At 42.5% G+C, this 114557-nt stretch overlaps 12 protein-coding genes and 1 non-coding gene across 18 annotated transcripts in view; 6 read left to right on the forward strand and 7 right to left on the reverse strand.

Annotated features, from left to right (window-relative positions):
* chrna9a (cholinergic receptor, nicotinic, alpha 9a) overlaps positions 1 to 2407 on the reverse strand; it is a 4386-nt gene extending 1979 nt beyond the window's left edge. Inside the window, exons 1-4 of the mRNA XM_076728493.1 lie at positions 2362 to 2407; positions 2023 to 2168; positions 768 to 922; positions 417 to 597 (exon numbers count right to left, since the gene is read on the reverse strand). Of these exons, the coding sequence (XP_076584608.1) occupies positions 417 to 597; positions 768 to 922; positions 2023 to 2168; positions 2362 to 2407 (528 nt within the window). The remainder of the gene's footprint in view (positions 1 to 416; positions 598 to 767; positions 923 to 2022; positions 2169 to 2361) is intronic.
* Positions 2408 to 8920: 6513 nt separating this feature from the next.
* On the reverse strand, positions 8921 to 11828 carry rhoh (ras homolog family member H). Its single transcript, XM_076728494.1, has 2 exons — positions 11625 to 11828; positions 8921 to 10527 (listed from the first exon to the last, which is right to left on the reverse strand). Exon 2 carries the CDS (start codon positions 10051 to 10053, stop codon positions 9466 to 9468), a length of 588 nt encoding a protein of 195 aa, XP_076584609.1. The 5' UTR covers positions 10054 to 10527; positions 11625 to 11828; the 3' UTR covers positions 8921 to 9465.
* A 1473-nt stretch (positions 11829 to 13301) lies between these two features.
* n4bp2 (NEDD4 binding protein 2) lies at positions 13302 to 26676 on the reverse strand. 2 transcript variants are annotated; one of them, XM_076728490.1, is made up of 16 exons: positions 26290 to 26676; positions 23876 to 24869; positions 22260 to 22384; positions 21968 to 22056; positions 21710 to 21786; positions 21405 to 21545; positions 18331 to 21050; positions 17905 to 17990; positions 17184 to 17229; positions 16412 to 16635; positions 16175 to 16299; positions 15852 to 15978; positions 15437 to 15613; positions 15138 to 15306; positions 14650 to 14773; positions 13302 to 14517 (listed from the first exon to the last, which is right to left on the reverse strand). In XM_076728490.1, exons 1-16 carry the CDS (start codon positions 26558 to 26560, stop codon positions 14472 to 14474), a joined length of 5541 nt encoding a protein of 1846 aa, XP_076584605.1. In that variant the 5' UTR covers positions 26561 to 26676; the 3' UTR covers positions 13302 to 14471. The 2 variants fall into 2 exon arrangements, with proteins under 2 accessions (XP_076584605.1, XP_076584606.1); XM_076728491.1 differs by lacking the exon at positions 26290 to 26676 and adding an exon at positions 25754 to 25916.
* A 1182-nt stretch (positions 26677 to 27858) lies between these two features.
* On the forward strand, positions 27859 to 52156 carry pds5a (PDS5 cohesin associated factor A). 3 transcript variants are annotated; one of them, XM_076727776.1, is made up of 33 exons: positions 27859 to 27974; positions 28912 to 29064; positions 37949 to 38152; positions 38667 to 38753; positions 38886 to 38983; positions 39110 to 39236; positions 40057 to 40137; positions 40262 to 40402; positions 41081 to 41196; positions 41346 to 41440; positions 41582 to 41727; positions 41919 to 42070; positions 42187 to 42300; positions 42775 to 42856; positions 43002 to 43050; positions 43170 to 43309; positions 44476 to 44591; positions 45145 to 45250; positions 45420 to 45580; positions 45819 to 45942; positions 46109 to 46267; positions 46441 to 46509; positions 46651 to 46787; positions 47121 to 47244; positions 47560 to 47764; positions 48611 to 48725; positions 48807 to 48939; positions 49152 to 49271; positions 50040 to 50102; positions 50399 to 50550; positions 50638 to 50719; positions 50814 to 51076; positions 51768 to 52156. In XM_076727776.1, exons 2-33 carry the CDS (start codon positions 28951 to 28953, stop codon positions 51769 to 51771), a joined length of 3879 nt encoding a protein of 1292 aa, XP_076583891.1. In that variant the 5' UTR covers positions 27859 to 27974; positions 28912 to 28950; the 3' UTR covers positions 51772 to 52156. The 3 variants fall into 3 exon arrangements, with proteins under 3 accessions (XP_076583891.1, XP_076583893.1, XP_076583892.1); XM_076727778.1 differs by lacking the exon at positions 51768 to 52156 and adding an exon at positions 51304 to 51705; XM_076727777.1 differs by lacking the exons at positions 50040 to 50102; positions 50399 to 50550; positions 50638 to 50719; positions 50814 to 51076; positions 51768 to 52156 and having other exon boundaries at positions 49152 to 49544.
* An 839-nt stretch (positions 52157 to 52995) lies between these two features.
* ube2kb (ubiquitin-conjugating enzyme E2Kb (UBC1 homolog, yeast)) lies at positions 52996 to 59513 on the reverse strand. The gene is made up of 7 exons (XM_076727780.1): positions 59175 to 59513; positions 58177 to 58270; positions 58007 to 58065; positions 56446 to 56528; positions 56231 to 56330; positions 55944 to 56072; positions 52996 to 55398 (listed from the first exon to the last, which is right to left on the reverse strand). Exons 1-7 carry the CDS (start codon positions 59235 to 59237, stop codon positions 55324 to 55326), a joined length of 603 nt encoding a protein of 200 aa, XP_076583895.1. The 5' UTR covers positions 59238 to 59513; the 3' UTR covers positions 52996 to 55323.
* A 1658-nt stretch (positions 59514 to 61171) lies between these two features.
* smim14 (small integral membrane protein 14) lies at positions 61172 to 66877 on the forward strand. The gene is made up of 5 exons (XM_076729400.1): positions 61172 to 61308; positions 63088 to 63183; positions 64073 to 64121; positions 64264 to 64418; positions 64663 to 66877. The coding sequence occupies exons 2-5, from the start codon at positions 63109 to 63111 to the stop codon at positions 64699 to 64701; spliced, it is 318 nt and encodes a 105-aa protein (XP_076585515.1). The 5' UTR covers positions 61172 to 61308; positions 63088 to 63108; the 3' UTR covers positions 64702 to 66877.
* A 521-nt stretch (positions 66878 to 67398) lies between these two features.
* On the forward strand, positions 67399 to 72739 carry map9 (microtubule-associated protein 9). Its single transcript, XM_076729700.1, has 13 exons — positions 67399 to 67788; positions 67878 to 67968; positions 68201 to 68728; positions 68802 to 68974; positions 69094 to 69202; positions 69294 to 69361; positions 69475 to 69536; positions 69610 to 69772; positions 70532 to 70618; positions 70738 to 70899; positions 70996 to 71141; positions 71497 to 71632; positions 71852 to 72739. The coding sequence occupies exons 1-13, from the start codon at positions 67717 to 67719 to the stop codon at positions 71969 to 71971; spliced, it is 1917 nt and encodes a 638-aa protein (XP_076585815.1). The 5' UTR covers positions 67399 to 67716; the 3' UTR covers positions 71972 to 72739.
* Positions 72740 to 73658: 919 nt separating this feature from the next.
* On the forward strand, positions 73659 to 79592 carry ugdh (UDP-glucose 6-dehydrogenase). Its single transcript, XM_076728910.1, has 12 exons — positions 73659 to 73936; positions 75444 to 75605; positions 76219 to 76320; positions 76431 to 76631; positions 76704 to 76901; positions 76993 to 77140; positions 77242 to 77336; positions 77439 to 77569; positions 77870 to 78009; positions 78529 to 78620; positions 78720 to 78830; positions 78967 to 79592. Exons 2-12 carry the CDS (start codon positions 75444 to 75446, stop codon positions 79075 to 79077), a joined length of 1491 nt encoding a protein of 496 aa, XP_076585025.1. The 5' UTR covers positions 73659 to 73936; the 3' UTR covers positions 79078 to 79592.
* A 47-nt stretch (positions 79593 to 79639) lies between these two features.
* lias (lipoic acid synthetase) lies at positions 79640 to 84032 on the reverse strand. The gene is made up of 11 exons (XM_076728911.1): positions 83905 to 84032; positions 83448 to 83623; positions 82976 to 83069; positions 82686 to 82766; positions 82277 to 82433; positions 82103 to 82160; positions 81880 to 82008; positions 81215 to 81360; positions 81063 to 81133; positions 80842 to 80953; positions 79640 to 80492 (listed from the first exon to the last, which is right to left on the reverse strand). The coding sequence occupies exons 1-11, from the start codon at positions 83986 to 83988 to the stop codon at positions 80431 to 80433; spliced, it is 1170 nt and encodes a 389-aa protein (XP_076585026.1). The 5' UTR covers positions 83989 to 84032; the 3' UTR covers positions 79640 to 80430.
* A 640-nt stretch (positions 84033 to 84672) lies between these two features.
* rpl9 (ribosomal protein L9) lies at positions 84673 to 89745 on the forward strand. 2 transcript variants are annotated; one of them, XM_076729070.1, is made up of 7 exons: positions 84673 to 85424; positions 85549 to 85664; positions 86191 to 86286; positions 86511 to 86643; positions 87202 to 87282; positions 88590 to 88719; positions 89587 to 89745. In XM_076729070.1, the coding sequence occupies exons 1-6, from the start codon at positions 85379 to 85381 to the stop codon at positions 88694 to 88696; spliced, it is 579 nt and encodes a 192-aa protein (XP_076585185.1). In that variant the 5' UTR covers positions 84673 to 85378; the 3' UTR covers positions 88697 to 88719; positions 89587 to 89745. The 2 variants fall into 2 exon arrangements, with proteins under 2 accessions (XP_076585185.1, XP_076585184.1); XM_076729069.1 differs by lacking the exon at positions 88590 to 88719 and having other exon boundaries at positions 85271 to 85424.
* A 1710-nt stretch (positions 89746 to 91455) lies between these two features.
* On the forward strand, positions 91456 to 100716 carry rfc1 (replication factor C (activator 1) 1). 2 transcript variants are annotated; one of them, XM_076728170.1, is made up of 23 exons: positions 91456 to 91584; positions 92026 to 92175; positions 92273 to 92348; positions 92584 to 92700; positions 92875 to 93173; positions 93324 to 93398; positions 93707 to 93784; positions 93879 to 94244; positions 94380 to 94493; positions 94598 to 94777; positions 95082 to 95186; positions 95446 to 95872; positions 95974 to 96086; positions 96196 to 96310; positions 96541 to 96629; positions 96936 to 97073; positions 97258 to 97353; positions 97451 to 97701; positions 97804 to 97921; positions 98356 to 98501; positions 98595 to 98808; positions 99145 to 99330; positions 99453 to 100716. In XM_076728170.1, exons 1-23 carry the CDS (start codon positions 91582 to 91584, stop codon positions 99531 to 99533), a joined length of 3537 nt encoding a protein of 1178 aa, XP_076584285.1. In that variant the 5' UTR covers positions 91456 to 91581; the 3' UTR covers positions 99534 to 100716. The 2 variants fall into 2 exon arrangements, with proteins under 2 accessions (XP_076584285.1, XP_076584287.1); XM_076728172.1 differs by having other exon boundaries at positions 95977 to 96086.
* On the reverse strand, positions 100709 to 112932 carry wdr19 (WD repeat domain 19). The gene is made up of 36 exons (XM_076728169.1): positions 112801 to 112932; positions 111403 to 111494; positions 111213 to 111278; positions 110959 to 111084; positions 110635 to 110750; positions 110413 to 110528; positions 109998 to 110078; positions 109583 to 109695; positions 109308 to 109481; positions 109146 to 109216; positions 108878 to 109050; positions 108026 to 108146; positions 107814 to 107920; positions 107596 to 107712; positions 106948 to 107103; positions 106548 to 106695; positions 106195 to 106408; positions 105956 to 106115; positions 105732 to 105842; positions 105357 to 105466; positions 105127 to 105184; positions 104787 to 104933; positions 104489 to 104571; positions 104314 to 104397; positions 104073 to 104219; positions 103607 to 103731; positions 103339 to 103448; positions 103167 to 103235; positions 103001 to 103078; positions 102707 to 102803; positions 102494 to 102618; positions 102008 to 102089; positions 101699 to 101849; positions 101470 to 101593; positions 101262 to 101338; positions 100709 to 101020 (listed from the first exon to the last, which is right to left on the reverse strand). The coding sequence occupies exons 1-36, from the start codon at positions 112804 to 112806 to the stop codon at positions 100906 to 100908; spliced, it is 4050 nt and encodes a 1349-aa protein (XP_076584284.1). The 5' UTR covers positions 112807 to 112932; the 3' UTR covers positions 100709 to 100905.
* A 653-nt stretch (positions 112933 to 113585) lies between these two features.
* trnan-guu (transfer RNA asparagine (anticodon GUU)) lies at positions 113586 to 113659 on the reverse strand. The gene has a single exon. It is a non-coding gene; the product is annotated as a tRNA-Asn (tRNA).
* Between the last annotated feature and the right edge of the window lie 898 nt (positions 113660 to 114557).

The following is a 114557-nucleotide window of genomic DNA, read 5'->3' on the forward strand; positions in this document are numbered from 1 at the left end:
GCAACATGGAAGTGAACATATACATAAGAAAAACATGCGAATCACACACCCAAAAAACTTGCTGTCTCATCCTATTTAGCTTTCTGCTCCGTAAAATATTCACCCAAATCATAAAATATAAGATATGGCAGAAAATGTCAGGGGTTTCCTTTTGGTGAACCAGCCCTTTACTGCTTCCCTGCCATGCTGTTGCGCTGCTTGAAACCCAAGTATGAAGACAACTTAAAGCTGCGATACACAACACTGTGAACATAGCATTGACATATTGTTGCCTTTAAAAGGTCCTGAGTCATGACAGAGCTGAATCAAGTATTTACAGCATTCAAACAAAAGTCTTGAACCCAGAATGTGAAATGTGAGTCAAACGAGAGAGAAGGTGCGGTCTCCTCTCATTCACCCTCCCTGCTTAAACGCACCTGGTTGCCGTTGTAGGTCCAGGAGCCAAAGGTCAGGTTGCACTGCTGCCAGTCGAAGGGGAAGTAGGAGACGTCCACCACGCATGTGCTCTTTGTGATGGCTGGAGAGTCCCAGATGATCTCTCCATTATAACGCAGTTTCACATTAGTGCTGGATGCATCTGCAGACTCCTCATCTGCTCTACACCGAGAGACAGATAAAGGACACATTTGTAGATACACACTGCTGCGTTAGCCGAACACCTTGGACTCTAGTTGCTATTCAGTCCTAGTCTGTTCTAGTCTGTTTAGTCTGTGTGTTTGCCTTCCCTCTCTCTCTTTCCTGTTTCATGTATGTCTCTTGTTACTAACTTATTGTAGAGGACAATGTCCGGCTTCCAAACCAGGTCACTGGGGATGTTGATCATCTCAAGGTCATCATAGTCCTCCTTGTCCCACTTCAGGTATGCATCATGCCAGACCTGCCTAATCCACAGGTATGTGGTCAGCACCTGGTTCCTCTCATCCTACGCACACACACACACACACACACACACACACATTTAAAAAGAGTGACAAAAGAGACAGACAAAATTTTTGAGGCTTTATAATCCAGTACAGTGCTATTCAGTGCTGGCCTCTGCTGGTCTCTACAGGAACAGAAGACTGAAGGCAGCACTGGTAGTTCGTACAGTATGAGCCAAGATGGTGGCGGCCGGAGCCTATGGTCAAAGTCAGTTCATTAGTCACTGGGAGTGCACAGCCTGTGCTGACCATCACACATTGTCTTCTGTGGCTCTGGAGGAGCTTCATGAAGTCAGACTTGAGTGGCGTCATCGGGGTGTCTCAGCTCAGGAGCGGAGACTGCAGACTTGAGATACAAACTGGGGGGTGTCAGGGAGGATTTAATGAAACCCAAATGTGGGACACAATGTTCTTGGAGCTGGACTAAAATTCTCTGCCTCTGCTGAATCCATTTATTTTGTAATTGCTCTTTCGTGAGTCCCCTACTTCATGAAAGTAACCCCACCGCTAACCCTGCATTTGAAATAGAGTAGTACCATAATTTAGCTATAACTACATCCTGCTTTCTATTCCTTCTCACTGTGGTTCTGTCAGACTTGACATACGTTTGCTATGTGTTACAAGGACATTTGACTGACCGCTGCACCTCTACTGCTGTGAGCATCTTTACCTCAGTGAGATGTATTACTTCATAGTATATCTTAATTGCTCATTTATCTTAATATTTTCAATTCTTATTTCTTCCTATTATTCTAATGAGAATTCTTTATTGCACGCAGCCTCGAAAGAATGCATTTTAATGCAGGTATGAGTATGTGAAATGAAGTCATAAATTACAACAGGAGCAGATCTTGAGCTCTGTCGTCCTATAATCTCAGTGATCATTTGGCAGTTAGAGGTTTATCCTGCTAAACTCTGAAGCAGCCACAGCTAAGCCTTTCAATTGCATGTTGTCAATGTCATATAGCTTAAATGTGATATTGTCAACCACAGCGGAGAAATATAACCCATCTGGAGAGATTCATGTGCCTTGGGGTTTCGTATCAGGTTTTATATCTCTATGCTGAGTCAAGATTCATGTTTGAGTTTCCTCTGGACTCACCATATCTTTGATCTGTGACAGGGTGATCTGCAGAGAGACATTGAGGGCTTTGTCTGTGTCTTCCACAGGTCTCAGAGCGTTGGAGTAGTCCTCCATCAGGTCATTCAGAAGTTTGCGGGCATAATGACCCTGAGCGGCATGGGACACTGTGGGGGTGAGACGAGAGCAGAGGGTGGGTACAACAGCAAAGGTTAGGCATGAACAAATGTCAGGGCATTGCAGAGAGGCTTAGAGTCAGCAGAAAGCAAGGTGGAGATGGTTTTACAAAGACAAAACAAACTAGTGTAGCCGCATCCGATATACTATCAACATCAAACTGTTCCATCATGCAGAACTGACCTTGCACCAAAAGGCTGATCCAAACCATCAGCACTGCCTTCCTCATTTTCAACCAGGGATCAATTATTCAGCAAAGCAGTCGCTGAGACAGCCTGGGTCCAAATCCAGTGCGTCACTCTATTCTGATCTCCATTCTGCCCTGCTGAGGCTAAGCGAGCTGAGACCACAGAAAATTCTCGAAATCTTACATCCTGTCAGAAGCTCTGAATGCTTCGCTAGTTGTTAGTCGCAGCTCGCCTCTGTTACTGTGTCTGTGTGTGTGTGTGTGTGTGTGTGTGATCGTTGCTCTGGAACAGGACCTGGGGCTATCACACACACATACACAGGTACACTGCAGTATCACATAGCACACAGGCACTGGTAGAAATGTGACGCCTGCAGGCCTATCCACTTGTGTACATGACCACAAGCAGCTGTACAACACACAAACACACACACACACACACACACGCTAAACCTTACTGCATTACACAGCTAATGACATGTGTCAGTCACACACAAACAGTGACACTTTCTTACCTACACTCAGGTCATTCATGATGAACACACACAAGCATGTCAGTGAGGATGTGACACATGTCATGCACGCTACATGGCAATGAACTTCACACAGATCAGGTTTCACCCTGTAAATAGGAATCTTTAACATAAGGACAGTAAAGCTGGACACTGGTTGCAGATCAGTGATAAGAGTAGATGTTATCCTCTCTTTGGGACGATAGCCTGCAGGCTGTCGAAGTGATCAGTAACCAGAAACAAAGGCCAACTAACTGACCTCAGTGATTGAATTATTGGCCAGCAGTTGTTGTGACATCTTTAAGAGTATCTTGACATAGAACTTAGAAAGTGTATATATTTATTTATTTATTTATTTATTTATTTATAGCAGGGTAATGTAGAAAATATACATCAGCAAATTCCAAAACTCTTTCTCTCTCTGTCTGTCTATGTGTGTGTGTGTGTGTGTGTGTGTGTGTGTGTGTATATATATATATATATATATATGTATGTGTGTGTGTGTGTGTGTGTGTGTGTGTGTGCATCTGTGTGTCTGTGTATTATATCATATATTATATATATACAATGTTAATGACTATATTATCAATCATTAGCTTTTTATATATAGATCAATAATATATACAGTTTATATATACACACACACACACACACACACACACACACACACTGTATATACTGTATGTGTGTGTGTGTGTGTGTGTATATATATATATATATATATAAACTGTATACATAAAGAGAGAGTTTGCTGATGCATATTTTCTACATTTTCCTTGAATAAATAATAGTACTGGTCAAATATTTATTCTTCTTAGTAGCAGCATTTTCACTGCTTCTATTAAGAGTTATGCTATCATAATCTGACTTTTACACACACACACACACACACACACACACACATATATATATTTTTAATTTATTTATTTATTTATTTATTTATATTTCTATACACATATATATGAGGTTAGAGCAGCAGGCCAGTAAACCAAAAGGCTTCTGGTTAAATTATGAGTAAAGCTCTCTCCTCCGACCACAAGGTTTCCCACCAAGGGGGCCAACAGAAGAAGAGCTGCTGGTTGAGAGTTTTTAGATTGTGTTAATGTGAGGCAGGGCATTGCTGAAAGACGGGGAAAAAAAGTTTTTAAAATATAGCCTTTATGCAGCAAGTCTATTTTCTAAGATGTCCAAAAATGCTGAATATTAGTTCAGGCGTTACAATATATCTATATAGAATGTGGATATATTCGTTTTACTGTATTCAGATATATGAGTTAGCTATGAGGCAGCTGTACTGAAAACCTAACAAACACAAACTGATTCTCATGTTCGACAGATGTTTTTTTGTTTGTTTTTTAACTCATAATCTAATTCTAATCAGTTCTTGGATTAAACCACTTCAAAGGAAGCAGACAGGGTTCTTGTACCTTACAGTAAAATTACTGAGTTAAACAACATCACAATGAAATTTTACCGACATTCTTTATGTCATTTACTGCAGACTACTGCACGTGGTGATGTGTTAATGTGTCACTGAGTTTCTGTGGTACTCAGCTCGTATAGGACAGGTGTTTCCTGTGTCTGTCTCTGTGTGTGTGAATGTGCGTGTGTGCATGTATGGTGTGTCTATGTCTGAAAAGGAAGAAAGTGCAAAATAGTTTCGCTGTACCAGAGTAAGATTCAAAGAGGAGCATTTCTAAACCATTTCTGATCATCATCTCTGTGCAGGGTGAAATGTGTCTTGTTGGTATGTGCGTTTGTGAGTGAGTGAGTGAGTGAGTGAGTGAGTGAGTGAGTGGGACGGATGGACAGGCAGACAGATGGACAAAGGACCAGTCAGTAGGCGGACAGGGTACATGTGTGTTTGCATGCTGAACATTGAAAAATAATATAATGTATGCAATGTGCCAAAAAAGAGGCACCGTGAGTTTGTGAATAATAATGTTGCAGTATATCAGGGGTGTGTGTGTCAGTGGGCTCACAGTAAACGGGGGACAGACTGAGGCAGAAAAGGAAAGAGAGTGGGGGAGCTTCAGAGGGTGAGGCTGGTGAGAGAAAGACAGAGAGGTTGGGACACAGAGAAGCAGAAGAGCAGTGGTGTAGTGAGAGCAAAGGAAGTGTGTGTATGTGTATGTGTGTGTGTGTATGTGTGTGTGTGTGTGTGTGTGTGTGTGTGTGTGTGTGTGTGTGTGTATACAATGATTACTGCCCTCCCCCAATAATCAGCAATGTCTAGAGTACGTGCTCGCCTGCAGTGGTAGAAGCCGTTTCATGTACTGTATACAGTACTTGAGTAAACTTGAGCAGAGTGAGCAACGTGGGTGTGTTCAATTAAGTCTGGTCATATTCTTTAGTTTTCTTATGTCAATGTCTCATATCCTGTGCCACAGACTTCCATTGTTGTCTAAAAACTGTTACAAACATATTTATATGACACAGAGTTACACTGGAAGACATGTGTACAGGTGTACATAATAAAATGAACGAACGGCTGAATTCCATTTAGCTGTTTTAGTTTCACTGGGCTGGTACTGTGCATGCACTGTCACACAGTCACGTCTTACTTGACAGCTCGGAAAGGAAGGAGCCATCGTTGGTGTTATCTGTTCCACCTGCGTTGTTTCTACGATGACAAGTCAAAATGTCTGCTGCTGAAAAGAAGGCCGTTAGTGTGAACACGGCCACCGGAGGCTGTTCCACAGACAGCGTGAGATGGTGGCAAAGCATTGAGAGATGGATTCACACCTTAGTCCCTCTGTTAGTTGGTTCTTTTCATGGGATTTGTTATTAACAAACACATAGAAAATCACCAGCCTTATCCTTTCAAATCAGTTAATTATACCATTTTCTGAGCATAAACTGAACGTACTTTAAAACACATAATACAAGGTTGAAATACAACTGAGCAGTGAGTGAAGAGGTTTCAAGATCTCTTTCTCAAGTAGAAATACCACAGTGTCGAAAGTCCTGCATTCAAAATCTTATTTAAGATTTCCAAAGTCTTATCATTAAAATATAAAGTACCAAAAGTAGGAGTACTCATTGTGCAGAAAGGCCCATTTAAGAATAACATATATGACATTACTGGATTACAGTTACTGATGCACTACCTCACTTCAGTGTTACTGCTGGTAAAACTGGGGCTCGTTTTAGTTACTATATGGAATCTGCAGCGTAACTAAAGTTAGCAGACAAATGTAATGGAGTAAAAAGTACAATATTTCCTCCTGAAATGTAGTGGAGTAGACGTAAAAAGTATCATAAGTACTGGAAATACACTTAGCTACCTTTCATCACTGCAGTTAAGATGCATTGGTTTAGCATGATGGGATGATAAGAATTAGCATGATAACAATTAGCTAATTTGTACCAATAGCAAAAAGCACAAGTGTGGCTAATGACATTAATGATGGCTCTGTTCCATTTTGCTGCAGCACTAAGCCTTCTCAACGAGGCAGTATGTACAACACCAGATCTCTGAAACAGGGCTTCTGATACTGTCCAGGGTTCGATGAAACACAGACATTATTGACGGTATTCGTTGCCCCGTGCTCCTCGGATACGACATGTCAAAATGTCTTCTGTGAAAACAGCCTATTTACCAGCTCCCAGGCTAACACATGAGAGGCCCTTGAGAAGTCAGAACAACCACTACCTGCTGACTGAAGTGGCTCCACTGTGCAGACTTCTGTATACCCTGTATACAGTGTGTGTGTGTGTGTGTGTGTGTGTGAGAGAGAGACAGAGCTGTAGAGAGGGATATGGCATTGTGGTCGTTGTGGGAGAGAGAGCGTAATGACACATGACAGGCTTGGCTGCAGCAGGCTGTCAAACATGCTAAACTCTCAAAGCGAAGCGTTTCTCTTTATCACTCGTAACTCAACAGGTACCAACAGCATTACACACCGCATTCAAATGAACACTTAAGGTTGATCGTGGACTATATCATTAAATCCAATGACGCAAACTCAACAGCCGAGCTGCTGTATGAATGAGCTTGTACATCCTCGGTGTGTCTGATGATTCGTCACCAGTGTCAAATGGTGCCGTCTTCAGTCTCCACAACTTGTACAAGACAAAAATAATGTCAGGTTTATTACAGTGAAATTAGAATAAGGACTGTTACATCTGAATACATCCAATATTTGTTTCATCAGTATACTCTGAGAAGTTTGGGCATTTTTGTCAAGTGATACTACGTCAAACAAGAGAGACTTTTGTGAAGTCCGCATTACGTTCAGTTGGTCTGAGGCTCCTGTTTATATGGTATCTACAAGACTCAGGTTGGGTCAGGTTGTGTTTATAAGTGCACCTGTAAGTGTGCACATAAGAGACTGAATGTATATGGCGACTGAGAAAATGACAGGGTAACTTATAGTTGCTGTGAGTTTGCGCAAGTTTGACTACATAATGTATGTGTGTGAGTGTGTGTGTGTGTGTGTTGGGATGTGGTTAGCTGTTTTTCAGCGAATCCTTGACAAGCCTGTATTGTACCCCTCATCCTCAGCAGCTATGAACAACACATAAGGCAGAGAAAGAGCGGGAGATCGCGTGAGGGGGGAGGAACAGCTTTTCAGAGCTTTTCCTGGTTGTTGGCTGTTCCTGGTCGTCATTTTTTTTTCTGCGCTTTCGTTATCATTCAGCTGCAATAAATCTTTAACACAGACTAGTTTTCTCGTGCCATCCCCTCACATGCATATTCAAACCCTGAGCGCATACACACAGACTCCCATATGGCATCGTTATGGACATACAATATTTACTGTAGGTACTAGTACGTAAGAGTACATGTCATGTACATGCACAGGTCTGAAAACCCTCTAAGTAAGTTTGTGATTTTGGGATGAATAAATAAAAGTGACTTGACTTCACATAGATAGATATAAAGGTTTAAGGTCATATCTGTGATCTGGACTACAGCTTATGTCTCCATCTCTTATCTATTTTGTGTGTGTGTGTGTGTGTGTGTGTGTGTGTGTGTGTGTGTATGTGTGTGTGTGCTAGCTATGCGTCATTCTCATTGGCTGAGATGTTTCTCCCAATCTTTGTCTCTTTTTCATAGAGAAAATTCTATTTATTAAATCTACAACTATTATTTCTGTAATTTCACATTTTGCCACTCTGTTATATATTTAAGAATACTGTATTAGACACACGACACATAGGTCTCAAAGTACAATTCACAATTGGAAATATATGTTGTGAAAATGTATACATTATTGGCAAATGGCTAAATATCCCACAATATCCCTAAAATCTGTTTGAAAGTGACCATAATAATATGAGACAATACATACATACATAAAGTAGACAGGATGTTCATATGCAAAGTGTAAAAATTATACCTTTTACAGTATATGTACATATATGATTCTTATGGGGTATGCTTGACAAAGATGACATTAAGTAAGGCAGAAAATATTATATATAATATATTAAAAATCCAAGACAAACAAAGAGATAGAAAAGGGTACCAAGGGAAGATTATTGGGGAAAATGACTGGATATGTTCCAAACATTTGTAGATTATCAGATGATTTTCCCAGTTTTAGATATTATGTTCAGCCAGTCTTTCAGTTTTCCAGTCGGGAAAAAGCTGTACAGATATAAATAACATTACTGTCAATGCATTGAATCCTCAGTTTATTTTAAGGAAAATTTAATGAACAAAAAACAACAGAGATAGTTTGAAAGATACATAGGTAGGTATCAGGATGTCTTAATGTTTTTCTTAAATTTCCTAAAAGGATGTATGCAGTTAAATAAAACAAAAAATACAGCTCACAAAAAATAAGAATAGGCGCTCACGTACGACATATCGTTTAAATAAAATGCTAAGTGTCAAAAATGTCCCTTTACTTTATTGTAGAATTTTTTGGTAAATATTTGGATCTACCAATATAAAATAAACCTCTCAATTATTACCTTCATTCATTTTATTCATTAATTTCAATACAACTGATGTCTGAGTAACATTTCAAACAATACAAATACAAGCATGTTTGTCTACTCTTTGACCTACTGAGAGTTTATTCCTGGTCACGTCTGATAAAATGTCATCAGCTATTTGTGTTATTCAAGACACTTTTTTATTTTACGCTGCAATTCAGAAGTTCATTTGCTGATCCACCACAAGCTGCTTTGCGTCGATATTTAAGTTTTAAACGCTTTAATTTTAAAGTTAACAAAAGTTGACGATGGAGTATTTCTGAAACATATTTGCCCCATTTGAAATCCCTCAGTGTGATGTGCTGTCGGCCACTTAAAAAACTGATCATCAGAATCAAACATGAACTCTGCTCTTCACGTCTCACAAAAGTGAAACTTCCAGTCCCACACACTGTGATCATTTGCATAAGGGTCTATTGTAGTCATGACTAATCGATGTACTCTCAGTTTTAAATATGGTTTGAGTTCATGGTAGTCTTGGGCAAGCAGGACCCCTCGATAGTGAAAAGAACCCGATGTATATGAGAGACATACAAGTTTAGATTCTTGTACCTCTACCCCTCACTGAGTTTGAACAGCACGCCAAGACATCTTACTGAAAAGTCATCTCATGAAGGCCCACCAAGTCAAGGTCAAGGGTCAAAAGACCTTGCACTGGTTTATGCTGAACATCCGTCGTCTGGCCTGCTTCTTGGCCTGGTTGACGGCCATCCGCACTGCATACTCAAACACCTGTTGCACACCGCGGTTGCTTAAGGAGGAGCACTCTAGGTAGCCTTTGGCGTGGACTTCATGAGCCACTTGCCTCCCCTCCGCTGCTGAGATGCAGTTGCCCCGATACACCCCCACCTCTCGCAGATCTGTCTGGGTGGCCACAAGCAACACTGGCACCTTGGGCAAGTTCTCCCGAACCTCAGCGATCCACTTATGCTGGACGCTGGCCAGCGAGTTCGGGTTGGCCACGGAGTAGCAGATGAGGACAACGTCGGCCTGGTGGTAGGATCTCGGTCGGATCTGTCTAAAGTTGTCGTTGCCCGCCGTGTCCCACAACCCAAGGCTGATCTGAACCCCGTCCATGTACACTTCCACCCCTGTGTTCTCAAACACTGTGGGTTTGTATGAATCGGGGAAGGTCTCTGAGGTGAAGCGGACCAGCAGGGCCGTCTTGCCCACGGCACTGTCCCCGACCAGGACGCACTTCACCGACATCTCTGTCAGGCCGTTCATAGTTGCTTCTGACAGTCTCTCTCCTCTAGATGTTTGTGGTTTGGTGGAAAAAGTCTCAGGGGCAGTTTTTCTGGAACTCGTTGATCTGGAGGGGCGCAGGGTTCATGAGGTAGTCAAAGGTGGCGATCACTCTGTCTGCGCTGTACTTCTGTGTGCAGGTGGCACTTTTCATAGCAGGTGATTGGTAGCCCTGACTTGTGGTAACTCCATTCCAGGAGATTTCAGTGGTCATTCAGCTTCAGCAGTCTCTCTTTTCAGAGTCCTTAAGCGTCACTCATATGAAGTAAGTATGTGCAGTCAGCAGCTCTCCAGCAGTGAGCTTCATACACGCTTCACATAACGTCTCAGTTCTTGAGGCTCTCTAAGCTCGTCTCTCTTCTGCTTGGTCTCAGGTTCTGGTCCTTCTCTCTGACGATCTCGAGGCCCGTCATTCTGTCCAAACAGATCTCACTTCTTGGAGTTGAGGAGGATAATCTACTGATGAAGAGAGGATATGTTAGAAACATGACGTATCTGTAAGCAGTCTGTCGTCTTACTTTGAAAAGACTGAACAGTTAGACACTGAAATGCTTTAGTAAATTGCTCATTTAACCTTATTTCTAGGTTTCTACAGTTGACGGATTCTTCTCATACATGCAGGCTGTCGTGGATGATGACAGCAGCATCGTTGTTACTGCAGTATGTTTGCAAATGAGAAATATCTGCTTAAACAATATAGTAGTTAGCTGCTAGAGTACAGCAGATGACAACTTTTTTTTGACAGACATTGCATTTACAGAGAAAGGCTCAAGTATAGCATTAAATGTATAAGAACAGATTCAACACGGAAGTAAAGATTTGTGTGTTTGGGTGTGACCCAGAATTCACAGCTTGATCCTTAAGACTTCAACAGGGACTCATCCACAACATATCCATGTTTGCTGTGCTATTTCATATGTTATGGCCTGTCTGTCTCAAATTACTCTCATGTATCTCCCTCAAAACCATCCAGATTCTGCCACGAACGAACATCTGACAATGGATGAGCGCGTCTCTGTTATTGTTTGATCCAGTTTTGGATATAAATCTTGATGTTTTTTAATATGATCAACTAAATCTGCTGGCGGTTTCTGATGACCTCTCTGGTACATTTTCAATCGACAGTTGGATCGCTGTATTTTAGTACAAGAGTTAACAAGTCCCGACCTCAAAACCACCTGCCATGACACATACACACATAGTCATCAAGATGGAAAGACCTCCATCTCCATAACGTAGATGGGACACTTTAATCAGAGTTTTTTCCAGAATTCAACTTCTCGCATCTTACTTCATGTAGTTTACAAAAAGTTTGTCTTTTTGTCCCAATGAGTCAGTCAGAATACACTCTTAAGATCTCACTTGCTCTTCTTTAGTTTCTTCTTCTTGTCTAGCTTAAATGTTGACACAGGTTTAGTTTTTTGCCCACATCATGCAGTCTTATGACATTTCTAACTAGAATATATCACAATAGAACAGAATAGTAACCATGAGGATTTCAGCAACAGGTGTATGAAGACAAAGTAAACGAGGACAAAGAAACAGCGCATTACCTCTCTTGTCAGTTTTCTCAATCTTTAACGGGCGGATGCTGGCTGCCGCCTTTGAAGACTTCACGGTGCTGACAAAGAACAAAGCCTTTAAACTCCACAAATGGTTTGTTATTTATTCTAAATATAAAAAAACTGGATAGGCCTCCCCTCAAAGAGCTAAAGTCTGTATGAATTACAGACAGAAACAGACACAGAGGCGAGATATTTTGCCACCAGTTCTGTCTAACAGCGCAGAGGCTGGTTGAGTAGAGGAGGGAAGCGACAAAGTAGGAGAGAAAAGAAAAGTAAAATACATCCGCTTGTTAGTGTGTGGAGGTGTGACTGCTCGCCTCCCCCACAGCAGCTGTGCTTTAAAATACGGGTGGTTTTTTTCTGTTGTGGATTTGTACCATTTTGTTTGACACAGCTGGCCCAAAAAAAAAGTTTTAGAAAGATCTTGAGTTACAGCAGGCTGCAATTGTGACACAACGTGAGCATGTGATGCTCTGTACCCGTTATTGTACCATTTGTACAAAAAGCTACTGTATATTCTGAAATGGAAAACTGCACCGCTTTTACAAATCAAAGTCTGATCACAGGTTTTGGGGAGGACTACTGAATGTATTCTTTAAAAAGTTGTATGAAGTGTTTCGTGGCTTTGGAGGGAGCTGAGCGAAAGCTGCTAAATTGATGACGTCACTTTAGTCAGCGTAACTTGAGTTTGAGAACTAGAAGCCTGAAAATGAAAAAAAAAAAAAATCGGGGGGGGGGGGGGGGGGGGGGGAGAGTGCAGTTTGAAAGAAGCATTGAGCGGACCTCTCCACCCCCCTCCTCATCTCTGCTTGAGGCTAGCAGCTCCAGGTTACATTAGCCACTACTAGCATGACCTAATTAATAAAAAAAAAAAAAGAGGATATCTTTAGATCTGTTGCATTGTATTTAACATCATGAGTCCAAGTGTTTAGGAGTTTAGTGTTTAGCAATGCTGCATTGGGGCTCAGGAGGTCGTCTACTAATCAAATGGTTGAGCATTCGATCCCCGGCTCCTGCCTGTTAAAGTGTGCATAAAGTGCACAAATGTCAGGCTGTGCCATGATAACAATACACATTCTTGTGGTTTTGACATGTGCTCGAATTCAAGGGTTTATCCTCCACCACAGTCCTGGTACATCTAAATGACTGTCTTTCACAGGGTTTCCAAACCCCTTAAGTCCAATCATAAACTATGCTGATGGGATGTCCGACTTTTGTCCCAAAGTGAGATTGATTAAATTTGGCTTTATACAAAAACTGTCCACACGTACATGTTTGGCAGGTCAGGAAACAACAATAGTTGTCATTTGTAGAACATGATTTCTTCAAGTTGACATGGAAAAAGCATAATTGTAGATGGCATACATTATACTGTCCCTCTTTATCAGCATCATTACCACTTCAAAAGGCATAACATACATGATTTCACCCCCAAACTGGCACGTTTTGATATATAGACCAATATCAACTATCTAAGTCTGCTCATCACTGTTTTCTAATGGCTCGTTTTGACACAGCAGTGATGAGCTTATTTTTCCACTTTGATCAGTTCCAAACACTTCAGTTGTGTGTGTGAATAAACCTGCAGTTCATATGGTCAAAACATGAGAGATTGCTCCTCAGTAACTATCAAAGCTACATTCACACCAGAGAAAATCTGAAGTCTTAAACTGTAAACATATAGAATTTTATTCCACAATATTCTCTGCAAAACCATTTGAACACATTAATAAAAAAAAAATACAATTTTCTCTTTACAATTAATGTTTTCACATTATGTACAATCAGGAAAATGTCAAATGTTTGTTCCACCTCGGTTAAAAATATCACACATAGATAGAAAACTGAAGTGACTTTAAACCTACAAAACTAGTGTAGCAACCTGAGGAATACTACTGCTACAAAATTTGGCACAATGTGTTAAAAAAAAGCTAGCAGGAACAGGCTGGACACAATCAACTGGCCTTGTAAGAAAAGAAAACCTAACATTGTCAAATCTTTACCTGAGTTTGAATATCAACACATTAGCAGCTAAGCCTGGCTCGGCCTTAAGCCTACATGTAAATGAACACAGTTGCTGAGGCAGCTGCTAAGACAAAGGAGACTGACTGCTGCAGAGCTCAGAGTGGAGGGCGTTCGAACGATCCAACGACCTTGTGATCACCTGAACAGTTTCAAGTTTACCTGGTAGTGAAGGAGGCACTGTAACAACACAACCAAGAGGGAAAAAAAAGAAAGTCTCTTCCTTTTCATCATAACTTCTCAAAGGACAATCCCTGAAATGCAGAAGTAGTGTCACAAAAAATATTTAAGTTAAGAATGCCATATGACTTAAAATCATAGAGAGCATCCTCCAAGCTAACAACACGCAATCATGATTCCCTTCAGAGTTCACAAAATCCTTACATTTTGTCTCAGACCAGTCTCCAGATTAGTAAATGTTTGAAGGAACACCTGATGTAATGTGGAACCTTCAAAACGCAGGGACTGTTCCATACTCCTTAAAAGTCATAAAGCAAAACACCACACTATAAAACATTTTTAAATATAAAATGTACATACATTCTAGCTTTACAGATGCATAAAATACCTCAGTCATGTTTGGCACCAATGCAGTGACCTTCATCAACACAACAGAGAAACTATTCTTATTAAGATCTGAATTAAGATTAAGTATTGAACTCAAATTAACCAAAGAAAGGAAGACTGACAGATGGAAGAATCAGGGAGACAGATTGTACCATACTGTATGTACTGTATGTACTTCTGTGGTGTAGAAAGAGAGAGCGAGAGTTGTCCTCCAGAGCAGCTTGAATCCAACACAACAGGTTCTTCTCACTTCAAAGAAACTAACACGAGACCTGGCTTTGGCTCAGTGAACCTGAGAGATAGAGAGATAGGAGAAAAGGTGGGTGAGGATGCTGTATCTATGCTGTGCATAGGCTTTGCATTTGTTAGTGTGTGTGTGTGTGTGTGTGTGTGTGTGTGTGTGTGTGTGTGTGTGTGTATGGACCTGTAGTGTTTGTTGGTGAGGTAGTCTATAACGGCGGGGCGGATGCGGGCCACGCCCCCCTGGCTGTGGTTCCCTCTTCCTGTGATGACAGAGAGCTGAGGTCGACACAGACCCTGCTCACAGTCTACACAGAAAGAAGCCAAAGAAGAACAAAACACAAAACAGTTAACAGTAGAGCAAACCCACCCATGTTTGGGGTCCTAGAGACCTCTGAAACATTGTTTTATCAGCTTGATCTTTCGTGGCTTTTGCCATTTTTTAATGAGAAAACATGATCTTATTAACATGATTTTGCATTGATGACATTGATGATGTCGCAGAAGTCAGCTACAGAAAATCGTGCTTGCAACATTGATGTGGAGCTCCCGCTCTGAAACAGCATGATTTCAAAACCTCAGCAATAGCCAGCCATATTTCTATCAATATATCACACGATTCCATATGTTGTTACATCCCTAGTGTGTACAGCACAGTATATTGTCCATCACCTGTGGTTTTGTCCTGTAAAACTTGGGCAAGATGCTGCAGGGCCTCATCTACATGCAGCCCATGGAGGTCCAGGATGTTACTGGGCAGCAGCGATGAGTTGACCCTCTCAAAGATCTGAACTGCTGCACGGTGATTGGCCTCACGCATCCGCCTGCCATGGAGGTGTCCCTACGCAGGAGGTGATACAAATTCATTTACTGAGAATTCATTAATAAAAGACAAGCTGCACCTCCAAAACAAACAATAAAGCTAGATACTTCCCAGGGAAAGTATTGTAGTAAAACGTTCAGCTCCTCACCTGCTGTGCGTAAAATGAGGCCACTTCTTTGCGTCCTTGCTTGAAGGCCTCAGCAGCCTTGGAGAAGCTCTCAAGCTGTCGTCTCCTCTGCAGGCTGGCCTCAGCCCTGAAGTCCTCATACTCTGGGTCCTCTGTATCCTGGTAGTTGGGAACGATCAACTCTCGGGGCTTCTGCCTCTGAAAAATTAAATAGGGACAGAGTGATACAGCCTGATTAGCTAATTAAGGGTGGAAAAAGTCTTCAGTAACGTATGTTGTGATGCGGTCACTTGCAGATGCAGTTTGTAGACACTGAGGGATGTTTCCTTTTAAGCGTACAGATTATACATGAGTCTGCATAGTACATGTGTTACATATGCGGAACATTTGTTCTGTCCCGCTGTTTGTTTGTTTCTCTGCCTGTGTTTGTGAATACCTTCTCCCTCTCCCTGCTGGCCGCTCTGTGGTGGTCAGACGGTGGTGCCTCTGGGGCGACCACTGTCTTGACTGGCTCCTCGTCCAGTAGAGAGCGAAGGAACAGCTCTGTCTGGGTCAGGCTGTAACTGTAAACACATGCACAAGTGTATCAGGAGCATAGACTGTATAAACCATGGATGCAGACTCTGTGATGTCACCCACAGGTGACATAACTTTAACTATGCATAACTTTACAACTTAATGTAATTTAAATGTGTAAGTTAAATATCATGAACAGGGAAATTAGCTACAGAGACCAAAACTGGTTTTTGTGCCACTTACTTGTGGTCTCTGAAGATGTCCTGGAGGAAATGTCTGTCAATGTTGGGGAAGAGGGAGTACAGCTGATTCTCTTTCAACAGGGCTGCTCCGTCACGCCGGTCGAGGTCTGCACGACTTTGTCTGGTCTGAAAAAAGGAGAGTTTGAAAGGGGTTAAAACAAACCAAGATAATGTTATTCAAGATGTTTGCGTGACAGAAAATACTCCAGTCTGCAGGTGCAGCATGCGTTTGTGTTACCTTTTCCACATTCTTCTGCAAAGCCTGCTCCTCTTTTATAATATCTCTAAGGGAGATGTGTGGGCGGGACACATTCCAGTGATCCATGAACGGCATCTGATTCCAGGCCTCTGGTTGGTTGTCCAGCGACGCGTAGCCATCTGCACTGATCAGGAAAGGTGCCTGCTGTGTCCAGTCTTGTGGCCCAGCTTTGGCCGCCTGTGACTCACCCCAGTGTACTGAACCTACACATTCAAAGGGCAGCACTCAGTGTTTGTCAAACAAAAGGATTTTATGCCATATTCGCAGACTGGAGCTGCCCCGGTGAGCAAGCGGAGCTGCGATTTGAGGTAAGGCAGCAGATGCAGCTGAAGTTGCAATAAAGATCACAATTTTATGATTAATCAACTGTTGGTTTAGAATTTGAATGTTGTTATGAATGAAGCTTCAAACTACTCGATACAGTCCATCTTGGAGACCCAGTAACGTTTAGGCTTTTGAATTCAGGGCAAAATAACCAAACAAACACACGGATGAAACAGATTCAGGTTTAAACAACTGAGAAAACAAACCATGCACAAACAATGCTTGAGTTTATATGCATGTTTATATCTGTGTATACTGCACGTGTGTGTGCTTGTGTATAAGTGTGTATTTAACACGAGACTGATCATGTACTCAGCATATGTGTGCTGCTGTTATTATTCCATGATGCTCCATGCATCTTAAGTTTGTGTCTAAGTGTGTGTGTGTGTGTGTGTGTGTGTGTGTGTGTGTGTGTGTGTGAACTTACTTTCCTGAAGCAAATGAAAGGAAAGGGTTGCTTGTCTCTGCTTTTCCTGTAAAACAGCATTCACAGTCAAATTAGCGAATGGAGAGTGACTCAGAAAAAGGTAGATTTACAATTGCATGGATAGAACTGATGCCAATAAAATACCACTGCCAGATATTAAACCTGCAATAACTGATTGTTTTTGGCCACTTGGGGGCAGCAGCACATGAACACAACATTGACACATGATCATCTTTTTAAGTTGATCAACTGATTAGCAAACAGTTGCTTATTTACACATCCAGCAGTTATGGAGCAACATTCATATGGATTTTCTGGCCACTTGATGAATGTAAGTCGAATATTCAATCTCTTTCAGCTCTCTTTTTGGTCTCTACCAACTGCTGAGAGAAATATCTGGCACTTTAGTTGATGCCACACAGATTCACCATCTCGTTGCTAACTGTGTCTTTCTGCAGTTTGGTACTGAGCAGGTAGTGCACAGTGAGTTTTTAGAGCTTTTTCACTGAAAGCAATCTGAAAATCATGCAATGAGAGTGATGACAGTGAACCACAACAGTGGAGGTGTGGACCAGACAGCTGAACAATGAGCTGAAACTCAGTGAGCTGCACATTCAGGTAATAATTCTCCATAGTTTCATCACTGTAAGTGACCCCTTTCACATCATCACTTGATAAGTTGTTACTATAAAATATCGATTATAGCTGCTAAGGAGCTCACCTGAATGGTTTCCTTCCACTTCTGATGGAGCAGTTTCGCCAGGCTCAGGTCCATCTGCACTGCACAGTCATCAGCGAAGCATGCACCTAAATATTGTGGACCAGAGAGGACAGATGCCTTTAAGTATTAACATTTTTATTGGTTCAGCAGTTCATGAATGAAAACGAAAGGCCTCAGGATGTTTCAAACGAAGTGCTTATCATAGTATAAAAACTCCTTTCAGATGGCAGAATCTCGAGCACCGCGTTGCAACATTCTTTGTAATTTTACGAAACGGACAATCTAACAATCCCATTCAATGGACAACACGTCACACAACCTAGTCAACCTGAAGCATACTGAAGCCTTAAGCCTGCACTGTCATTTGAGCTCTGAATTTAGCAGTTAAAAAGGGTATTTTCAGTGTGGCACTGGTGTGTTGGTTACCTGGGTCTACTCCAACAGGACCGAACAGCTCTGTTAGCTGTAGTGCCACCTCAGTGGGTAGTTTCAGCTCCACACTTTGAATGTCCAGGTGTCGATTCCTTCTCTCGTCCATGTGCCTCCTTTTCATCCTCTCCTCCTCCTTCTGTCTTTCCTCTCTCTCCAACTCATCTAGCAGCCGCTTGACCTCATCCAGGTCGACAATGTCTTCCGCAATTTCAACTCCTGACTCTTCAATTATTACTCCATCATCAAAGCTTCCACCCCAAGCGCCGCCTTCTAGGTCCGCTTCTGATGCCAGTTCAGTGTCGCCACACTTTTTTCCCTCATTCACTACTTGAGGAAGACAAAGTTCTGGTTGAGGAGGTTTTTCTAAGTGTGAGGCTTTATCCGGATGATGTCTGTTTCTAATTGAAACAGCTGCACCTTCAAAATTTTGTTCATCTGCATTACTGGGGCTCTCATCTGATTCGCCAACAGTCCCAAAGTTTGACTGCTGAGGCTCCTCCTCAAACCCAGTTGGCCAGTCTTCAGGGTGATGCTCATCTAACACATTCAGACATAACCTGGTTTCTACAGCTTTGGCTAAAGCTCCACACAGAGTGGATGCATTCTGGTCCTCCTCCTCTTTCTCGCCATCTTCATGTCTGAAGAACCTCTCTCCAGAGTCTAACAGCAGGTTGGTGGTCCATTCTAGGTCCTGATGGCATTTGTCATACAGATCCTCCAACGTATCAAAACTCACCAGTTTAAAATGGCGACTGAGAATACCCAGGCTCTCAAGGCGGTCTTGAGCTGCGCCGACCTCATTCTCTTCCACCTGTGTGCCTTTCTCATGCAACACGCGGTAGGGTACCTCTCTGTGGCTGGAGGGGTGAACTGCAACCCCTGCAGAAACGGCCGAGGAGAGCTCCGGCACAAAGCGAGAAGAGTCGCCACACAGGACTGCGATGTAACTAGGCTTACCGTACTCAGTGACGGCTGCTTCATCAGGTCTGTCTCGACGATTCAGACGCCAAAGGAAGGCAAAGTCTTGTGGTTCTGTTTGGGTGGGGCAGCATTCCAAAGGAAGTGGGGAAGGAGGCAGATGTATCTCAGATTTGGACTCAGTGAACGGGTCAAAATTTGGTTCAAGGCGAAGGTTGGTGTTGCAGTTAGGACTGAGGTTAAGTTCAACATCTGTGCTAATGCTATTCTGACTACTGTTTATGTTTTGGGCAGTGGTATTGGGACATGATTCGAGAGTATTCAGTGAAGCAGCAGGACAGTTTTGGGTAAAGGTGAGGGCTAGTTTGCACTGTTTGCCTGATCTACGACCCTGACGGTGCTTTCTCTCCTGACTTCCTCCGCTGAAAGCACCACTTTCTGCTTCCATAGAGCCCTCACACACAGGACTCTGACACATCTCACTAACATGACTGCCATCAGGCCCAACTCTAGTCTCTCTGACATTCTCTGTGCAGTCATTCGTGCCCACATCAGCAGGACCAGTACCAGGCTCTCCTTCAATGTCACAGCTTCCCACTGCATCATGGCATACATTTGCCTCGACAGTTATGGAGATAACTGGTGAATCAGCAGTAGGAGCTGAGAGGGGAACTGTTGGGTTGGCTGATTTCAGATCCACAGATTCTGTTTCTCTGCCAATCTCTAACATTATATCATCCTCTCTTGTGCTACAACTTGCTTCATTTTCAGGCTTAAGTGCCTCCAGATGATCAATTCTCCATTCTCTTACCTTACAAGAGTCAGCTGCCTTCCAGTCTAACACACAGTCAGGTAATTCACCTCTGCTGCTGTTCATCCTGTTCATGTTTACTTCTCTCTCCTCACCGTTAGATCTACTGCCGTGGGATTCCTCAAACCTGCCACCAGCTTCCTCGTCTTTGTCCAATTCCCCTCCAGAGCTTGGGGAAAGGGAGGATGAACAGGAGGAGCCGGTCTGAACGACAGCTACACCAGTCTGAATGAGGTCAAGAAGCTTCTGAAACTCTGTTACATTGCGCCCGGACTGTATTTTTGTTTTATTTTCGTTAGCTTCTCCAGACACATCTTCATCTTCCTTCCCATTTCCTTCTTTATGTCTTTTTCTACTCCTCACCTGTCGCTGCTCCAGGGACCCTTCAGAGGGCCAATCTCCAACAAAATCCAACATCTTAGGTATTCCCTTGTCTCCTCTATCCCTCACCGTGTCTTCTGCTTCCTCTTCCTTTGTCTTTTCTTTCTCGTTTGCTGCGATGTCTGATTGGTTAGTATCTTTCACCAGATCTGCAGGCTCCAGCTTGTCAAAACCAGACCTCCTGCTTGGCCTTTCTCTCCTCACTCTTTGTCCAATAGCCTCAGAGAAAGCCACAGGTAGCTCATTTGCACGATGTTCCTCGTTCATCACAGATTCCACAATACAGTCAGGGATGGTCTGATCCCCAATGATTGACTGATTCAGCTTTAACTGGGCGTCCAACTCAGAATCTAATTCCCCCAAATCCATGTCATTGTCCCAGACAGACATTTCACAGTTTTTCGTGAGTCTTCCAGCAGGCTGAAAATTGAGGGACTCCGTAGATTTGTGGGCATCATCCTCCTGAATTCCCACCTCACTAGAACGACCAATAGATGACACATCAGGGAGGGAGGAAAACAGCTGAGGGCGGGATTTCTTGCATTCCTCAGTCAATCCAGGCTGCCCTACAAGGTCAGGACAAGGTGCTTCAGAAGACACTGTCCTAGAGACAACGAGAAACATACTATTAACATATATGATGGGTGCACAATAGCAACATTAACCTGATTTAGCCTAATGATTTGGATGATTCATGTTCTGTATAGATTACTTTATTGTAACTACAATGGGGCATTTCTTTTAATACTACATAATACTAAACCTTGTGAAAATGTTACCTTTGATGTTTACAAAACTATTTGCCATCTGCTGTTTGAATTAAGCGTGGTTCAAGTAAGCATGTGGTCCACATGGAACATAATTTGATGTTTTTTTCAGTTATGTGTGTCAAAACCGGGTCTTCTTTACCCAAATGAAATGTGACAGAGGCGAGTTAAAGCAAATCAGCAGCACTCACTGTGAACTTGTGTTCTCCAGAAGGAGGCGCTGCTTAAACTCAGGCATCTGTGAACCCATGATGGACTGGACAGTGACGAAACGCTCATACCCACTGAGCATGCGGCGGATTGTTTCTATTTGCACGTTGTGTGTGGTCCGTCTATATGTGCATACAGACACACAAAAAACAAACAGATACAAGACACAAAACTGGAATATAAGAAATTGTCTCCAACAGCATTTTGCTCTTTATGTGCATAAAATGATGAAGCTGATATTCTACATTAAACACAGAAGCTACAGTAATTCCTCTTTCTCTCTCACCTCTGCAGCTCTCTGGGCTTGTTCTTCCACCAAGTGTCCGGCTCTCGGAACAGCACCTTGTATCCATGTTTCAGCGCCTAGGACAGATAGCAGACCCATCAGGGCTCAAGCCTGACCCAATTACATCGTCATGCATTAGATGTTATTTAAGTGGGGTTTCATGAACCTCTTCTTCAGGGGGATTAGTGCTACAGCAGAATGAGTCGGCCAATTGAGATCTGTCACCATGCTTTATGTACTGCAGGCAAGCTGACTGACCTGAACCACGTAAGGTCTCATCTCCCAGCCCTGCATGTTGGTGTTGTCAATGATGATGGGGTTAGCGCCCCTTTCAAAAGCCTCCTTGGCTATTGAATGAAGTTGGCACAAGAGAGAAACAACAAAAGAAACAAACAATGTCTTTTTAATGCAACTGGGGTAAAATAAAAACAAAACACTTAAGAGGGAAACAATGGCAATCAATTACATAGATAAAAAAAGAAGCTTCAAGTCACAAAGGAATTTTACTACTGTTCCATCACTTCTTATCAAAACTATGTGTGTTGTTTACCCCGTTTATGGTTCCACGCGTGGGCCTCCCCCAGAGCAGTGGGGTCAAACTGATAGTCTCCGTGAAGGGTAAAATAGTCATCAGTGGACAGTTTAACTCCACCTGGGTTGTGTTCGACCAAAGCTCTGCAGACACACATACAAAGTTTCATCACTTCAGAGGACATTACACTGACTTACATTCATTTCTTGGAGACTTACCAAAACCATAACTATGACTACTTGCCTAATATCAAATTTAACCAAAATGTAACCTTAATCCAAGTCCAAACTCTAAAAATTAAAGACTTACATTATGGGGATTTGCTTTTTGTCCCCATAAGGAAGGTGAGTCCCCACAATGTGACTGTGTAAACAGATTTACCGTATATGCCCACAACATGAATAACACACACACACACACACACACACACACACACTCACACCTTCCAAGTGATGTAACACAGGCTGTGATATGCTGCAGTAAAAGTCCATGAGTCCTGGGCGTCAGTGGCTGTTAAAGGTTTTGTGGTTAATAATCTCACTGATGACACATCTGATCTGTTTTACATTTAGATAATGTGATCTTGTCAGGTAGTTTAGCTAATCATTGCCCTGATTAGCTTCTACTGAGGTTTTCAAATGCAGCTTTGAATGTCTTTGAATGATCACCGTTAAAAATAAAGTGGTTCACTGGATTAAATGAAATAAAAAGCATTTATTTCATCAACTATCTCTAATGAGTAAAACTTTCAGTTTCGCCAAAATAGATACATGTAGGCACAAGGATAATCCAATAAATATGTAAAATAATGATGAGAGAATAACTGCACCCTTGGTACAGCCCTCGTTGCTATTCATTTTGATTGAAACAAAGTGAACAACTAATTATTTTCATGCTGTAACAGCCAAAGCGAACATGCTGGAGACAAAAAAAAAATTCTTGCATCACAGTAATTTCAAATTGGAAATTGTTTACCAGTGTTTAACATTACTCAATCTGTGCAACATCTTTCCTCAAATATGTCTTTTTCTCCTCATTTATGCCTTTTTTTTTTATTATCCAGATGCTTTTTACGCAAGCAAGCTGGCAAACACAAAGTCAAAGGGGCACATACACACCCACCTAAAGGCACAGAGTAACAGTAAAAACCTGAAAACCACAATATGTTAGAAGAGACAAAGAAAATCAAGGAAAAGCCAAAAGAAAATAACATGGTGTTAAGACGCTTTTCAAACAGGTGCACTCATTCAGCATCTCTCAGACTTTCCAGTTTCAGAGCTATGTCACCAACGACCAAAGCATTACCAGCTTTAGTTTTCAGCCTTGATCTTGGCACAGCCTTAAGCCTCCGGACCTGAGGCCCCTCACAGAGGTAAGAGGTTCCTGACCGCACAAACCTTCAAAATGACTCCCAAAGGTTGAAGCCAACAAAACAAGAATGAACAACCTTGTTATGAAGCGTGTCTGGGAATTCTTGGCTTGGTAAAAACAAAACATTTGCAAGCTAAATGAATACTTTCATATTCTGCCACTGTTGGCAAGTTGACAGCTGGGATGCAAAACTGCATTTCAGAATAGTATTTGATACTAGAGACAATAGTGTATTGCAATTTAGAGTATCCCAACATTCTTACCTCGCCAAGGTTGACTTGCCAGATCCTGGAGCACCACGTAGCAGCACAAGGACTTTCCCTTCCAGACGGAGCCTGCTGTACTGCGCAGGTGGTTGCGGGGCAGGCAGGGTCCAGGACTTTGGAATAGTTGCAGAAGGTTTGAGAGGTGCTTGACTGACGGGGCCCTGACCCAGCCAGGGAGAAGCTTGCCTGGGTTGGCTGGGCCAGCTGGACGGCATTTGAGCCACAGGGGTAATGAATGCTGGCCTCTGGTTTCCCTGGATACAGGGAGAAAACTCTGGTGCATCCAGGTTCCAGTGTGATGGCATGAAGGCAAGCGGCTCCTGATTCGACATATTCACCTTAGATCGTGCCCCTCCAACTATCGCTTCAGAGGGGACAACTCCAGCCTTGTCTGAAAGAGTGTGTGATGGGTACTGCTTTTTATACACCTGGAAAGCTGAGGGACGTCCTGAAGCTGCCAGATCCAAAGGAGGTTTTGGCTTGTCTGCAGGTGTCTCTGCCATCAGATGTGTGAAATCCACCACAGACTGCTGCTCCTCAGCGGTGTCCTTGTCCCAGGCGCCAAGCTGGTTGAGTGAAGGGGAAGCTCCACAAAAACGGTCAACCGGGCCACCAGAGGGCCCTCTAGATCCAGGCTGCAGGCTGGACTGAAGCAGCTCCGGGAGGGTCTGCTGTGGGAATGGAGGTGGAGGGAAAGAGGACAAATATTGGCTGCTGTGGCGCTCTTCCTTAATGTCTTGTTGTGTGGTTAGTGTCTCTAGCTCCTGATCGACTAGCAGGTCCAGCTCTTCTGTCAGGAGTTTGGCGGAGGGAGGAGAGGAGGGCAGCCGGGGTGGTCTGGGGGAGTCTGGGTCTGGTCTCGGTTCAGAAAAGTGGTGTGGGCTGAGCAGGGCTGCAGCCGTGCGCTCAAAGCCTGAAACAGGAGAAGGTACAGGGGCTGCTCCTTCGGCGGCCACAGACAGCTCCAACAGAGAGTCCATCGCATTTTCAACTAGGACACAAAGGAAGAAAACATAAACACCAAGAAAAGAGAAGAGTGAGTCAGTCAAGTGTACTACATTCATCTTTACAACCCATAATTCAATGTTTCAATACTGGATTGTCAGGAATTTGTGTTGATAAACTCAGACAGAACAATGTAAATAAGTGGTAAAAACATAAATGCATTAACAATAAGAATAAACAAAATAAGCCACACCACAGCAAAGCCAACAATGATGAATACCATTACATCAAAATCTAAAACTCTAAGGGGACAAGTGGTGATAGGAAAGATGTGAGTGTCCTCTAGATAAGTGCTGCTACAGAACCTGGCTGTCCTGCTCCTAATTAGGGTCGCAACTAATGACTGTTTTCATTGTTGATTAATCTGACAATTATTTTCTCAGTAAACTAATTAATTGTTTGGTACAGAAAATGGTGAAAGGCGTCAATCAGTGTTTCCCATATCCAAAGATGGCATCCTCAAATGTCTTATTTTGTCCACAACCCAAAGACATTTAGTTTACTGTAACAGAGGAGCAATGAAACCAGAAAACATTCACATTTAAGAAGCTGGAATCAGATGTTTTACTTTTTTTCCTAGAAAAAAAGACTCAAACTGATAAATTGATAATAAAAATAGTTAGCCATTTAAAATCAACTAATTAGTGCAGCTCTACTTCTAATGCTTTTAAGTTTTTCAAATAGCAGAAATGTTTAAGTTATTTGCGTTATGGGAATTATTCTGTTACAACTCAAAATTGTGCTCTTTACACGGTAAATGTGACAGTGAAGATTGGTGCAGTGCAAGTGTCTTATGTCAAGAGGTAGATTCTGGAGGGTGTAATTTCATGAACTCCAGCCTGTTCAGGCAGGAATCTGAAGTCATCTCACCTTGGATTTGTGACTGGGACTGAACATCTTTTCTATTGCCCCCCGGATCCGGACCAGCCTTTTACTCTTACATCAGGCAGCAATGTGGACAATAAAGCAGTGTTTGGTCTTGTTTGTCATTTGTTTTCATTGTGCTTTACTGACTTGGGATTCACTTGGTGACCCTTCCTGGTGCTCAGTAAGTAGACTTAAAGTCACTGTGTCGCAACGCACAAGCAGCATTTGTCATCCGTGTCTGTTGGGGAATGACACACAGCCAATGTAGTTTATCTAAACAGGTACAACAGGTGGGAGAGGATGCGTGGGTTGGTGAACCAAAAAATACACGACGTTTCAACTTACTGCTGATACTGTCACGAGTATTCATGAGACCTCCACTGTATAGTCACCTCATGTAGTAAAAACGCTCCAACACTGTCAGAAATACCCTGCTAACAAGCTACCCAGCTAACTGGTTAGCAAAGTTACACCACATAACATTCCCGGGAGTCATACAGCAGGCTGCACGGCTCGACTTCCGTGTTGACGTTAACTACCTTTAAAATCACACTCGGACAGCACGATGTAGATCACTTCGGGGTCCAGGTGGGAGAACATCTCCTGCATGCTCTTCACGATTTTCTCCTGGACGGAGTTGGGCAGCGAGGTGCTGGACGGAACGTTGTTCGCCATTGCACCGTCAAATCCCTGAGGTAGTCGGTAACTCCCCCCCTCTGGCGGCCCGCTGGGGACTCTGGCCGGGCTCTGGCCGTTTTTCTTCCTCCGCGGCATTCCGTGGACGACGTGTAGCCCGCCGGTTGCTCTCATTAGCGGCCACACGGAGCTAACTGCGTAGCTGCGGGGCTACGAAAGGGTGGTCCACGGCTGATGACATGCTAGCGTCGGGTAGACTAACCAAAGTGTAACAACTCAAGGTTATGATATCTAACAGCACTCCAAGCGGTGGAGATACACCAGAAAATATGTACTGAAACAGAGCCCAACAGAGTCCAGCACCGGAAGTCAAGGCAGAGACTTCAAAATAAAAGGTTGCTCGACAAGAGCTATTTTTTGCTTTGGGTGGCTAAGGCATTGAGTTTCAGTAACGGCCTTTATGGACAATGCCTGAACTGCTGTGGATTTAATGTAGCAATGTAGTATGAAAAAAATATTTTATTGTAAATAAACGTCCTTAATTCAAAATCTTCTTAAGTAGAAGAACAGACGCATTATGAGAAAAATGCAAAAATAAAAGTACTCATATGTAGCAATGTCATTGTAAATTTGTCGTATTAGTATACTTTATTATCATTAGTTATACATTTACATGTATGCGTCATTTTATCCATTTAAAATGATGGGTCATTTGATCTATAACAATGTTTCATCTGTTATAAATTGGTTATAGAGTATGTAGAATCTTCATCTGTAAAAATACACCTATTATCATCGATAAAAACATAAAATAGAAGTTAGCAACCAAAGCTGATCGTCTGCAGCATTCTTGAAAAGGGTGAAGTTGAATCACTTTTTCAAACGTTAATTACTAGTTGACCACCAGGTGTCACACTACTTTATCAAGTCATTATTTTATAAACAGACTGAATGTGTTGAATTTGTTACTGTTACTGTTACAGTTAGTGCAGCAGCAGCACAAGTAGTAGTAGTAGTAGTAGTAGTAGTAGTAGTAGTAGTAGCAGCAGCAGCAGTAGTAGTGGTGGTGGTTGTGGTAATAATAATAATAATGATCAGATGACTGTAATATCAATAAACATACTGGTTGCAGAAATAAGTGTTAATAGACCATCACCTCAGCCTTTTAAAATAATGCAATAACTATTACAAATATGATGATGATAAGGTTTAGTATTTGTACTTGTAGTAATGTATTTGCGACGGTTTTCTCCACATATGTGCCGCAAAAACAAAAAAATATGCAGAGGTGTATTTATAGACAAACGTAGTGATTATATTTAATAAACAACAAAAAACAACTGTGGCCGATATTTTACAGATAAAGCCACAGTGGAGTGAAGGACAGTGTGATCCGAGTGTGTGAGCGAGCTGGTTGTTTCTGACTCCCGCCATGTATTTGGTGCTGCAGTACTCCTGCGAAACCGAGGGGGGCGCTCTACACCCAGCCTTCACACAGACAGCACTGACTGAACGGACAGAGAGCTTTGTGCCGAAAACTAAACCAAACCTGTGTCAGACTAATGAATTAAAACGGCCCACTTGAGAGGTAAATACAAACGAGGAAACGCTTGGCAAACATCCTGCAGTTTTAGTCGTAGTTGTATATTTGAAAATAGATTCATTTTGCATTTGTTAGGGTGTTCTAAATCCTCCGTGGGGGCAAGTTGGTGGCGAGAGAGGAGGGCTCAGGGCGACGGTAGCAGCCCTTCTTCGCCTGTAAACTAGCGGCAGTACGGAGCGATGCGTTGAAGTTGAAAAAAGACAGTAACAAGTAAATTAGCTTCGTTTTTAAACTTCTCAAAGTAGTTGCATTTGTTGTAAACCACAGGAACTGACCACGGGCATGGCTATTTTAGGCATAGATGATAGAATACTTCACTTCCTCTGTGATTGTCTCTAGCTGGAGATGTGATGGGTACCTGAATAGTTTGCGGCCTAGGCTAGCAAAAGTAGGCTAACCAGTTAGCTAGCATGGCTAGCGTGTGTTAGCCACTCGCTGCTAACATTACTTCCTTCCCGCAAAATGCTAGCTAGCCGCTAGCCAATGATGTTTGCACAGCAACTAGCTAGCTAGCTAATTTGATAACCTGTATGACAGTAGACATACAGCGGCTGCTCTCGTATTGTTTTTAAAGTGGTTTTCCATCATCTTAGCGGTTCAAATGGCTGCAGTGTTAGCGAAATAACAGTTGAGCTTGTTTCTGTAGCTATACGATGTTTGATGAGAAATTTTCGGAAAATATGGTGCTTATGTTTAGCCGGGGTGTTTTAGCATGCAAGCTAATAATATGCACAATGCTGGTTTAATGTTGGCTTTCTGTCCTAAAAGTTTTCTGGATTAGAATATCGTTAAATATACATGTACGGCGTTATCAATTTTAGCAGGTAAAATTGATGATTGGCAAATGAGAATGATGCTTAAAACGAGGTTTTGGCAAGTACGATAGCATGGTTGTGTTGAACTTTTGTTTTCTGACCCATAGAGGCCAGTAGAAGACCGTGTGGACCATACATCAACAAGCATGGAGTTCCCGCAACAGCAGAAACCGGCGGGCGACGGAAAGATCATCTATCCTCCTGGAGTGAAGGAGATTACGGACAAAATCAGCAACGATGAGGTTGTCAAACGGTTGAAGGTATGTAGATGGACTTTCTTGCTGCCAAGATATGTTTTCTGTGAGGCTAAACCCCAGTTAGCAGCATCCAGCCCTTGGCACAAAGCCAAACTCTCCCAACTTTGTGAACCACTATTTATTAAGTCAGAAGAGGCCCTTCTTCTCTTAAGGCAGGCTGTTTTCCCCAGTCATCTGTCTTTTTGATGATCTCTCTCAGTCTAAACAACATTCAGAAGCATTGAAGTCTCCAGCTTTTTCAGCATTTCACCTCCCTTTAAGTTGGAAAAATGGGATGATCCCAGAATGTGAACACAAGAAAAGCAAACATTGCACACTTGAGCTATGTTTACTGCAAGAGAACAAAACAGTGACTCATGTTTTTTATTTAGTCATTCTTTTTAAAATAAGCTGTCATACTAAAATATATGTATGCATATATATGTGGACAGCAGAAACAAGTTATGACCAGTATTGACATATCAGCCCTGTGTAAGGACTTGTTATCAAACAGTGGTTTATTTACACATTCAGCAGTTATGGAGCAGCATTATCAGTCAGAGTGTGAGCTATGTTTCTGACTGCCCGGCAAATGTAAGTCCAGTACTCACTCTTTTATCTCTTTTGGTCTCTATCAACTCCTGAGGGAAATGACTGGTTGTTTAGCTGCCACATGCTCCAATATGTTCACCAGCTAGTCACTATCTGTGTCTGTCTGCCGTTTGGTGCTGGGCTGGGAGCTTACAGTGGGTTTTTAGAGCTTTTTCGCTGAAACAGATGCTCACTGCCACCAAAACAAATGCTGTGAGAGTGAAGTTGTTGGCTGGACAGCTAAACAAGGAGTTGAGACTCTATGTGAACTCTCAGTAACTACTCTTAGTAAAGCTGAGGCAGATCTGCAAACTCAGGTGATTTCACTCTGTAGGTTTGTCTCTAAGGGTGACTCCTTTCACATTATCATGTTTTTTTCACATTGCCATTTGATGTATTTATGAAAATACTGATTATAGCTGTTTAAAATCAGAGTGTTAAACCTTCTCACACTGCTTCCTGATATCCACCCCTCCCCTTCCTCCACACTTCAAACCCACAGTAGTTTCAAAGATGGCATCTGTGTTTACAGTCATCCCGTGACTCTTCTTAATCACATTAGATTAAGATTATTACTGCGCTAATACTGAAATGGTTTCTTGACATCCAAGAACTATTTATAGAGTAGCATTCTGACCGTAAAGCGCATAAACCATGGTCTTGGCAAGCTGGACAAATATGCAGAATGATATGCTGTTAACCATGCAAGACAGATGTTTGTGGAGCCATTTAACCTCTCCTGTATACTCCTGAGAGTTGGAAAGGCTGACAGTAATTGTATGTGCAGTAATCTAGCCTGCCGTTTGGTGGAAGAGATTTCAAATTTGTGTTGTGATGCAGGAAGGGCAATTAGCCAGTAGAGAGGTTTTTTTTATACGGTCCCTTATTCAGTTATTTTCATCTATAGTCAGCCAATATCATAAGCTCTGTCCTGTAGTTTGGTTTTATGCCTGTGAAAGGTCAAAATGTCACAACACGTGTGACATTGCCATTTTCTGAAGGAATCCGTATAGCCAGGGGTGACATAACTGGTGTGCTTGCATGACAAAAATCAGGAATGTGTAATGAAGGGTAGGGCGGTATGACGGTACGTACCATGCAATGGTAGAAATGTGGCCACCAATAGAGCTTTGGCAATACCGTTTCCACCACAGGAGCTATCCCTTAAGCTGTATTTACACAGTGTCATTCACAGTGTATGCACTGCTACTCTGCTCCACAGCGAGTGAGTGGGCGTGTTGATGACATTGCATCGAGTGTTGCTGCTTCGTACTCTTTTCTGCTTGCCTGTATATTGCTTTCCACTCTTTCGGTGACATTATGGATACACAACGAAATACACATAGTATTGTCAACACAAAAACAGTCATCATTACAGATGAGTCATCATCCTCCAACTGCATGTGCTTCCCAGACGCCACCCCTCACCTAAACCAAGTATTTCCAGTAGAACATGCCTGACACTGGCAGATGTGCTACATGTGTGAAAGGGCAACTCTGAACAATGTCTGGACCTGATTCTGTGGACATTGTCTGGAGTTCATATGAGAGAACGGCTTAAGTGTCTGTGCTATATATCCGGGACGGGCAGCGCAATGTAGCACTCCAGCTGCCTCGCAGGGTCAGGTGATTTGGACAGCAGGACTGCTTACCACGTTCTCATGTCACATGAAAGCCACAGTTGGTGGTGATAATGCACCTCTGTTGCATCTCTGTTCCCATTTGAACCGTATCAGTTACATCTTGAAAGAAAATTAGTTTTACTGTTTTGAGTCTTGTGTTTTTAACTCAAGTCTCACGTGAGGCGCTTGTTTTTTGTTTGTATGGAGAGTCCAAATTAACACTATAAATAGTTTGCACTGTGAAGTAGTAGTATGGCAGCAGGGATATAACGATACATAGAATTTTGCGATATCATGATAGAAATATGGTTTGATGCCGTCATGGCTATTTACGATTTCTTTGTCAAAAATTGTAGTGTCTTGTTTGAACAGCAGAGGGCACGCAAGCCAAGCGCTGCTAAAAATAAACCCAACAAGAAAATGACAAATGAATATGCTGATAACGAAAAAGAGATTGAGGGTGCTCGATCGACATTTCGATTTTCCCGTTTCAAGAACTGACAATGGCAAAAAGGAAACAAACACAGAACATCTTGCGAAAACTGCTGGACGACGGTCAGCTACACCACAGGAAGCACATCATACTCCATTCGTTCTGCAAGGTCCCTCTCGATCTTTAGAAAAAGACTAAAGACCAAGCTCTTTTCTGAACACCTTTCTTTAAAAAAGAAATTAAAAAAAAAAAAAAAACACTGTTCACGCTATGCATTACTTCGTAGCACTGTCTCGTAGCATGTATGTCCACTTGGACTAGAAAATTGCGTAAGGGCACTTTCTCTTGTTATTCTCTGTGGTCCAGAACCTTGCTTGTGATGTATGAAAATCTCATATGTACGTCACTTTGGATAAAAGTGTCTGCCAAATGACAAATTGTAATTGTAAAACCACCTAGCAAAGCTCAAATCACAACAACAACAACAACAACAAAGCTTCAGCGAGGCCAAAGGACTGAAAGAAGTGTTTGGAGCCTCATTTCCACATTACAGTCCCATAGCTGAAGAAATAACATGATGCATCTGTGAACATACAGCCAAAGACTGAAGGCCATTTTTCTGTGGTCAATAATGGTGGATTTTAGAGGTTAGTAAACTTGTTGGAGCCAAAGAATACAACTCAACCAAGGCCACAACTTAGTAGCACAGTGATAGCAGCTCTGTACCAAGAGTCAAAAGCTTAAGTGATGCAGAGCCTTGAAGTGAACTTTAGCTAGATTACAGCCACAGCTCATGTTATGAGCAGCGAATGGGAAATGAAAAGTTTTGTCCTACAAGCGTCCTCTTTTCCAGTCACACACACTGGACTCGAGGTTTTGAACTCTGCTGTTTTGGAGCGGGAGCTCGACATGAATAACAGCAACAATCATCACAGTGTTTCTGTTGTTTCAGACAATGCCGAAACGTGAGTTTTTGGTCTCGTCACGTAGATGGCCATAAAGTATGCTAACCACCTTAAAGCTCAAGAGAGGAAGGAGGCAGCAACTGTTATTGGTCATCAGTACAAATTTGCGGTGCTTTGAAGAGTCTGTCTCACCCTGGCCTGTACTGTGTTGGTTTTGCCTGCACTGACTTTTTAGTAGGTGTTGTAATATGGAACTGTTGGCTTGTGTGGAACGTATGTTGTTGTTTTAAAGAAACTTTGGTTTGAGGTTTGCTTGGCTTTCATCAGACTCACCACTCCATGTACTCCCCTTTTATCCTCTTACACAATATTTCATGTGCTGCATAATGATGATTGTGGAAGAGTAGCTATTAAAGCTATGTGTTAACTCGGCATTAAAGACTAAATGCTCTTAAAACAGATATTTCATCGTGAGATGAATCACAAGTCACTGAACGTAAATCAGTGGTTTTGGCATTACATTTTGAAAGGAGGAATTCACTGTTGTTTTGAATGTGGTGGAAATGCATTTACTTTAAGCAAGAAGATTTCAGTAACATTTTCTAATATGCACCTTCATGAAAGACTTTTCCAGAGTTTCAGTCATTATCCTCTATGATTCTGAATTGTATTTATTCACAAATGTCAAACATTCATTTTTGTTCATCACAACTTACACAGTGGCAGAGTGCAGCACCCACACAGCTTACACACAGGAGACATCTTGTAGTGCATCTTCAAAAAAGGCAAAGCCTTAGGGTTCATTCTGGGTTTAATACCTTCATAAGTAGTTTTGCAAGACAAATGGGAAATATTTTGTGAATACTTTGTACCCTGTCACCCCACGACCTTAGCGAAGCAGAGCACTGAACTCCAGTATTAGCAAACAAGTCGGCTAACCAACACACACTGCAGCACTTCAGCCAACTCTGGTCTGATGAAGAAAAGTCACTCCACCAGCTGTTTCATTTCAAAAGCCAGGGACAGTGACCTTTATCAAGACCAGTTAGCATAATTGCCAGTTTTATATTGGCATTTTACTTCTGACTTCAAATGGTGTGTGACAGTGCTTGGGTAGCTCACTTGGTAGAGCGTGCACCCCGTGTATAAAGGCTAATACACTATTACAAACTGTTAACATCATACTGTTGTCAGAGCGCACATTGCAGGTGAAATAGGACAAATAACAGTGTTTCTAGTTTTGAAAAAGTAATAGCTAACTGAGCCAACCCAGTGGCAAATTATTTTCACTGGCACAGACTGATCGTGTACCCTTTGATCTATCAAAGAAAAGCACTGTGTACAGAAACAGATGAGGATGAGGAGCCAGGACACAACATCTGCTTGATCTGACAGTGTATTGTAGAGATCACTGTTTCAAACCATATTGATTTCTCAGAGTGAAAAAAGTTCCTTTAGCTAAAAGGATAGTACTTTTGCTCCTGCTGAGAGTTAGATGAGAAGGTCGATACCACTCTCATGTCCCTATAGTATCGTAAGTATGAAGCTACAGCCAGCAGCTGGTTGAAGTCTTGTCCTCATTGTGAGGTTGCAAGGTGACCAGAGGGGATGCCAGGAAGCGACTACACTCAGCCAAGAAGAAGTACCCCATGAAATTCCCTTTAAAACCTTGACTAGTAATTTTTCCCCTCTGGGTTTTGTTTGGATTAAAGAAACATGATTGGACTTATGTTACTTAGTGGACTTAAGATGTGCTGATAGATGTATTTGGTTAATTTGTAGCTTCTGTGCAGAAACATCCATATCTGATCCATTGTCTCCTGTCATGGCTATAACTTTGTGTTCTATCAGAATCAGCTGTATTGACCAAGCATGTGAACACATACAAGGTATTTGACTCTGGTTTCAGTTTCTCTTAATGAACTTCAACACTAATAGACATACAGCAGTAGTCCACTGCAAGCTCATTGGTTTTGCTGATGTTGAGCTTCAGCTGATTGTTGTTGCACCATGTGATAAAGCTGTAACATTGGTCTCTTACAACTCTGTTACATGCCACAATCATATAAACACAAGCAAACTAGCCATCACAAGAATACATTTCAGTGTTTCTGTCCAAATGAGCTGCTCACCACTGCGGGTGTGTGCTTTGTGTTGTGGGGTTAGCCACTGAACTGGACTCTGTGGCTGTGTAGCGGCTCACTAGTTGTAGGGATCATGTACTGAACCATAGCGTGTATTTGTTATCAGTAACTGTGTCCAACTACCACATGTCTCATTCAAGAAAACACCAAACAGAATTATAATGAATGTAAACAACGAACGTGACTATTGTTAGTACTCACAGTTGTCAAGCTAGCATGTTAGTATTGGAAAATTTTGGGTGCACTTTCTCTACCGTTCCTGTGTGACTAGCTCGCTGCAGCTTAAGCAGTTTAATACCTAGCCTTGTGGAAGACTCTGGTAATGCACAATGAGTGCACACGGGTAGGCAGGCACGAAGGTAGACAGGCAGACAGGCTATACGGTCATTTCATTGGGGCCAAATGAAATGATGAGATGGAACACAGGCCTATGACAGCCACAGATGACAGATTATTTTTTTCTTTTCTGAGAGTACTTAATTGATTGATTGATTGTCAAGATGTAAATTTAAAAAATGCTTCAAAATACATTACCTACACTAGCTTTGATACGTTTTTATTAAATTCCCTCACTACATACATACAGTACATGAATTATTTGAGTCTGGACAGACACGGATGTAACTGCAAATTGACTAGTTGGCAAAGCATACAACCATGAGAGGGTGATTTTAATTTCTGTTTGATCACAGCCAAAGGGTTTAATATCCTGGCTAACCTGTTTGAATGGCTGGAAAGAAGAGGCATAAAAAGTAATGGAAATTGTTGTCAGTTTATGGCTTCTTAGATGTTATCAGAGCTTCTTGAATGAATTACAGGGTTAAATTGTGGCTTGATTTCGGTTAAACGTTTAACAGAAGCAGCACAGCTGTTTTGGAGTCTCAGACTTTGCATCAGCAGCCATTTGAAACCAAAAATGTGGCACATATTTTCAGATCGGGCTCGTACACTGCAATAAATCGAGGGTGCAGAGATGCACACGTACTCCAGAGCTCAGCAGGCCCACACACTTGTCTCTGTATGGAGAGCCTTCACCGGCTGGGTTGTGACTGTTTCAGCTAAGAACGGCGGAGGGTTGGGATGAGTGTGCGTGTATGTGTGTGTGTGTGTAGGAGTGAGTGTGGTGCTCTGCAGTCTGCTGGAGCTGTTGGCCCATCCCCCACCCCCGCGGGCTGCCTGGCTGTTCAATGAGCTCCACTGCTCTGCCTCACCTCGCTCTCATATACACACACACACACTCATCACTCTTGTAGAGGAAGTGGTAGTTTAAAGTGTGGTGTTCTCATGCTTATCCATAAGATATGAGATGTTGGTAAGACTGGTGTGCATACAACCTCTAGAGACTTTAGGGTTCATGTTTAATCTAGAAAAAAATACTTAATAAAATCTATATAGATAATAGATTTAACCTTGGACCTTAAATTTGATATAATTCAAATAGGAAAAGGCTCAACCCCTACAAGCATGGGTAAATTGTTATTTTCAACAGGAAGGAATTCATTTAGGATCTGCAAAATCCTCTTAAAGACCTTTTTATTTTGGTGATTTAACTCTCTTAAGGTCATAGCACACATTCCACCTCTAACAAGGGGATGTGTTTTTTGTCTTGCAGTGTCCCTATAGATATTTTAAGCGTTAGAATATACCACATTGTTGTTATTGAATCCATTAAGATAAAGGGGTCACACTGGAGTATTAAGAACAGCGTAGCTTTACCTAGCTTTAGCCTCATTTAGCTCTGAGCTTTGGTTAGGTTTGGGGTTAGAGACCCGTTTGGTTAATTCCTCTCTGTTTCAGTGTGTCCCACTTTATCTTCCTAAATCTTTCTTGGTAAAGCTTTCATTTCAGTTAAGTATATTGAATGATTGATGATTACTTTGAAGCTACATTGGGTAGGGCCGGGTGCTATGGCAAAAAATGAGGTCACACTAATTTTTTCCTTATTGATCAACATTGATATTTATTACGATACACTGTATAAATTGATAATACTGCCAGTTTGAAGAGTGTCCTGATAATTTGTTGCTTCTCCCGACTTCGGTTGGCACAGGTGGCATATTTTGTCTTAGCGCTTCATCGTCACTTTTGAGATATCAAAACCACTTCCTATGTAGACTGATGTCAGTAAACAATTTCCTCAGTTTTGTAGAATAGCAGAAGTTCACTTTCAGCACTTCAGCATGAAGTATGGCTGTGGAAAACAAACTGGGTGTGGATTAGTGTTCAGGTTATTCAGCAGGGTTTGATAAACTAATCATACTTCCTCCTGTTTTTTGCACTTATCGATACTGAGCATTGTCATCGTTGACCCCGGTAAAACAATATCCTAAAGTCTGGCTGTGGGCTTTGCTCTGAAGTTACACTGCTCTCTGCTGTTTGGGGCACTCAGCTCATGCAAATAGGCAGCAACACAGAGAGCAGAGGCTAAAATCCCCTTTGTGCCCCTCAGTTACACTTGCTTTTTTCCTCTTTTCCAGAGGACATCTGTGTTCTCATCCACTTACTTCACCGCTCGCTGACACAATGCTATGTGGTAGGACATGGAGGTGTACTTTGACGTGCAGTCCAAAGTGACTGGCTGACTGTTGTTGCATGTATTTCTACCATGCAACAGGCTGTTAGATCCATCCATATCGAGTAAAACTGTCCAAAGCTTCTCATCGTCAATGTAAATCTTATCACGATCAACTGACGAGATGGTTTTATCGCCCAGCCCTAACGTCTTGCAACTCGACATTTGTCATAGCCCTGGTCACTTCCAGTCTTCCCCTTTCTATTTCACACTTAACCATAATCCAGTTCTCATCAATACCCTCAATATATGGTTTCAGTTTAGAGAGAACTTGGGTTTAAACAAGTCCTATATGCAATAATCATCAGGCCAGTGCGTAGAATTTAGGTGGCTCTAGTGGTGGAAATAGAATATAATTATGTTTTCATTAGTATAAATATATAAATGAAATTGTTGAATTCTGAGATGGTGCACCATTCATTCCAGTGAAAATTACTCCCCAGCTGCAAATGCTGGAAAAGATTTTCTGATATGTGTATTTGAGACTTTTTAAAAATTTCACTGGACCTTGTGGCTCAAGTTTTGGTAGTAGAGTCATTTCAAAGTGTTTCTGAAGCTCAGAAAAGTTGATTCATCCATAATTTTGGTCTGCCCTGGATGTTTCCCATCTGACTCTCCTCCCTTGTCACTCTGTTTCACAGATGGTGGTGAAAACCTACATGGACATGGATCAAGACTCTGAAGAGGAGAAGCAGCAGTATCTCGCCCTGGCTCTGCACCTTGCCTCAGAGTTCTTCCTCAGGAACCCCAATAAAGACGTGCGGCTACTGGTGGCTTGCTGTCTGGCCGACATCTTCAGGATCTATGCTCCAGAGGCCCCGTACACATCCCACGACAAACTCAAGGTTACTGACTGACGCTGGACAACTGCATGAAATCCTCTGTCAGGCGACTGAGCACTAGAGAAGAGGGTTCAGCTTTTCACTCGCTGATTCCACTAGTTGAAATGACAACTGTGCCAACAAATGTTAACCAGTACTGTAGAGGGGTGAATAGTTCTGCATGCTATACATATTGAACTATATACATTTTTACAACCCCTACAAGCGGTTTCTCTTGTCCCCTCCTCTCTGGTCTGTGTAAACACAGCCTGCAGTTCAGTTAACGTTTCACTGCTTTGTTGTCATATGACAGCCGAGTCATTCAAGGCCTTCCGGTTGCAGAGGAGTGCAAAACGTAATGTTTTTACAGGATCTGATCAGTGCACACATTTTCATTTTTTGGTTTTTCTTTCAAATTTGGAAACGAGACGTACTAATTTAAAGCCATTTCGATGAAATACCACAATTTCGAGCTTAGATCTCTAATGCTAACAAAAATGCAATCACATGCTCAAGTGTTTTCCTGTCTCATCTCCAGGACATCTTCCTGTTCATCACCAGACAGCTAAAGGGACTGGAAGACACCAAGAGCCCTCAGTTCAACAGATACTTCTACCTGCTGGAGGTAAGGCGCCTATTTGGTAGAAACCTCATGGAGCTAAACTTGTGTTTTGTTCAATGTGGTTCAAGCCCAGTAGTAGTAATAGCACAATAAGCTGCTGGTGAAGGAATGATGTTTCTTCATGTGTTTCTCTAGAACCTGGCATGGGTGAAGTCGTACAACATATGCTTTGAACTGGAGGACTGCAATGAGATCTTCATCCAGCTTTTCAAAACGCTCTTCTCTGTCATCAAGTAAGGTCCTCCTTTAACCGCTGCTGTGTCCTTTTGTGTAAAATCCCTTCATATCCCTGTTTTTCATGAGATAGCACTGGAGATCAACATGTCCCTGTGTCTCTTTCTGTGGCTCCTCCTCCACAGTAACAGCCATAACCAGAAGGTGCAGATGCACATGATGGACCTGATGAGTTCCATCATCTTGGAGGGAGATGGAGTCACACAAGAGCTGCTGGATACCATCCTCATCAACCTCATCCCTGCACACAAGGTAGGAAAGGCACAAACTCGCTCATATGTATTATGCATCCAGATATGATTTATGTGACTGTGTTGCCACATGTGTATGTTTGTTTGTCAATTTATTATTATTCATTTATTTATTTAGTCATCAAAAATAAAACCATATTTATTTTTAATGTTAGAGACAAAGTGAAAAACACAATAGTGTAGTTTTACATAAAACTACAGATTTAAATTAGAATACAAAATTAGCATTTTCAGCACAAACGTTGGTTTCACTGCTTATTATTTCTTCAATTACTTTGTGAAATTTAACAGCACTTTCGAGGTTTTCGCATATTTTGATCATTGTGTTCTAGTAATGCAAATCTTTTCTGAGCTGTCCTCACCACAAGAGGACAACTTCACTCACCTGTTGTGACATTTTGTGATGGCTATGTAGCAATACAGCCTGCCAGTGCGACGGCTGAAGCCAGCTACACAGAGAAGTCAGGCATGTGAGATCATGAGATCAAGACAAGGCTAAAGCTAATTAACATGCACACTCGCCACCAACTGGACAGGGAGGTCTACTACAGGTTGTCTATATGTGGTTATTGACTGTGTTGTGTGAATTACTCAGCGTTACGGTCGATCACCCTCAGTGCTGTAATCCATCAAAATGACAGACGGGCATTAGATTTTTCCATCGCTAAATATAATTCAGTCGATAGAATATATTCGGTTAACACAACCCCTGCTTGGCTGTATGACCAAAAGCCTGAAGTTCTTCGTACTGCTAAACTTTTGAGTATGCTGCTCACCATCAGTTGAAGTAACCAATCAGTGTTAAACTTTCTTTGGAACAGAATCTGAACAAGCAAGCATATGATCTTGCCAAGACCCTGCTGAAGAGGACCGTCCAGACCATAGAGACATGTATTGCAAACGTGAGTAGCAGCCTCACTTTTTGATTTCCAGTTTGCCTCTGTGTTTCTCACTCTCCTCCTCAGACTCTGACTGTCTGTGTCTGCACTGCACCTTGTTTACTGAAGTATTTATCTCCTTCCTCAGTTCTTCAATCAGGTTTTGGTGATGGGCAAGTCGTCAGTCAGCGACCTATCAGAGCACGTCTTTGATCTCATCCAGGAACTGTTTGCCATCGACCCTATGCTGCTTACCTCTGTCATGCCACAGCTGGAATTCAAACTTAAGGTTTACACACACACACACACACACACATACACACACACACTCATCCCCCAAAATGATACCAGGACGTAGCTTTGTGTTGTGTCATTGTTGAATCATTTGTAGTATTGATGATTAGTGGACAAACGGACAGATTTTAAAGCTTCAGCACACTGTGTTTTGCCTTGAGTCGGTTTTACCTTTCAGTACTTCAAGATCGTGCCCATCGTCATTTGCGTTGTCTTGGTGAAACAACCTTTACACAGACAACCAAGGATACTTTTAAGCAGAAAATCCAGGAACTATATAAAAAAAAGAAGTGAAGTGAAAACTAATGTCAAGTCAGTTGTAACATGTTTATTTTTAAGATCAACCTTTGGCGTTAAGCTGAGGCAAATTGTTAATGGGACTCAGACTTGTGCCTTCCTGGACAAGTTGCCAGTCAATCACAGGGCTGAAACATAGAGATGGACAAGATAGACAGACAAATCTGTTGAAGAGTGATCAGAGAAAAGGGATTAATAATATTCAAATGTGCTTTAAGATATAATTGTCCTTGTAGCAGTGAAAGTAACACAGCTCTTGTTCTACAGGTTTAGCAGGTATCTGACCAAAGCACAAGACAGGCTGGTTGACAGTTTGTCTCACTGGAATGAAATCACTTTACCTTGAATTTCACTTGTGTTTGTTTTGTGTGTGCAGAGCAATGATGGCGAGGAGCGTCTAGCCGTTGTACGGTTGCTAGCTAAGTTGTTCGGGGCCAAAGACTCAGAGCTGGCTTCACAGAACAGACCGCTGTGGCAGTGCTTCTTAGGACGGTGAGTTACATGAACGCTATGCAGACACACACACACACACACACACACAAAGTGATCCTTAAACCTGATGCTGTCCAATCAGGAAGACTCATTAAAAGAATAGTGATATAATACATTTTGTCATGTGTGTAACTGATGTTTTTCTCCAGGTTCAATGACATCCACGTTCCAGTCAGGCTAGAGTGCGTAAAGTTTGCCAGCCACTGCCTCATGAACCACCCAGACCTGGCCCGAGACCTGACAGGTGAACTGCTGCTTGTGTTTTCGTTCTTTTGCCTCACTGTACTGTCTTCACTCTCCTCTCCCCCCGATTCAGTCCTTTATTTCACATTATGCTCTGAGCAGAAAGGAGGGTTACACGTCTTTCTCCTTGTTATCCAATCAGAGTATCTGAAGGTGCGTTCCCATGACCCAGAGGAAGCCATCCGTCATGATGTCATCGTCACCATCATCAACGCCGGCAAGAAAGACCTCAACTTGGTCAATGACCAGCTACTGGGCTTCGTACGGGAAAGGACCCTAGACAAGAGGGTGAGACAAATATGCACTCACATATTGTGTATCAGTGGTGCAGATGTTTTTAAGCACAGCAGTAAAGGTGTTTCCCTCAACACCAGGTTGCTTTCTTCATATTTCAAGAAATGTAAATTGACTTTCCTCATCTCCATTTAAATCCGCCTTCCCTTATCTGTTTTTCCTCCTTCTTCTTTCTTCCCGTATAGTGGCGTGTGCGTAAGGAGGCCATGATGGGCCTGGCTCAGCTTTATAAGAAATACTGTCTGCACCATGAGGCCGGCAAAGAGTCTGCCCAGAAGATCAGCTGGATCAAAGACAAACTTCTGCACATCTACTATCAGAACAGCATCGACGACAAGTGAGCGTATAAACACGTGTATGGGTGGTTTCACATTGAAAAGAACACAGCATAATCTTTTACACATACACGTGATTCATGTCAACTCTCCCCTCTCCCTCCCTTCCTTTCTGCAGGTTATTAGTAGAGAAGATCTTCGCTCAGTACATGGTCCCTCACAGTCTTGACACAGAGGAGAAGATGAAGTGTCTGTACTACCTGTACGCCTGCCTGGACACAAATGCTGTCAAGTCAGTAAAACCTTCGGTCTTGACTCCTCTGAGCAAAAACACACACACACACACATCTGTGGATTGTAGACATTGATTCTCACCCATATGTTTGCTTGTAAACACACACACCACATCTCAGGGTTACAGTGGTATACTGTGGTCTTTAAAATTAACGGTTATCATACCATATACATTAGCTTATCAGTGGTATTCTACTTTATTTGTATTATTTAAAAAAACATAGGACATTTTATTTTGTCAAATGTAATGAAGCACTTTTTCAACCACAAAAGACTTCTGTTTTCATTGTAAGGGTCATTATTAGTGATAAAAATGTAATAATAATAATTACGGTTGACATACCATTAACATTTCATACCAGTGTAACCCTGTCGTATCTACATGTCATGAAAATGAACACTAATAGCTACTAATAGCAACTAGTGCATCTCACAAAGGCGCCGTCCTGATCATCCCGTGTTTTGTTTTCAGGGCCCTGAATGAGATGTGGAAGTGTCAGAACATGCTCAGAGGCCTTGTCAAAGAGTTGTTGGACCTCCACAAGCTGCCAGTGGTGAGTTCACACACACATTCCCCCCCCCCCCCCCCCCCCCCCCCACACACACACACACACACACACACTGCCATCTCCTCTAAGTCTTATGATGCAAATTTCACAACATGTCTATGACAGTTTTCTCTCCCTTTTGCTCTGGTAGTCTGAGGCAAATAACACAGCCATGTTTGGGAAGCTGATGAGTATTGCCAGTAAGTCAGAAATCACACAAACATGTTTTTCTCCATCCCACACACTCACTCATTTCTTCAAAATAGCAAGAGTTCATTCCACTTGAAGTGGCTGAATTAACTCTGCTTTATGTTCGCAGAGAACCTGCCCGACGCTGGGAAGGCCCAGGACTTCATGAAGAAGTTCAACCAGGTTCTCGGCGAGGACGAGAAGCTCAGAGTCCAGCTGGAGATGCTCATCAGCCCGACCTGCTCCTGCAAACAGGCTGAGATCTGTGTGGTGAGAGGATACTGAACACTCATCCACTGAGCATACACACTCAGACACGGACAGACTGCCAGTCTCCTCCTCTCGCTTTAACACTTACACACAAGTGTTAACAGTGCTGACATGCTGGGCACAAAAACACAATAAGCTCAATGCTGTGGGATTGTTTCTGAGCTCATGTTCTACACTGCAGCAGTCAAAAAGCACTCAAGGTAGCTAAAATCTCAGAGGAATATGTGTTTGAGAGAAAGAGTTTTTTGAGGAAGAAGGAAATAGTGGTAATTACTGAAAATGCTTAATTTGCCTCCGTGCCAGCAGAAGCCATGGCCAGAGGAATTACGGTTTTGGGTTGTCTGTCCTTTCTTATGAATATAATATCCCAGCAATGCCTTGATGGAATTTCTTCAAATTTCAAGGATTAACTAATTAGATTTTGGTAGACCTCAGAAACATGATTTTGGCTGTAACTCAAGAATTCATACGTTAATTATTAGAACATTTCAACCAAGTGTTTCAGAGGATGAAATGAAGTGATGACATTTTATATCTGAAATGTCAGAGGTTATCTTCACTGTAACATCATAATGTTGTGCAAAAACACTTTTCTGGCCATTATTCAAAGCCAACACTCAGGAACAGAAGAGCAGATTGTGACCATATTTCACATGTGGTCAGATACTGAAGTGATCCTCTGTGCTGCCTGGTTGAAGATGTCTGTGAAGCATCCACATTTGCAGCAACATCCATATAAAATCATCGTAGTCGACCACAAGCTCAATGGTTTTGCTGATATTGAGCTTCAGGTGATTGTTGTTGCACCATGTGATGCAGCTCTCTATCGGTCCTCTGTACTCCTCGGGAAAAACAGTCTCTTAAGTGTAGACAGCAGGTTTTTAGCTGGAAATGATTCACTGGAATCACACATGTCAATATTGTGATAACTTCTATTCCACCAAAATATGTACTTAATACCTTTGACTGAAATCCTTTCAAAGTCTTCACTACATATTGTGTATGAGTCCGAATAGATATGGATATAAACTGCAACTTGTAGCTAGATGTTTAGATAAGAAGTCATTTAGATTTAGTAACACAAACCATGTAAATGCGTAAGCAGACAGTTAAGCAGAAACCCATGAATGTTGATATTAACAGTGCTCTGTTTGTGCTGTGTTCAGAGGGAGATCACTCGGAAGTTGACATTCCCCAAACAGCCCACCAACCCGTTCCTGGAGATGGTGAAATTCCTGCTGGAGCGCATCGCTCCCGTCCACATTGACTCTGAGGCCATCAGGTCAGAAAAAATCCTGACATGTTCAACAGCACAAGTATTGCAGCTGGGTTCAGTCTCACCCCAGACCACAAACATTAGCACATGTTCAAATCTCAATTCTGATACCACTGAAATGGATGAGTACATTTTGATTCAGATTGGAAATTAGATTTAAATTCCGTTTTGAACAATATACAAAGAGGCAGTCATAGGACAGACCAGCACTCTGTGTTCCACTATCAGTGATAGAGAAATGGAGAGTACATGAAGCTCCCTGTGTCATTGTGTAATACCATAAACAGGCTTTTCTCATTCACTGAGACACCTAGTGGTGATGAGGTGTACCTGCTGGCCGTACACAGGGAACAAGTTTAACCCTTTCTGCTTTATGGAAAAACACCATGAGAGAGGAAACACACATGCTGAATGACTTAAACTGCTTAAGTTACACAGTGTACCAATGTGTGTTATTTGTAATACTTGATATTATTTGTCTTATTTGTCATCTAACAAACACAGGTTTAGATTATTTTAACACAGAGGGATGGTTATAATTTATAATGTTTTCTGTTAGTGCTCTGGTGAAGCTGCTGAACAAGTCAATTGAAGGTACAGCTGACGATGATGAGGAGGGCGTCACCCCTGATACAGCCATCCGTGCCGGCCTGGAGCTACTCAAGGTGCCTAGCATGGAGCAAGCATACAGTAGTAAATAGAAGCGAATGCCTGAAAAGTTAACAGGCTCAAACATATGGAAAACTAGATTCTGCATTTTTGAATGAGTAATGTGATTAATAAACGAAATGAATGTTAGAAAGTACATCATTTCTACTGCTTCACTTCTTGTAGGTCCTGTCGTTCACGCACCCAACAGCGTTCCACTCTGCAGAAACCTACGAGTCTCTGCTTCAGTGTTTGAAGATGGAGGATGAAAAGGTGGCCGAAGCAGCCATCCAGATATTCAGAAACACGGGGCAGAAGATCGAGACGGAGCTACAACAGATAAGATCGTAAGAGAAATGATATTATGCTTAGAAGTGACGAATCCAGACAAGACACATTTTTCTTGAACAGTAGTCTGATTCGTATGAGGTGAAGGAAATATGAGAACAATACTGCACAATGAAGAGAGAAGACTGGGGTCCACACTTTTGGCATTAGCCATTCTGGTCAACATCTGGATTAAGTGAAAGGAATAATCTGCTTTGTGTGAGTCTTCATAACGTCTGTTCTTCATGTGTCCATCAGGACTCTGATTCCCATCCTGCATCAGAAAGCCAAGCGAGGAACGCCTCACCAGGCCAAGCAGGCTGTTCACTGTATCCATGCCATCTTTAACAACAAGGAAGTGCAGCTAGCACAGATTTTTGAGGTACGACACCATTTCCTAATTTACTTTCCGGGATGTTTGTTTTTATCTATTTTAACTTGCTTTAAACATAATCCTCTGCCTTTTTTACACCTTATATGTCATCTTTTCCTTGAATTGATACTTCTTGGCTTGGATGCACTCACACATTTTCTTCCTTCACCTGCAGCCTCTGTCACGTAGTCTGAACGCAGACGTCCCAGAGCAGCTCATCACTCCTCTTGTGTCCTTGGGTCACATCTCCATGCTGGCCCCAGATCAGTTTGCTTCACCGATGAAGTCCATTGTGGCAAACTTTATTGTCAAGGACCTGCTCATGAATGACAGGGTGCGTTCAGATCAAACTGTGTACATATGATTGCACACTTTGTATTTTTACAACAATGCCATGAACACTTGGTTATAGTTATTACAACTGTCAACAAAAAAAACAGTCTTTGATAAACTGAAAAAGTTCTAAATAAGTGTAAGAATGTGACTGATGTGCCTTTGGGTCTCCAGTCAGTGGGAAACAAGAATGGGAAGCTGTGGACCACCGATGAGGAAGTTTCACCAGAGGTCCTCGCTAAGGTAAGAGGCAAACACGGCATTTATTTCACCTCGATTCCACGTGATTATTCATTTTTACTTGGTGCATGCACAGTAATAACTGAAAGCTACGTTGTAAAGATGCAGCAGCCTCACTTTGCCTAATTGTTGCTGCTCTCACAGGTGCAGGCCATCAAGCTGCTTGTGCGTTGGCTACTAGGCATGAAGAACAACCAGTCCAAGTCTGCAAACTCCACCCTGCGGCTGCTGTCAGCCATGCTGGTCAGCGAGGGAGACCTCACAGAGCAGAAGAAGATCAGGTAACTCAGGGGTTAAAGGTCACTGTACGGGGTCGTAGTAAAGGGTTTGAGAACTAGGATGTAGTGGAGCCATGCATGACACAATTAGCTGGGTTAAGGTGGAGACCTTAGTGCTTTGTTTTGCTAGCATAACTTTCAACAAACCGTTTTTCATTCATTCTGAAACATGGAGCTTTAGAGATAAGTTAACTGCTCTTCAGAAAACAAACAAGCTGTGTTAAACAACCATTTGAACTGAATAATTTATTACAAATTCAGATTCACTGATTTACGTTTTTTCTTCCTTCTTGTCTTTCTGCCCCGTTTCCTTTTTTTTTTTTCCCCTCCTCGCAGTAAGTCTGACATGTCTCGTCTGAGGCTGGCCGCAGGTGGAGCCATTATGAAGTTGGCCCAGGAGCCCTGTTACCATGACATCATCACACCTGAACAGTTTCAGCTCTGCGGCCTCGTTATCAACGTCAGTCTCACTTTTACATCACTTTTTAACAGAGGATATGTTGACATGTCACAGGAGGAGCAAGACAGACGTACATAATAAAATTAATGATGGCTGAATTCCCTTTAGTGCGTGTTGGCTCACTGACAGAATGGAGCAGTCGTTAATGTTATTAGCAAACACCTGCTTTTCCCACTGTGATGAGTCAAATGTCTGCTGTGGAAAAAGTCCTGTTGTGATATGCACGATGTGCTGTATGTGTACACAATGAGAGGAAACATGTCAGATTCACAATGTGTTCTAAGAATAAAAGGAAATATTCCCTCTTGCGTACAGGATGAGTGCTACCAGGTTCGTCAGATCTTTGCTCAGAAGTTGCACTTGGCTCTTGTCAAACTGCTGCTGCCCCTGGAGTACCTGGCTGTCTTCGCCCTGTGTGCCAAGGACCCGGTGAAGGAGCGCCGCGCCCACGCCCGACAGTGCCTCCTCAAAAACATCTCCGTCCGCAGAGAGTACATCAAACAAAACCCACTCGCTCAGGGTCAGTGTTCAGTCTGTGGATGTTCTCATGATGACACACAGCTTCTGTTCTTATTTTACAAAACGGAGCTGTTTAAAGTGAGCTTTGTTTGACAGCGGTTCAGACTGTGACAGATCACAAAAGCAAAGTTTCCATCCAAATTTGATAGAATTTCCAGAAACTTTCCAGCATCTTCATGCCTGTTTTCACCCTCTGCAGTAATACACAGCAGACATACAGAATTTAAGTTTCTATGCATCTGAAGGTGGCACGGTGGCACGGTGGCAACAGGGTTCGAATCTCGGTGCGGGCACCGGGTGTGTCCTCCACCATGCCTTCGGTGCCTGCTGCTCGAGGAGGGCCTTTCTGTGTGGAGTTTGCATATTCTCCCCGTGTTCACCTGGGGTATCCTCCATAAAAATATACCCCCACTAAAAACATGCAAGAAGATCACCACCTGACCAATGGTGACACCGAAGATGGGTCCCCGGGCGCCGGTCTGGCTGCCCACCGCTCCTGGTCTGCCGCGGAGGAGGGACGACCAGGATGGGTTAAAGGCGGAAGTCAAATTTCACCTCGTGTGCCGTGCTCGCATGTGTGTGACAAATAAAGGGGAATGTCTCCCCCTGATTCTATTCTATCTGCTTGTCACCCTGCATAGATTAGATGGTTTCAAGTCTTCAGTAGAGCAAAAGCCTCAGTGGACATTAAGGTCACATGTTTCATATCTGTTAATGAATTATCTGCTCAGTCTGTTTCCAGATATTTACGTTTCCACTTTTCTCTTCACAAAATGCACATGAAGACAGACGGATGAAACACGGTAGACAATGCGGACATTAAAAAGCTTTTTCTCTCTTCCCTCAGAAAAACTTGTCTCCCTCCTTCCTGAGTATGTCGTTCCCTATATGATCCACCTGCTGGCCCACGACCCAGACTTCACAAAGCCACATGAATATGAACAGCTCAAAGACATCAAAGAGTGAGTGTCTTGACTGAGAGATACCAGAGGTGATGGCTGAAGCTGTGACATGTAGTTTATTTACTGTGCTTGTGCTCATAGGTGCCTGTGGTTCATGCTGGAAGTGCTGATGACCAAGAATGAGAACAACAGCCATGCCTTTCTTAGGAAGATGGTAGAAAACATCAAACAGACCAAGGATGCACAGTGTCCTGATGACGCAAAGGCCAATGAGGTATGCACATACACACACATACACACACACACGTACACACATATAAGTCCTTAGTCAATGCGGAAAACATGTACGTCACCATGTCACCAGACTGCTGAGAAAGTGGGGATTTTATGTTCATGAGAGGGCAGTTTTTGGGAAAAAAAAAAAAAAAAAAGGAAGTGAAAACAAACATGGTTTAACAGCGTATCTTGTGTGTTGTTTGGTTACAGAAGCTGTATATTGTCTGTGATGTTGCTCTCTTCGTTATTGCCAACAAGAGCACCGCATGTCACCTGGATTCTCCGAAAGACCCTGTCCTACCCTCCAAGTTCTTCCTCATACAGGACAAGGCAATACACACACACACACACACGTAGATATTGGATTGTACAGACATCTGAAGCAACAACCTTTACTCTGGCGAAAAGTAAATAAGCACATTTACTCATGTACTGTACCTAAGTGCAATTTTGAGGTACTTGTTCTTTACTTGAGTATTTCCATTTTTTGGTACTTTACACTTCAGCTCCACTACAACTCAGGTCCAGATATTATACTTTTTACTCCAATACATGTATGTGTCAGCTTTAGTTACTGGTTACTCTGCAGATTTAGTGTAATAACACAAAATGTTATCAACAAATAAATTATGATGTGATATTATAGATTAAGATACAACTTTATTGATCCCAGAGGGGAAATTCTCAAGCTGTCCAGCAGATAAACCATATGAAGCAGTTAAACCACCTTTACCAGCTTCAACATCAACGCGTCAATAATTATAAACTCTAATAATATACATCATTCTGAAACGAGCTGTTCTGTGTAATGAGTGCTTTTACTTTTGGTACATTAAGTATATTTTGATGCTAATATTTTTGTACTTGTAATAAAAATTGATATGCGTGACGTTTACTTCAACAGAGTGTTGCTACACTGTGGTATTGCTACTTGTACTTAATTACAAGTTCTGAGTACTTCCTCCACCTGCTCAGTGGTAGATGAAATATGGGCACGCACTTGTGAGATTAAAAACAAAATCCTGACCTTCATGGTCAGGATGTGTGGTGTAGCAGTTCATGCTGATCAAAGTTTTCTGTTGTGATTTCTTCGAGCAGGACTTCAAGAATGACAAAGAGTATCTGACGACAGAGATGAGACAAATGCTGCTTACTGGGAAGGTAAATGCAAAACACTTGATGTTTTCATGAACACAGTAAATAGGAGCAGCACTCAGCGTTGCTCCTATTTACTGAGCAATCCACACTATAGGTTAATAACGCTTAAAATGACAACATGGGTTGTTTAATTTGTAGGAGTAGTGGAGGGCGGGGGCAGGGGCAGACAGAATTGAGTGATGTATTGAGGCCTAACTACTGATTATTTTTACACACAGCATAATCATAGAGGGATCTCAACTATCAAATGCTTACAGCATAATAACTGCACTCTACAACTCCAACCTGTCTTTACGCAGCCTAAACCAGCTCCAGTGTTGGGAGCTGTGAACAAGCCTCTGACAGTACCAGGGAGGAGGATCTTCACGAAGACCACCACAGCCTCAGACACAGCCAGTAACACCAGCACCAACTCCTCCCCACTGAGCTCCTCCACCATCAACAAGAACAGGTACAGACCCTCACTCACACGTAACGCACTCACTAACATAATGTTCTCTTCAACTGAACGATTTTCAAACGTGTCTCGTAAAAACAGCAATGCTGCCACTGAGTCATCAGAGAGCCGAGCGCAAGAAAACAACGAGAACCCGGTCATCAAGAACGATGAGGTCAAGAAGGTAAGCTCAGACAGGAGAAGCACACGTCAGCTCGGAGCCACACAACGCTCAGCAGAGTTGTCTTGACTGAGCTCTCCTCCGCTGTCTCTCTCAGGAGGAGCCGAGTCGGAACGCGACCCCTGACGCCGAGACGGAAGCGTCGCCCGTCAAACGACGCGGCCGTCCACCCAAAACAGCTGCTGCTGCTCCCGCAGCAGCTGAAAAAGAGGGAGCGGCGGCACCAACGGGGGGTGGAGCTGGCAGAGGCAGGAAGAGAGCCGCTGACCCCAGCTCCAACCCATCGGCAGAGTCAGTCAACAGCAAGATGTCAAAACAGCAGAACGATGAAGGGACAAAGAGACAGATTGACTTGCAGAGGTGAGAGAGGAGCCGAAGAAAGAGAAAAGGTGCAGCAGAGAGTCATGTCAGGGGTGTAGCTCGGCGTAGCTTTGGCAGATAACCAATGAAAAAGGGAATTGACAAGAAAAGGCTTGACCTGTGCTTTTTCACTTTGAAGTGTGTCTCTTGAACTGATGGCTAATGAGCGAACCGTAATCCTGAGATGGTACTGAAGTCCTTCAGACGTCAACTTTTTTCTTCTTCAGGTGGCTATTTGTTGGCAGAGAGAAAGAAAAGGTGAGAAAGTGGGAGTCTGGAGAGGAGACAGGGAGAGCTGTAAGGAGAGGTGCCCTCCTCCTGGGCAGTGAGGGCAACACTGAGATAGAGCTGGAGTCCAGCCCAGAGAGCACTGCCTGTGGCAGGAGGGACAGAGAGAGACACCACCAGGGAGATACCATGTCCACAAGGAGGGGAGTTCCTTCTGACAGGCAGGGAAAGCCCAACAGTGGAGACAAGGCAGGCGGGCTGGCAGTGAGTTGGTTTAGTCCAGGATATCTCTAAACACACCTCTACAGGGCCCTAACAGACTGTCTGTGTCTTGCGCTGCTGTGATGAGATTAGAAATTGTGGTCATTTGCTTTCCTGTGTTGTGGTGGTCTTTTAAGTTATTGCGACTGTCCAATCATGTCTTTGCTCTTTTCATCTGAGTCCAAACTTTGTTGTCTTTCAGGTAAAGAGGAAACCGGTGAAGGTGAAATCAAGACGGTAGAGAAATGGGCCAGCCTCTTCCTTATACCTTCCCAACCCTACGCACACCGCTCCTCTGACTCTAAAGCTTTCCTGGACACATTATGGACCTTTCTTAAAACACACACATGTACACGCACACATGCAAACACACACCACTGACATCCTAGAAGGTTTTAAATACCTTGTAGTTATAATTTGAAGCTCATTGTATGTAGGTCTTACTCAAAAAACATTTTTTTTCCTTTGTGTTTGTTGCTCTTTGCTTCTTTTGTGGAGCCATTTTTAAGAAAAAAAAACAGGATGGACATTTTACAAACGTTTTAATCTGGTTATGATTGTTGCTTATTAAATTCCCTGGGAAAAATCCTACTGTATGTGTCCTGACCTCTTCCTCCTTTTGTGTGTCATGGTATTTTTCTTTCCAGCTCACCACTTTTACTTTACACAGCTGTATTTTGTAAATACCCATGTGCAACTTTGCAGTTCAACTTTTTAAATATCCAAGACCGTTAAGAAAGTGCACCACATGGCGACAGTATGAGAACATAAGATAAGATTTATGCGTTTAATAGATGTTCTGGCGCCTAAATTTTCTAACCTTTGGTATGTTTGCGTTTCTAACTTTGGTATGTTTAAATGCTTTAGCTTGGTTTTAGCATCACAAGGCCAGAAAGAACCCTTGGTGGCTCCTTAGCTGCCGACTGTAATGCTCTTGAAGGCATTTTGATTTCTTTCCTGTGTGTTCATGGATGAATTGAAGCTGGTGAAGTTCTGGACCCTATCTTCTGAGCGCTGTTGCTGCCTCATCCTCCAGATTGATCAGGGCCTCTGTAACGGAGCCGAGTTTGAATTCCCGTTTTGTTTTTCTACTGCTGAAGTATGAAACAATACTTCACTTTGGAATGCATAAATGATATATTACTATACAAATATGTGTTCAGGTTTTTGTTCACCTTTTACAATTATATATTTTTTGTACTTTTGTCACTTATTTTGTTGGGTACAGCCTGCTTTTAAGCATCGGGTGAATGGAAACCTTGCGTCAATGACTTATTTTTTTGATGTAGTTAAAGTATGCCAATTGTCATGATCATATTTAAATTTTTTTTTCCAGAAAATAAATACTTTTAGATGTTACCGTGCAGTGCATTTGTCTTGATCATGGTGTTTATGCAGTTTTCAAAAGCCAAGAGATGACAAAAGCAAACTAGATTTTCCATTTTTTTCTTTTTTTTTTTTTTTAATCAAAGAAACATGACACTGTCACAATAAATAACCATGCTTTTTATACTGCTGATGCTTGCTTCCAAGGAAACAAAAGAGGAAAGTAAGTCTCAATCCAAATGGAGAAACTGAGATGCAACAGCCCCCTTTTTTTTAATGCTTCGTCATCGTGCAATATTGTACATAGTGAGAAGGGGGGGGGGGGGCTCTTTTCCTTTTTTTGTCCTTTCTTTTTCTTACAAAATATAGATCCAGCCATCAATGGTGCACTCTAGTGATAATGAGACAGCTCTTTACATAGAACCTGGCTATTTACAAGTATTGGAGATGGTGTGTGCGTTCTACCCCTGACTATGAACTCCTCTTTTTTTGGCTTTTGACCAGACCGTACTGTTCACTGTCAGCGGAGGGGTGCACGATAACTCCATGTAGTACTGTAATATGCCACTGTGTTGGTAGGGACTGAGCAGGAGGGCAAGCAAAAGGAGGATGTTTAAAAAAAAAAAAACAAAACACAAAGGCCATGTGTGAGGATTCATCAACACCCCACTTCTCTATAGGCTAAGCATTTCTTTACAGTCCACGGACCTCAAAAAAAAAAAAAAAAAAAAAAAGTGTGAAAACACTGTGCAGGCCTGCTATCTGCTTCATAAGATAACAGAGGAGTTCCAGCCTCTTTTGCTACTCATAAGACATCATTCAAAGACAACCTCAATGAGCATTTTATTTGGCTGTGTGGTAAAGCATGCGTGAGAATATAGGACATCACTTACATACCTCTACCTATGGCCAAAGTTTTGATTGAGTACTGCTGGATTGGATCAGTGATTCGCAATAACGCTCCCCCCTCTTAATGATCAACATCAGGACTGAGAGGGCGAGCGGATCCTTAACCCGTGGCTGTAAATAGAGTACCTGTGGCTGACACCGATTGCTCTGAAGTGAGTTAAAAACAAAACCACAGCATTGCAAACTCAAATCCTACATGACATTCAGAATCACACGTTTCTTCTCGGAGGTGTGCCTCCTGTCGCTGCCACACAAATCTGTTCAGAGCAGAGGAGGACATTTTCCAGCAACACACTCATCAAATCAACAGGAAGGACTTCGGCTCCCTACAGATATGAAGCCAAACTGGGCGTGCTCGAGTAGCCTGCTGAGCAGAGGTTCTCCATGTCTCTTTCCACAGCTTAGAAAGAGTCTTGCGACATCCACAAGTCTGAAGGGGTGTTGAATCGAACAGACACCCCATCACCACATCATTTGGCCAAATCGAAAAATAAAGGCAGCATAAAACATGCAAGGACAATAAAAGACAGGGTTGGATTGTGGTGCAGCAGAAAAGATGGCATGAAATGACTCAGGGGTCCTGAAATGGCTCTCACCTCCTCTGCCATTAGGGCCAAAGGGGGAAAAGAAAAAAACAAAACAAAACAGGACATTCAGAGGGATTTCTCATGAATCACAATAGCATAAAAAGGTATCTCTCCATATAATTGTAAACTAGGCATAGTTTATATTTAAAATAATTTGTTTTACAACGCCATGTAAGAAAAAAAGTATATCCCCATTGTATTTTCAAATTTACACGCATCTATTTACAGATAACCGTTTTTCCTTCTGTGCACGTGTGCAGATGTTTGAGGACGTCGGTGTGATCTTTTCTAATCGTACAGAGAAAAAAAAATTTGTACATCCAAACCTCTGCAGATGACTGAAGCATCTCTGATAAACTGTTCAGGAAAAATCCATCACACTGCTCCTGCAGAACACTTTGCGGTCGAGTTCATTTAATCCAGACAGACCTTTACAGTATTAAATCTCCACAAAAGAGAGTAATCTGACAAACGGGTCAGCAGGTTGCTGAAGGGAGTAAATGCTGATGTACTGTGAGAGCAGTCTGCAGGATTTCCTTTACATTTTACCCTGGAAAATCCAGACAATGGCAGTTATTCCATTCTTTGCAATATTGAGGAACAAAAATTTGTGAAAAAAAAAAAGTTTCAGAGCCAATATGACTTAAGGGCATGGAAGACAAGATGCATGACTCAAGGTTTTTGAACATTTTGAGTTAGTGGTAGAAGAGACTCATGGACAGATGGGGACAGGCAACAGGATGGTGTGCATATTGGCGATTGTGGTGCTACCGGTGTTGAGTTTGTAGCCAACGAACTTGTTCTAAAAGAAGGCTCAGACTGCTGTGGTGAATGGTGTGCTGTCTGCGTAACAAAAGGCAATGTTGGAATGGTGCCGGGGGGGGGGAGCTGATGCTGTGATGAAGGGAGTTTGGGATCCTCACACCTTGCTGGGTTTCAGTTGCTGAGGAGCAACTCTGTCGCTGTCTCCACATCCCAGGATTTTGAAGACAAGGCCGCTATTACTGCATTCTGTGTAAGAGGGGGGGATTTAAATAGAGGTTATTGTAGTCAGCGCATCATTTGCAGTATCAAGTTAATAAAAGCTGAGAGAAGGAGAAACTGTAAACATGCCACAACCCCTTTGAGCTTCTTTAGGAATCACAATAAAATCATTTCCTTGTGTGAAGTCTGTTTGAATGAATTGTGCCTTGTTAAGAGTAAATCCTTTGAAATTTACTACACTTAAGACTAAACAACCCCTGCTTGCTCTGACAAGAACTGTCAATTAATCTGACGTCTTCATCTCCCTAACAGTCCAAAACCTGAAGATATTCAGTTGACTATCACAGAAGACTGAGAAAAACTGAAAATATTTACATTTGAGAAGCTGGAACTAGAAAATATTTGCCACTGAAAAATGCTGAAAAATTCCTAAAAGGATTAATTCTGCCAATCAAGCAATGAATTCATCGACTCGCCATTTCAGCTTTAACTATCTGGTCCCAAAGCTCTGCTGTCCCACACCGTGCATGTTCAATATATAAACTACAAGAAAAACAGAAAGTGGTTGTGACCTTATCGAAGCCCATGGCACAGAGTTTGTCTATTTTGCGTGTGTAGTCGGGACTCGAGACAGGAGCGCCTGCATAGACGTGAGACCACAGCCTTGCAGTCTGTTTGAACATGTCCGGGTTCTGCTTATACTGAGGATGCAGAGAGAGAGCTTTCATAAGTGTGGTTAAAAATGACAAAAAGAGAAGAAAATCAGCCAACAGTGACAGTCGAGACAGACAGACAGTGTCTTTAGATGCCTACGATGGTCTACAGACAAACACTTCCATCTCACAAACATCTGTCTCACCTGGTTTGCTACTACTGCATCCTGTGGATCATCTGGTTCTGCTGCAGCGAGGAGAGCCTGTAGAGACAACAGCACCGTCCGCAGGGTCATCGCAGCTGCCCTGGGTGAGGCAGAGGAAGAGGTGGAGCAGGTAAGTGGAGTGACAGTGTTAGAGACAGGGGGAGGGGGACACAGTGACTACGGTGGGTCACAGGGTTCACATACGTCTCACTCACCACTGGTCTTTTAAAATGTCCAGACATATCGCTCCTGTCACAGAACTGATATTAGGGTGCCAGATCTTAGTGATGAAACGCACCTAAGGAAGACAGGGGTGAGAGGTTATCTGGATGAAAATGGTATCATACAGAAATGAAGGCAGAGCATGGGGTACAGTGGGTACGTTTACTGCACTGCTATGCTGGTTTTCAGTCAAATCCTTGTTTTGATCATATTTGGGTATTAGGGATGGTAAGATTTGCCGATTCGCATCAGTGCACTGGCATAAAACATCATGATGTCATTGCCCCCGATTAAACAAGCATTTCTGATATGTTTGCATCCGTACAATCTGATTTATTTCCATATAGAATTAGTAGAGGTGCTATGCCTTTATTATTCTGAAATGTGGCCAATAATACTAGATTTAGATTACTGTTTCTCAAGCACACTTCATCTCAGCTGCTGTCAGTGGCCGGCTACCACAGAGGCCGAGGCATGTCCGGGCAAGACTGATGATTGAAGGCTGACATGGAGCAGGACGTGCAACACACTTATGAAAAGGCCTGTTAGTTAACGGACAAAGTGTGTTTTTAGAGGTCAAAAAGAAACAGCATAAATGAGAGGCTCATTTAGCTGCAGCACTTGAGAAACACATGTGGAGTAAAAACTGAACTTTTTTAGTTACTGTATGGTTTACTAAGAAGAGAACCACAGAAGTAAAATCAAACTCTCTGTACCATATTAAATTACACAGCGTCATATTCTTCAGATCATTGCCAATGCATCAAGATGTGTATCACATCTGCCTCAGCGATGGAGATGCTTACTGGTTAGGGTTAGGCAGTATGATGACGACATGGATAATATGAATTTGTGTACCATGAAAGATTTTGTCATACTACTCACGGCATGGTAGCTGTCGCTTTAACGGCTACATAATGGCAATATTGGATTCTTGTATGATTTTTGCATCAATGTCCTTGATTTGTTAGGTATTTTACTGAATAACCAACAACCAGACATTCCTCCCTGCTTATTTTATCCATAGTTATCCAACCGACAGTGTTTTGACAGATTTTTAAGAAGCTTTATTATATCAACACATATAAATCAAGATTCAGCTTCCCGTCTATACGAGCCTGACAGTATCCAGGTCTGCAGGCAGACTTTCTTTGGTTCCTCGTCTCAGACCCTCTGAGGTGTTCTTAGTCACTATCAGGCTCTTTCATTTTAGCAGACTGTATCACCACTGCATCATTTATCACCATCATTTTCTTACACTGACAAATTACTATGCAACAAGAGTTGAGTGCACATCTGTGCACATGACAAGACAGCGATGAGAGAACTCAACAAGGTGTTGAGAAGTCTGCTTTCTATTAGAGCACTTCAGCTAGCGTATTCAGCTTCCACATGACCAGATTAAGAGGCGAGATTTTGACACCAGAATATGATGTTCACACCAAAACCATGACGCTAACCACGATTATACTGTGCATGTAAATGCCCTCAAGAGTGAGAGCGAGACAGGCAAAGGACATGCAGCAAGTAGATGGGAGATAGTGAAGCACATACCTTTGGCGGGTTAAAAGGATAGGTTTCCGGGATTTTTATTTCAAGTTGATATCTGCCACCTTATAAAGAAAGAAAAAAAAAACAGTGAAATGTTTTGGCAGGACAAATCATGACTAAGTCTTCTAGCAAATACCTTGTCAGGCCATGGTAATACAGGTGAGTGAGGGTACCTTCATAGGGTGTGTCTGGAGGACCTGCTATCTCCCCCCTCAGCTCTGTGAAGTTCTCATCCACCAAATCTACTTTTATCTGGTTTTTACTTGTCTGCAGGTTGGGACAAATGAAAGGGACACAATGAATTACTCTGTTTTATGAATTCACAGCTCTCATTTTCTCTCTGAGAAACCACACTTTTTCTGGCAAACCTAAAAGCACAGACATGGTGGCTGTTAAAGGAAAGACACTGCAACTATCTGTTTCTGTTTTAAAACAAAAAATCATTTGGTTTGTTACGGAGTTCCCCTGGAAGCAAGAACATTTCAATACGTTAGCCTCACAGGTAGCTTGCTAGTCGAGCCAAGCTAGCAAAAGTTAACTACAAACCCACAATAGCAAGACTTCACAGGTAGTAGGATGACAGATTACACACTCTGAATGACCGCAGCCCTTCTTCATTGAAACCAACAGCTGATTATGGTTTAATGGATTTGTTCAGTTGGTGAACGTTGTAGCACAACAACACAGGCTAATGCTAACTGTGGATGAGATGTCAAAACAACGTTAGCGAGCTAAAAGCTGAAAAATCCGAACTGTCAGTAACTACTTTACGGTAGTAAATAGCTACGATACCTTGAATGAGGCATGTGCTACAGCCCATACACGGTGGGTTTATTTTAGTTCGGTAATTACCCAACGGTATGCGGTATTGTTTGTTAAAAACAGAGGGCCTGTCAGCTGACAAAGCTGAATCCCCGGTGTTTCCTGATCACACCCACCTGACGTAACAGGAGAGGTTCGACCAGACCCTGATCTCAAGCTAAAGCTAGCTAAAGTTCTCCTGTTGAGGCCTGACCTACTGCAACACAGCACTGGGACCTGACGTTAGCAGGGGTAATGCTGGTCTCTGACACAACGGCGACAGACACTTTACACTAAAACTGAATTACAACTGACAAAAAAAGAGCCGAATCGAAGTAAAATAAATAACTAGCCAGTAACATTACCGCACCTCTTCGCTTTTGAGAACTTCTTTGAACTCCCGCTTGATCCTTTGGACCGCGATGTTAGCCATGGCTGTGTGTGCTGAAGCGCTGCTGCCTAGAAGCAAGACCCCGGGCCTCTCTCCCTGTGCTGTCTGTCTGTGTGGGGACTGCCTGCTCGGTGCCTTTTACAGTTACGAAGCCCTCGTTTCACTTTCACCGTCCACCGCTTCTTTTCACCTCAGAGGCAGCTCGCCGTCACTGTCGACTGCCTGCCAGCCAGCGCGCAGCGTCGCTCGGTCCAGAACATACACGCACAGCGCCGTTAAATGGAGTACAAGCTGGAACTTTCATTAATGGGCTGTGGTGCTGTGGTGGATGGGTTTGCTCTGTGTTCTTTTCAAACTTGCCTTCAGGACATTTCCCATCATGTGCTGAACACATCTGATCTCTAGCACTGGTGACCAGCACCTTCATTTTACATCTGACTGTGATGTGTTATTGGGATTTTTGGTCATTTCTTTTTCTTTTTATTATTAAGGGGCAAAATACAAAAGTGAGAGAAGAAAGCTGTCAGGTTTAACAGTCTCTTTAGCTGTCACTTCTTACATACCAGCTGACACCTCAGCTAATTAGATACACTTCTTTAAACTGAATATTTCAAGGATGACATTTTAGCTTTTGTCGTGGTTGAGACATCAGCTGGATTTAAGTGGCTTCTTCAGTGATGAAATAAATTCACACAACCGATTTCAGAAGTTGAATGTATATCCACTGTATTGGAATATGTTTTGAGGTAATTCTGTTTTACTTACACCATTTAATACTACTTTATTGTTCTAATTCACTGACATGTCAGTGGGAAATATTGTACTTTTTAACCCACTACACTCATCTAACAGCTATAGTTAGTACTTTGCAGATTTTTTAACACAACATACATTAGATTCATAAAATATGATGCATCTAGCAGGCAGAATTATTTTCTTCTCCAGATACAACATTCACATGTGAGTTACACATTAACATATCAGAAATTATGCTGCAATAATATAACTCTATACTTTTTATAGGGTGACAGTACTACTTTTACTCAAGATTTTCATTAGATTTCCATTCCATGAAATAAATACTTTTCTTGAGAAGACAGCATCTATGTGAATTGTGAGCTATTACCTATGCCAGTAAAATAAACTAATCTTCATCACATCAAAATAATTTGTAAACCAGTTCCCATTTTACAGGCTATGTATAAGAATATTTATCAACCATCTCAAATTACAGTACATTTTACCAGCCTATCTGACTGGCAGACATGCTGGCACACAGTGGCACTCCCGAATTTTTCATTGATATCATGGGTGCTTAATATGGAGGGCCAGCAATTGTATAAGGGTGGTCTTGGCCCCTCCAGTCCCCTCGTGGCCCCACCCCTGCTGGCACACTGTGTAACATAGAAGAAATTACAGCCCTAATTGGCAAAAAGCACGGCTACAGCTTAATCAACCTTTTCTAACACAATTTTATTATTTTACATATTTGGCAGCGGTGGAAGAAAAATGAAGGTCTTTAACTGAATTACTCATGACAAAGTCCAGCATTCAAAATCTCATTGAAGTCAAAATAAGAATAATCATCATACAACAGAATGCCCCCTTAGCGAAAGTAGAAAATGTATCTGCAATGTTTTGGAGTAGAAGAAGAATGTAGCAAAAAATTGAAATACTATGGAAGAACAATTGTCAGATTTTATACTAGTATTTGAGTAACTGTTCTTCCGCCACTGTGTTTGGTTGCACAACTGTACAGATGTTGGAATTCGGTCCATCTGCTTTTTTTTTTTTATGACGATAGGCACCTCGACCGTTTGTTTACTATCCAGACGATATAATAGTTTCTTACTACGATTGGCTTAAATCGCCCGCCCATCAAACATTTGCACCAATGAGAGACGTTTAACGCGCCCCGTGCCCCCGTCCACCCCGCAACCCGTGAGTTCCCGGATGTCAGTCGTGAAGAATAGCTGGTTGGCTCACGTGCATCAAACAAAACACAGACGGTAGGTTGACATGTCTGCAGACTAACGGTTCCTGAGGAGGGACAGCAGTGCAGCCCAGGCCATTAGAAAACATCTCACCTTTCCTCAACATTTACAAAGCTCAAGTAAGTCTTGTTTCGATGCCTTCTGCTGTCACATCTGTCTCCAATCATACGTTAATCATTTACAGTCGAAAAAACACAGCGACGTGAGTTTTCTCTCGGTTGGCTGGCTCGGTTAGCAAGAAGCTAGTCTGTGTTAACGTTGGCTAAATCAGTTCGAGAGCAATTGTACGTGAATGCAAAACTTCAGGGTTGGTTAATCGGAAGTGATGATAGCTGCCTTTCATTGGCTTTCAGCAGGGTCGAGGTGAACTGGCCACTTTTGTTCGTCACTTCAGAAATATGCAGGCAGCCACCCATGGAAAATGTAACGTGTACATGTTTTGTTGTAACTAGTACAACTCTGCTACAAGTGAATTTGCAACCGAGTCACAATTTAAGTTTACGCATTTCATTGTTGGTTTGATATGCAATAGCAGTCATATTTTTCCAGCAGTGGAGTACAAGCTGGAACTTACATTAGCTTGTACTCCACTGCTGGATATATTTTACCGTATTGTGGTCAAGCAGAGTAGTCGTTACTTCATTGTACAAATTCTAATGATAGAACTACACTAAAGAAATAGGTATCCTCTTGAGTCACCTCAGATATGTTTGAATTTTTACTTTATTGTGGTATATAGCGAAGTTATACAAGTAAATGGGCCGTGTGTTACTGAAGGCGCATACGAACCAATAAATTAAAGGGAGAGATTGCGGAACAGAAATGCCAATGTAGAAAGACTGAGTCAACATAACACGCCGAACGACAACATGAGGTCCCAAAACTGTGTGAAAGACAAGACAAAAACAAAGCATTGCAAAAAACAAACAAACAAAACATCGGTTTAGTTTTAACTGGTAACAGTTTGGTTTTTGACCGGAAAATGTACTGCTCTATGCATGTGTCTCCTCAAAGAAAAAGAGAGAAAGAACAAAAACAACTTTAGTGATTTTGTATGAGAATGTTTGTGCATGTTTAGTTATTTGTCAATACAGGACGAAGAAAAAGAGGAAAGATAGAAATTCAGTCAAATATCAATAGTGCCTCTAAAATCGAGTATCTGATAGATGTGTGTAGACCTGGATAACTTGACAACATGTAGCAGACTGACATTTGATTTTTATATTTGTCCTACAGCTAATACAAGCACTGTCTGTATGCCAGGTCATAATAAGATAACATGATAAGATTTGCTGGCATATTCTGCAAGACTGTCCTTACTTTCAGAGTAATAATTGCTTGCTTTCTTACTGTGTTGAGTTGACACTAGCTTCCGGTTATGATGTCAACCAATCAGCTAATTTCTTGTGTTTATGGACCAATTCATTGGCTGGCTCTTATCTTCCAATGGGACTGCTTTTATAGTGTTATATTAAAGACAAGTGCACCATAAAGGTAAACCAGTTCAGACTCAACATGTTGAAAATACATGTACAGCACCAGAATCAACTCATAGTAAATATTCCATGTCGTTCAGAAATGCCTAATTCGAGTAAAAAAGATCAAGATCATTTTCAATAATATAAAGCTAAACATTTCTCTGTTAGCTGTTATTTATTTATTTTACCGTGTTCTGCCAAGACAACAGCCGGACAATTGTGACACTCGTTTACAAGCAGAAAGATGATACAGCCACGAAGTTAGGTGACTGTCCTTAACTGAGTAGTCTCCTCCCTTTTTAATCTGTGCGCGCCTGTGAAACAACAATGCAGCACAGCACGGAGAAGAGGCAGCATTAGGTTTCTCTCTTTTGTTCATGTACGTCCTACTTGCATACAGTCCTTCTGTCTTTTTCCAAGGTGGACACTGTCTGGTGAGAAATGGCAGAGGGAGGCTTTGACCCTTGTGAGTGCATTTGCACCCATGAGCATGCTATGAGGCGTCTCATCAACCTGGTAAGTCATGGAACCGAAGGGCTTTCACCGTCACTTGTAATCCTAAGCGGCAGACTTGATTCTAACACAGTTGAGGTGCAGGTAAAGGTTAAAGTATACGGCAGTATAAAGTAATCTCCTGCTGAAGTCGAGTGAAGGAAGTGAAGAGATTAATGTTAGAAACAACTAGCAAGTAATTGAAAGTATGAAGAGAGGGAAGTGGAGAGCTGAGTACTAACACTGATGCAACATATCCTGGTTCCTGCTTAGTGTTTGTCTTGAGATCCTATCAGTTCAGCCATGCGAAGACATCTCACTCTGTTGCACTATGCCCTTGGTACTTTTAAATATTCTATAGCTCTTTTTAACGGAACTTATGTTGTAAAAGGTGAAATGAAAATGATTTAGAAACTACATTAAAAAGTACAACTTGTTATGTTGCCACAGTTTCCGGGTCTCTCCTTGCCTTTTTGTCCGTAGGTGTAACTTGCATGGCGAGCTGCAGTTGGCTCATAGCTCGAAGCCACCCCAGGGGTTTTCTAATTTGCTTGCAGTACGAAAGGGTGTTGTCAAGAATTTGCACAGCATTTGCTGTTGAGAGCTATACTGTGTATCTTAAGAGGCAAGGAGAACTCTGGTGTTTGTTTTGCATCGTCTACATGGGACTATGTGTTGTTGGTACCAGTAAGCTGTTAATGGGTCATTTGTATGGCTAATGTAACAAGGAACCCTTGAGGTGTATGTCACAAAGTTATTTCAGCAGTGAGTCCATAAATCACTTGTATTTTCTTCTCTCTAGATCAGAGCAGTGGTAACCAGAGTAAATAAGTCCTCTTCCAGTAGAGGAATAAGTAATATTATCTCATCTTCTATTACATCTACTTTGTTGCTTCTGAAATTTCTCTTTCAGCTCAGGCAATCTCAGTCCTACTGCACAGACACAGACTGCCCTCAGGAATGTATGTACGACCACATTAGACCTTCTCTTTCTTTCATAGTGTCATATCATGTGGATGCATGGCTGTACTCCAAGCATGTTCTCAAATCAGAAATGTCAGTGTTGATTACATGTGTGAAATACAAAGATGCGTTTGCTTTCAGTGCCAGGTCCCAGCGGGCTGGTCGGCGGAGGGGGTGACCTGACGCTCCCCATGGTTCTGATGGGATGGATGGTGCTGGCTCTGCTCCTGTTCCTGTTGCGCCCATCCAGTCTCAGGAGTCCCCGTCCCACAGGCAAAACTCCTGGGCCCCACAATGTCAGTACTGATCACACACCTACCTACATAACAATAACATTTAAAATATTGGTACAGTACTGCGCTGCCTTTGTTTACCGGGACAATTTACCACAAAGTAGAAGTTAATTGACTTAAAATCAGTTTTGCGTTCTACTGCAGCATTGTTTTCAGGGTGTGCTTGTTCAAAGCATCATCAAGACAGTTCACATTTTTCACTTTTTTCTATTGGAAAGATTTCATATCATCTTGTCTTGGTTTGCAGAGCCATGGAAGAGAGCCTCCAGCACCACCTATTGACTAGCAGTGGGGCCAGACAACCAGCACTCAACCACCTGCTCTGTCTGGAGCTGCACAGTTAGCTAGTAACTGTGACCAGGTCGGCACCATCTCCCTGTACTCAGATATCTTTTACTTTTTTTTTTTTTCCTATTCTATTGCAATTACATTTTGGGATGGATCTGTCTATAATTCCTATTGCTCAAGCCCAACTGATGCTGGATTGATGATGGCAATACAGATATGATACTGTATCTTAAAGTTACAAAAGTCTGATGATATAGTTTTTTTGTTTTTTTTTTTACATAAACGCACAGCATTAACAGTTTTGCAAATATTTTTCAGCTTTGGTTATTTTTGACAGAGAAATAGAGATAGGCAGGATATTTTACAGTTACAAAACGTTTGATCAGGAAATGAAGTGTTCAGTAACTGTAAGCAAACACAATTCACTCTGAAACATAAAAAGTCATTTGAGAAAAGTAAGTACTGAACATGTTTGCTGCAGGCTTAAAAACTGATACAATCTATCTGTGATGAGCCAATTTTGACTGACCGACAATATCAGCGTGTTGATGTATCAGCTCTATATCTCAAATCAGAAGGTCTGTTGTTGTTGTAAGTCAGTCTCTGATCCCAGCTCTGGTGCTGACTGATCTGTGGGAACTCAGACAGGAACTCAAAATGAAGGAATGCATCACATGAGTTGGGGGAGAAGGGCGGGGTCGTGGAGAGTTCCGTCTTGGGCAGTTAAATTTCTTGTTTGAGTGCTCGCTGAGTCATGAAGAGTGACGGCTTCACTCGTCTGACCGTCTGAAACATTCCACTCTTTCCACTTTCCAGCTCTAAACAGTGCCAGTAATGATGTCATATCACTTAATGTTTTAGTAGCATATTTAAACCAGCATACTGACTACATTTAATGAATTTCTATGTTTAAATGAAATTCAGAATTTGGATTTGATGTAAGATAACATGGCATTTTGGTTTTAATGCAATGAATTTATCTTCTGTGGTTACATCCAGGCCTCAGTTACATTACACACTCACCCCAGCCAGCAAATAGTCCAGTCTTCATATGTTAACTATATGTCTGTCCCTTTATGTAACAGTGGGTTTGGTTACTGTAGTATAAGTGATTAAGATGGCAGTGACAGGTCTTTAAGACTCTATTTAAAGGTTTAAGACTTGACAATTAAATGCTCACATTTCAACTATGGGAGAAGAACTGAATTGGAGGTGTACGGATAGGTGTGGTCGTTGTAAAACAACATACTCAGCATGGGCAAAATACTTTTTAATCATACTGAGATTATTCTGTGTACTGTCATCGGTTTGTGGCTAAAAGACAAAAATGATAATTGTATATTGACCTATTAGTAGCTGAGAATAATATTTTATGAGCACTTTTGTTGTGGAATGTCGGTTCCTCGTTTGTAGGTGTGTTGTATTGATTCAGCTGTCTAAATGATGGCCTTGTGAAGATGAGGGCCTCTTACTGAGAATCACAGTAGTCGATGATTAAAAAGGGGCAATTCAGCGTCTCTACTTCACAACTTCTGTATGATAATATGTCAAACCAATTTAAAAGAAAGGAGCAAGGAAGGGTGCATTTTCGAAATAGGTGGCATTTCCTTTTTATATGCATATTGTTGGTTATTGGATTGCAGCTCATGATAGTGGGTTTCCTGTTTTTCTAGTCACTGACAATATCTTTGTCATGCTCCTATCATGGAAACATGATGATTGAAGTGTCTTTGGGCCTTGGTTTATGTTCCAGGGAACATGTGTTATCAGAAATTACGTGAATTAGGTGTAAAATTGAAGTGTCTTTTTTGAATGCATGGTGTAAGAATTGTGTAATGTAGATATGATCTGTAACAACTGTGGGTTGAATTCATCTAAACAGTCTTTTGTAGCTGGCTCATTCCCATATCAACGAATATCCTCTCAGATTTTTGTTTACAGCATCTTTCTAGACTTGCATGGGAGATGGCAGGGAGGAGATATAAGGAAGGAAAAAGTTAGACAAACCAGAAGTAGGTGTGTAAATTCACAGGAGGCCATACTCTTGAGATCATTAAATGGACTGTGTGTACCATGGGAGACCTTGATTTACACTGTTTTTGTCTAAGAGAAAAAGGGCTTCAACTATGCACTTTTCCTATAACAAAACAAAAAATAAAAAGAATTAAGTCTTACTGCTTGGCTGTGTTTTATTGTTAACAAAGGCAGATAAACACACCTGTATTATTGTCAATGAAAACTTCTCTTTTCTGGCTCGAATTATACACTTGAGGAAACGTTTCCATTATTTCTAATTGAGTATTTTTAAATTGTGGTATTTCCACATTTACTGAAGTAGATGACTTTAACTTCTGTGTAATACACTGGTGTATTAATGTGCTCTATCTGCAGATCTGACACATAGTTTGCAGATGCCTGTCCTCCGTAATAAGACTTAGATCATCTGTTTCTATAAGCAGTATCAGCTCCTTAATCATGTTGAATATTATTTGCTCTAAAATATCTCACAGCTAGCAAGAAATATGTGGGTCTATCAGGTCCACGCAGGGGCGTGACGCCAGTTTTGCCAGTAGGATTGAGTATATGTTCACCAGGATGCGGCTCACCAAACAAAACCAGCATCCGGTGGCCGGCCTGGTGCTGTTGTGGAGGTTATTCAAGATCCTCAAATCCGACCTGCTGGGGTTAATCCTCTGAGCATGCGCAGTGGTGAAACGGAAATGTCCACGTTTCCCTGGGTTACCGTCAACAAGTGTGGTACCTTAGCTATAGCTGTTAGTGTACTCTTATTTATGCCATGATTACAAGCATTTAGCTGCGTGGTATTTATTCTACCAGACAACAATCGTGTAGCTGTCAAACTTGGCATATTGGTAATGGAGGTATAATGGTGGCAAAGGAAGTTTAATAGCTAAGCTAACATTAGCTACATGGTACACTGAAGTTAACGAACGCTAGCTAGCATGCTAATGTCAATGAACGCAATCGGGGGAAACTGTTGGTTGTTTTCAGAATGACAAATCAAGACTTCAGGACACTGGCTTACGCGAAAAGCCCGAAAACATCCAGAAGGACAACATTTCAGGTAAAGGCTTTATTTCATGCGATCTGGACATCTCAAATGAGAAATGAAGAAATGGAGTGTCATGTCAACCTGAAATCATGTCCTTGTAGGATGAACTTCAGGCTGCTGTCTCTGCCAGGGCAAGCAAAACTAAAACACCCCCATACTCATTCTCTGGTGACTTCAATGAAGACGAAGATGGTAAGATGGCAGAGCATCAAACTGTCTAGTTAGATAAGGCTTTCCTACATATGAGAGTTTTCAGGCACGTCTCTGAGTCCTCCTCAGTGGATGGACTGTGCTCAGCTGGCCAGCAACCACCAGCTGAAAGGTTCTGAAAAAGCTAAAATGTGTACCTTGAGTTTACATCGTTTTGTTGAATAGATGGTTGTTTCTGTCTCGTCATTTGCTTGACATGTTCTGTATTTCACAGATTTTTTGGATGAACTCCTCAAATCAAGGAAAAAACGGGCAGGCATATTTAAAGCTGGCAAGAGTAAAGCCAAAATCAACAACTTTGAGATTTCGGACGATGAAGGCAAACATAGCAGTTCGAAGAGAGTCTCATTTCTGAAAACCCAAAGAATCACTTCTCCCTCAAAAGACATGGCAGCGTCAGAATCATGTGAAGATGAGCCACCCGACTCTTCCATCGGTCAACACAACGATTATAATCACTCACTTTCCTCACAACACTCCACAAATGTCAGTGAAGATAACAAGCAATTTAAAAACAGTGATGTGGAGTCTCACGATCCTCAAATCACAGGAGAGAGCACAAGTAAGTCTCTGTCATACCAAACATCAGAAGATACTCTTCTGGACATGCCTTTGCCTTTACCATCTGACAACAGCGTGATGGAGACTCCAGGTCCTGATGATAAGAGCATCTCGGTCCAGGAAGATAGCTCCCAGACTCCACAGTTATCAGCAACTGACCTCAAACATGTGTCTTCAACAGGTCTGTTTACACTGTTTCATGCACAAGTCCCAAAGGGCTCATTACACATTACTTATTAACTCTTCTTATTCAGATAGCGCTACGGAGAGGGAGCCACCCAGGCCTAAACCACGGCAAAGGACTCTTGGATTGAACCTTCACACTACAGAGAAGATAGATGAAGATGCTGAATCTCAGGATGTCAGCAGGCCCCAGACTTCCTCTGCATCCATTCCCCTCTCCACTGGCACATCCAGCAACATTGTTGTAAGGAGCTGCAGTCCACACCTGTCTCATTTCTTGGTTGTTCTGTATTTTTAGCAGCAGACTAAACAGACACATTCTCTAATTGGAACATATGTTCGTTATGTCGTTTCACCATGTAGTGGACAGATGGAGACCATGCAGTTTCGTGTAGCCTCAACAGGTCCTCTTTAAGCAAGAGTGAAGACTCGCAGCTCTTCACCAAGTCCACCATTGATTCTGGATCCAGAGGTAATGACTGACGTGTTCAGAACTGAACCTTTCTTTATTTTATTGTATTTCTAACTCATTAATCCTCTGCTTATTTGATTTATTGTTTTAGTTGGCTTTATTTCTGATGACAGCAAAGAGCTGGGGAGAAACTACTCCACATCATTCGAAGAGTTTAATGTAAGTCATTCATTATCAGGTGTGACTGTGGGTAGGTTCATATTAGATGTATGCTCTGCCTCTTCTTTTGATTATTTTTCATCTCAGTAAATGTGTTTATTGTTTTCTTTCAGCAAGACTCAGGAGAACACTCAGATCAACTCTCTCATGTCCATGAAAAATCATTTGATACCAGGTAGGTAAGCAGGCCGCAACAGCTTCATGGATAGAACAGGACAGTAACTGACCATCATTTTATTTTAAATTAGAACACCAAGTTCTCACTCGAAGACCACTCAGAGACCTCAGAGTGCGTGCTCCAAGAAAGTGGAATCAAAGTATTTGGGCTCTCTCAAAGTTCTGGATCGTAAAGTCTCTCTGCAGGAGTCTCAGCCACAAGCAGCAGACTCACTCCGAGCTGCCATTTACCAGGTTAGTGTGATAATGAGCCCGTGTTGTCATGTAGGATGTAAAGCACTCAGAGGACCAAAGCACCTGCAACAGACAAAAATCCTGTCAGTGTGTTCCTGTGTTTTGTGTTTTCTGGTGAAGAATGTATGCGATTCCTTCCTAAGCACGATCGAAAGGAGCTCCATCTTATGGCCTTAAATCCATGTTGACTCATGAGTAAAGTGTGATTTCTGATACCCTGTTAAACGGTCCATTAATCACGTCAGAGTTACCACATTATTCTCAGATTTTATTATATCATTGTCAGGTATCAGGTATAGAGGAGTGGATCTTAAAGCTTACTTAAGTGAAATTATATAAGTATTATTAGCAAAAACACTTAATCCTTCAGTTTATCAGAAAAATTAAAATTCAAAATCACAAAATTTGGACACACATGGTTTTCACTGGACAGGAAGGGTCTGTCATATGAAAAGTAACCAGTAACTAAAGCTATCAAACAAATGTAATTTGGCAAGAAGTAGAATATTTGCCTCTGAAATATAGTGGAGTACAAATATAAAGTTGCATAAAATCAAAATAAATAAGTACAAGTACCTTGAATTTGTACTTGATACAGTACAGGAGTAAATGTATGTTCTATCACTGGTGTTTGCCAGTTATTGGGAGACAGAAATTACCATTTCAGCTACTCATTATTTATCATTGGTAGATGGCTTCAGAGTGTCTACAGTGTGTTCTCAGTCATCTGAAATCCCAGCTAACATGTACTCCTAACAGGAATGGCTTCAGAAGAAAAAAGAAAAGTCACGAGAAAACATGCAGCTGAAGAAGAAAGAGGAAATCCTGAAAGAAAAAAAGAAAAGGGTGAATAATCTTTTCTGTAAATACAGTACAACAGACCACACTGTTATTAAATAGTATGAAAAACGAAGGTTATTTTAACACATATGCACACTGCTCCTCCTCTGTCAAAAAACAAATAGGAAGAAGAGGCTAAAAAGGAAGATGCTGTTGCATCATATGAGGCTTGGAAAGCAAAGAAAGCACAGAGTCTCAAAGCGAAAGCCAAAGAAGAGCAAGATAAGATCAGAAAAAAGCAAAGAGGGATTGAAGAGAAAGAAGAAAGAAGGCAATCTGCTAAACAGGTACATTGATGATTTATTGTGCATTAATCTGAAAGACATAATAAACACTCCCGTGGAAGGATGTGATGTTAATCTGTAACATTATATACAATACAGGTGTTTGAAAAATGGAAGCTTGAGCAAGATCTTCTACTCAAAGAAAAGTACAGAGAGCGAAGAGAAGCTGAAAGTAAACTAAAGTTAAAGAAGCAAGAAAAGGAGGAAGAGAGAAAGACTGACAGCAGTTCTGCCATTTCTAACTGGTGAGTGTATATCATTCACTTTTTTGCTTGTTATTTATTTATTTAAGGGGAGGGGATGCAGCATAACCTTTGTGCACTGACCTCTACTGATAGAAAGTTTCATGTCTTTTGCATTTGTAGATAGAAGGATGTCTCTTTAGTGATAATTGCCTTAGTGCTCTTCATTTTCTTTTGTAAGTATTCAAACCTTCACAAAATAGTGCTGCATTTCAACAGCGCTGTACAAATTATCAACCACTAGATGGCAGCCAAAGCTGGATGATTGGCCATGTTTCATCACCAGCATCTCTACCACAGAAACATCAATGAGTGAAGTAACTCTCATCTAAAACTTGTTACTTTTTTAATGTTGAAGGTGCAAACAGAAGAAAGATGTCCTCCATGAAAAAGTTGTGATGGAGCGTAAAGAAATCAAAAATAAAGCAGAGGAGGAACAATACATGAAAGAAGAGAGAGATAAAATGGCTTTAGAGATATATGAAAACTGGCTGGTAAGTAGAATTACCTGTGGTACCAGTGATTAATGGCTTGTTTATTTGTTTTTAAGACAAATGATCTCACTTTGCTCTCATGACTTACCAGTTGTGTGAACTCTTGGTGCCGGTTTGTTTCGTGTTACTGACAGTTTCCTGAGAGTGACAGACGTGTTTATAGCAAAGGCATCTGGAGGAAATGGTATCTCCTATTATTGATTTTCCTTTTTCCAACAGGCACGGAAAGATCTGGAGCAGAAGAGAAAGAGAGAAGAACGGCGAATACAGGCGATACTCCAAGACAGCCCACCGCCACCGTGGAGCCCTCCTAGTAAAACCATACCATTCCGAAAATGACATTTGACATAGCATTGCCAGAGTATCTGTGGGTTGGACGTTGCTTTTGAAGTGAGGAGTTTTGTACTGTACACTGTACCCAAAGTGTGTTTTAAACATAGTGGATGACAGCTGTTATTCTGTATATTTTTGCTCTAGTGCAAGTTTATATTTTTATATGTATTTTGGTGAAATGCTGCAGTATGCCCTGAAACTGTTCTATCTATCTGTAATAACAAAACCCTTTTTATAAATGCGTGGTCTCGTGTCACCATGTTATACATCAGAATGTACAGCAGCCATAAGACAGAACATCAGTATTTAATTAAACGACTAATATTTTTTTTTTGATTTGCTGTTGATTTCCACTTAAAGTTTATTTTAGATTTTAGATTACAAGAGGTTCAAAAACATCATACAATCTTAGAAGCTGATCTGTTTAGCACTCAGCACTTCAAACTTTTTGTTATTTAAAATGCTGGTCATTTTTGCATGTGACCTTTTTTCTATTTTTTTTTATCGTTCTCATTCATATTTTTTTTACATTCATTCAAAACATTTACCTTAGAATTAAATAGGAGTCCTTAAGAATGTGATGCACCAGTGTAATAAACTCATTTCGTCCTACCAGCATGAGGGCTGCTCTTTAAACATGTTTCTACAGAGAGATGCATTTGGGATTTACGACTTGAACACAGTGAAACCTAATTGTCTTAATGAGTGAGTGCTGTTAAGGTTTTTGTTTATGGCATCCTGTTGGGTCTGCTCTGACTCTGTTATCCAATAAAAGACTTTCCCACAACGCTGGGAAAATGTTCTCGTCTTACTAACTATGCCAATGCTGTCTGACTACTGAAGACAGTGTGTGTTGAAATATAAGACACACATATGTGTATATATGAGTGCTGCTTCCCATTGGGCTATGAGAACTTGTCAGTGGTATTTTGTGCAACATTCTTCGCTCAACAACCAACTCTAGGTGTTCAGTGGCAGCACAGAACCAGCCTTCTTTATCAACTTATTCAGCTTCTGGCCCAACAGATGGCTCCAAAGAAAACTGCACTTGCAACAATAGAGTGGTAAAAAGATCTACAACATCTTGCTGCACACATTGAAGGACCTGAGCTTCCTCAAGTAGAGTCTACTCTGTCCTTTCCTGTAGACAGCATCAGTGTTGCAAGTATTTGAAGCTCTCCACTACCTCCATCTCTTCCTCCAGGGTGCAGATGCTGTTGAAATCACTCCTGGTCCTCCTAAAGTCCACAATCACCTCTTGTTTGGTTATAATTAGTAGGAGGAGGTGGTTATTCCCACATCATGCCACAAAGTGGTCTACCAGCTCCCTGTGCTCAGTCTCCTCTCCACCACTGACACTCCCCACAACTGCAGAGTCATCAGTCAGTTTCTGCAGATGACAGGATTGTGAATTGTACCGGAAGTCTGAGGTGTACGGTGTAAAGAGGAAAGACTCCCCTGCCATGCTCCTGTGCTGCTACGTTTTCCTGATTATGTACTTTGACTTAATCAACGTTAATAACATTTTCAATGCAGAGCAAAATATTTTGCAGCGTGATAAAGGATCTGAATACTTCCTCCAGCGGAGTTAAAATGACAATCTGTTTTATTTTGACTACCCTGTTTATATTCGTGAGGGCGGCAGAGAAATAACTTGGTGCTTTTACTCTGAAAACATCGCGTCAGAAGTACCACTTCCGCTGCTTGGTGTCATGAAGACGGAGGTGGTGGTACCTTGGCCGAAGTGCCTCAGTTTAGGTAAAGGTACCACTAGAGAAGTTGGAAGGGACACACTGATGGTGTGAGGTTGTCCGTCGAGCACTGGTTTAAGTATTAGTTTAAGATATTTTTAACTTATCGCAACAGAACAGTGGCTTCGGATCCGACGCTTGCTCAGACAGTAACGTTGAGAGGAGCTAACGTTAACTCAATCTACGCGTTCCTGAAGTTCAGACTGTCGAGTTGGCAAAGGTAATGTAACGTTAGCTAACGGTTGCTAGCTAGCTAGCTGCTTCCACACAGACGTTCATTCATTTGTTCCTTGTGTTTCGCTAACTCGGCGGTAGGAAAGAAGAAGTAAACTAGCGTAATTACTTTACTGTTAATGTGCAACTATACCTTATAAACAGTGACGTTTGCCTTGTAACACAGCTAACGTCAACCAGCTGAAAGGTAAGTGGGATAAAGGGGCTTTTTTCATCTCTGCCAGACGTGGCTGAGCTGCAATGAAAGGCTCTTTATGTTCAACCAGGCTATAACGGTACGACTGGTACTCCAGCACTGATGAAGTCGTGAATCATTGCACGTGAAGACACGAGCAGGGTGATTAAGACGGTTCAGAATACAGTGTTAGATAGAAATCAGACATGACTTTCCTGGTAAAACTTCGCTTGTAGTAAAACACCCTATGGAGGCGACATTTTTAAAGTTGAGACACTCGTACAGTGAAAAATATGGTCAGATGAATGGAAATGCACTGTGGGACTGCAACTACTGATTATTTACATGATCACTTAATCTGACTGTTGTTTTCACGATCAAAAACTCCTAAAGCCCAAATCAAAACCGGAATCTGTTAACTGTGACATCAAATTGTCATACCTGAGAAGCTGGAGCGATGAACTGATGAACTATGTTGATTGATTTGTGTAGGAATATTCAAAATGAAAACCTAAGTGTTAGATCAAAAGAAGCCAACCTAAATCTGATGGAGCCCAGCCTTTGAGAGCAACTCAGCTCATGAAATGCTCTGTTAAAGTGGAGACACTGTTTAGCACAGTGAAACACAGAGCCAGTGTTTTCTCAGTTAGCTATCAACTATTAAATTCATCGCAAGCTATTTGGGTGATTTTGGTATTTTGGTAAATTGTTTGAGTAATTAAAAAAAAAGTCAAAATTCTCTGATTTCAGCATCTTCAATGTGAATGTATTCAGGTTTCTTCACTCCTCTAGGACTGAATGTCTTTGGTTTGTGGACAAAAACAAGACATTTGAGGATGTCATCTTGGGCTTTGGGAAACATTTTTCACAATTTTCTGACATTTTTTATGTTTCTATTTACCAAACAATTGATGGATTCATAGAGAAAATAATCAACAATGAAAGTAATCCTTAGTTGCTGCCCTAAAATAAAATAAAAGGATTGATGGGCAGGAAAAGGTTTTAGTGTAGACTTTATCTGCAGTATACCAGCATAGAGCTCCACCGCTGAATCGGTCGGGCCGATATATCAGCTGATGTTACTTTACTGCAGGTACATCAGTATAATTGTGTATGTCGGTTGATACGTAATGAGAACTGGGCTTAAGGTCATCTAGAAACAGCGTCCCTATTACGTAATTTGTCCACCAGGAAGAACTGACAATTCAAACTTAACACTGTATAACAGTTCGTATCTGGTTCACAGTTCTTTATTCAGTTTTCCTCCTCTCGCACTTCATGTTTTCTCCTCTACTCTGTCCTCTCTCTACATTTGCAGATGTTCCAGATAAAGAGGATCTGTTGCATTGGTGCTGGATATGTAGGAGGCCCCACATGTAGCGTGATTGCCCACATGTGTCCGGAGATCACAGTGACTGTCGTGGATGTCAACGAGTCCCGAATCAAGGCCTGGAACTCAGACACTCTGCCCATATATGAGGTATCAAACTGCATGTGTGCAATTATTGAACTAAACCAAGCTAAAGGAATTCATTCATTCATTCATTCATTCATTCATTCATCTTCTATACCGCCTATCCCTTTCGGGGTTGCGGGGGGGCTGGAGCCTATCCCAGCTGTCAATGGGCGAGAGGCGGGGTACACCCTGAACCGGTCGCCAGTCGATTGCAGGGCAAGCTAAAGGAATTATAGCAGGATAAATTGTGGGATTTTTTGGTAATCAGATTTTGTGATTATTAATGTAATTATAATCATTATATATAATTATTTTAATATTAAGGTATTAGATCTAAGACATAAGTCAAACTTGCAGTGTTGAAACAGTAGATGTAGCCAAGCAACCATCCTCCCAGTCATTGTTATTTCACAACATGACTCCATCATGGGCTGAATGAGATGAAAATTAGTTCCAGACTGCTCTGTGTTGCAACTTCTCTACGTCGACCACGACCACGAGGTATTACATCATAATGACTAGTGTGTAAGGGCGTTTGATGAGAACTCGTAGTACATTTGTAACTGTTTGTGCCATGTTTTCCTTACATCACTGACGCACCCGCCCTGTCTCATTTTCCCACTTCCTCCCACTCCAGCCGGGTCTGAAAGAGGTGGTTGAATCATGCAGGGGGAGAAATTTGTTTTTCTCTACGGACATAGACTCAGCCATCAGGGACGCAGACCTCGTCTTTATCTCTGTGAGTCCAACAGTCACACATATCGACGCACACTCTGCTGTTTGACCAATTAAAGAAATACATTTATGACACACAATGAATTCATCAGAATGACTGTACTTCCTCCGCAGGTGAACACCCCAACCAAGACCTACGGGATGGGGAAGGGTCGCGCGGCTGACCTCAAGTTCATTGAGGCGTGTGCTCGGCGGATTGTTGAGGTGTCTGATGGCTACAAGATTGTCACAGAGAAAAGCACGGTGCCAGTTCGCGCTGCTGAGAGCATTCGGCGGATATTCGATGCCAACACCAAACCCAGCCTCAACCTACAAGTGTGTATTCATGAGAATGAGACTGTGACGTGTGCTGCTTTGCAAGTTTCTAAAGTCGCACTGCTGCTTTAGGTGCTGTCCAACCCAGAGTTCCTTGCAGAGGGAACAGCAGTGCGGGACCTGAAGGAGCCAGACCGTGTCCTGATTGGTGGAGACGAAACAGCAGAAGGTCAAAGGGCAATCAGAGCGCTGTGTGCCGTCTATGAACACTGGGTCCCCAAAGCAAGAATAATCACCACCAACACGTGGTCGTCGGAGCTGTCTAAACTGGTGAGTGTGGGGCTGTGACTAACGATTGCTTTCATTGTTTCATTTTCAGCTAATTAACACAAAGATATTCCATTTACTGTCTTATGTGTAGGCAGCCAATGCGTTCCTGGCCCAGCGAATCAGCAGCATCAACAGTATCAGTGCTCTGTGCGAAGCCACCGGGGCCGACGTGGAGGAGGTAGCGAAGGCAATCGGTATGGACCAGAGAATAGGCAGCAAGTTTCTCAAGGCCAGCGTAGGTAAGAAACCTGTCCAAAAGATGTTTAGAGGGAGCCTCTATGTGCATTTTAAATCCATTAAACACACATGAGGTGTTGCCTTCTGTGTCCACCCTGGGCAGGTTTTGGTGGAAGCTGTTTCCAGAAGGACGTGCTGAATTTGGTGTACCTGTGCGAGGCCCTCAACCTGCCTGAGGTCGCCTCCTACTGGCAGCAGGTGAGATATTGCTTAGCACCTTATTTTCCTCTTTTTTTCCCCTGAAGGTCTCTGCTGGCTGTATTCACCTCATTCTCAATCTCTTGTTTGTCATTTCATCAGGTGATAGACATGAATGAGTACCAAAGGCGGCGGTTTGCCTGCAGGATAATTGACTGCCTCTTCAACACTGTTACTGGTAAAAAGATTGCTCTGCTGGGCTTCTCCTTCAAAAAAGACACAGGTGACACAAGGTTGGTCTCATTTCAGGTCATTCGTTTTCTGCATTCCCTTTGTAGACCTTTGCCACCGCTCAGTTCTTTGCTTTTCTTTGATATTTCTTTACAACAGCTTTATGTTAATCGTTAACCTGCCACTGTTTGTATGAGAAGTCTAGAGAGCCCATTCAACCACCATTTATAATCTTTATACACAGAAAACATGCACCGTCACTACTGATCACACTTTACTCCACATGAACACCTGCCAACATACTGAGGTGAACTATGGCCCTGATCAAAGTTGACATTAGTGTGTTTGTGTTTTAACTCCAGGGAGTCGTCCAGTATCTACATCTCTAAATACCTGATGGACGAGGGAGCCAAGCTATTCATCTATGACCCCAAAGTTCTTAAAGAACAAATCATTCACGACCTCTCCCAGCCCAGCATCTCAGAGGACAACCCAGAGAGAGGTGTGTCTAAGAAATCTGTGTCTCTAAATGCAGCTGCGGAAAGCTTGCAAAGTGTTTTATTTTGGGGGATTTTTGCTTTTATTTCACAAGATACAGCAGAAAGTTTACAGGGAGGGAGGACAGACAGAGAAGCGGGCGCAATGTGCAACAAAGGCCGACTCGAAAGTTGTGATTACATGGTCAGTGTCTTAAATCCAAATGGCACTTTGAGTACAACCCACAAAAAAAGTAAACTATTTTAATACTAAAAAAAATAGGTCAGTGGCTCCACCTCCTTAAATGGTGAACATTTGCTGGTTTTCTGAGCCTTCTATGATCATTGGGTCGTGGCTTTTTCAATATTTTCTGACAATATAAACCAAACCATTGAGAGCGGGGTTATAGACTGATCTGTAATAGGGTTGCTGCTGTTATGAGACCATCGTACTCTGTTGAAGAATTTGCACTGTACTCAGCTGCAGTTTCTTTTGAATAGTGATCACGAGCTGAGGTGACAGACTTCTTTTGTTTCTCTCTTAGTGTCAGAGCTGGTGACTGTGACCTCTGACCCTTACGAGGCGTGCCAGAGTGCACACGCATTGGTCATCTGCACTGAGTGGGACATGTTTAAGGTCACAATCACACTTTTTTTCTTTCATCATCTTATGAATTATTTCATGTCAGACAAAAAAAAACCTTGACGCCATCATGCCCCTCTAATCCCACCACAGGAACTGGACTATGAGAAGATTTACAAGAAGATGCTGAAGCCGGCCTTTATATTTGATGGCCGCAGGGTGCTGGATCACCTCCACCCTCTTCTCCAGAACATCGGCTTCCAGGTGAGCAGACAGGAAACACACTACCCACACCTCATGAAAAATTAAAATGCCCGTGTAACGTTAAGAAATGTGGCAGATATTTTTGAGAGCGGCTGCTGTTCAGCTTCTATCACTTTTCTGCTTTTTCCATCCGCAGATCGAGACCATCGGGAAGAAAGTGACCACAACAAGAATCCCCTACACTCCGGCCGCCGTTGGTCCTCGCATCACTGCCAGTGAACCTCCCACCAAGAAAGCCAAAGTTTAAAACTCCCTTCACCCCCACGCACATGCAACACATTCCTCTCTCAGCCTTTTTATTGCTGCTGAAACATTTCATTTGGGTCCAACCCCCCCCCCCCCCCCGTGTGTGTCACAGTGTTACAGTGTGACCAATCACTGACCTGCAATCGGTTGGATGAGAGGAAAAGGTTGAGCCTTCAGTCCAAAATTGTGTGAATGTAATCAATGAATGTGTTCACCTCTTTGTAAGAATTTTAATTTTATACATTTCAACGTCACGTAGCATTTGTCAACCGAGCATTTCAGATGCAGTTACACGTGCACCATCTGCAGTCGATTTCAAATGAACACTATTCGTGTGAGTCTACTTTCTTACAGTATTTACAGTATAATCAAGTATTCTTGCTAAATTGCAAAATTTTATACTATTTTTAAAATATTTTTATAAATCATCTTACTGTACGTTAATCGGTATTTGTCCTCTGTAACGGTGGCGGCTTATGAAAAATGCCAATACAATAAAATGTGACGTGTGTCCTCAAATTGTGCCCGTTGATTATTACAAACAAAGAAAAGTGACACAACAGTGAAAATCAGCAAACGTGGACTGATGAGTTTTTATTCTTTAAATATAAATGTACACTTTAAAGATTTTTCTTAACAGTGTGTAAAACAAACGCACATATTATGTTAGAAAAAGTAGAGTTTGAGCCCAAACTGGCACAGATACCAAAATTACCTGTTTTGATTCTTGTGTAACTGACGAAAAGCCAGTCTGGGCTTGAACTGTACTTTTCCTGACGTGTTCCAGGTCTGTAAGTCCTTAAGTTTGTTTTGTGTCACACATAATTTCCCCTTGAAGCCACTGCAAGAACCTTCAGGACCCTCCCAAATTAAATCATCAATCCTGAAGCAGCAGACATCAAAGTGCTCACAAACAGAGCTTGTGGTTAAAGGTCAGTAGCTCTTCACCTAAAGTCCAGGACCCCTGAGGGGAAGGAGGTCACAGTGGATGTGAATTAGCTTCCCTTCCCCCCATCTGCAAATTACAGCAACTGCTAACAGCAGGTCCTTACTTCCTGCTGGGATGAGTGCATGGACAGAGTCTGCACCCAGCTGATCTACTGATCTCTCCCTGAAATGCAGACGCCTGGTGAACAGCAGAGGACGAGTGCAAAGGAATGGTCCCTGTACTTACATGAGTCTTATTCAACGTCACTTCTCTCCCTTACTAAATGACAAATGGCTTCATTTTTGACTTGAACCACTGTTTTTAGTACTCATACATATTAAATGTGCTTCCTGTGCTACAGCAGGAGTAAAAGGTGTGACTGTAAAAGTGTGCGGTTATAAGGAGAAACTGCCGGTTTGGTGCTTTTTATTCTGTTATCGTGGCTTCGGCTTTTCTCTTCTCGAGTAGATTCTTCAGGAAGAACTCACCTGTAAAGAGAAAAGGTACAGATTAGAAAAACAGATTTTCTCTGACCCATAGAAACTTACTGAAGACATACAGTATGTTCACCTGGCTATCATTGATGATGATGCTTCTTGTTGAATTTTATAATGTATATTAATGTATGGCCTGACGTAAGCAGTGACCAGAACCTCTCCCACCTACTACAGACAACTTTTAGCTTTATTTAAACACCTGCACAGTATTTTCTTCATCTGATGGAGACATGTTATAGGTCAAGTGTTGGTGGCTTTGAGGAGAGTAATAGAAGGACAGTGGTTCTCTGTTTTGCCGCTGTGCACATTCAAACTGTGCAGGATGAAATGTGCTTCTCACCCGCTTTGTAGGAGGATCGCACCAGTGGCCCACTGGCTGTGTAAACGAAGCCCATATCATTCCCAACTTTCTCCCAGTAGGCAAACCTCTCTGGAGTGACGTATTCCTCCACCTAAACCCAAGCACACATTGTCACAGCTTGCACCCATTTACTGAATGTACATTGTTCTTTTGCAGTCTTAATAAACGGGGAAACGCTCCATAAAGTGTCATGTTCTTACCTTTAGGTGGCGCTTGGTGGGTTGCATGTACTGACCCAGTGTTAGACAGTCCACTCCTGCCTCTCGCAGCTCTGTAACATCACCAGGACGGCAGGATCAGGGAATTGTTGTACTTTACATCAACATTTTGTGTGAGTGGCGAATGTACTCACCAGTCAAGGTGTCGCGTATCTGTTGTTCAGTTTCCCCCAGTCCAAGCATGATGGATGTCTTGGTGAGCACAGCCGGATTAACCTTTTTAGCGTGCTTCAGCACACTGAGAGACTGGTCAAAGTTTGCTCTGGGGTCACGCACGTGCCTGGAAACAGATGAGACAGATGGACAATAAATAATCAAAAAGGTAAATATATACCCCTACAATGAAAACAGATACCCAGATTACCATGAAGCAGTGACATGGACAATGAGGAAATATCTACAGTGTCTTCCCTGTGTTCCCTGTGTGCAGATCACCTAGTATATGCACTGTCAGCAGAGAGATGGCTCTTATATACCACCTGCTGGTAAGTGTGTGCATTACTGTCCTCCTGTCTATGAGTGACTTCCCCCTTGTGGCAGAACATGAGCAGCAATTCAATTTCCTGTATGTACAGCATTTATCATTAAAAATATAAGCTAGATTTTATACCAATCGGTGTGATGATCGATGATTGAAATCATACTGAGGAGCTGATGGATTCAAGGCATTCAGGCTTTTCTTAAAGTTGAAAGAGATGAGATGTTTAGCTTCTAACTTTGTGCATTGATCTTACCAAACTCTGGAATTACAGCCAACACATAAGAATCTGGTCACATACACGGGCAGTATGTTAAGTACCTTTGCAGCTCTCGCACTGTCTCCACATTGTGGGCATAAACGTCTAACCCCGAAAGGGCGATCTTCTCTACTGCTGCCAGGTCACCACGAAAATCAGGGGTCAGACATTCAACCAGGATCCGAGGCTCCCTAGATGAGGACGAGAGAAGTGATGACTTATTCATTTTGCACCGATATTAGGATACAAACACCCGATAAAGCCAAAAGGAAAGGCAGATTATACCTTTCCTTCAGGGTGGAGACTGTCTTAGCAAAGTGCTCTGCCCCTCCATCAGCAATATCTGCAAAGGAAAAAGTGGCATTACGACGGGCCATCACTGGCGCAACTGTTATTTTGATACGTGGACATTTATATTTTGGGTTTTTAAAACTATGCACTGAGTTAAGAAGCCATTACCATCTCTGTCGACTGAGGTGAGAACCACATAGTCCAGCCCCCAGGCAGCGATGGCCTTGGCTGTATTGTACGGCTCTTCGGGGTCCAGAGGTGGGGGCTGACGGGCCGTCTTTACAGAGCAGAACCTGCACCCACGGGTGCATGTGTCCCCCATCAGCTACATACAGAGACAGAGAGAAAAACCTGAGCTATATGTATGTCGTAGGACTGGAACAAATAATCCATATACACAGCATCATCTCTTTGTCTTTGGTCCCAATGAACACTTGTTTAGCACTAATATATTATTCACTTGAAGAGAGAAAAAAAATCCCAAATGTAATCAATAAATAAATATGATTGATTTCTCCTTTCTTGGAAAATATTAGCTTGTGCAGAGGCGTATCGTACAGCATGCCGGGAGACTTACCATGATGGTGGCTGTGGCTGTGGCATACTCTCCTCCTCCCCAGCATTCTCCAATGTTAGGACACCTGGCCTCCTCACACACCTGAGACACAACAGACACGGAGTCTTCAAGAACTGCTTCAGGGTGAAATAAAAAATTAAATAGCATTGTATTGATTTGTAGTGACTCCCTTCAAAGGAAACAGATGGACCCAAACATGTCACACCCTCCAACTGTTTGAAGCATCTGCATTTGTTCCGTTCACCTGTGCAGGTAATGCCTGTATTCTGCCATCTGTCTGTACAACTTACTGTGTGCAGATTGAGGTCTCTCAGTGTGTTCTTTAGCTTGTTATAATTTTTTCCAATGGGGATCTCCGTCTTCAGCCATGGGGGAAGCCGCAGCCTGTCACAAAAACAGCAGCAGAGCCGTTCACTACAGGTGTAACAGTGTGCTCTGACCAATGACAAGGCAAGCACTTCTGGTAGATGCAGCGAACCATGCTCATTAAAATAAAACTGATTCACATTCAAGTGAAGTGCTATTTCACACAGCAAACTGTCAGACAAGATGCGTGAGGATGTGTAGCATGACACCTCTAACATTTTCCCTTAAAGGTATGAAAGCAAGGACACGTGAAGATCGTTGATTCAGCACAACGCAATCTGGTAGATTAGTTCTGTCTGATCTGGTCTTTGAACCCTTCTGATGACACTCTGCAGCCCCAGACATGATAGTAAAAACCTCCACTTTCTCACAGCAGCAACGTATCTGCTGTATTACCTGTCTCCTTTCGCTCTCTTCAGGTTGCCTTTGTACTCTGCCCACTTGCTTTTCTCCGACAAGTCCCCTGATATGAAGTCTTGTAGATCAGGCCCGTCATCACTCAGGAGCTCTTTCTTTCTGTCAGCCCGGTCTGGAGAGGATTTTGCCACAGATGTCAGACTGCTGCTGTAACTCTGCAGAGGAAGGACTGAGGGTTACTTTACTGCTGTGTCACTGCTTCTAAGAGTCTCTTCGTACAAACACAGTCTATCGCGATGTTTACGGGTTCGTACATCGTTTATTTGGGAACTTATAAACAGCCTGACTGTCATTACAGCTGGCATACAAACACAGACGTTAGCTACGTAGTTACTTAAAGGCCCGTGACCAGGCTTACACCCGACGCTAACTTAACGTTAGCTGTTTACTGATTACTCGTAGGAGAACATTCCAGCAGTGAGAGTAAAATACTTACATGTGGCAAGCATCTTGGACTCAGCCAAAGATGACTAGTGGAGAAACGGCCAGCAACACAACAACTTTGTTTGAGCAGCGCCATGACTTTAGCAAGCAGCCGACTGCAATTCGCAGCAAAACTCGACGACCGGTTGCTTCGGTCTTGTGCCGCATTCACGTGATGTCTGCAGAATCGGAAGATTAGGCAAATCATGTTTCTCAAGTTGAGGCGTTCACAGATTAACCCAACACGACTTAAATAACTAATCAGTTAATCACAGACTGTGTCTGTCTGTTTGTTTCTTTTTTAAATCCTTAATTCAGCAAGGTTAACAATAATGAGGTTGAAAACATATTTTGCAAGTCTCGTTCAAATGAGGCAATAGATTAAATAAAACTGGTAATTGCAGTTTTTATAATAAAAATCATAAGTGGCAGACCTAAATTTGTTGCCATATTGCCAATGGGTGGATAGGAAGCCGACGGTATTTGATACCGCTTTCACAGTTAAAATGTTTTAATAATTTGTACATTTCTGTCATGTATTGTATACATTTTATGTTTATGTGTACGTTTAACCTGCTGCTGCACTTTGAATTTCCCAAATTGAGATCAATAAAGTCTAAGTCTAAGTGTAATACTGTCATAAGTAACGTTATAATAGACGTTTACGTAAATTCGTGATCGCCATGAAGTTCCTCGATTGTCTTGTAATGCCTGATGACGGCACGTACGTGCGCTACAATTGCGTCGTGACGTCCTTCCTTCTTCCTTTCCTCTGCTACCGGCGAGGTGAGGATAGCCGAGAAATTACTCCTTGGGTTTAATCTAAAGCCATCTGTGTGAATTAAACATGTTTTTGGTTTTATTTTTATCAGTCAAATGCGGAGTGTATTGTGTGTCGCTACATAAGCTGTATTTTGCCTTTAGGCAATGTTTGTTAGGAAATATGTTGGTTGTTTTGCCATTCATTCCCCTGTCTGTCGAAGGCCTGATGTTACGGCTCCGTCCGTGCTAAGGGCCGCAGCAGGTCCAACCAAATTATGTCAAGATAGCATTCGCATGGTTTCAGCTGGCAGTTATGTTCACGAATATGTTGCGGAATTGCAAGTTACCTCTTAAATCATACACATGGATGACAGCGGTCTCACTGCTTAATGTTACTGTCTGTTAGCATTAGCGCAAATGCTAGTCGGGCTAACGCAGTGTGGCAGTGCTCAGTTGCTGAAGGTAGAGGCTGAATTTTAGTGTGCCCTCTGTAACAGTGACCACCTAGTGTCAGAAACTATTTAAAGTCAACACTAAACGTTATACTGTAGCAGTTTGATGTATAGTATACGAGTCAAGCCCTGAATGTCCGCACCCAGTAACCTGAACTTCAGAACTAAAGCTTTGAAAAGAGGAGATGTCACACATCACAGGGGATACAAACAAAGTTCAGAGTGTTAAACTCATTGTCTGTTTCTCTCTCTTTCTGTCTGTCTATCTGTAGAATGAAGACCATTCTCAGCAGTCAGACTGTCGACATCCCCGACAATGGTAAGAAAGGAGGGAGATTTTTGCAGACTATCCTGTCTTTATCCTGTGACTTGTGTGGAGGATGGCTCCTCACCTTTTATGTTTTTTTTTCCTCTCCATCTGTTCTTGGTGTGTGTTGGTACAGTCGAGGTGAGGTTGAAGGGGCGGACAGTGATTGTCAAGGGGCCCCGTGGCAAACTCGTCAGGGAGTTCAACCACATCAACCTGGAGCTCAGCCTGCTGGGCAAGAAACAGAAGAAGGTAAGAATATAATGTAAACTGCAGTGTATTATGAGGTAGTAGGCTGCCTCAAGTATGGTTGAGCTATAAAGATGAATAATTATTGTGATAATTAATGGCTGAATTGGCTAGTTGATGGTTTGTCATAATTGATGTGTTGTTTCCGAGTGTCTTGGAGTTTGGTGGTGATGTACAGTTCAGAGCTGCAACTAACATTTACTGTTATATCTGAGGTTTTTTTTGTGAATTTTATCTAAAAATTGCCAGTATCTTGTCAAAAATGTCCATCACAAATATTCAAGCTGTTTGAATCGCGTATTTTGTGATCAACAGTCCAAAACCCAAAGATAATAAAATGATGTTTTCCAAAAAAAAACAAAGAAAGAGTAGCAAATTGAGATATCAAAGGCTGGAACAAGTTAGTTTTCTGGGTTGTACTTTATAGATTGCAACTTGATGATCAACAGAAATGTTGACAGTGATTAATTTTTTGTAATTGATGCTTGAGTCGGTTGTTTGGCGTAACCTGCTGTGCTGTCTTCCTCAGCTTCGTGTGGATAAATGGTGGGGAAACAGGAAGGAACTGGCCACAGTCCGCACCATCTGCAGCCACGTCCAGAACATGATCAAGGGAGTCACTTTGGTGAGACTACAGACTTGTCATTGACAATGGGTAATTGTACCAATGTCGAACGACTATAATGAGCACTGAGCCCAGCCTTTTATGGTGGGATTGGCATATTTTGTAGTCAGGATTTTCGTTGTGTGGCTGTCAATCCCTACAGCAGGTTATTGTTGGCTGAACAGTTTATTTTGTTTGCCTTTACAGTTTGGCTCAATGCCCCTTTCACTTCTGTCTGACTGCAGGGTTTCCGGTACAAAATGCGTTCTGTGTACGCCCATTTCCCCATCAACGTCGTCATTCAGGAGAGTGGAACTATGGTGGAGATCAGGAACTTCCTGGGAGAGAAGTACATCCGCCGTGTCCGAATGAGGACTGGTGAGTTCGCTGCAAGATGTGGAAATATTGTAGTCACGAGAAGGACGCTGAGATATTTTCTGTAAGAATGAAGTTTCTGAAATGTGGTTAGTGACACATTAAATTTAAGTTTTTTTTAAGTCGAGGTGGGAAATATTGGACAGTAGATTTATTTTGATGGAGAAAATATTTGTCAGTTCATTTGAGTTGGAGTAAAATCACCAAATGGGGATTCTGTCTTTTGTGTAATCCCGTGAATTAAATAGCGCTGCAACTAAGGATTTCATGATAGTTTGATAATTTTCACGATTGTTTAAAATGTCCCACAGCTCAAAGTGATCCACTTCAATAGCTTGTTTATTTGACCAACAGTCAAAAACTAAAAGAAGTTGCAGCTCCAGATTTAAGCACTTAACAAACCAGGTATTAAAATGTCAAACTCCAGTGGTGTCACAAAACAAACCTCTTCATCACCACAGCAGCTCCACCAAGGGTGCTGTAAAAGTGCAGTCTATTTTTTACTAATATATTTGATTTGATGATCGTGAGTAGAACCATAATTTCTCCCTTGTCTTGCAGGTGTGAATTGTTCAGTCTCAGCTGCCCAGAAGGACGAGCTGATCCTTGAGGGTAACGACATTGAGCTGGTGTCAAACTCAGGTACGCTGAGCGCCTTTATTCTCCACAGCTGTCCTATTCATAACACTACGCTGCTGAGATCTTCCATGTTTGAACCCCACACTCTGCTTCCTGCCTCTTAAACTCTCATTTAAGACCAAACTTATTTCACTTGTAGGATCCCTGATAGACACATTTCAATTCAGTGATGCTGCCTTTAAGCCCAGCGTAAAATATTTTTTCATTTTATCAAACAAAAGGTAAATAGACAGACATCAGGAAATATGTTGGTGATGTGTGATTGGCAGAGGGCTGGTACCTCCCCTGTAGATATTTCTGTACCACTTTGATGTCTGTAGTCTCTGCTGCTGGTTTAGCATCAGTCCTATGGTGGCCATGTTAATCCTGTTTTCATATGTAGCCCCCTCTTCCCTTCTATAGAGCAGAATATGCCCCTCAACTGTCAACATGAGTTCATTGACTGGCATTATACGACAGGAGAGTGTTATTTTTCCAGAAAAATATTCCTGTGCAGTCCTCCGTTGGAGGTGCATTGATAGTTTTATTATTGAGAAATGTTGTGTAGAAAATTACAGGTATGTGTGATTCAAAATCTGTTTTTTTTGCTGACTTAAGTCATCTTTAATGTTAAGAATCATGTCCAGCATCTTACATTTTCTACATTGGAACATATTGTACAAAAGCACTATCACTGCACCTCAGTTTAGTTTTTATTCTCACCTAGTCGGTGCCATTTCCTTGTATGGTGCGTTCACCAGTAACTTAAGGCTGTTTTAGATTTTGAGGTGAACCCGTCCCCCTCCCCTCCTCTTCTATTTACACTGGTATAAAGTAATGTAAGACGGACATTTTTGTTTTTTGGCTCTGTACTCCAGCTTGTTGACCTTGAAACTAAACAGTTGAACAATGATTTTCAACTTCACGGCTGCTATGATCAACAGCGTAGGAGAGCAGCAGGTGGATGTATCTGCAGGACAGTCCTTGCAGAGCATCACCAGGGTAGAAATGATGTGCTGATAATTATGGTTTGCAGCTTGAACAAACTTTGACTGCAACAGACCAACAAATATTAAATATGACAACTTTGTTTTGCCCCATGCATTTTGGAACCCTCCAATATGTGAGCTTATCTAAAAGGAAATCACTTCATATGTTGATGTGAAAGTGAAATACAGAGCCAAAACAACACAACTGTCTCTATCTCAGTTCTTTCCTGACTGCCCTGTCTCTCCACAGTGCTCATCCCTCCTCAGTCTGATCCTCTGTATTTATTGTGACCCTGTGTGTTGTGACGTGCTGTTCATCATCCCAACTTCTCTCTATTCCAGCTGCTCTGATCCAACAGGCCACCACAGTCAAAAATAAGGATATCAGAAAGTTCTTGGACGGTATTTACGTGTCTGAGAAGGGAACAGTAGTGGAAGCGGATCAGTAAACGTTACACCTGCACTCGTAGAGGTTAGACAAAGCCGCCGAAGCCTCCCTTGTTGCCTGTGTTTTCTTTCTCTTTGCATGTCCCTCACACTGTCCGATGTCTTGCTGGTAATGCACAGACAGGTTTTTTGTTTGTTTGTTTGTTTTTTTGCCTCATATCTGCAGGTTTTTGCAATGCAAACAAACATATTTAAGTTAAATCTCGTGGTATCAGGGTTGGACAATTTGGTTTAAAAACTATATGCCTGTACTGTTCAAGTCGTCTGGGGCTGCAACTAACAACTGTTTTCATTATCAATTAATCTGCTGATTATTTTCACGATTGATCGATTGTTAGAAACTGTCATATAGTTTCCCAGAGTCCCAAGTGACACCTTCAGATTGCTGATGCTGATGTATTTTTGCTTGAAAAATGTCAAAAGATCAAAATAGTTACATTTTCTGTCAATAGAGTAATTGTTAATTAACCAATTGTGGCAGTTCCAATATTGATATTTGCACATTTTATAAATGTTGGTCACTACATGACACATCGATTCACAGAAATGTAAGTCTCAATATTTTTACCTTTTACAGCAAAAATTAAAAGTCTGTCATGTTGATAATTGGAATTTATTTCTAGTTAATTGGGGCCAGAGTTTTGTGAAACGATACACTGACAGTCCACGATACTCAGCTGTTGTCCAGCCCTGTTTGTTGCTTCATGTGGCTCATAGTTTTTGGATTTTCATGTCTAAATTTAACACTCAGTACAGCATGTCTCTGAAACTTGACTTCTTAAGTCTTAATGCAGCGTTATCATTTTGTGGTAATATAACGTTTTCTTGAAACCACCCTCCTGTTGCATCTGATCAGGCCTCTCCCTTTATACTCGCCTCTTTGTGTTTTCAGCGGCCTTGATCCAACAGGCCACCACGGTCAGAAAGAAGGACATCAGGAAATTCCTGGACGGCATCTATGTCAGCGAGAAGACCACTGTGGTGGAGCAAGATGTCGAATAAATGTTCATCTCCTCTTATGGCCAATAAAACTACCAACTTTTCCAATGAATTTGTCCTCTCGGTCGTTTGTCATCTTTTGACTCAGCTGCAGGTCAGAATAAATTTAGATAAAATGGCACTTGAAGAATCAACTTTGCAAGAATTTAACTGTCATGTGTCATCACAAATTTAACCATGTTAATTCAGAAGTAGTGCTATAAAATTACAGTTAAAATGTGTACAAAGGGCAGTGGATCTGGGTCTCGAAGTCTTGATTTGGTGTAACTGCATAGAATAGAAGCACTGATGAACGGGTTGTGGGTCACTTCTCTAACCTGTGTCCAGGTGCTGTCTGTCCCTCTTCATCTTGCAGCTCTGATGCTTTAGTTTCCTGTTGACAGTAGTTACTGTAGCTGTATTGACATGCAGTGTGCTGGGGTTGTTGTCCATGTTCTCGGATTAATTATTAGATAAGGTTTTTGGGCCAAATGAATACAAAAACTTTACAAAAGATGTCAGCACTTAAATGTAGGTGAAACAACAGCATGCAGAATAAATACATGAATATACACAAAATGTATTAAAAGATGAAAAAACATGTATATTAATATGGCAGTTTTGCAGATCTGGGATTATATAAAATAACATGCAAGAGGTAATTTATCATTAAGATCTGATAGAATGAAAGAAAGGTCTGTATTATATATTCATCGCAAATGTATTTACTTTTTCATAAGGGGCACCTGAACTACTGGCTTTACTCATGGTTATTGAATAATTTACTGACCTTTACAGACATTTAGAAGCTATAACATCTTTTGGGTTGCCAGGTTGTGTTTGCAAACTCTTAAATTCCTCAAGACCCTCTGATGTGCTGTTTGCTTACTCCATCACAGTTTTAAAAAATGAAATGAGGTGAACAGAAACTGGAGACCCTCTCAGTGCCTTTAATAAGAGGAGCTGGAATGACTGTGAGTGAAAAGTCTTTCTTACATTGTGGAATTAAAAGACTGAAGCATTGAAACAAAGTGGTCTGTGAGTCTGTCGCAGGTTTACTGTTTTTATAGATCAAGCTTCTTTGCAATATTTCTTTGAAATATACAAGGTCGTAATCAATCAATGTATAGGATAATATTCTGGTGTATCAGGACAGAAGTTCAATGCAAAAATCAGTGTTGTTACTGCAGACATTGTCATTTTTATCCCTCTGGTGTCTGTGTCTCGACATGCTTGTTGCACGCTGTAACTTCCGCATTTTCCAGTGTAATATTCATCCACGGAGGGTTTTTTTTTTTTTTTTTTTACAACAGATTTTAAGATGGAGTTGGTCAGTGCATTAAGGAAAGATACAGAACTGGGTGCTTTTTAAAGTAAAAAAAAAAAAAAAAAATGTTCTCCCCATTTACATACTGCGTAGTCTTTTTGAAAAACAATCTGGACACTCGCCTGCTCAAATTCAATCATACCAAATATTAACTCAGTGTTTTTTATATAGCTTCAAATTACACGAGGACACTTTCCACATAGATCTTAATCTACAAAGACCCAACAAATCCCACGCGAACAAGCACTATATCATTAATATTCATAATACATCATGCTAATTATCTTATTATGGTATATGGTCTGGTACATTTATTGGTTATTTTATCAATCTTACATTATGCTTTTGACTCATATGCTGATACTTTGACTGTCTTTGTCGATCTGTTTGTTGTGCTAATTGTTTTTATATTAAAAACAGAAGACGCACGCGGGGTGACGCACATGACGCACACCGTGCAACGCCCAGGCCTACGTCATCTCCGGGCGACGGTAGAATCCTGCTTCGCGCCAAGCAACCGAAGGTTTTCATTACTTTTCTGACAACTAACCTGACCCTAAACTGCGAGAGAACCTGTTCGTAATGGTACGTGGCAATTTTCAGCTGTTTATTTGCTCTGACTACAAGCTGTCCGTAGAAACAAAGGGGTTAAATAAAGCAAAGGTAATCCTGTGGTCTTGAACCTGCGCGCAGCCGCTGAAACGCACGTCAAGTGCGCAATGTTAGCTCGAGCTAAAGATGAAAAACTTCTTCTCAGCCTATTTATTAAAGTTAGCGAGTGAAAGTTCAGCGAGCATCACATTTTTTGCTCGTCTAACAGTTGACATGTTTGGGTAACTAAGTTTTCATGATGCACATTTTCCTGAAAAATCAATTGTCAGAAAGCGAAATCTTCCAAAAATCAATCAATTTGCTTTCAATATTTGGATAATAGCGCAGCGTTTGTGCTCATTGCGCTTAGTTTCCGGTCTCCTGCCGCCGTTTTCTAATGGGCTCAATTAATCAGAAATGTTGGTGTGCACACAGGACATCAGGCGGTTCTTTCAACCGACCTCAGCAAAGCCTGCGGTGCAGAAAGCAGCCTCAAATGGAGACACCAAAACAGAGGAGAAGAAGAAGAAAAATCTTCTGTCTTCAGACGAAGATGTGAAAAAGAACAAGAAAGAGACCGCCAAGGCAAGGAAACAGTGTCACCTCCTGACCTCCCTTGTGTGATGATTCACCTGTTTCATCATCCTATTGATCATGTTTTATTGCGCTTTTTATGCTTCAGGTCAAGAGCTCCAAGCCAGAGGAGAAACGCAAGGATAGTGAGAAAAAACGAAAGAAGCACGCAGTCATAACGTCAGGTGTGTGTGTGTGTGTGTGTGTGTGTGTGTGTGTGTGTGTGTGTGTGTGAGAGAGATTCCCCTGCACCAGGATGCAGCCACAGTTATTTATTTTAAAAAAAAATAAGATGCTTCGTTCTGTGAGAGGCACAAACTGGGGCCCGTGTGAGCTGCTGTGATCAACATCTGGACACGGTCGTCTTTGCTCTCCCTGCGTCTTTTCTTCATGACGCCTCTTGTTTTTCTGTCTGTCCAGACTCTGAGGATGAGGAGCTAGCGAAGAAGTCAAAGAAATCCCCCAAAGAGAAACAGAAGAAGAGCAAGACGGAGCCACCTCCCAAAAAAGATCCTGTGCAGTATGTCTCTGAAACAGGTGATGACATAAGATTCAGCAATTAAAATGAAAATCAAAGAGGTTAGGAAGTGCAGCAGGCACATTATAAACTTAAGGCATTTGTAAGAAGGTGGGTCCAGCTTTAACACAAGCGGTGCTGTTAGTTCATTCAGGGAAATGGCAATGATAAGATATTTCTCTTTTTGGTTGTAGACTCAGACAGCGACAACTTCCAGTCCCTGAAGAAAGTCTCCAAACCCAAGCAGAACGGCACGGCCAAACCGACGAAGTCAGAAGCAGGAGGTGCTCGCCCAGGAGCCAAAAGCGGGGTGAAGTCTCCTGTCAAGCCCTCCTCCACGCAGGGGAAAACTACAGTGAAGTCTCCTGTCACCCCAAAGTCAGCCCCACCCCCTCAGCCCAAACAAACCCCCACCTCAGTTTTCGACTACTTTGGCAGTACGGCTGTTCAGCGCTCCGATAAGAAGCTCGTCGCCAGCGTTAAACGAAAGGCTGTGAGTACTGATGGATTACTTCCTGTCTTCTTCTGCTTCTTCATCCAGACCATCGGGATCGTGGCTTTCTGAGTTTCACTCACTGAACCCTCCACCCTTTCGGCCTTTCAGTGTTAACAGCAAACTGACTTCTCCTCATCTTCTCCTCAGCCGACGCAGGACAAAGACGATCTGCTGAGTGATGAACAAATCGCCAGAGAGCTGCAGATGGATGAGGACATGGAGGTAAGCTGATCGAAATGACAGCTGCTAGTTTTCTGCACTAGTACAGACAGACGAAACACACAGTCAATTACCTGATTAGTCGATTGACAGAAAATTGTGCTTCAGCAACTATTTGTGAGTCGTTTTTCTGAAATTCTAAATAATGCTTAAATATTTGCATGGATACTTGATTGTAAACATTTGAGGAGTAATGCAGAAAATGTGACAGAATTGACTTTTCCATGAAAACCTCTTCATACTGACGTGACTCATAGTTAATATGTGAACTTGCCCTCTGCTTTTCCATTCTCATGCGTGACTTCACTCAGCTGGAGAGGCAGGTCCATGAGGACGAGGAGTTTGCCAGAACGCTGGCCATGCTGGACGAGGAGCCTCAGGCAAAGAAGGTGAGTTAAGAAATGGAATAAACAGCACAAAGGCACGATCACTTTCGCTGTTACTTGTTGTTACATGTCATTTTGCGTGTGCGTCCTCATCCAGGCTCGTAAAGGCTCTGATGACAAGCTAGAACCTACATTTCCCAAAAAGAGCAGCACAGACTCTGCAGCTGGCAGCACGAGCAGCCCGTCAAAGACCAGTCGAAGGAGCAGCGCCTCGGAGGATGTGATTAGTCCGACTCCTAAGAAGAACCCCGCCCCGGTCAAATCCAGCTCCAAACTGGCCATGATGAAAAAAAGGGATGAAGAGCGAGATGAGGGGCCAAAGAGCAAAACACCAATTTCACCCACAAAAATAAAAATCTCTCCCAAAAAGGAGCCGCTCGCTTCGTCAAGTTCAGACAGGAAGTTCACACCCAAAACAGGAACCACGCCCACTGCACTTAAAACGTCTCCCAAGAAAGCAGAGGTGAGCACAGGAGGCGCCTTATCTGTCACTTAAAATGCATTCTGTCATTGTCAGGATGGACAGTATATATCAATCCGTTTATTTGTCCCCAAATATTACAAGCTAATTAAATATCCTGCTCTGTCTCTCAATCAGAGCACGAGTACGAGTCCCGATGACGAAGGGAAGAGGAAGGCCAACGCTTCAGCTTACAGGAGCTACCTCAACAGAGATGGACCGCGAGCTCTGGGCTCCAAGGAAATCCCGCAGGTAACATTGGCCTTCAGACTGCTGCAGTGAGAGAAAATCCATCCTCTAGCTGACCGCTCTCTTGTTCTTACTGACTGCATGTTGTGTCTGTGTGTGGTTTCCAGGGTGCAGAGAACTGTTTGGAGGGCTGCGTGTTTGTGGTGACGGGCGTCCTGGAGTCCATGGAGAGGGACGATGCCAAATCCCTCATCGAGCGCTACGGAGGCAAGGTGACGGGCAATATCAGCAAGAGGACCACGTACCTGGTGCATGGCAGAGACGGCGGAGCCTCGAAGCTCGAGAAGGTGACCGGCCTGGTCCAGGCTAACGACTGCAGAGCTGGAAAATCAATTCCTGAATTAGCTCATTAAAATACACAAATCTATGTCAACTATATACAAATGCAGGACATTGAGTAAAATTTCACACATATTGATATATGAGCAGTAAATGTTTGCACCAAAGACTGAGTAAAGAAGTATTGAAGCAGCAGCAATCAAACTAATGGGAGACTTCGCTCTGTGTTTCCCTTCGTGCGTCTTTTCTGTAATATTTCCGCTTATCTGTCCGTCAAATTCATTAGGTTTGTACAATTGGTTTTATACTCAGGCGGGGAGTTTGGGTACCAAGATCCTGGATGAGGATGGTCTGTTGGAGCTGATCAGAACCAAACCAGGAAAGAAGTCCAAGTACGAGATCGCTGCAGAGGCTGAGGTCAGCACTTCTACTTCAAATCATGCTGTTGTTCAGCAGCGATTTTACAATTTTAACCCAGAAGATGTCAAAACACTGATTTGACTTTTTCTTAAAAAAACGCTCATTTTGTATGATTTATAGATCATATCTGTGCTGGAGCAGAAAAAACAAACAGTTTAACTTCAGTTGGCCTTTAGCTGCACACACACACAAAGGGTTCCTTTTTTTTTTTTTTTTTTTTTGTGCTGTAACTATTCTGGGATGTTTTTGTTTTCAGAGCAAAGCCTCAAAGACCAGGACTCCCCCAAGCAAGACCGCAAAGAGCACCCCCAAAGACCAGAAGGTCTCTCCCTCCAAGGGTAATTCCAGGTCCCCTCACACCCCGAGCCCATCAAAGACCGGCCTGACACAAGGCCACGATGCCACGACCAGGGGGGGCGGCACTCCATCGGGGAGAGGCTCCGGTCACACAGCCCGCAGGGAGCTGGGCCTTCCCTCCTCCTCTTCTTCCTCATCAGCCCCCGACACATCGTCCCCATCACCGACTGGAGAAGGTTCCAGTCTGCTGTGGGTGGACAAGTACCGCCCACGCTCTCTGAAGACTGTGATTGGCCAGCAGGGAGAACAGAGCTGTGCCAATAAGCTGCTGCGCTGGCTGCAGAACTGGCACAGACACCACAGGGGGGGAGCTTCCAAGGCGCCAGGTAGCAGATGGTTTGGCTCTGTTTGGCCTGTGTTGAGAGTTTTTAGCTCTGAAAAATGTTTGTGTTTGAAGATCGTGTGCTTCGTCCTGTTTCTTGTGCAGCAGCAAGGTTCGGTAAGTTTGGAGGGAAAGATGACGGATCAGGATACAAAGCTGCTCTGCTTTCTGGACCGCCGGGGGTCGGGAAGACCACCACAGCTGCCCTGGTCTGTGAGGTCAGTCTGAAAACACACACGGGCGTGTGTTTCTGTGTATTCACACCAGTCAGTGTGTTATTTTTATTGCTGCACTCCTGACTCCCAGTCTTTTTGTGTTGGCCTGCAGGAGTTGGGCTTCACCTACGTGGAGATGAACGCCAGCTGTACTCGCAGCAAAAACAGCCTGAAGGAAGTCGTCGCAGAGTCACTTAACAACACCAGCATCGAGAACTTCTACAAAGGTAACCCCTCTTTGAATTTTGGTTTCTCTGTGTTGCTGTCTGTTACACTTTAATCTACCTTGGCCTTTATTGTAGGGATGTAAATTTCATTTCATTTTGCATGCGGTAGCTGACCAGTTAATTTTGAGCTGAGGAGCACACTGGACTGCACCTCCCAAGTCAAGAATTAAGGTAACAGAAGTGAAGTGAATGCCATGTGGTACATGTGAGTGTTGGTGTGTGTTTTGCAGGCACGTCTCGGGTGGTGAGCAGTGAACACGTCCTGATCATGGATGAGGTTGATGGCATGGCTGGCAACGAGGACCGCGGAGGAATCCAGGTGAAAAAAACACATTTCTACCATAGCTAGGCCAGATTCTGACATTTTCAAGAGATTTACGGGGTGGTTGATCCTACATCAGAAATGGGGGAGATGAAATTCAGTTCCGAGGTTCCAGACCTCTGAACCCCTGCACACAGGTCTGATTTGTGTGCCACAGCCAAGACAAAGTGGTAGCAGTAAAATTGCCACAAAAATACCGAAGTGGCTCTCCGATCGGCATGTTTCATTGAGGTTAACTGCTCCTAGAAACTGTAGGATGGATACACTGTGTGTTCTTCATCATGACCTCTGACCTTTCTGTAGGAAATGATTGGCCTGATCAGGAATTCAAAGATTCCCATCATCTGCATGTGCAACGATCGGAACCACCAGAAGATCAGATCACTGGCCAACTACTGCTTTGATCTGCGCTTCCAGAGGCCACGAGTGGAGCAGATCAAGGTACACACACACACACACACACACACACACACACACACACTGGAAGCATTTGGATGCTGACACACGGAACGATATATATTAATGCCATATTAATTTAATCTTCTTTTAAACTGAAATATTTTAAAGTCAACTCGTCAATATAAATATTTTGCATCCTTCACTTTTTTTCCTTTTCATTTTCCAGGGAGCCATGATGTCCATCGCTTACAAAGAGGGAATCAAGATCCCCCCCGCAGCTCTTAACGAAATGATCCTAGCTTCCAATCAGGACGTCCGACAGGTAAAAGAAGACAAAGTGTCCTAAAAGTCGATTCATGCTGCAGTTCTGTCGCCGCCGGCGGTCTCCCCTCTCACCGCGCCAGCTGTCTTGTCTCCAGGTGATCCACAACCTGAGCATGTGGTCGGCCAAAGACAAGGTGATGACGTACGACCAGTGCAAGTCCGACTCAGCCAGAGCCCGCAAGGACATGAAACTGGGGCCGTTTGACGTTTGTAGGAAGGTGTTCGCCGTGGGGGAGGAGACCCACATGAGCCTCATCGACAAGTCGGACCTCTTCTTCCACGACTACTCGCTGGCGCCGCTCTTTGTCCAAGAGAACTACCTGCATGTTCGACCAAAGGCTGCCGGGTGAGAGGGGCTAACTGTTTCCACCTGTTCCAGTCTCTGTGCTAAGCTAAGCTATTGAACTATTCCCTGAATGTTTCTGTGTTTTCTTGTCTCTCCTCTCAGCGGTGACCTGAAGTCCCACCTGGTGTTGCTCAGCAAGACGGCTGACTCCATCTCTGATGGAGACCTGGTGGACAGAATCATCCGCTCTCGGCAGAACTGGTCGCTGCTGCCCACACAGGTAAAACACACACACACACACACACACACACACACAACTTGAATGTGGAATCCTGCTGGTATGTCAATGTGCTGGAAATCAGGGGATAAATGACACCATGTCAAGTGACACTCAGGTATAAATCTGGCTTGAGGCTGGCGAACCAAGTGTCTTCTGTTAGCATATTTTTCATAACATACTGTAATTGACCTGGTTGACCAACCAAAGGCCTCAGTTTTGGGCTCTTTTCCTCCGTATGACATGTTAATATCTTAATATTTTCTGTTCACCATTCTAAGTACTGCCTGTTTTATCCCAAAGTAATTCTTTAATTTACATGAGGCATTTACTTCTTTGAAATTGGCTTCTCTTGGAAATATATATTTAAATCCACACAGTCTTATGAGTTGGGGCACCAGAGATTCATCATTGTGCTGCTGTTTGTGTGCCTGCAGGCCATCTATGCCAGCGTGCTACCAGGCGAGCTCATGAGAGGCTACATGAGTCAGTTTCCCATCTTCCCCAGCTGGCTCGGCAAGAACTCCTCCACCAGTAAACATTCCCGCATCGTGCAGGAGCTGGCCTCACACATGGGTTTAAAGTGAGACGGCTCAATCACCGTCTTTTTGCTGTTTACACAAAGGCAAAATCACACTGGAGGATTTGAGTGTTTTTATTTGTTTGGCTCCTGTAGGACAATGAGCACCAGACAGGCAGTGAACCTGGACTACCTGCACTACCTGCGGCAGGCGCTGTTGAGTCCACTTCAGAGGGACGGAGCAGAGGGCGCCAGTGAAGCTGTGCAGCTGCTGGACGACTACCAGCTCGTCAGGGAGGACGTGGACAGCATCATGGAGATCAGCGTCTGGGGCGGACAAGCCGATCCCTACTCCAAACTGGACTCTAAGGTCAGCAGGAGGCGGGAGGGGGGTATCATTTTAAGACAGTGGAATTATACCACAGTTTGTTCAGGCCCTTGTGATTGGCTGACGACACTTGCAGCATGTCCGAGTATCATTCTGCTTTATTGACCCACATATAAACACCCCTTTACCAGTACCAGTGCTTTTCTACTGGGTAAAACTGTGTATAGGATTTGAAAAATTCTGACTTTGGTAAATCCTACTGATTGTCTCAGAAAGACGGCAGCATATACCAATATTACAGTGTTTGATCCATGAAAAGGATCTTTTATTATCAGTCAACCCACATGTCTGACGCCTCTGCTGCCCGTCTCCTCACAGGTGAAGGCAGCGTTCACACGGACCTACAACAAAGAAGTTCACTTGACGCCGTACTCCCTACAAGTAGTGAAGAAGGGCCGCCGTGGTGGCGGTGGGGAGTCAGAATTGGGAGGCGAGGACGTGGACAATGAAGCGCAGGAGTCTGAGGACGAGGGGGAGGACCTGAAGACCGACGCCATGATCAAAGTAAGAGCATTCAACTTGGAATAACATGCGAATCCATTTCGTCCCATGAACACTCACAGTATTTTCTGTCTGCCTTCTTATCTTTCTCTGTCTATGTCGTCTTGTCGTGTTGCTCCCCGCAGCAGAAGAAGGCCAAAGCCACGAAGGCGCAGAAGAAGGAAGATTCTGGGAAGGGCAAAGGGAAAGGCAAGGGCAAGAAATGACCGATGAGCAGAGGAGGAAGACAAACTGCCTCCCTCAGCCCCCAAAGACTGTGATACTCGTCTCTGCACTTGTAACGATCCTTTAATGATCATCACGATCAAGTAGTGAAAGTGATCTTTAACCTCTGCAGGTAATCCATCTGTCCCTCATCCAAACATGTGACTGAGAAATGTCTTTGCTCATTTTTTTAACTTCCTGTCATGTTTCCATCTGAATGTCTCTTCACAAATGACGCATATTATCACCCATTATCATGTCAGTAAGCCTCTGTAATGATGTGTCTCAGCAGGAGCGTCGTGCGTTTCTTCCATCGTTAGTTTGTGATCCAGGGGTCGAGGTTGTAAATAATGTGATGTAAAAGACTGTTACTTTTTGCTATGACCACCAGACAGGAATGCTCTAGCTCCACGGTTAGCACTGATGCTCCTGTAAATCGCAATTTTGTAAAGATTTCATGGGAAATAATAGAGAAATATGTTGCTCATGAGTGTCGGCAATGAATGTGTTTATATATACAAATAATTTTTTTTTTTTTTTTTAAATCAGATGTAGAGATGACAGTTGGTCTGAATATAACATCCTGTCATCTAATCTAATCAAATCAAGACAATCAATGCAGACTGTCACCAAATAATCTGAGATTAGCAGATTATTATAACGATTAGTCTTTTTTTTTTTTTTATTAAATATTTGGTTAAAATGCCCATCACAGCTTCACAGAGCCCAAGGTGACGTCTTCAAATGTCGTGTTTGAAACCCAAAGATCTCGTTTACCCCTGAAGAAGCTTTAAACTGAGCAAGTGTTTAAAAAAATCCAGTCGCTTTCAGTCTCATCACACAGTCTTCAGCAGCAGATGGCACAGTTGTCACGGAAAATGTTCTTTCAATCGCAAAACTTTAAAATCAACATGAACCAGACCGCCTTAAAGAAATGTCTGTTTCTGTGACAAACTTCATCAGAGGAAGACTTTGTGATCTGATCGAAAGCTCCAGAACAACTACAACATGGAGCTCGAGACAGACACGGGAGGTTTTGTCAAAGAGTGAAATGTTTCTAAACCCGTACAGAGTAAAATAAAGCCTGTCAGTCGTCACCACAGCAGAGAGGAAAAAACACTGAAGAGTAATTCTTCACATGTTTCTGTTCCCGAAAAAAGACGAATAATAAAAATAAAATAACATCCGATGATTTATTAAAAAAAAAAACACAGCTACAAAAAGACCAATAATGAACGTACACAAAACGTTTCACTTAAAAAAAAAAACTTACTTTATATAGTAATTAGTTACTAAAGCTGTCAGATAATTGTAAATATATACATATATCTTTGATGTCCTCAATTATACACACACACGATGTTTTTCTTTTCTTCACTGGTCCAGTTCATCAGCCTGCAGGTATTTGGAACAATCGGAGATCTTCTTCACCTGTTTGATACTCAGAGTCTCGGAGCACATGGGACACACCGTCTCCGTCTCCAGCAGCCTGGACACACAGACAGTTCAATGTAGATGTGTGTGTGTGTGAGAGACAGAGGAGTGACTCTTTTGGGGAAAATACTTATTCTGTGTCTGTATGTTCAGTTTGAAGCTGCATCTGGGAGACGCTTGACTCAGCATAATGAGTGGAAATGGGGACGCAGCCTGTCTCTGTCATAAAACTCACTTCTTTCTAACTCCACACCCCAAAACTTCAGCCCCAACCCACACGAAAAATGTTCACTTACAGAATGAACTGTGAGTAGAGAGCAGGAAATTCACAATGAGGACACACAGACCAGTCTTCTTTCAGCATGTGACGACCCTGAGAAAGCAAAGGGACAGAGATCAAAAAAAAAAAAAAACAGGGGCAACTATTCGGTTCAAAACACATCTTTGTGTGTGTGTGTGTGTGTGTGTGTGTGTGTGTGTGTGTGTGTGTGTGTGTGTTTGTACCGTGGCAATGCAGTAGGGCAAGTTGTTCTTGCAGGAGATGCACAGCAGCTCATTCTGTGGAAGCTGAAAGCCACAGAAAGGACATGGAGTTGTTTCCTCCTCCAGCTCTGAAGTATCCGGACGTCTGCGGACAAGGAATCAAATGTATGTGGGGAGAAAGAGGGAGGTCAGGAAAGAGCAGGAGAGGGAGTTTAAAAAGTGATGAAGAAGACAGGAGGTGTGGACTCACCGAACCATCGCCTCGATCTTCTTCCGGTACTTTGGGTCGATCTCATTCCGGTACTCTGGTCTCATCAGCATGGCGGCAAAGCTGAAGGCCGAGTTCTTCAATCTGGCACGATGACATTCGATGACCGCCGACGTCAGAATGGGAACAACATCTACACACATACATACACACACACACACACACTGATCAGAGAGGTCTCTGATGGACAGTTTTTAACTTCCTCTGACATTTCAGCCTCGTTTAGATCTTCTCTGTGTGAACTGGACAGTAGATCAGCAGAGTTGTGAAAAGGTAAATTTGTGGACTCACGTGCAGGAAACTTGCTGATATTGTTGCTGACACGAATGAGCATGCGAGCCCCTTTCAGGTGGTCTCCCCTCTTCACGTGGATCTACATAACAACACATCATGTACAAAGTCAAGAACAGTAGTTGTAACAGTAAATGGACATGGGCATCGTGCTTTATAAACCTTTTAACGAAAGATCTTTTCAGATGCAGCCCCATCAGTGTCACCATCAAAAGCGTTTCAAGCTTACTGATGCCTTTAACGACCAGCAAAACCAACAACCGTTCACGCCGGGCTGACCATGAAACACAGTGTTCCTGGTTTATTTCTGGCCCTTTCCTCGTTTCCTGTCCTCTCTACCATCTATCTAATAATGGCAAAAAATGCCCCTGAAAGAAATTTAAATATTCTGCACAGTCTTATGTACAAAGCAGTTCAGCAGGACTACAGTAAATAACCTGAACGATCACATGGCAGGTGTGTGTGACAGATTTTGGCTGTGCTGACCTTAACCAGTAGGTAGGAGTGGAGGATCATCAGGTTTGTGGCCATCTCAGCAGGGATTTTAATCTTCTGGGCCTGCAGCTCCGTGTACATGCTGAACAGCACGTCATGAGCGTTACGGTAGTTCCCTGCAGGGGAAATATGCAAAAACAAAAAAAGTTACACAAGCTTTGGTGCACCTCTGTTTGGTTAGGGTCTGTGTGAACACCTTTGTACCTGCACACTGCTCCTCTCTGGCGATGATGATGGCGGTGCGAGCAGCCTCCCTGTACTGCTGCAGCGCCATGTACAGACGGAACAGGTACTTTGCATCCTGGGAAAAGGAAAGAAAGGTCAACTAACTGTCAGCAGTTCAGTCTGGGTCAGGGTGAGCATTTAAGAGACATTTAAGAGACATTGTACATTTAAGAGAAAAACATATAAAACTGATTTCATATCGAATATATCACAACAAAATCACGTCGGAAAGTCACACACACTGAGACAAAAGTCTTGCAGCGTATTGATTACCTTGGGCATGCCGTCACTCTCTCCCATCAGGTAATCTATCAGCTGACTGGTCAGAGAACTGTCCTTGGCCTGGCCCACCTGTAAAACACACACACATCCAAACATCAGTAACTGAACGGTCACATCATTCTGTGTATGCATGAGACACTCAGTTTGACACACTCACCGTCTCTATGGCCATCTCCACAGCCAGGTTGTCGTCAGTGTTGGGACACTTCAGGAAGTGCTTCAGGGCCTGAGACAGTGAACAGAAAGACGAAAGAACCGGCGAGTGAGTCACTAACTGTTAGTACCTATAAATCAGAGTTAGAAAATGCTGGATGAGGGAGAGCTCTCACTCTGCTGTACTGCCCACACTTCTGAAAGAACTTGCCAGCCTGCAGGTGTTTCTTCTCTCCCTCAAAGTAGAGAGCGATGCTCTGGTAGTCCTCCTGCGTCGCCTCTGGGCCTGATGAACACACCACAGCAGCCATGCAATTAACTTACAGACTGTTTCACTCGAACTGCATTGCTAGAAAATCACAAGCAAATACTGCAGCAGGAAATGAACTTAGACCCGGTTGTTTCTGTAAAAATGTCTGTACACTCATTCACACGCAGACTGACCGATGATGTCTGCGTAGACCTCCATCTGTCCGTGCTGCTGCGCCAGTTGGAAAGCTTCGTCGTTGCACTGAGACAGCACCAGGAAGTGGATGGCTGAGCCGTAGTCATTCAACATCAGGAAGAACCTGAGATACATGCGAACATACGTAAAGAGGTAAAAGAGGGAAAAGAATTGGAGACGAAACAAACAGTAGATTAACCGGTCAGCAGACTCTCAGTGGGGCCATAAATTACAAAATGAACATCAGGCTGTATTGAAGAAGACTTGAAACAAACAACTGAGAACACAAACTCTTTAGTAAAATGTTTACCGAGTTAATAAATCAAGTGAGAAGTATGGTCATTTTCTCATAGACTTCTATACAATTGGATTTCTTTTTGCAACCACTGGAGTCGCCCCCTGCTGACCATTAGACAGAATGCAGGTTTAAGGCACTTCCGCAGACCCAGAGACTTCTTGTCCTACCTGGCAACCATCTTGGCTCCATCGATGCTCTGCGTCTCCCTGACGATGCGCACAGCTTCCTCTGGGTTGTTCAGGTGGTCCAGCAGCACCCGTATCATGTTGTCCCAGTCTTTGGCGCTCTCATAGGCCCGTGCAGCGTCCTTATACCTGGTGCACACAGTACTCATTCATCAGCCCCTCCTTTTATGACTTCAGTCTTTCATTATCGTCCATGTGACGGACAGTCAAACTGAGAACCTACTTGCCGTCCGCCTCCTTGGCCTTGGCGTACTGCAGGTGGATCTTAGGAGAGGAGACGTGTGGGAGCAACTCTCCCACCTTCGCCCTGAGTATGGAGTAAAAATAAAGTGGAGGGTTATAAAGCAGGAGAGCAACTGGCAGGTCTGAATGTTGGTGTGTTTTGGCGCTTGTCTCACCAGTTCTTGCAGCGTATGTAGACCGATGCAGCCTTGTCATAATACTGGCCTTTTTCATAGAGCTGAGCGGCTTCAGAGAATTGCTGTTAGAGACAAAAAAACAAAAGAGGATATGAACAAAAAGATACTCAAAGACATTAGCTGCTCCGATGTGCAGTAGTGCAGAACAGTGCTCTAGAAACACACATGATGAACTACATACATAAACATATCAGATGGTAATAATCTACCACCAATCTGTGATATTTCAATTTCCCAAAAAAAAAAAAAAATTTAGGAGACAAAGCTGACTCTCTACCTTCATGCTCTCCAGTATGGCTCCACATTCCTTCTTGAGGACTCTGCTCGGGTGCTGGATTGCCTGAGCGGCTCCTCTCCTGATGTCACCCATCCTGATGGACATCCTGGCTACACCTGCTTGACAAGCCTCATCGTGCTCCTGGAACTGCACAGCAACAGGGACATGGAGGAAGGTGAGGACAGCGGATAGAGGAGACTTCAGACTAGAGCCTTGGGGGCAAAAAAATGCAATGACTGTGGAAAGTAAAGTAAAAAACTGTCATGAGCATGCTCACAGTTTCAAACTTCTTGTCACTGTTGTCAGAGCAGAAGACTGAGGTCGAGTTTATCGCACTTACTTTATTATTGTGGGTCATGCCTTTTTCATAGTGCGCCAGAGCATTCACATAGTCTCCACTACACACAGAGAGAGAGAGAGAGAGAGAGAGAGAGAGAGAGAGAGAGAGAGAGAGAGAGGTTTAGATTCAGTGTAGATAAGGATCAGGTCTACTGAATGGTGTGTGTGTGTGTGTGTGTGTGTGTGTGTGTGTGTGTGTGTGTGTGTTCGTCTGCGTGCCCATGTACTTACACAAACTCCAGATGGACAGCGTATTCTTTAGATATGAAAGGAATTTGGTCTTCTGCTAGCCTCTTGGCTAACATAAGAGCACTGTCCCAATGCAGCAGGTCCCTCCTCATCTGAAACACAGACACACACAAACACACACACACACCGTGAAAGTTGAAGACATCTGTCTGAATTTAAGCCTACATTAACAATCTTTAGCTTTGCAGTAATGTGTTACACTTAATGACAATATCCAATAGAGAATGGTCTGGAATTATTAAATCTGCTTCCTGCTGGGTGATAAAAGACACACGTGATCATCTGTGGTCTCTTACACACATACACAAACACATGCACACAAGAATAATCACTCTTAAATTGAGCGTATGTTATTACCTCCAGGGCAGCGATTGGGCAGCCTGAGGACATATAGAGGTCCTGGGCCAGGTTGTAGTCACCTAGAAACATGGCCAAATGTCCTGCCCTTAAATTCATGTCCTCTATCCCCTGGACAGAGAGCGGGGGAGGGAGGGGGTATCAGAATTGTCAGAATGGACTCAAACAGTGTCTGTTATGGAGAGGGAGTGACATATGAACCGTGGTTTGTCTGTGACTTGTACCTGGATGCCCTGCAGTGACAGCACCATGCCCACATTACCACTCATGCGGTAGACCTGCATGGCCAGCTCCACCTCCATGTGGACTAGACAGGCTTTGCCCATCTCTGTCCAGTCTGCGTTAGTGCCTGCAGACTTACACAGATCACAGGCGTCATGGAACCTGGACAGGAACCACAGATTAAGTACTTCAGAGAACACAGATACGAGCACACATCATCAGTATCTCCAGCATGGCCGACCTCTTGAGCATGAGTGCCTGTGCGAGCTGCTTGCTGAGCTCCGGCAGTGGATCTGCCGACGTGCCAGCAGAGCGCTTGAGGAAGGAGTGTGTGCTCAGAGGCACCTCACTGGTTTTGCCGCTCGCCGTCTGACACGTCAGCTCTCCATTGTATAAGAGCAAAGGCTTCTGGGAAAAGAGGAGTGCTGTGCTCCCCACCAACACCACCCGCGGGCCTGGGCAGACAAAGTGAGGGAGACAGAAACAAAAGATTAAAAAAACACTGCATTTTGAGTGTTTTAAGGGTAGTACCTAAGAGTGTGTGTGTGAGTGTGTCTGTGTGTGTATGTGCAGGATGGTGTGGTGTCACCCTACCATATATGGTGGTTTTATGCAGGGCATAGGTATAGACTTTGTCATCATCATAAGCTACAAACACTCCTCTGTCAGCATGCCAGTTGTCCCACAGCACTCCTGTGATGGTGGGAGAGAAGTTGGGCAGTTCAAAGCAGGAGTCTGTAGCCTGGATGGGACACACACACAGAGATACACACACACACACACAAAAACACACACGCAGGTGACTTTCGCTTTCAGCCATGCTTGTGGTTGCTGTGCACGATGGTGTGGTGTAATCAAGTCAGAATATTTCCATTATCACAATATGAATGTTCTTTATCCTATTAAAAATTATACCTATATTATTGTGAATGATATGATACGGCACACCCCGACTCGATACATGTTTTAAGCGGTTTAAACGGTATGTACTGACATTTGCAGGGGAGAGCAGGAAGCCGCCGTTCTTGTCGTCGATGAAAACCAGCCGAGTGCCATTTAGGTCGGGAAACACTTTCCTCACACCAACTGAGTGGCTGTAGCTGCTCACGGTCTTCCATTCCTCCACGAACACGCACACCACATTACCTGACTGTGAAACAGATAGAGAGGTGATAACACGCATTGGAAAACAAAAGGCAGGATGAAGGGAAATAACAAAGGGAAGATAATGAAAAGAGAACACAAAGAGTTTGAGCTCATTAAATCAAGAAAACATAAAGAAGAACTCAATGTCACGACTTTTGTGTGACAACCTTCATGTTTTCAGTACATGTTTGGTTTGGGTTTGATGACAAAAGGCAGAGGAAATCGATATTAGATCACAGACAACTCAAGATTAGCCCTCCCTCATCTATAATGATGAAATAATGAGACAGTTCTGTAAAGAACAAATACAGGGAGGAACATTATGATTCACATATGGTAACTTTAAGTCGTCAGGATCTGGCATCCAGTCACTGTTTGTGGAGAAGCTTGATTTTAAACTAGCTTTAGGAGACACTTGCTTAGAAAAGGCTACAGATCGAAACTAAAAAGTGTCTTCCTATTATGTCATCCTAAAACTTAGTGTGCTGAGTCTTACATCAGTGCCGTAGAAGAGGAAGTCGGCGGTGAGGGCGTGGCAAAGGATCCGACCATTTCTGTCATCGTCTGGAAACAACTTCATCTGCTTCTTCTCCTCCTGCTCTTTGCCCTCGATCTAAACACAGACATAAAAAACAGTAACTGGTGAAGCCCCCTCAGCAATCGTTCATGGGTCAATAAAAAGAGAAACAAAAGTGCACACGGTCGACGGCTCACCATGTGCAGCTGCACTTTTCCCTCAAACAGTGCCGCTGCGTAGTCTGAGTTAAGGCACATGCCGGCTATCGTCCCCAAATACTCAACGTCTTTCAGCTTGTTAAAACCTGAGTGACAAACAAAGCAGTTTAGTTAGACTAATTCATCCACTCGCACATGGTTAAAGAAATATCAACACACCACACATCACACACACACAGACACACACACACCAGGTGCTTGGTCTACCAGGGCGTAGAACCAGGCTCTGTTGTTCATTCCCACAGCCACATGGTGCGGTCCCATCGCAATGAAAGTAGGCTCTACTTCCACTTCTATGGCCACAGGACTCTCCTAAAAAAAAAACACAGAGCATCAAAGAGGGACTGAATCGAGTCAGCAGTGTCTCACCCCAGCTGTAGCACTCCCCGTTTAGTTTTCATCAGTCTTTCCTCCCATCAGCTCGATCCTGAGCTCACTTGTTTGTTGTCCAAACACAGTTGACTTCAATGATTATTTTTTGGGTCATTTAAATATTGATCCTAAATGTGGCTCCTGAAACTGTGGTGATGATTTTACATGTTACTTTTGGCAGAGTGTGTTTATCTGTTTGAAATGAAATTCAGTGGTAAATCAATCCACAGGTTGATGAATAACTGACTGTAACTGAAGGTCACTGTGTGGCCGTTCATGAAGCACTCACAAGTACTTTTTTTTCTCCCTTTTTTTTTTAGGTAGGTACACAGTATTCTCAGTATTCCATCTCTGCCAACAGTAAGTTTATGTCCTTCAATTTTTTTTACTGTTTCCAAAATTGGTACCTAACATATTAGGACTACCTCCCATATAAAAGGGTTTATTTTATTAATTATATTATATATTTTCCATATTATGGCTGCAATCAGTCAAACAGCATTACAGTGTCTCACAAATGACAACATTTCTAACCACAGCAACAGCTGTTTAGCACTGTGGAAATGTTTTGAGACTATTTCTTGTTGTATTGCTGTACTTCCATCTTTAGGAAAATCTTCTAACATGAGTAGAGAGTGTAATGTTGTGTGCATGAGTGAGCGTGTCCTCACCCCCTCCACCTGGTTGGACACAGTGACCTCCAGTAGAGAGGTGAGGTATGCCAGTCGGGTACCAAAGCTGTCACCCAGGATGGGCAGCTTAGTCAGGAAGACATGGAGTGATCCCTTCTGTGTGGAAACCGACAACAACTGGCCATCATCTGTCCAGCTCAGCTGGTCTAGACCTGGAGGAGGAGAGTGAGAGTCAAATGAAGGAGAAGCGGGCAGTGCGTTCAACATGGCCTTCGAACAGTATGGCCAGAAAAGAGGACTGTCTCACCTTTGGTTTCATCATCCAGCCGAACCACATTGCTGATATCTTTGAGATCAGACAGCTCGTGGATCTTTATGCTGCAAGAAGAAGCACATGGCTTTAGTTTTTTCACCTCACAAAAAGAGGAGAAAAACAATTCTGTTGTTTCTTTTGAAAGCCTGTGTGCACCTGTTGTCCCCGCAGGAGGCAGCTTTGTTTAACGCTGGCGAGATGGCCACGCTGTTGAGACTATCTTTGTGGTTGTGAGCCTGATAGAGCTCCTGCCCAATCTCCCTGATGTGAGTGGAAATAACCACAAAATATCCGTGGGAGAAGCCAATCAGTATATACCCATCACCGTACCTTGAGAGGACACACAGAAGAAGAGAACAAACATTAGCACAAAGATCCGACTGCCATAACAAAGAACCAGTGTTTCGTGAGTGTGTGATCAGGTGCAATACCAGCGGTAGGACACGATGTTTCCGTAGTGGCGCTGGAAGGTCAATTCTATCCGGTTTTCAGGGTCGTTGACATTGAAAAGCATCAGTATCTTCTTGTCCACAGACACACTCACCTGGAGGGTCAATATTTGCAGGACGATAAACATATGCTATGAGGTCAAGTTCAAACAATTACTTCACTCTAGTAAACTTTCAGTTTGTGTAACATTTTCACAGATTTAAGAGGTTTGCACAGTGAGAGTACACAGCCTATGGTGAATATACGTATGACAAAAGTAAACAGAGACACTTCTAGACACTGAAACGTGAACATGTTGTAATAAATGTGTGATGTAAAAATGATTGTGTACAGGGCGCGCATGAGAAGAATGTGGATAAACCAAAGCAAAAAAAACTGCAGAAATCACACACTTACAGTGTTCTCTCCTTGAGCAGACCTTTCATCCGTCTTCATCACAGAAAAGCAGATCTCAGCAGGTTCACCACGAAGCATTGTCTGGCAAAAGACAAGGAAGGAAAACTGGATCTTCTTTCCCTTTTTTGCTTATTTTACTCCTTCACTTTCTGAGACTGTGCTGTTATGACACAAGTTGGCTGTTCTGTCATTTTTCAATGCATCTCAGCTTTTATTTGTTTACCTTGCACTACATCACACAGTAGGACCACTGTGGGGTTCCTGGCAGTACTTTTCTTTACTAGTAATGTGAGACAAACACATGTGGCTGTTGCACTTATTTCAAGTCCACCTGGATAATTTGATGTTGAAACTGCGCAGTTACCTGGCCAAGATAGCATGTTTGTGCTGCTTATGTGTTACAGTATGTGGCTACCTGTCTGACGGTGTCCCCCTCATGATTGCTGATGCTCAGAGTGTTGTCATCACTTCCCAGAGCCAGTAGATTCTGAGAACTCCAGCACCCGCAGGTGATCTTCTTGGTATGCTTACCTAGCATTCGTGGACAGAGAGCGAGAGACAAACAGGAAAGTGAAGTGACTAAAGACAAACAAAAGCATGAACAAGTATCTGTGCAGTTAACTTGTATGTGTATTACCCAGTACAGGGATCTTGCGTGAGGTCTGCTGATTGTAAATCAACAGGTTTCCTTTGACCGTTCCAACGGCCAGTAGCGGGCCCGTCTTTGACCACAGGATGAGGGACATCTGATCTCTGTTGAAATCAACAACAGCGAGAAACAAACCCACAGTATTAGAAGAGATTAATGGTCATTTCAAATTTACTGTTATCTCAAAAAAAAAAAAAAAAAAAAATTTGTTCTTTTATTGGAATTATAATGTGCTAACACTGGTATCGGCTTTCAGGACAATTAACCCAATGCTAACTTCTCGCTAACTGGAAATGATCATGCTTGTCACACCTCATGCCGCTGTCTATCTGGGATGTTTTATTGACACTGGCATCCCAGAGGTAGATTGAGCTGGATTTTGCAGCTATCACCGCCAAAATGTCCCCATCTTTATCCCAATCCATTCCCACACAGCGTCTACGAGGGGCAGGAAAAAGAGGAGAAAGCACAAAAGAAGTTCAGAGACTTTTAAACAGTGGCTGATAACCATGGAAAGCTTTTTAATAAGGCAAAACTGGAGCCAAAAATGCTGATCTTACACTTACCCCGGAAGGTTGACTTCAGTCCACATGTGTCCATGCCGATCAAATATTTTCACTGAGCTGTCCTGTCTGTATGATTAGAGAGATCATCCACATTTGAAGTAATGAACTGGTGTAAATCTTGTACAAAAGGAAGCAGATTGCTACTCAGGTTTTATTCAGGCTACATTTCCTACCACAACAGTTTACTCACCCTGCAACAGCAATATAATTACCAAGGGTTTTCTGCCACTTATACAGTAGGCTAGAACCCAGCCAGGCTTTGTCATCAAGGATGAAAATGCTCTGAGGACAAAAAAAATTAATAAAAGTTTTATGTGGAAAAAGACACTCAAATATGTGGAAACTGAGTGGCATTCATAGTTTTAGTCAGAGGAATAGCTGTAACATATGTTTGAAATGCAATGACAGTTTCCACACATCCTACCCAAGACTGCTTACTGTGATCTGTGACTGCTTACTGGGTTTAGATGCTCTTACAAACCACAATCAAAGTTACTGTGTATTTGCTGTTCAAAAAATAAAATGTAGAAAAGTAATGAAAAGACGTGAGTATAAACTGTTATACTGTATTGAATGAACTGGAAATTTTCCAATTTTTGAGGTGACAGCATCTGTTAATCATCTTCTGTGGGCCTGGAGGAGCCGGTCTGAGAAAATTACTCAAGTGACATCACTAAGGTAATCCTGGTTTGTGCTTGGAGTCTGCATATGGGCATGTGGAGGTTGAAACATCGTGGGCATTAACAGACTGTGAAGAATGAAAGTCAAGATGCATTATAGGAAGTTAACTATCTAGCATTTTTTGGAGTTTGATCCATACAAGGGACTTAAAATCAGTGTACTGTAGCCTCTCCTGCATCAATTTTGATTGTTCTCTTTAAATCCCTGTCTTGTTAGTGCCCCAACTTTATGGAGTGCAATACTAAACCAATGGAGTGCCCCTTTAATCTACAGTAGGTCTGGCAACCCTTGTGTGCACAGATAACTCAAGAAATGTAACAGAAATGTCAAACATTACATGCACATATATATTTGCAGACACTGATAGCAGCATCCCTCACAAAACAGTGTGTGTTATCTGCAACAGGTGTCCAGTTAAGTATATCAAGACCTAGAAGCTCTTTCTTTTCAGTGTAATGGAATACCTACCGCTCGCTCTTATTGGTCAATTATGAAGCTGACGTTACTAATGGAATTAATTTAAGTTACGCTACATTTTAATCTGTATAAAACGTTATGAATGGATAGCTGCCACAGCTAACGTTATCGTAGTTGCAGGTAAAGTGCAGGCGACCACTTTGTCAAACTGTTATTGTTATTCCGCTCATAAGTTAGCCAAACAGCATAGTGTTACGCATTTTCCCTATGTCTGACTTTAGTTCACACTACAGCCAGCGAGACTGCTGCTTTAACTAACGCTACCAAATGTAAAACGTTAAAGGCACATTAGCTTCCAGAAGTTGCAAAATTAACGCTAAAGCTAGCAAGTAGCTAGGTTAGCTAGCAGGCTGAAGCCCCTCCACGTCATAAAACTCAACTTCGAAACCGTAAACATGCTGGTATCTTAAATTCATTCGCTGATACTGACCTTCATCGTGATGGCGTTTAATCATGTAAACTCTAAATCGCTCTTTTCTGTTCAAAACATCTTCGACTTAACGCTAAATGTTTGTGTATCCCACAATGCTTCACTCTGCAGAAGCTACGGCGATGTCATAGCAACAGCCAATGAGGTGCCTCCAAGGCAGAGTTGAGAGAAAATAGTGAATAAGGTTTATGTTAATTGATATATCAGCATAAGGAAGCATGAAAACATTATATTGATCTCAAATGTTAACACAAATATACACACAATATGCAAAAAAATTAACTTATTTAACCACTGACGGGAAACTCATGACCTTATAATATAAGGTGGTTTCTACAAAGATTGTCAGTGAGCAGCATTTCACATTCTTTTGAAAACCTGGAAAAAGAGGAACATGAAGTCAGTGATACCTTCCACCTCTTCAATGAGAGTCTGAGCTGCTCCCTTTAATGGGAAGTGCAATAGATTCATTTTTAGTATCCAATGATCCAACATTTTTAGTATGTGCAATAAATTAATTTAATTTCCTCTCCAGCAATTATTTTCTCTGTAATAATAATAATTATAATAGTCAACTTAATTTGTATTCATACTAGAATTGACATAGTTACCAATAGTCTAGCTAAGTCACACAGGCCCAATCACTTTGTTTTCATTAATAGCTGCTTTAGTTATTTTCACTCATTCTGTGTAACTTTTTAGAATCATGAGATTGTTTTGGGTGAGATTCAACTTTGTCACCGTCAGAGTGCAATACATAGACAACGAAATGCAGTAAACAATTTCGTCCCTGGGTGGGCTCGAACCACCAACCTTTCGGTTAACAGCCGAACGCGCTAACCGATTGCGCCACAGAGACTTAGCTTGACCACGCCAAAGGATAGTATTCGGACGCGGGACGGTCAAAAGAAAATATTTTTCAATGGTGGGATGGTTGTCTGTATGTTATCAGTGATTGTGAGATGGTAGCTGAAATTCAAATCTCTGAATAGCCGTTTTTCATAGGAGCCATTGTGACATGTCAAAGCACAGGTGTAACTAATAAGATTAGTGATGGCTGAATTCCAATTAGCTGCTTGTTTCAGGGTCCTGGACTGTCCATGCTGTCTCACTGTCACTGAATGGAGACACCATCAGCGTTATCAGTAATATCTATGTGTTTCCTACAATGACAAGTCAAAACAACTGCTGCGAAAAGGCCTGACATTAGATTTTCCTCGTGATCTTGAGCAACGTAAACACAGTCAAAGCAATCATGTTGATCTGACAGATCTACAAGGACTGAATCCTTCTACTGAAGGATTAAACCGAACAGATTGTGAAGCTGAAACGACAGAAGATGCTTGAAAGTCCCCCGTTTTCCCTTCCCTCTTTAGAAAAGCCATTCAGGAAGCTCACATAAAGTCAGCCTTGAGGCATTATACTGTGTACATAATCTCTGAGTGTGTGACCAGCTGTGTTTGCCGAGGAGATATATTACATTATGCACACACTATAACAGTGGAAGCACTGATTCAAGCTCTACATCTGTCTCAGAGCTCCTGACACGACTCTATACAGTAAACAACTGCAATAAACCGAGACATCATTAATAACAACACAGACATTTATTAGATGTTTTATTGAGATCAGATCAGCAAATAATGAAACCGATATTTTCTTTTGTCAAGGCAACTTCATGTCCAGCGTTAGTCAGCTCTGAATATAAGATCCCATCTGGTGCATTGATTCAATTGTAGCTCGTTAACATCCTGCAG

This window comes from Chaetodon auriga, chromosome 4 (assembly GCF_051107435.1).
Source record: "Chaetodon auriga isolate fChaAug3 chromosome 4, fChaAug3.hap1, whole genome shotgun sequence".
NCBI classification, from domain to species: Eukaryota; Metazoa; Chordata; class Actinopteri; order Chaetodontiformes; family Chaetodontidae; genus Chaetodon; species Chaetodon auriga.

Excerpts from the sequence above, each read along its gene's own strand:
- pds5a (XM_076727778.1), top strand. The coding sequence starts at position 28,951 with ATGGAGTTCCCGCAACAGCAGAAACCGGCGGGCGACGGAAAGATCATC. Across the intron at positions 42,071-42,186 it reads CAGAACAGCATCGACGACAA|GTTATTAGTAGAGAAGATCT; the intron begins GTGAGCGTATAA and ends TCCTTTCTGCAG. Across the intron at positions 42,301-42,774 it reads CTGGACACAAATGCTGTCAA|GGCCCTGAATGAGATGTGGA; the intron begins GTCAGTAAAACC and ends TTTTGTTTTCAG.
- wdr19 (XM_076728169.1), bottom strand. Across the intron at positions 104,934-105,126 it reads GCATGACCCACAATAATAAA|TTCCAGGAGCACGATGAGGC; the intron begins GTAAGTGCGATA and ends GTTGCTGTGCAG. Across the intron at positions 101,594-101,698 it reads AAGATCGAGGCGATGGTTCG|ACGTCCGGATACTTCAGAGC; the intron begins GTGAGTCCACAC and ends CCTTGTCCGCAG.
- ugdh (XM_076728910.1), top strand. The coding sequence starts at position 75,444 with ATGTTCCAGATAAAGAGGATCTGTTGCATTGGTGCTGGATATGTAGGA. Across the intron at positions 75,606-76,218 it reads ACACTCTGCCCATATATGAG|CCGGGTCTGAAAGAGGTGGT; the intron begins GTATCAAACTGC and ends CTCCCACTCCAG. Across the intron at positions 76,902-76,992 it reads CGTCGGAGCTGTCTAAACTG|GCAGCCAATGCGTTCCTGGC; the intron begins GTGAGTGTGGGG and ends TCTTATGTGTAG.
- n4bp2 (XM_076728490.1), bottom strand. The coding sequence starts at position 26,560 with ATGAGAGCAACCGGCGGGCTACACGTCGTCCACGGAATGCCGCGGAGG. Across the intron at positions 21,051-21,404 it reads CTGGAGAACACAAGTTCACA|GACAGTGTCTTCTGAAGCAC; the intron begins GTGAGTGCTGCT and ends CGTTGTCTCTAG. Across the intron at positions 17,230-17,904 it reads AGTGGAAGGAAACCATTCAG|GAAAAGCAGAGACAAGCAAC; the intron begins GTGAGCTCCTTA and ends GCTGTTTTACAG.
- rfc1 (XM_076728170.1), top strand. Across the intron at positions 92,349-92,583 it reads GCACGCAGTCATAACGTCAG|ACTCTGAGGATGAGGAGCTA; the intron begins GTGTGTGTGTGT and ends CTGTCTGTCCAG. Across the intron at positions 98,502-98,594 it reads GCCTCACACATGGGTTTAAA|GACAATGAGCACCAGACAGG; the intron begins GTGAGACGGCTC and ends TGGCTCCTGTAG.
- ube2kb (XM_076727780.1), bottom strand. The coding sequence starts at position 59,237 with ATGGCTAACATCGCGGTCCAAAGGATCAAGCGGGAGTTCAAAGAAGTT. Across the intron at positions 58,066-58,176 it reads TCCAGACACACCCTATGAAG|GTGGCAGATATCAACTTGAA; the intron begins GTACCCTCACTC and ends TTTCTTTATAAG. Across the intron at positions 56,073-56,230 it reads ATGCAGTAGTAGCAAACCAG|TATAAGCAGAACCCGGACAT; the intron begins GTGAGACAGATG and ends CTGCATCCTCAG.
- map9 (XM_076729700.1), top strand. The coding sequence starts at position 67,717 with ATGACAAATCAAGACTTCAGGACACTGGCTTACGCGAAAAGCCCGAAA. Across the intron at positions 69,362-69,474 it reads CATCATTCGAAGAGTTTAAT|CAAGACTCAGGAGAACACTC; the intron begins GTAAGTCATTCA and ends GTTTTCTTTCAG. Across the intron at positions 69,537-69,609 it reads GAAAAATCATTTGATACCAG|AACACCAAGTTCTCACTCGA; the intron begins GTAGGTAAGCAG and ends ATTTTAAATTAG.
- smim14 (XM_076729400.1), top strand. The coding sequence starts at position 63,109 with ATGGCAGAGGGAGGCTTTGACCCTTGTGAGTGCATTTGCACCCATGAG. Across the intron at positions 64,122-64,263 it reads CACAGACTGCCCTCAGGAAT|TGCCAGGTCCCAGCGGGCTG; the intron begins GTATGTACGACC and ends GTTTGCTTTCAG. Across the intron at positions 64,419-64,662 it reads AAACTCCTGGGCCCCACAAT|AGCCATGGAAGAGAGCCTCC; the intron begins GTCAGTACTGAT and ends CTTGGTTTGCAG.
- rhoh (XM_076728494.1), bottom strand. The coding sequence starts at position 10,053 with ATGAACGGCCTGACAGAGATGTCGGTGAAGTGCGTCCTGGTCGGGGAC.
- lias (XM_076728911.1), bottom strand. The coding sequence starts at position 83,988 with ATGGCGCTGCTCAAACAAAGTTGTTGTGTTGCTGGCCGTTTCTCCACT. Across the intron at positions 82,161-82,276 it reads CACCTCAGTCGACAGAGATG|ATATTGCTGATGGAGGGGCA; the intron begins GTAATGGCTTCT and ends TTTCCTTTGCAG. Across the intron at positions 80,493-80,841 it reads GCGATCCTCCTACAAAGCGG|GTGAGTTCTTCCTGAAGAAT; the intron begins GTGAGAAGCACA and ends TTCTCTTTACAG.
- rpl9 (XM_076729069.1), top strand. The coding sequence starts at position 85,379 with ATGAAGACCATTCTCAGCAGTCAGACTGTCGACATCCCCGACAATG. Across the intron at positions 85,665-86,190 it reads TGGGCAAGAAACAGAAGAAG|CTTCGTGTGGATAAATGGTG; the intron begins GTAAGAATATAA and ends TGTCTTCCTCAG. Across the intron at positions 86,287-86,510 it reads TGATCAAGGGAGTCACTTTG|GGTTTCCGGTACAAAATGCG; the intron begins GTGAGACTACAG and ends GTCTGACTGCAG.